The sequence below is a fragment of the Leuciscus leuciscus genome (genome assembly GCF_965113295.1).
Source record: "Leuciscus leuciscus genome assembly, chromosome: 25".
NCBI classification, from domain to species: Eukaryota; Metazoa; Chordata; class Actinopteri; order Cypriniformes; family Leuciscidae; genus Leuciscus; species Leuciscus leuciscus.
Window position 1 is genome coordinate 11551963 of NC_138724.1, and position 144179 is coordinate 11696141.

General features: G+C 37.9%; 4 protein-coding genes across 6 annotated transcripts in view; 2 read left to right on the plus strand and 2 right to left on the minus strand.

Moving 5' to 3' along the window:
• Positions 1–13829: 13829 nt before the first annotated feature.
• Positions 13830–35286, minus strand: mrpl23 (mitochondrial ribosomal protein L23). The gene is made up of 5 exons (XM_082160047.1): positions 35149–35286; positions 34093–34215; positions 29873–29955; positions 25381–25454; positions 13830–14573 (listed from the first exon to the last, which is right to left on the minus strand). Exons 1-5 carry the CDS (start codon positions 35163–35165, stop codon positions 14409–14411), a joined length of 462 nt encoding a protein of 153 aa, XP_082016173.1. The 5' UTR covers positions 35166–35286; the 3' UTR covers positions 13830–14408.
• An 11286-nt stretch (positions 35287–46572) lies between these two features.
• Positions 46573–81152, plus strand: LOC309491039 (SITS-binding protein). Its single transcript, XM_082160447.1, has 10 exons — positions 46573–47464; positions 49087–49258; positions 62990–63197; positions 64072–64219; positions 70394–70588; positions 72162–72412; positions 73113–73249; positions 74217–74338; positions 76297–76476; positions 77377–81152. The coding sequence occupies exons 1-10, from the start codon at positions 46994–46996 to the stop codon at positions 77551–77553; spliced, it is 2061 nt and encodes a 686-aa protein (XP_082016573.1). The 5' UTR covers positions 46573–46993; the 3' UTR covers positions 77554–81152.
• A 27033-nt stretch (positions 81153–108185) lies between these two features.
• LOC309491120 (dynein light chain roadblock-type 2-like) overlaps positions 108186–144179 on the plus strand; it is a 196084-nt gene continuing 160090 nt past the window's right edge. Inside the window, exons 1-4 of one of the 2 annotated variants that reach the window (XM_082160571.1) lie at positions 108186–108301; positions 108420–108495; positions 109754–109921; positions 110018–110072. In XM_082160571.1, the coding sequence (XP_082016697.1) occupies positions 108299–108301; positions 108420–108495; positions 109754–109921; positions 110018–110061 (291 nt within the window). In that variant the 5' untranslated portion in view covers positions 108186–108298 and the 3' untranslated portion in view covers positions 110062–110072. Of the gene's footprint in view, positions 108302–108419; positions 108496–109753; positions 109922–110017; positions 110562–144179 lie in introns of those variants that run through there. The other variant, XM_082160570.1, reaches the window with a different exon arrangement.
• Positions 132341–144179, minus strand: part of cpt1ab (carnitine palmitoyltransferase 1Ab (liver)) — a 23522-nt gene continuing 11683 nt past the window's right edge. Inside the window, exons 9-19 of one of the 2 annotated variants that reach the window (XM_082160436.1) lie at positions 142536–142620; positions 140875–141070; positions 139440–139628; positions 138668–138773; positions 138259–138375; positions 138009–138173; positions 136189–136323; positions 135958–136110; positions 134760–134873; positions 133753–133845; positions 132341–133491 (exon numbers count right to left, since the gene is read on the minus strand). In XM_082160436.1, coding sequence (XP_082016562.1) covers positions 133402–133491; positions 133753–133845; positions 134760–134873; positions 135958–136110; positions 136189–136323; positions 138009–138173; positions 138259–138375; positions 138668–138773; positions 139440–139628; positions 140875–141070; positions 142536–142620 — 1443 coding nt within the window. In that variant the 3' untranslated portion in view covers positions 132341–133401. Of the gene's footprint in view, positions 133492–133752; positions 133846–134759; positions 134874–135957; positions 136111–136188; positions 136324–138008; positions 138174–138258; positions 138376–138667; positions 138774–139439; positions 139629–140874; positions 141071–142535; positions 142621–143569; positions 143658–144179 lie in introns of both variants that reach the window. The other variant, XM_082160435.1, reaches the window with a different exon arrangement.

A 144179-nucleotide genomic window follows, 5' to 3' on the forward strand; every position in this document is an offset into this window, starting at 1 on the left:
CGAATAGCCTCTTTCTATAATGTCTAGCACCCACTTCGAAACCCCGGGTAGCCTTGCCCATGCGTTTGCACGAATGGCTAGGGGTTGAATGCGAAGCGCGCTCTGGTCGCTCAGCGACAGAGGGGCTTCAGTGTGCTGCAACATAAGCGTTGCGCTTATGACATTTGAGGCAGGGGGCGCGCTGATAACAGCGGGCAGATTGCCCGCGCTCGACTCCTCTGCGGTGGTCAACCGAGAGGGGGAGGGCTGGGCGAGTCCCGTAAGACCTGTCATGTCTATGTGTGAATGTGGGCGTGGGATAGCGGGCACATTTACAACACTGAGAGCATTGTCTACCTGAGCAGAGCGAATGCATGTTGGTTTCGTTTTTCAGAAACCTTGAGACATGCAGAACGTAGTGTTTGTGGGCAGTGGGCACATTTACCACATTTAATGCGCAATCGATCTGGGTCGATTTCATGTGCGCGAGCCCTGTGTGACGGGCTGTGTTTCTGTGTAGGAATGAGCACTGGGCACCAGAAAATACACTCTTATGGGATTTATCTGGGTAGCCGTAAAAGCGGCGTTTGTGTGCAGGCAAGCGGGCTGTGTCGCCGACTTGTTTACTGCAGAATCCAGCATTTACTGGAACTGAACGAGCGAGAAGTTGCCATAGAAACAGAGAGCGTCAACATGCTGGTGTTTGTTTGCAGGCGTGCGTGTATTACAATAGGCTCGTCCACTGCAATATTGACATTTCCAGAGAAATGTGTGAGAATGGAGGTAGATCCAGCCGCAGCTGGACTAGGAACACACTCTTTTCTCCTTTCGCCAGTGACGCACGGAAACCATAGAAACGGTGCTTGGGTGCAGGCGAGCGGGTTGTACAACGCGCTCGTTGGCTGCAAAAATACACATCTGCAGTCGCCTTTTCAGGGAACTGACAGAGCGAGCATTGATGGCATAATTTTATCTGCCGGTAGACCCGGGATCGAACACGGGTCTCTCGCGTGAAAAACCTGAGAATCTGCCACTGGGCCACAGGGGAAGACACAGCGAGTTGTCAACCGGCAGCTTCAGATGCAGAACAAATCCCGCTGAGTGCTTGAATCAGACGGCGCGGCTTCCTCTCAGGATCCAGCGATGCGTAGGCTCGCTGAAGAGATAAAAAACTGACCAAACCAGCCTCTCTGGGCAGTATTTATAGCCCTAGCCCGACCCGCTTTCGGCGGGACATGACGTAATGGGCGCGAAGCACCCTCATTGGTTCTGACGTCATGAGGGGCCTCTATCGATAGGCTGGTGCAGTTGCCGCAGAGCAGCCAATGGGCGCGCGAGCTGTCTCGCCCATGTCTGCATGCTGCTGCAATGCATTTTACATTATTGCAAAATTAAGGATAATTTTTGGCTTCAATATCTCGAGGAAAATAGGTTTTCCCCAGCGTAAGATACTTACGCAAGTACGAGAGAACCTCTCGTAAGAGAACTGATAAACGGTCCACACAAACACAATAAGAGTAGCTTAGTTTCGTTCCTTACATTGCATTTGCCAGTTGATGTTGTGGTCGCGCCAGCCTCTATGAGCGCGCTTGCCACCTGCGACGCGCCTTCATTTGAAATAACGAAATTTTGGTCGGCAGAAAAAATGGTCCAACGAACCGTTCGGTACGTAATGCGTACCGAAAACCGAACCGAAAGCATCGTACCGAACGGTTCGATACGAATACGCGTATCGTTACACCCCTAATATATATATATATATATATATATATATATATATATATATATATATATATATATGTATGTATATATATATATATATATATTTATGTATATATGTACAGTATATATATATATATATATATATATATATATATATATGTGTATATATATATATATATATATATATATGTATATATATGTATATATATATATATATATATATATATATATATATGTATATATATATATATATATATATATATATATATATATATATATATATATGTATATATATATATATATATATATATATATATATATATATATATATATATATATATGTATATATATACTACTGGTCAAAACTTTTAGATCGGTAAGATTTTTCATGTTTTTAAAAAAAGTCTCTTCTGCTCACCAAGGCTGCATTTATTTGATAAAAAAAATAAAAAATAAAATAAAAAAAGTAATATTGTGAAATATTATGACAATTTCAAATGACTGTTTTCTATTTTAATATATTTTAAAATGTAATTTATTCCTCTGATGAAAGCTGAATTTTCAGCATCGTTACTCCAGTCTTCAGTGTCACATGATCCACATAATATGCTGATTTTATGCTAAAAAAAATTCATTATTATTATCAATGTTGAAAACAGTTGTGTACAATTTTTTCCCCCAAAATTCTTTGATGAATAGAAAGTTTAAAAAACAGCAGAATATTTTCTAACATTATAAATGTCTTTACTGTAACTTTTGATCAGTTTAACTCATCCTTGATGAATAAAAGTATTGATTTATTTGATTTCTTTCCACCCAAAAATAAAATAAAAAATCTTACTGACCCCAAACTTTTGAAGGGTAGTTTTTAATGTTACAAAAGCTTTCCATTTCAGATAAATGCTATTCTTTTGAACTTTCTATTCATCATAGCATCATGAAATAAAAATGTAAAAACCGTTTTCAACATTGATAATAATCATAAATGTTTCTTGAGCATAAAATCATCATATTAGAATGATTTCTGAAGGATCATGTGACACTGAAGACTGGAGTAATAATTCAGCTTTGATCACAGGAATAAATTACACTTTACTGTATATTCACATAGAAAACAGCAGTTTTAAATTGTAATAATATTTCACAATATTACTGTTTTTGTTTATATTTTTTAATCAAATAAATGCAGCCTTGGTGAGCAGAAGATACTTCTTTTAAAAACATATCTTTTGACAAAACTTTTGACCGGTAGTGTATATACATATATATTTCTGTGTTTTTTTGCCAAAATATATACTATGCCAACCCCCCAAAAATAATGGAAATTTTACAGATTTATAATAATATGAGGTTGAATGTGAATTTTGGGGTTTAAACTAAGTTAAATTCCCCACGTATATATTTTGAACATTGTAATTCTGTGCGTTCTGAGGTAGAAATGCTGTTTTATGAATGTCAACCCTTTCAAAAGTTCAAGTGCTCTCTGCTGAGCTCCTTTACATCAGTTTTTCCTCATCGTGATACAAAAAAGGCTTGATGCCAGTAAACAGCACACATGAATCATTTACTTCTATTTGTAATGCATGATCTGGAAGCTACGGTTAGAGATGTTGGTAGAAGTTTGTACGAGTGATTTTTTATATTCACAGTAAAGTTATGCTCCACTTGGAGAAAGCAAACCCATTTGCCAAATCACAATTATATGACTTCACATTTAATGGTGTGCAAAACATTGCAGTACAGGAAGAGCGATTTTACATTGTTTTTGCCCCCATTAAATGTTTAATGTTCTTGTAAAAGTAGGGGGGCGAGAGGTTTAAAAGCACTCTCCAATCCTGCTTACAAGGGAAAGCTGAATCATCTGACTCCAACCTGAGTCCACATATGACACGTAGATTCAGCACGAGTGTAAAATGTGACACGTGAACAGAAAAGATGATCGCAAGTCTACAAACTGACAGTCAGAGGTAGATTTTGTTGCCCTAGTTGGAATGCCTTGCTGATCTATTTAGGCAGCTACCTTCTATAAGTTCGATCACATTTACCATTTGCCAGTTTTTGCTGGCAAAGTCCAGTCATTTCAATAGGAATCCATTCAATTGGGAATTTTGTGCGAGGACGACAGATTTTCCCACACAGGTTTTGAATCAAGGTCAAATTGTTCAAGCGAATTTGCCGTGTTGACCAACCGAATATATGACAGGACTGGTGCAGTCCATTTACTGCTGTTCACCAATTTTCATGAGTGAAATAGATTCGTTTCAACAGAAATCCTTGAAATCAAAAATTTTGTGTTAGGGCGGAAGAATTCCACACACTCAAGTTCCTCATGTGAATTTGCTGCACTGACCAACAGAAAGTTGCTTGGTTTGAAAGTGACATCTGTGTGAGCCGTGTTTTATATTGTACATTGCTAACCCTCCTGTTATGTGCAAATTTCAGCAGTGTTTTTGGTCAAAATGACCCCAAATATCACCGATTGGGCCAAAATGTGGACAGGCAACCTCTGGAACACAAGATGTGCAAGTTTATGAATTCTAATAAATTCAGCAAAAGTCAGAAAGTATAAAAATAAAATTAACCAATTTTTCAGTGATGTCAAAGTTGCTTTGGGGTAATTTTTACAGAGCCACTAAAGGGGCATGGTGGTGAAAAAAATTAGATGGGAGGGGAAATTATTTGGCAATGCTTCTGTGTTCTCCACAAATGTTTTGCGTTCCCCCTAGAAGCTTTGAGTTCCACGCAAAAGATTGTGTGAGGGAACGCGAACATTTTGCGAGTGAATGCAGAAACATTGACTTATTATTTTTCTCATATTTGTTTCCATCACCATGTCCCTTAATGGGCTCCGTACAATTTGACCCCAGACATTACAGGGGGGCTATACTATTGACAAAGGATCTTTTTTGTTGTTGTTGTCTGCAAAAATGTAGCTAACGTGACTTCATTGGGAACATTCTAGATAGTCAGCAAACCCTTGTGCAACACAAATAGCATGTGCACTATTAATTTTAATATAATTTGGTGTAAGCGTGTTGAAAGCTAATGGCAATAATAAGCATAACATATTGCAGATATAAATAAAAGTCATTTTAAATCCAATTAAATAATCATTTTTGAACAATTTTAATCGATATTTTACTGTAGTAATGCATTATGGGACTGCCTTCTCAATATGTTTTGAAACAATGTTTTAGTGCACGATAGACTGAGGGGTTGCCAGAAGTTGGGAAATGATCAAGAAATACATACTCCGAATCTAAGATAGATGGATGAAATGAAAAAAAGTCATTTGTAAGAAAAGGTCATCATAAATCATGATTACTGCGGTAATGTATTAAGTTCCCAGCCTCCACGTATCCTTAACTGAGGTGAAGTCGTTTCTGAGGCTTTCAGCTTTCAGTCAAAACAGATGGATTTGATGTCTGAATTAAGACATCATGAGGCCGAAACAGAAAAACATTTTAATCACAAATAGATTGGCTGATATGCTGTTGTTGTGTGGTCTTTTTGTAAACACCAAAGATTTGCTTTGAGACTAGATGGAGCTGTTCCCTTTGTCTGCCCTCCAAAAAACAGAATTAGACAGAGCCAGGCCAATGTTTGTACAGAACACCAAACTCAGGACACCCCCATGGGCAGAAAATGTTTGGTCACATGCCTTGTTCTGGCCTCAGATTAGCGTAGCTAACATTGTTTTTCCTTTTCTTGTTACTAAGCCCAAAAGTCAAGGATTCACTTACAATAACATTAAATAATAGGCCGCTGTTTTTGATCTCATTGGCTTCACCAAAACATTTTCTCATTGTCTGACAATAACAGCGTGAAACACATTTACAGTACGGGAAGAGGGCCAGTTGAAATTTTATAACTTAACCTGCACAAGAACTTTAAAAGATTACAATCTTCCTTCTAAATGCATATAATGCAATAACAGTACATTTTGATTATCTCCTGTGTAGTTTTTAAATAATATCATTAGATTGTGGTGTAGCTCACCATTTTGACTTTTCAACCCCTGTAAAGCCTCAAAATAAACATCCTCTCCGTTTACAATCCAGTGTAGACCTGCTGTTGGTGTTTTTACACATTGTGACATCAGTTCATCAAAATAAAACTGAAAAATAGGATATGATTGGTTGTTTGCAAACTATTTTCCCTTTAAAAAAAAAAAATGTCAATACAGACATTGCATTGCAACAAAACAAACAATGTAGAGGTCATAAATATACAGATAATGGCATGTGTTTTAAAATTTACCCGGAGATAATTTTAATTGTTTAAAAGTTGTTAATTTACAGCTTATATGAGACTTAATGGATTCTATATTTTTGTCTAATTTAATCTCATATAATGTTCCTATTAATTCAGAGGAGAAATGAAAAGAAGAAAGGAGATTGCATTCGTATGCATTGAAGGGATAGTACACCCCAAAAATACTCACTCTAAAAATATTTAGAATTTTTTCTCTTTTCTTTGTGACCCTGGAAAGCCAATGGGGTCCAAAACAACAATGATATTTTAGGCAAACACAGTTGAAACCTTCAGAATATCTTCTTTATGTGTTCTTCAACAGAGAAAGTCATACAGGTTTGAAACGACATGAGAGAAAGTTATTTGCCATTTTTGGGCGAATTAATACAGATTGTATCATTAGATTGAGACATTATTGGGGTCTCTTCTAAAACCACTAAAGAGGAGATTACTTAGGTTTTCTCAGAGGTGTAAAGAGTACCTGAAAACCAAACACAGATACAGCAAAAATTACTCACCAATTCCAATACAATTTAAAGTCTGGTTTCACAGACAGGGCTTAGATTAAGCCAGGATTAGGCTTTAGTTCAATTAGGGCGTTTAAAGGAGAATTGAGCAAATTTTTTTTGTACATTTGGAGTGCTGTCAGTACAGAGAACAACGACAAAAATCGGTGTTGCCTACACCATGTTATCCTCTTTTTAAAATTTGCACCCTGTTGACTTCAATGGGGCATATTTTAAACCTGCTTTTAGCCTCTTAACATCCTTGATGTGTCATTACAAGTGCACAGCCAATGTGAGTGATTCCTTTAAAGTGAACACGGGTCAATCTGACTGCAGTAGATGTGAAAAATATGAATAAAAATTAAGTTAATTCGGCCAGCGCTCATACCTGTATTTACATCCTGTTTTCGGTTGAAGTCCAAAGTAGTCGATTGTCGAGTTCACGCGCGTGATCATAGGTAACTAAACATATGCGCGTGAACTCGACAATCGATTACTATGGACTTCAACCGAAAACAGGATGTAAATACAGGTATGAGCGCTGGCCGAATTAACTTCATTTTTATTCATATTTTTCACATCTACTGCAGTCAGATTCAGCGCGTTCACTCTGAAGGAATCACTCACATTGCCTGGGCACTTGTAATGACACACCAAGGATGTTAAGAGGCTAAAAGCAGGTTTAAAATATGCCCCATTGAAGTCAACAGAGTGCAAATTTTAAAAAGAGGATAACACGGTGTAGGCAACACCGATTTTTGTCGTTGTTCTCTGTATTGACAGCACTCCAAATTTACAAAAAAATGAGCTCAATGTTAAAATTGACCGGAGTTCTCCTTTAAGTAGCTTTTTATAATCGTGCCTTAGAAAAAACAAAAAACATTACTGGTGTGCATCTTGAGACAATACAATGGCACTAACATATTTTAATATGTCAGTGCAAGTTGCTTTCAGTTAACAGCTCAAACATGAATTTTAGTCTGGGACTAAGCATTGTCTGTGAAACTGGGCGTTAGAGTATCTGATTTTAACAATACTTAAGTATTTTACTCGTACTGAATGTAGGTTAAATGATGCACTAGACCTCAACACATAAGAGACTGCCAGTAAAAAAACAAGAAATGGTTTATTTGTGAAGAGAGCAATCACTTGCTTATTTTCTAAAATCAAAACTGAACACCTCAACTAAATTGCAATACACAACAGCCTCTTAAGACGTCTACAAACACTCAATTCTCGCTTAAGCTCAAGTGCTTTAAAAGAACGTAAGTAAACCAATGAAACTCCTGCGATACACAACTACTTGCTAATGCACTTGCATTCACGTATAGTAGCCTTGTTGGTGAGTGAGGGCAAAATGCACAATATATAGTACTTTTAATGCCCTGTAGATGGCGATATCACTTATTTTATAGCAGAAATCAACTGCTGCAGAAAAAGTTACGTTCCCTGCAAAATGTAATAAGTAACCGCATTACTCATCACAAAATGTATTGGAGTAAAGGGTACATATACTTATTCAAAAATATAGTCAAGTAGAGTGTAAAAGTTGCTGTTGATACTCAGTAAAACTACAAAGTATCCAAAATAAATACTTAAGTACATTAACTAATTACATTTACTAAAAAATACTTTACATTCTTATCTTTTTTTTCTTCTTTTTTTTCAAGCTTATAAGAAGCATGGGCTTAAGACAAATTATCCATTTAATCTCTAAAAGAAACTCATTTATCTTTCTTTCCTGCATATTTCTTATACATTTGTGAATAATGAAATGGCCTTTACTCAATGAAAATCTCCTTTAAAATGTGTTTTACATGCATTTCTTCATTACTGATACTTTATTTCACCTTTCCGAGTTTATTATGGCTCACATAGTCCCAGCAAAGCATCTATCTGAAGGTGTCGAGCTAGAAAGATGAGATCTCAGTGTGTCGTCCAAGCCTGACATCTCACTTTGCATGTGGAGAAGACAACAAATGAGATGTTTTTTCACAGAAAACGAGACGGTTCAGCAAAAGAGAAGCCCATTCACTCCAACGACAACAGAATTGACGCTAACTCCCGGGCACCGTACGTCTACACCAGGGACTGCATGGCTTCTCACACAACAAAGTGGCAGCTGAACTAACATAACCTGGATTCAATTCTCCTGTAACCATTTCCCATCCAGTATCCACTGTGCGCAATTAGTACTGAGGCATTTCGCCCTGGCCAAGAATTGTGAACTTTTTTCCCTCTTTATTTTTTTAACCATACCAAACCCCCTCCCCACCCCCACATCCATCCCCCCCCCACCACCCCCAGCCGCCAAAAAACAGTCCAATTATAAGGAACAATTCATCAAGTTGCAAGCATGAGTCTTGGAATGGCGACAGCTAAAAAATAAAAAAATAAAAAAAGTGCTTCTAACAGTTAGGGAAAATCTGTCTTTACAATCCCTAGGCTTCTCACTGCCAACTTTGTGCTGGCTGTTGGGTGAGCGGAAATGAAAGCGTGCTAGATTCTACCCCCCGGAGAATAACTCTAACCCTGCAAAGCGCAAATCAAACATACAATCGACGTCACAGGAAACCATTTTGAAGCCTAAAACCTCCCAATGGAAGATCCATTTGAGTGCCGCGGGTATGTGCGAGCCGCTACGCCTCCCTCTTTCAAGGCTTCAGCCGCAAAATAACCCAAACCATACCACACCGCCAGTGGTCTGAGGACAGAACCCCTTTCTCTTTCCCCCGCTCCCTCCCTATCGTAGTCGTTTTTTCTCGCCATCCCATCTCTCATTCTTGTACTTGCTTCATCCAACACACGCAAAACTCCTTTTCTTCTCCCACTCTCTTTTGTCTGCAGCTTATCAACAAACACACAATTGTTTTAAACAAAAAGGCAATTGTGGATCAAGTTTATGCAGACTAGAGATTGAGGAATGGCTGCTCTTGATTAGAAGCACCAATTTGAATCAGGAGGTCTTTTTTTCAAGACTCCCCTGCTCACAAACCAGGAGTTCTGGAGTCAGTAATGATCTGTATCTTATTGTGTTTAATTATCCAGGATCTGTGTGAGGCCTGGTGCCAAGCCCTTAAGCTTTTGCCTTAGAGGACCACATGAACACCCCCCGCCTGCCCTTCCAGCCTGCTTGACATTTAAAAAAAAAAAAAAAAAAAAATGGGTTGAAAGGTCAGAACCTAAGCAATCAAAGAAGTTTGTTTTGCCACTCCCCCACATCCCACTGGTAGGGGAAAGGCCCTTACCATCACCTTGCATGCCTCCCTGAGAAACAAATCTGTCCTTAAAGATCACTGGGGTTGAGGCCACACATTTGGATCAGTCCAGGGTAGGCACCAATCTTCGCTCCTGAGCTAAAGGAAGTGGACGCAAATGAAATCCAGGACACATCACAAGGTTTCCCTCTGAGCAAAAGGTTGGCTAAGGTTTCCAAAAATTTACAATTCATACACCGTTCCTACAAAAACATATGAAATTATCTTGGGGGGTTGCATTCCAATCACCTATTGGTCCCGCTTGAATGAGATCAGAGGGTGTGTGTGTGTGTGTGTGTGTTCGGCTGTTCTTTCAGTGATTAACAATGCAGTGCTGCTTAAACTATTCCCAGCAATCTGTTTGAGTAAGGCCAAGGGGGGCGTCACATATCCATTAAATCAAAAACCACAGCATTCTCAGACGTTTAAGAATCTCTAAAAGAAATCCTTAAACATTTATTGTATTTCCCACCTGATATCACTTAATCAGACTCTAATTTATTAAGTGACATAATTCAATTAACCTTTCAGGTTCCCCAACTGGCTAAACTCTTACTTCAGATCATCATCCTGCTGTTTAGGTGGAATGTTGAGGCTCCTAGTTGAAGTCACTGTAAGAAGAATGAACATTGTCTGAATGATTCTCATCTCTATCAATCTATTAATTATGTATTTCACAAGAGCAGATTGGGTGGCCATGCTCTGTCAAGACTAAAATTCTAGTCTAAAACCCATTTCTGTCACATTCAGCACATCAAAACAGCCCCCACCCCCTATCCTTTGTGTTTCATTATGATTATTAGCTTGTTTAAAATGCAAATGCATTTCTTGAACAGCTGCTTAGGACAAAGACCACCCAGTAGGTATAAGGCATTGTTGATTGCAGATAAGCAGTAATGGGGTGCCGAGGGAAATTATTTGCCCCTCTAAGGCACACCACTATGCAGGAGACATGCAAACACATCACTGGTAAAAAACAAAATAAAATAAAATAAAATAGTGTCCCCATTTAGCATGACATCCATTTGTACAAACATCTTTTTCTGTGTTGAAATGTGCAACAAATACACAACAGTTCGTGATTTGACAGATAATTGATGTTTGGGATCTGCTGACTCTGGTTGGAAGGCTTTTTTTCCAAGAAATAAATAAATGCAGGATGTGTTGAATCAACTGCTGTTTAATTCAGTTATCACAATTGCTTATTAAAGGGTATTAAATAGTGCTGGACAGCCACATTTTGCAACCAAATTTTAAGATTTTTAAAAAAAATAGTACTTACAGAACCAAAGTACAAGATTTAGTCAATTTACATACTAGTCATTACAAACTTATAATGGAACACACAAAAAAGAGACATTTAATAAAATGCTGGTCAGTCTTTTTCATGCAATTATAATAAATGGAGACCGACATTTTCAAGCTTCAAAAAGGACACAAAAGCAGCATAAAAGTATTATTACAATACGACTCATGCACAACATTTAGTCATACAATAGCTTTGTGTAAGTTACAGATCAAAAGTTATTCACTAATAATTAACTTGAGAACTACTACAAGATAATTGACAATTGATTTGAATGAGAGTTGATGTGAATGAATTAATCATTCAGACTGGTTTTGTGAACCTGATCAACCAGTTCACTGAAAGGATCTGACATCACTACGCAAAGTTAGACATAATTGTCATAAATGTTGCCTAATGGGAAGTTCACATGGTCTGACGTCGCATCTGGCTTCAGTATGTGCTGTTGATCTGAATTTGATTCCAGTTTCGGCCATTTCCCGAAAACCTGATCTTTTCCTGTCCTTTGTAACAAAAACTTTAAAAAACGCATCAACTTTAGGTCTGACTAAATGGAGAATAAGTGCTGAAAGCGTGTATACAGCTGTTTATGTCACAAATCTTAAGGACATTTGGTTTACAGTTGTGTTAGGTTTGTTTCTTTTGATTATCAAAAAAACATTGCACCCATCTGGGCAAACTGTTATGGTATGGCACCCAAAAAACCTGCTATTGCTATCCATCTGAAAAGCCAGTTGTTTACGTTAGATAGTCTTCCAAATGGAGGGGAAGTTCCTTTACTATTGTTATTTGTATACAGTGGTATATTACTAATATGGGACGGTGGACATATGCACATCTCTGAATACAGCTGTGCATATGGGCACTTCAGCATCCAGCTGGGCTAAAAACACTGCTGCTTGTGCACTATAGGCCACGACAGAAAATGTGGGGTGACAGAGTGCATTGGCTGAGCTCAAATGAACCAACAGCAACCTGGGGGTGTCAGGAATGTCTATGGCTCCTGTCCAATACTCCCGCTCACTATGGGCCTGCTCTGGTTGTCTTAGAGAACATCTTTCAGAGACACTAAAATGTGTAGTGCGTGCAGGGTTTTTTTCACAGGATTTGTTTCGCAGCTATTTTTAGGAAGAGTATTTATCAGCCCATCGTTTGCTGGAGATCACTCAAGGTGGCACCATGCCCTGGAAATAAAGGAGCATCAATATTTTTGCTTGAGTTCTTGAAGCTTGCCAAAATTAAAAACTCTCCCATTAGCTTCGTGATCAACACTAAAAATAAGTGTTGTCAGCGAGAAATTCTGCTGGGTTTGAAGCTGTGGGGAGATGATGTTTATTTTAAAGACCCAGATGTGTCTCTCCAAGGTTTAAGTATCACTGAAAAACAGCCACATCCATGAGTCAAGAATGACAACATATTTTATTATCAGGGGACGGAGCCCCTATTACAGTATGAAATAGCAGACCACACAGGATGATTGCAAAAGCTTACATTTATTAAATGGACAATAAACGTGATATATTCATATTGTTGAAAAGGTTAGTTTATCTTTTTTGATAGATCTTATAAATTCTACTTCTCTGAGAGAAACAAGCTACAGAGTTTGTAATAGGTCATCCGAGCAGTGCGTATTTGGTGAAAGCGTAAAGATACTCCCTACCAGAAGACACTTTGCAGGTATGCACTCACAAGAAGCCAAGAATTTGGCCCAAAATCGGCCCATTTGCGCAATTTTAAGGAGGAAGAAAAACAGCATTACAAACAGTCAATCTCATGTTACAGCTAGTAATGGGAGTGCAGTGTTTTGTATATGTCATCTTCTATCTTAAGGCAATGATGTCATGTTAGTTCCAAACTTGGCATAAAAATAGGGTCATACCCACTTTTCTTGCAAGATCTTGCAAGAAAAGAGAGTGTGTTAAATATTCAGCCCTCTTCCATTAGCTTTTCATGGACGGACAGCGAACACGGCTCACTGTCAATTTCATAAGACATTAAAGAACAGAGAAGGTTACAAAGGAGATTAGAAGGGAAAAGAGAGTGTGTGCATAGGATGGATGGCCCATCTAGTTTTCAATAATGATGCATCCCTCATGATTCCTCATTTTGGCATTCTTTTCCCATACCCACTAAATTCTAATGTCACATTTTGTTTTTATCACCAGTAGGGGAGCACCATTTTAAAAACAAAGCATACATCCTGGAAAGCAGCCATATTACTCCTAGTACTGCTGGTCTGAGATCAAGGATCCAAGGCTTCCCAAATCCAGAATATTATGGCCAAAATAAGTGTGTTGGGAACATTATGTTAACAAATCAGTAAATCTGTGCCAGCTGTGTGTGTAAAGTTCAGTTAAATGCATTGTGTTTCAAGGTTTTTATAAGGTTTGGGCAAGAGAAGGAGAGTTGATTGGATTGTCAAGGGGAGGGATGCTGGGACGAAGGAGGCCAACCTTGGCAACCATTGCAAGACTTCCCGAATATAACGTGGACTCTCCTCGTTCTTTCAAGCAATGAGGATACTGGACAAAAATCCAGGGTTCTTTCTTTGCTGTCCAGCTGCTCCCTTACAAGGAATTGTTTTGCCTTAAATCAAAATTCTTCATTGCAGTGCAGGGGGTACTTGACTACAAGTACAAAACAGTGGGCAAATGTTATCAATATTGACATTCTCCCTGGCGAACACCAGGTTGGCTGAGTGAGGTAAGCCTCTCTGGTATGAAAACTGGCAAGCGGTTATCCAACACATCTGTGGGGAATACCTAACTCTAGAGACAACAGGGTTGAAGAAAACACAAAAACAAGTCATGTTGTACTGTTTTATTGGAATTGAAGTATGCAGGTTTTTTTTTTTTTTTTTTTTTTTAGCATCAGGAACAACATTAACAGTATGATTTTGCATGAAGAACTGGAGTCACTTCATTAGATTGACAATTTTACCGCAACTAGTTCATGAACTGTCTTGAAGATCCACAAGGGGAAAAGGAAAAAAATGTTTGGATAAACTTTAAACAAAAGGAAGTGTATGCTCAAGAACTTTGCAAAGAATATCTTAGTTCAAGCAAGTTTCTGAGACCTGTGGGAGGAGAACATAACCTGACTTTCATGACAAGGCAGATGCTCAGAAGTGATCGTATGCTTTGTAGACATTAGTATTTTCTGACAGAGCACATGATTCTATCGGAGTAATGGGTTTCCAAGCCTTCTCTCAGGCAGTCTGACTTTCCATCAAGTCAGATCAGATCACTGCAAACGGCCCTCTATAGACATTAGTCAGATCACTGTAAATGGCTCTTCCTGCACAAATACATAATCTACAATACACCACATTCTTCATTCAGCTGTTGCCTCTCTGAAGTCATTCTTCATTCAACACTTGTCTGTCTAGAGGCCAAACCATTCAGTAACTCCTCCTCTTCTGGGATCTGGTTTCTGCCTCTGACGCTCGTCCTCCATGAACTTCTCCTGCATCTCCTCAACAGAGCCCTCCTCATTCTTCTTATCCTTCTCTGGAAAGATATCTGGGAACTGGAAGGTTTGCTGCTGAGCCTGCAGGAAACACAGGAATTGTTGAAGGTTTAAAGGAAGATTACATGTCTGTCAGGAACATTCTGTTTGTCATAAACATAGGTTCGCAACAGGTTTAATGTCACTGATGTCCCTGATTTTTTTTTAATTGGCTACTTCAGCTCCAATGTCCATGTGTCGGGGGAAGGGAAGTACATTTACAATAAGTGAGTATATAGGGGGTGTGTTGAGGGGGGATTGCTTGACTATGATGTACGAAGACAGGAAAGTAAATTGTTCATCAATTTCTCTTTACTGTACAGAAGAGTGTGGCTTTTCTGGAGCTCTGCTTTCCAACACTGGCCCTGAAATACTCCAAAAATAATCACCATCACCGTATCTCAGGTGCCTGGTCCTTATAGAATAAATGTCAATTTTATTGTAAAGACAGGAAGGGGGCATAGTATCGTATATGACAGCAGAAAGACAATGTGCTGGTGCCACCAATCATACCAGACCTGGAAGACATGCCACTCCATACCAGAAATCATTAATGCTGTTCCAAAGATAAAACAAGGTGCGGCAATAGCAGGAGTAAACAGGGATTGCAGTGAGTTGTGAATGAAAAGCAGTGCCTTTCTGAAACAAATGCTTCTATTGGGATGATCTATTATTTTGGCTTGTTTTTTTTTTTAAGTGTGCAAAATGACCAAAGAATAGTGGGGGGAAAAAAGGAGAAAAACAACAAGTGAACCAACTAAAATCAACAGCTTGGCCTCCAAGACTCTGCAGTGGCGCTCAATCCCTACCAACTAGAAATGCAAAACCCCACACTATAAACAGAGAGTCCAGCCAAATGAAAGTACAAGAAGCAAACCTATTAAAAACAGGGCCTTAGTAACAAGAGTACTAAAATGGATGCCAAAAATGTCTGTTCCTTCACCTGTAGTAAACTCTCCTTGAAAAAAACAAAAAAAGACACTGTGACTGAAGACTGGCAAAAGGACCCGTTCGCATGACAATCCAAGAGTGGAGTTCAAAAGTTTGGATGTTCTAGCCCTGACAGAGGGCTGATTAACAAAAACAAGTCACCACATGATTGTTCAACATATTCAGATCAACAAAACATTAATGTACCTAAAAAAAAAAGTGCCTTATGGACCAGCACGGATGTTTGTACATGTTGTGTACAAACTCTTTTCTCAAGCACTTTCACAGTTTGATTTAACAAAGAGAACAGCATTAATATTACCATTTCAAATGTAAGTGCTGCATATTCATGTTTATTGTGTAATATTATGGAAATGTGGACAAATAGTCTTTAGGAATAGAATGTCATATATTATCCTGAAAAGTGCTGGAAGAATCGATTGGGCACTGACATGCCCCCAACCTCAATGTATATATAAAAAAAGGTTTTAGGAAAAAGGAAGACTAAAGCATGGAACAAAAATGTTGTTGTTGGGTTCAACCCAAAATCTGTCTCTGTTATACTAACCCTCCCTCCCCCTATCCCTCTATAATTCAGGCCCTAAACGTACACCATAACCTGTACATTCAGTGGCTTAACAGAAAGCATGTCTATGCCTGATGAGCCCCTGTGAGCAAGAGAAGTTTCTTACCGTAAAACTTCAAATAATAGCCGAGTCCCAAATAGACGCCTGTCTCTTTTACACGCCTGGTGTGGCTACAGGTTTGGATAAATAAAGGCTGGTCTCAAATAGAGGCCTGGTCTGTTTTTTAGTTTCGGGTTGTATTTAATCTTCTAAAACCCGTCAGATCGTCTGTTTAAGCCAGTTCTATGGAGCAGATTGCCCACGCAAAGAGAGCCCTGCGCATCTGGGCGGGAGCTGTTAGCGCACGCAAGGCAGGCAGAGTTAGCGGAGGCCGGAGAGGGAGAAGTGGAGGAGAGTGACGAGGAGGATGAACTGTATTTGAAGATCGCGGTGATGATGATAGTGATGAATAGGGTCCTTTTGTATCACATGATTGCAGTTGGTTTACAGGGTAGCCTTCACTCTTTCTTGTTGATGTGTTTCTGGCAAATAATTAATAGGCTCGATGGATATTACCGGTAATTTGTATTGTTCAGCCCATGGCTGTCACATCGTTTGTTTTTTTTATGCTGCCAATAATCTAAAGGGGGTCACACACCGTACGAGAAGCGCAGCGCCGCGTCACATCTATGACAACTCGAGGTATTGCACACCGGACGCACTTTGTCAGTTTATGGCCAGCAATATAGTTATGTTTAAGGATATTATGGAATTAAGATCATGTCTGTACTATGTTATGATTGTAATATACAATTAAATACAATCATTTCTTAGTCTGCAGTCTGAATTCACTTTACCTCAGAGCATCGGTTAACTGAATGAATTGAGAATATCACCTGAAAATCCGATAACATCAGCCATTTTCATTCAAGCAGCTGATTCTGTAAATGAATGTAAAACTGAATGTACACTGCTCAAAAAAATAAAGGGAACACTTTTTAATCAGAGAATATCATCAAGTCAGTTAAACTCCTGGGATATTGATCTGGTCAGTTAAGTAACAGAGGGGGTTGGTAATCAGTTTCAGCTGCTTTAGTGTTAATGACATTAACAGCAGGTCCACTAGATGGGCAACAGTGAGACAACCCCCAAAACAGGAATGGTTTTACAGGTGGAGGCCACTGAATTTTTTTTCCCTACTCATCTTTTCGGACTGTTTTTCACCAGTTTTGCATTTGGCTAGGGTCAGTGTCACTACTGGTAGCATGAGGCGATACCTGGACCCTACAGAGGTTGCGCAGGCAGTCCAGCTCCTTCAGGATGGCTCATCAATACGTGCCATTGCCAGAAGGTTTGCTGTGTCTCCCAGCACAGTCTCAAGAGCATGGAGGAGATTCCAGGAAGACAGACAGCTACTCTAGGAGAGCTGGACAGGGCCGTAGAAGGTCCTTAACCCATCAGCAGGACCGGTATCTGCTCCTTTGTGCGAGGAGGAACATGATGAGCACTGCCAGAGCCCTACAAAATGACCTCCAGCAGGCCACTGGTGTGAATGTCTCTGACCAAACAATCAGAAACAGACTTCATGAGGGTGGCCTGAGGGCCCGACGTCCTCTAGTGGGCCCCGTGCTCACTGCCCAGCACCAGGGAGCTCGATTGGCATTTCCCATTGAACACCAGAATTGGCAGGTCCGCCACTGGTGCCCTGTGGTTTTCACAAATGAGAGCAGGTTCACCCTGAGCACGTGACAGACAGGAAAGGGTCTGGAGAAGCCGTGGAGAATGTTATGCTGCCTGTAACATCGTTCAGCATGACCGGTTTGGTGGTGGGTCAGTGATGGTCTGGGAGGCATATCCATGGAGGGATGCATAGACCTCTGCAGGCTAGACAATGGCACCCTGACTGCCATTAGGTATCGGGATGAAATCCTTGGATCCATTGTCAGACCCTATGCTGGTGCAGTGGGTCCTGGGTACCTCCTGGTGCACAACAATGCCCGGCCTCATGTGGCGAGAGCATGCAGGCAGTTCCTGGAGGATGAAGGAATGATGCCATTGAAGGGCCACCACGCTCACCTGACCTACATCCAATAGAACACCTCTGGGACATTGTGTTTCGGTCCATCTGACATCACCTGGTTGCACCTCAGACTGTCCAGGAGCTCAGTGATGCGCTGGTCCAGATCTGGGAGGAAATACCCCAGGACACCATCCGTCGTCTCATTAGGAGTATGCCCCGACGTTGTCAGGCATGCATACAAGCACGTGGGGGCCATACAAACTACTGAGTACCATTTTGAGTTGCTGCAATGAAATTTCAGCAAAATTGACAAGCCTGCTACATCATTTTTTCACTTAGATTTCCGGGGTGTCTTTGAATTCAATCCTCTGTAGGTTGATCATTTTCATTTCCATCAAACGATGTGGCATCCTTAGTTCATAACACATTACCCAGTCCATATTAGTATAGATATCCAGCATGACATTTTTCCCCATTGAGATCTGATGTGTTTTCAAAGTGTTCCTTTAATTTTTTTGAGCAGTGTATATTGCAGCACAGGGTGAAGTCGGTATATACATTAACGACGATTTGAGACAATGTACACTCATAGAGAATAATGTGTTTGATTTTTAAAGACGTGGCGCTGTGCTTCTCGTCTGGTGTGCGACCCCCTTTAGACATACGGAAATATAGTAGGCTAATTATTACATTAACTGATCTGTTAAACACAAACACAGATTTGGTCACCTCCTACTGTCTTGCTCATCTCAACACTAAATTAAAGGCCTGTCTCATATAGACGCCGGTCTCAAATACAAGCGGGTGCAGGGCGATTTGGGAAAATAAAAGCCCGGGCTATTATTTGAAGTTTTACGGTATTATATTAGGAGTTAACAGCAGGAAAACAGCAGTGTCAAAAACAAAAAAGAACAGGAAACAATGAATTAATGTGTCATTTTAATCTTTTGCACCATGGTTTGTGAAGACAGGTGTGTTATTGCTTAAAGAAATTGGACTCACAATATTTGTTCAAAAGGGCTCTGACTTATAAAGGAGGAACTTCAGTCTAATCTAGCAAATAAAATATCATATAAACTTGGGCTTGGGCCTGTGAGCAACCACCTAATAATGCCCTAGCAATTACCGAGAACACCATAGCAATGATCTAGCAACATCCAAGCAATCATCCTGTCAAAGAACACCTTACGAACCACTGAGTACAGAAAATGTTGGGAAGGTTGTCAGCCAACACTGTGGTGGCACATTTTATACGGGCAAGCACAACTCACAATTGTAAAAATTTATTTATAAAAATAAATAAATAAATATGACAACCATAGGTGGAAGGGGAGTGTTCAGAGAACTTCTTTGAAAGCAGTCCCTATTTTGGCAATTACATTTGGTGTTCATAGAGTCACAAAAATCACACTTCAACTTTAATGGCCCAACTTTAAAGATTCTTAAAGTAACCACCCTAACACTAGTACTCTTGGTGAACTCTAGTGACTCACATCCCACAATCACTTCCACGATCAGTCAAACAGGAACAGCTGGCATGACTTGGGCCAGTCTGAAAGGATTAGCAGTAGATGGGGTTTCCGTACATAAAGCACCACCCTCTCCTCTTTAGTCACTGCCTTATCTCCACTGTTTGCTCTTTGACAATGATTGCTGAACTATTAGACAGAAGCAGAAGCTCTAATTTACAAGCAGGCTTTCCAAAATGTGTCCTCTTCCTATTCCCATAGATGAGGGGAGAAGAAAATTAACAAGTTATCTCTAGAAAAAAAAACTGCAAGCACAATAAAACAGGATGAACTGGTCAGGGAATATCAACTAAGAGTTTGTAATACTCAAATGTTCTATCAAGTTCATTAGCAAAATCCTTCTGCCAGACTGGTATCAAGACCTGGGCGTATGCTGATATCTCCTCAGAGACATTCATTTTTCTTCTCATGTTTATATCTATTTCTCTTTGGCCAATCGCAGCTGCAAGAATGAAACTATGACAATTGTGATTTATTTTGCACCAAGGAGTTAATGCCAGAAAAAATTTGTAAATCTGTTCTATGTATGTGACTGCATTTTCGTGATGTTTAATGACGAGGGGATATTTGCGTAATGTTGGAAGTCTATTAACAAGTTCATTACCATACAGGAGTGCAGGAAATGTATGGAGATGCTTGTAAACAGCTCTCTTTGCCAGTCTCACTGGGTGGGCCACACTGCTACTTCCTCTAAGTCTACAGTCTTAGCTGACAACCAATACTCACTAACCACAGATATTTGGCTGTTCTAAGATACTTCATATCTCTTGGTCTTGACACACACTATACATAAAAAATGAGCGTGAATCGAGCCAAAAGAGACAACAATGGTGGGACAGTGGGGACAGGCTCCTGATAAAAAAGATTTGCAGCTTTAATGGTTTTTGCAAATCACAGTGGTAAGTTCAGGGCAGTTATATGGCTAGACAGAAATTCCAAGGATAGTCTCAGTAGCGAAGACCCAGGTTGAGACAAACAAATGGAAAACTCCCAGACCACAAGGGAAGAGTCAGATGTTCTCAATGAGTGCTTGACCTCTACTCCATCCCAATAAACTGGTAAATTTGGTGCGACCTTAAACCACAGTGACCAACAAAATGCTATGTGGATGGGTTTGTTTATGTAAAAGTATGATTGTGTTTAAGTGGAATGCAGCCTATGTGCAATCCAAAAAACGTAAAAACAATATAGACTATTTGGGACAATTCTAGCATTTTATATTTGATCTGAATTTGCGTTGTATATTATGTTGGAGAAACACCAAAATCATATATTTGATTCACAGGGAACACATGAATAAAATAAAAATAAATAAAAAAAGTACACCTTTAATGTAAGTTGCTTTGGATAAAACCATCCGCCAAATTTGTAAATGTAACGTAAAAACAAAAAAGTCATACCGAAACAAATAAGCAATTATTTGTCTTGGAAACTGAAGACTATGACTTCTACAGGTATGGAATGGGATGAATAAGGCAAGTTTATTACACAAAGAGTACTGGTCAGTTTTTGTCCCCAAAGTTGTTGCTCCCTCTATGAAAAACAGCATGGGCCAATAGCACTAATGTAAAGCATTTCAGAGAGAATGAAGGATATGGCCCATCTGAGGCCCAGCTGGTCCATTGCCAGTCTGTCTGTCTGCCCTGCTTCACTCTTGACGCCTTGACTGCCTCCCAGCAGAGGACCATCGTTTGTGCATAAACACTTCCTTTGGGCATGGATACAGTGGCCCAGCTGTCAAAACCTGACCGGCCACAGCAGTAGAGAACATGATTCATGCAATGCGTTCCCCATGCCAAGACACAGCTACCCTGCCAAACATATGTGGGGGTCCAGAGCCTTTGTTCCCAAAACCACTCTAATGAATCTCCAACGCCAAGGAAAAGTGTGTGGAGGGAAAAATTAAACAAAACATATTTCCTCAATGAGGACAGCTATAAGCCAGACGTTTTTGTACCCTTACTGTAAAACAGAAGCATGTTTCCACTGCAACTCGGGAACTGTTTCTCATACACATTGGCGTAGACAATCGGCTGGCACATACTCTGGCTTGTTAAATCATTACAGTCAAGCCAAGTGGTCAGTCTAAAGTAAGGGGCGGCAAAGTCTCTATTCAGAGTGGTATCAGCCCTTATGTCATTTTAAGCCACTGAGTCACTCATTCCATGATCGCAGTGGTGACAGTTGTGACCAATCGACTTGTTCAGACTTGCCCAAGTCCTGGCTATTTTTTGGTTCTCTAGGATATTGGACCCTGTCAACAGCAATCAAAGATAAACCCTACATTCGCACATAGAGTCTTGAACCTCTCCCTAAATCTCTGGTGTACACAATAAACAAAAGAAAATAGAGTGGGAAAGGGAAAGTCAGAAACAGCGATAGAAGTAGCAGGGAAATTGAGGGGGTGGTACCATAACAGGAAAAGCATTGCTAGTATCTGAGGAATTTATTTTGAAAATTTTACTGAAATAAAGCTGGGTGGTGCCTGGACATTTTGAGAGAGATAAAAACAGTAATGGGGTGGTAAAAGGTCAGGTACAATCAGAGCAGTCAGTTTGAAGGAAATGCAAGAAACACACAGCACACAACTTATAAAGGAGGTGGAGGGAGGGACTTCAATATCATCTCTTTTGCTTTGCGTCTGCTGGCACTCACAGAGGCTGTCTCGTAGTTGACATACACTGGGGAGCTGAGTGTGTGTGTGTGTGTTTTCTTCAAACAGGATGCCAGAGACCCCGCTGGCCTTTCCATTATTCATGCTGTGTTTCTTTCATCCGAACACAGCCTTATGAAAGTCCTTGTGGTCGATGAAATACTGTACATTTGTAAATAAAAATGGTAGTAAAATAGACAATTCTTCCTAAAAATGCCCTACCTACAAACACACCCAATTCAAATGATAAATGGCGTCAATGGTTTTTTTTTTCACCATTGAAATAAATGCCATAAAACATTGAATCTTTTCTATTTTACGATGATCTTTTCTATTCTGCAATAACAAACGTATAAATCACACCTTTTTTGTTGTACAATATTAAACGTATCTCATACTTTTCTGTTCAATAATCACACTTACCTTGTACCTTTTTTATCCTAGAGTGACAAACTTACCTTATACATTTGCTACAATGATAAGCTTTCCTTGCATCTGTTCTATTCTACAGTACAATGATAAACTTACCTTGTACCTTTTCTAAATGACGAACTTACCTTGTACCTCTTCTATTCTACAATTATAAACCTGACTCACATTGTTTGTGAAATCAATACTTCAAAACATGTTTGAAGGCATGCAACATGTTAATTACTTATAGACATGTCAGTTTTCTTCTTTAATTACTTTGACTTGCAGCACTCTGAACTGCAAGGAACACATGACAGCAACTTTGTAGGGTCCTACAATCAACACCACTGAAGCCAAACGTTGCCATCTAGTGTTGATACGACGATCACAATGTGAACTTTTACAAGCCTTCAAAACAGCAAAAATTGCAAGGGTGTTAATTTGTGCAGGGTATTTGGTGGGGGAGATGTGTGTAACAGGAAGGAACCCATTTGAATAGAAAAATAATAGTATGCCTTAGCAAGGTTGAGTTTCAGTCAGTTTTGTTCAGTGGTAATTGAGCAGAGTGTGCTCACAAGTTCAGGTGGAACATTGCGATCCGATCTGAAAGGTAGCCTGGCTACCAGCTGATCTAGACCGAAACACGGCGCGAAAAAATAACGACTCAGCAACAAGCTCTCAAACAACAACAAACATCCATTAGTACCAACAACAGTTGCCTTGTCTTGCCAAACACTGATGCTTGCAACAAGACCCTTGTGGAAAAAGCAGGGGGGATGAATATAAACTGTTGTTGTCAACAAACGGGCAAACTTGAGTGTTCCCACAAAAACTTCACTTTGTGGGGTAGTAAGTGTTTCAATGATGAACGTAGTCAAGGAAAATGTCTGAAAATGTATACCACAGTATAGATCAGTGAAATCTTCAGTTCAGGGGGCATGTGATTCTGATTGGGTGCGTCTATACAATAAATTGTTATGTCCATTATACCAGCCAGCCAGGAAAACTACAGACGTGACATCAACAAGCAGAACCTTTAAACTGGGACCAAACAGGTCACGGCCTTGCAAAGAGAAGCACAGGATATCACTGCATCTAACTAGAGCGTTGCTTGCAAAGCGGTCGTATGCAAAGCTTTGATATTGTCTCAAGATTTTATGTTGCTTAAGATTTCCCTGACCCCTGTCTGGACCTCCCTGTTCTGGCACGACTCCACGGTGCCCTCACTCACCTCGCTTTATGTGTTGACTCCATCCGCAACTCTCTCAACCTCCTTGATGAACTCTCTCTCCTTCACACTCCTCCCCACTGTGGGGAGGTCTGATGAGAGAGTGGCCGTCAAGGAACCGTACTAACACACAACTTTTTCTGCGAGCCTGGAGTTTGTAAAATCTGGGGGTTCAGAGAAAGGGGAGTTGTAGAGAGAGTTCTTCGCCGTATTGCCTCTGGAATATTAGCTGATGTAGTGTATTGGGGGATGGGACGGCGGGGGGAACCATTGAGGGTATCCAACCACAGAACACTCCCCCACATGTGGTGTCAATTAGGAACAATCTTGTTTTTACCCAGCACTGAATAGAGAGGAGGGCTTTTCTTGGGCAGTGTTTTTTTCTCTTTGCAGACCTGCTGGAGGAAAAGAAAAAGGCCGGAAATTTGGTTTCATATCAGTGTTTTTTTTGCCACAGTCTGAGATTTTTTAGCTTGCATGTTATTCACACATAAATAAGCATGACTTTCTGAAAGACTGAACAACAAGGAAGTGATTCTCTCCTCAAATGTTTAAGCAAATATGGCACTGTATCTGAAAGAAGACAAATGTTAGGAACAGGATGCAGTAATTCTCCGGATCCAAGTCCCTTACTGGGTTTATGAGAAGGTTGAATTGACAGCGCAAAGCCACATAGGAAGTCATTCAACTCTTGTCAGGAGGAAGTTCACCTTTAAATATTAATTTGCGTTTCAGTTATGTATCCCATTACAAGCTGCTCTGTTTTGACAACTTTAATTATTAATCCCTGCCTTGATTGATGGCTAAAAAATAATAAAATAGCACAAACACAAACAATCTAATTCTTCTCTTACAAACTAAAAACCATAAAGAAACAAAAGCAGTTTTCACGACTGAATCAAAGAAGATCAGATTAAAGTATTTTCACGCCGGCATACTTCAAACACACTCGGTATCAACAGCCCAGGGCTCAGCCCAAATGCAGGTGTGAACCCAGCGGTGTGGTTCGCCACTGGATTGCGACCAACGTTAACGTTCTGATGCCCCAAGAAACAACTCTCCCATCCGCCCATAACAATAACCATAGCCCTCTGAGAACTTAACTCTCTGTACTATAATTCCTGCATAAAATCTGGCATGTAACCAAAGACGACCTTTTGCCTTCTTGGCCAAAGCCAGAACCCAAACTAACATCTTTCTCAGGAGGGCAGGGAATAATGTGTGGGAGAGACAGAAGCTAAACAAGCAGTGCTGGGACTTTGAGGTGAGGGTTTCGCATCAAAGAGTACCTGTGCCTCAGGCTTTTTTTGAGGGAACATAAGCTGTGACAGGCCCTCAAAACAAGAAGAACGAGAAGAAACAAAAAACTGGGATTCAAATGCCCAAGCATCCCATTTCTCAAGGGAGTCTTGTTTTGTTTAATAACTTCAACAAAAAAATTATAAAATGCATCTGACACAGGCACCTCTTCAAGACCCCTTCAAGTGTGGGCCCAAACAAGACAACACTCACCAGTTGAACGTATGCCACTTTGTAATCTGGCCTCTTCACCCGCTGGTTTAAGTGGTTTCTTTTCTTGTTTGAACCTTGGTAGGAGAAAAAACGGAAGTGATTAACATTTAGTTAAAAGATTATTACATCAATAATTAACAATTGCACCAATTAATACCATAATACAAATTAAATTGAGCATTTTATTTGCACTTTGATTTGGTGGCACTAGATGAGGCACAAATCACATACATAAATACTGTTAATGAAAACTGCTCTTCTTTTTACTTGTCTAAAATGTATTTTTGTTTAACATATTATGTTATGCACAGCAGCTCAGATATCCATTTTATGACTTATAGGGTTACAAGGGTTGGTTTTATAAGAAGCCCATGTCTTCAGTCCTGTTAACTGTGAAATGCATGTGAACCTTTTCCCAGGTTAATACACACAAAACCCAGAGAAAGATGTCAAGAAGTGCATTTGAATGAGATCACTTTCAAGAAAACAAAAGCATACACAGAGGACATAAAGATTAAATAATTAAAACTCATAACAGGATAAATTCGGTGGACACTGGAAAAAATGTGTTTCACTGGAGATACTAAAGCACGATATTTGATTCACTACGCAAATTCGAAAGGTGCTTCAGAGTTTAAAGGAATAATTCTTAGCTCTTTTCATACTACAACTTCATTGAGACCACATCTGTTAACACCAAAATGTAATTTAACAGTAGTTCATAGAACTTGAGTGCTACATCTCAGGGCCCGTATTCATAAAGAATCTTAATGCAAAGAGTAGCTCCTAGTGACACAATTCTAAGAAAATTCTTAGAAATGTGGGCGTTTACTCTTAAAATTGAAGAAAAAATCCTAGTAAAGAAAAAAGTAATTCAGAAAGCATCTTAACCCTTAAAAGAGCTCTTAAGGTCAAAATTGTTAGGAGCACGGACGAGGACTTTTAAGAGGCTTAAGAGTTAAAGTTAAAAGTTTCAATGGCGGCTTGTGTGACGAGTTTTCTTAAACATCACAGAAAGAATTGGCAGTCTTCCTTTACTAGTACAAGGAAACCCTAAACACACAAACACTCCCTCCATTTAGGGTCAACTCAACGGTCAACCCACAAAACAGGTGAGAAGCGCTTTTGTTCATGTATGCGAACCCTGTTTCCATTCCAGTACTCCCACCCAACATTATATAGTATAAATAAATATTCAATCAAGCTCTCTTTTGAGGTTGTGTGTTGGCTGGCTACTATTATGTTACAAATCCCAGGCCTGAGGGGTAGTTATAGAAACCCCTTTCCAAAATACTCAGTAGGAAAAAGAATAGATGCCTTGAGCCCGGGGGTTCCACCCGCGCCCCCCTTTTCTCCACATCCTTTAAACCATCAGCGAAGTGGAACACATGACGCAGAGCGGGACACCTTCTCTGACGTGGTCTATTTCACCTAATGGGTGTTCTGCATTTTTTTCAGCTTTTACATTGTGGCTGTAAAAATGGCCACTTTGCTTACTGGCCCTATCCAGCGTTGGCGTGGAAACCGCACGGAAAAATCACAGTGGCGTAAACCCAACTGGCAGCTCGTAAAAGTGGTTCCCTCTGCGTTAACCAGACGGTAAAGCCTTTAATAACCCCTGCATTATTTACTTACCCATTGGCATTATTGTTTGATATATTAACATAACATTTATGCTTTGAAGGAATAGTTCAACTTTTAAAAGTATGCTATTATCTCATGTCGTTCCAAACCCAAGACTTACTTTCTTATGTGGAACAAAAAATTTTCATTTTGAAAAAACTCTAAGCAAACTGTATCTTTTCCATACAATAACAGCTCATAGTGACCACAGATGTTAAACTCCAAACACAAAACTCAAAAAATAAAATAAATAAAAAATCCATGAAAAGTGATCGATACAACTTATGCGTTATATTCTAAGTTCTCAAGTCATACATTATTTTTGTGCGAGAAACAGACATTAATTTTAACGTTTCCTCTCAGTAGGCTGTTAACTTGCGAGCGGATCATTGAGTCACTGAGTTCAGAACTCAGATTCATGAATTTGTCCAGTTTGAAAACCAGATCAACCATTTCACTGAAAAGAAAAGGCAAAAAAAAAAAAAAAGTATGATCTTACATCTATTATGCCTAATAAATGTGTAAATGTCATGTAAAATTACTTCTTTTATCAATCAATTTATTATCATCGATAAAACCCAATCTATTTAAGGAAAAACAAAAACAGTTAATAGTGACTTCACGTTGAAACGTAGTGACAGATCTTCTGTATGTAATGTACATTCAAGTAAAACAAAATATCAAAAGATGGGTGGAGGGAGCATTATTGTGTCTGTAGACTTGTTCGGATGGAGGCAGATCTGAATGTGAGCATGTAATGTATGTAAGCAGTGAGGTTTATGCAAACTAAATGATTGCAGTCCAGAATTGGAAGTCTGACATTTCACTGAAATATCGAATTATGACCAAATAAAATTGATTTCCTAAATGCATTTTAATGCGGTCTTGAAATTTAAAGGTGCGTTCAAATAATTACGAGATTTCAACTTGTAAAAAAAACGTGCACATCCTCGTAGAGCTGGTAATTCCATTACTAGGTATGCACTGATATGAGCATTTTGACCGATACCGATAACCGATAATTCTTTATATTTGAAAGCCGATAACCAATAATTCTTTATATTTGAAAGCCGATAACCGATATGTGTGACATTTTGAGGTTTTTGAGTTCTGTTTTTGAATCTGTTTCAGTGTTTTCAGTTTCTGTGATCCGTTTTCCCCAGTCTTCTGTGATTTTTGGTCTAGTCCTGTTTTCCCCGGTCTGTTTAATTAGTTCATCTGTGTCAGCTGTGTCTTGTTAATCATCCTGTTTGCCCGTGTATATAACCCCAATGTTTTTCCTCAGTCTTGGTCTGTCGTCGTCTATGTATGGTTGGTTTGATTCCTGGAGTTTTGCCTTTTGATTTTGAAATCTGAAATTATTTCAGTTCTGGTAAATAAATACTTCTTTTTGAATTACTTGAATCCTCGTCTCAGCATCCTGCCTGCTACAACCGTGACAATATGTTGGCCGATAAATCTAAATCTACATTTTTATGTAATTTTTGAGAGCCTGATTTAAAAAAATAAAATTTCACCATTAAAATCCATGTTTTAAACACACAACTATGATGTTCTTATTATAATGTTATGTAGCCTATATGACAGACTTGCGCTGCACATGTTGCACTGAACTGTATTTTCCTGAATCTGAAGTGTCTCAGCTGAAGGAAATAATCCATTATTTATCGACTTTAATATATCGGCCAAATTTTCTTATCGGGCCGATGACGATAACATAAAAAATGAACCGATACCGATATGGTGGCCGATATATCGTGCATCTCTAACTGTCTTTGGAATGGCATGAAGGTGAATAACTAAAGTTAAATTTTTGGGTGAACTACTGCTGTAATCAGGATTGTAAAAAAAAACCACACACACACACACACACACACACAGATTGTGTAACACTTCTGGCTCACTTTGTGAAGAAATAAACAGGGCAGGGCATCCTAGGACAACTGTTGATCAGACCGCTACAGAAATGGACAGAGAGATAAGCAGCTGTGTGTGGAATCATGCAAACCACTCCTTCTTTCCTTTCCCTCTCCCTCCCTCAGTGTCTCACATTTTATCCCAAACACAGTTCACTGAATTAGCCCTATGTTTATACATATAATTCAAATGCTGTAAATTATCTCCAAAACATCTTGTCAGTATTGATCGTTCTCATTGACTAACATGTGTATCACCCCTATTTAGGTGACCGACCTAAACAAGTGACAAACACACAACATTGGTGAATTATTGAATAAGGGCTTCTAAGGTTAAGACTAGTTAACGGTTCCATCACTGTTGTATTTACGCAATCAGCTGAGTTTAGCATGCGTTGTTAAGCGAGTAGACAACAAAAAGTGAGCAGAAGTGTAAAAAAAGAGTGAGAGGGTGCTAAAAGGACATGCTCTTGCATTCACAAACAGCTGGCTGGAACACACTGGAGAATGGAACAGAATCCAGGGGTCTTGATGCTTTTTGTTTTTTATTCATCAAGCTGTCTAAAAAAATTTAACTATTGTGGAGCAAGACACTAAAAAGACTTGAGACGTGACACAATTGTAAGTGCGTCTTTTCAATTTAAAGTTGTGCAATTTAAAATGTTGCTGATGGCGTTTCCAAATCAAAGAGGAAATATATTTTCATAAAACAAAAATATAGATAGTCCCCCCCCCCAAAAATCCATCTATTAAACCGTTTTTGTTTTATAGTGCCACAGTTACACCGTTCAAAGCTTATCAAAATATCCGCAAGAAATGGTTTGCTTGTAAATGTCTGCTCATATAAAGATGGGATAAACAGCAGATATCTGTCATCTGCTTTAAAAGATCCTTAGCTCTGTAAATTAGTGAAATTCTTAATGAAATATAATGATAAACAAAGATTTACTCACAGTATTGGATCCTTGTGCGTACAGCTGCAACAGGAACGCTGTAGATCTTCTCTAGATAATTTCTGACATCAAACTTGGTCATTCTTGAAGAAAATTGAAATGGATAGAGATTAAGAGTTGCCATGGAGCAAGAGAACAAAATATGAAACTATATGGCTTTCTAAAGTTCAACCCTAGAATGTACGTCACATGGAAGCATTTAAGACAGAAATTCACAACCTTTTTTGGTTCACAATACATCTTTAAAAGTTACAAATGTCCTGTGACCCCACCCCACCGCCGCATCTCTGGTGACCACAAGCTTGAGAACCCCTAGTTTAACTTTGAATGTTGTATTTTAATGAGTGTTAAGGACTGAAATGACACGAAATGCATTCAACATTTTTGGATCTCACATGTGGCAAGTTATGTTCTCTTCTATATCTCTTGTGACCTCAAGGATGAGAAGCCCTAGTTTAAGTTTGAAACATTCTGTTTTCTGAGGACCAAGATGACGTGAAAAGCATTTTGTGACATGCTTTCATTTCGTGAATAAACAAAACAAAATTGTATCATTATGCTTTCAGTTACAGAAGACCCGACAAGAACCATTCAGAAAATATGACGCTGGAGCTAACAGGCAGAACATACTGAACTGCTTTGAAAAACAAGGATGTTTGTCCACACGTCAGTCCAAATAATAAGCAGATTTATTCAATTTTTTTAAGGAGAGGGTTTCCAAGAAACCCAGCAAACAGATGCTCCTTCGGAAAGAGTATCAAACACACATCTCAGCACCAGGGTGTGATGCCCAGATTTCAATGAAGTGGAGTGGAGTTTTGGCCACGTAATTTATGTGAGAGAGGAGAAGCGCACAAGCGCACATTTGTCTGTGTGAAAGTTACAGAGAAGCGATTCCTAGAAAGCAGAGCACTCGAGCCATAGTGAGATGAATAGTTAGTAGACCTAAGTGCTCTCTAAGATTTTGGAGAGGAGAATTCGAGATCTTTTTCGATTTTGCCCCCCTGGTGACCTTGACCACTCTGCCAACAGGAAGGACCTTTGCTTCCCTATTTACTTCTATTGCTGTATAGGGCTGGAGCGAATTAAAGCCTACGGTTAATGTGAAGGAGTTAGATGAGTTCATGACTGAGTTCTGCATCAATCTTTTTTTTTAAGCAGTTTGAGGAGGATTGGGACATGATGCCGCCTGGAATCGATCCCACATCTCCCACATGAGCAGCACAGCTCAATGTCTCTGGAAAATGTATTCAAACCACTAGGCCGCATCTCAAAAAGTTAATCTTGGAAGGCAGGAAAAAAATCCCACATTGAGCCTTGGTGCTTAAATGGGAAACCTAGGTTCAAGTTTGGCGTGCAACATATTTTCTTCTTTCCTTGATAATTACGTGTAATCGTTCACTTCATCTATCATACAGAGAAGGGTTTGCGAACCCCTGAGGGTTCATGGGGGAACTGCATTGGGACAGTGAGTTGAAGAATTGATTAAATCATAACAGTGTTTTATTATAATATATACAGTATATAAAATTACTATTCTTACATATATTGGCCAGAGGGAACCGACTGACCAATTTTTTTTTAAAGAATAACTCTTATAAATACAAAATTGTGAAGAGTGACATGCCATTCAATTATAGATTTAATAACCATTTAATAACTACTTAATTTATTCTGTAAACTTTTAGTCTATTTGGATGAAGTTTATTGGTTCCACTCCACAGAATCAATTAAATGAAGCACTGGGCAACGAGGTCATGCCCTTCAGCAGATGTAAAGTGTCTTGTGCCTGTGTGGCTTATCTTTTGTAAGCACTGACGTCTTATAAAGATAGAGACCTCCTTGTTGTTCAATCCTCTCCTCCTACTGTGAGTTTGAGCTGCGCCCCACCCTTCACACATAAACAGTCCACGCTCATCCCTAAACATGTGCGCTCACACCGCCCAATTCCAAGGCTTTCCAAGTAGGTGACTCAGAGGTAGCGGGACAAAACACTCCAAATTTTGAGGAAATCCAAAAAAAGGGGGATCTTTTGTTAGCTGATGACCTCTAGGTTACATTCACACCACTGGGACTATAAAGGCGGCGAGAGAGTGAACAAATAGCTTTAATGAACTAAGAAAAGATCATTAAAATTAAATGACTTAAAAGCAAATGTAAATAAAAAGATGAAAGATCAAATGTTGATGATGGATCAAATACTTAAAAAGGCACATAGGATGGTAAATAAACGAGGTTAAACAAATCCTGCAAGTACAAACACTTTGTAAAGAGGCCCTCTTTCACGAAAAACAAGCGCTTTGAAATTCTTTGGCTCTGATAATCACTATGCAAACCAGGTTGGTTTCAAGCAAAACAACTCCTTGCCAAAGTGGAGGGTATCTTTGAAAAGTAGAAAGTGAAGAGGTTTAATGTTTTAATGATATCTCTGTTGCTTTGTCTACTTTCATACTGTTTGCGATGGGACTGTGTCAAAAGCAGCTCTAGAGGAGACAGAACAGTTCTTGATGTCCGGCGAGGCAGCAGTGGCTACAAAACAAGAGGACAAAAACAAACTCTTCCTTTGATTGCACTGGCAAAAAAAAAAAAAGAGTTTCGATTCAGGTGACAAGGATGCCTGGTGCAGATTAAGACACTTAAGATCACAAAACAGTCTGTAAAAACAAAGGAGTAAGTGCAGGTAAATAAAAAAATAAAAAACTTCCCCTTAGCACTTGCGCAAGTGATAACATATAGCCCCAATTACAAACGTGTGTGGTTTGGAACACATACTGGCGGAATAATAACTGAGGAACAAGCCTCCACCGTCACTGCCTTAGATGTACGCCCTGAGGTTCTACAGAAAACAAAGCAGACTTTGTCCTCTTTTCTTCTGTGGACTCCGATTAGACCCATTATTAACAGTCTGACTGCCTGTTTCGTATTACACCGCAGCAATGCAATAATTACGGCTGGATTTTTAGTGACGTTTAACAAACGTCATCAATAAAGGTACGAGATGTTGGATTTTAAGTTGGTGAAAGAGCTGTAAACAAATCTGAGAGTGTCAGGAAGCACCGAGGCATCATCGGCCATGCAACCGCACACCGAAACGTCATCACGGGTTTTGTTACGAAATGCTGTGTTGCATCTAACCGGTCTGCAATTATAGTTAAGCATCACTTAAGATGCTTCAATTCTTTGTGAACATCATGCAAAATAAGATACCCACTCTGCAATTTACAGTGTCAGAACGAAATACATTTGTGAGATTTGTCTGCCACCTAGTGGAACGTAATACAACTACATCATTGTAAAATATGGATTTCTGTTACATAATATTAAAGGGGACATGAACTGAGAAATCTAATTTTCCCTGACCATTTGACATGCAAGATGTCATTGTATTATAAAAACATCCTGTAAGTTTCAAACTCAAAACATAGTCCAAAAACAGCTTTTATTGAAACCAAGCTCTGAAGACGACTCGTTTCGGATTTTGTAACATTATGACATATTTGACAAGTGCTTTCGACTTCGGCTGGATGTAACCGATCGGGCAGTCGGGGAGGAGCTGAAAATGGAGACGTGAAGTCGGGCACTTTCCGCTTCCCGTAGAAGCAGTGTTTGCATACTTTATCACAGCTGAAGTAAAATAAATGCAATATTTGACATTTTCATTCAAAACTTTATGTACTGCTTAATACAGCGTCTGTTTGTACAATAAAGTTCAACATGTATGCTTATAAACGTAAACCTATACTATTTCAATACCAATGAAGTGGGGTCTAGAGTTGTGTCGTCACCAGAGCTCGAAATGCTCTCGCGTCATCAGAGATACTGAGAAGAGAGATACTGGATCACTGAACTAAAAACAACACGGTTCTAATGCCAGGAAAATAGTTGAGCATTATTTGTTTGTTCAGTGCATGATTTCACTGTGGATTCTTGTCGCAATTTCAGCGCAGGCTTTGCAAACTTTTACTGTAAGATATGGACCCAGTCTCACAGCAGACACACCCCTTCAAACAGAGAGTTTAAATCTAGGGCTAAAATCAGGGTAGAAAAATAGCCTTTTATTTCTAAATTATGAATTTTTTTAATGTCAAAATCATTCTAAACAAAAAAATTCTAATAATAATACAATTTAAAGTTCATGACCCCTTTAATGCATCAACTAATTAATAACACAACAGTGACACAATTGGTTTTATTGATGAAAATGGCATTAAAACACTTACTCCATAGGAATGCGAAACTGTGCGGTATCAGGTGGCTGTTCTCTGCCTGGTCTGACCAGGGTCAGGTTGAAGGTAGGTCGAAATATTCTCAGCTGTGGGTTACCCAGCTGGAATAAAGGGTATCTGAACAAATGACAGCAGAGAAATGACATGAAATTTAATTACCGCTCCATTTATTCATATTTCAATGTATTACCATGGTACTTGCAAAAAGCTAAGATAAAACTATGGTATATTTTTGAAACATGACTTTTAGGAGTCCTGCGCTTCAAAGTTAATACCTATAGGAGAATATTCGAGTTCTTGGAAGGAAAAAGTAATTTTCCAGGTAAAGTTTCAAAGTTTATGCGGCTTCAAGTTTATTTTTTTTACCATAAACACACACACACATACATATATATGTGTGTGTGTGTGTGTGTGTGTGTGTGTGTGTGTGTGTGTGTGTGTGTGTGTATGTATGTGTATATATATATATATATATATATATATATATATATATATATATATATTATAATATATATCACTTTTGGTAATGGTACATTTACCATGGTACTATGATTGCCATATTACCAAATACATGGTACTCAGGCATAGCCTAACACTTAAAAAATGTATGGTACCATGGCTAAAAAAACAACAACAACAACAAGAAAACATGTTTTTACTAGTATTATATATATATATATATATATATATATATATATATATATATATAGCATTATCTTGTTATCAATTAACTAGAATTATTCTTTCACCATGTCCAAAATATAATTGCATTATTCTGGGATATTGACCAAAAACATGGTATTGTCGTGGCACCATGTTCAAAGCATTACCATGGTACAACGTCCAAAACATGGTATTATCATGGTGTACGCCACAAAACATGGCAATAACATATAAGTTAGCACTTTTTATAAGTGCTCGCATTAGTAGTTTAAGTATACTGTAGATCTACACAGGTACACATTTTGTAATGTTACTGTTTATATAGATAAACAAAACATCAGCTTAGATTTACATCGTGAGATAAAATAAAACACTGAAAACACTTACAGTATCCGTTTCGACATGTCCTGCAAATGTTATAGACGTCTACAATCACATGTGCTTGTTATGTTATTTTCATATGCTCAAGGTCCTCGAGCACTGCTGTGCTGTGAAACCTGCGCCGACAAGAGTCTGAACATGTTCAAAATAAAAGCCCTGTTATCCACACTGTTGTCCAAGGCTCTCGTTAAATACATACATGTGGAGTATAAAATAAATACACGTTTAATATCTACTTCAAACATTGGATTGTGGTTATGAAAATGAGGACAAAAGTCAGTTCATGTGAATAGTTTCTTTTAAGAAAGGTTGCTGTTAGAACTTTTATTTTGATTTAATTGTCGTGACGTAATCTGGACGTCATTTAACCGTCCTCTCTGCCTTGTTTCTTCATGTCACATTTCCATTTCCGCCATATAATGAAAGTTTCCTTAGACATTGAATATATTTCCAGTTAGAATCATGTAATATCTTTCACCAGATCTCTATATATATGCATTCAAAATGATCTAATTGTTTAATGGAGTTGCTCTTTTAAAAGTATTTTGGGTGTGTATAAAAAATATTTGGTGTCTGTCTGTCCCCGGAAATGTCCCCGTTTTACAGCAAGTTCAAAACACCCAGCAAATACACAGCAAACAAGCCCGACCAACATGCTGGTTTACGAGAGCAATCGTGTAGCGATTCTTTTCACCAACAGAGGGGGCTACAAGATACATGATTTTAAAGTTTCCTAGCATTTGAACATTAACAGAAATGCAGTTATAACTGAAAGATTTACAAACAAAGACTGTGATTACATTCAGTTTTCATTCAGTCCATTCAGTCACATTCTACACCACATACCAAACAATAAGTAAGTAAAGACAAAAGGGAAAAAAATAAGTAAATAAATAAAAAGAAAAGTAGGGGAGTTTTTTTATACTATAAAACCAAAATCCTCCAATAAAGAATACAAAGACTTCGCTTTGGGACATTTCATCCTTCTCAATGTCTCCAAATATAATAGAAATTCCTCTTTAAAAAAAAAAAAAAAAAAAATATATATATATATATATATATATATATATATATATTAAGGAATTAAAAAAAAGATATACATTTGTGTAGGCCGAACACAATCAGAGTTGTAATTAAAAACATCCTGGCTCTTCCAAGCTTTATAATGGGAGTGAATGGAATTTTTGAAGCCCGAAAAAGCGCATCCATCCATCCATCATAAAAGTAATCCATACGGCTCCAGGGGGTTAATAAAGACTTTCTGAACCGAAGCGATGCGTTTTTGTAAGAAAAATATCCATATTAATAACTTAATAAATCCAGTAAGATGCGAGTCTAGTTCCGGCGGAAGAGTGACCTCTGACCTGACGCATGACATAGGATGTAGAGTAGATATAGAGTAGATGTAGAGCATCGATGCCTCTCGCGGTTCAAACTAACAGGGTTGGGCAACAAACTCAAGCTCCTCCCACATCTCTCTTTAAAAGTTCTCATTTTGGACTTCTAATATGTGACCCGTGTTTTGTTTTTGTTTTTTCATCAGTACGTCATGTGTCGGGTCAGAGGTCACTCTTTAGCCGGAACTATACTCAAACAATTCACCCCACATTGGTGCTAATTGCCTTTTACACGACTTGCTAGATGTGACATCACTTCCTCTGAGGGGAAAACAACTATAGGATCAGAGTAAGTGTCCGCCACAATTTATCTCTTTTAAAATTGTATGAATATTTACATTGTCCCAACAGACATGACATCTAAAGACTTCTCCAACAAGTCAGTGAACGAGTGTCAGTGGTGCAAAGCCCTTTTCCGTCAAAAGAGGGAAACCTTTCCTCACGACAATGATCTGCAAACCTGAACCAACACTGACTCAAATTTCTATGGGTGTTATAATAACTGTACACTTTTCAAAGCCTAATATTCTTCACTGTTATTAGCCTATGGCAGGATTATTTTCACCCCAACTAGTAATTTCACATTTGCACCTTTTTTTATATATTATTACTGTGGGGAAAAACTCAGAATTGGCATAGAAATCTGTAATTTCTTACATGATTAGTTATTTAATTTGTCTTATGCCACTTTTATTTATCAAAAATCTCACAAAGATTCTTTTCACCAGAGACAAACGTTACCTGGTCCTCAATATAATTGTTTATGATTACCTGTGTGAGATTAGAAAGAGCTCTTGGGTTTAAGACAGTTGGCCGAGGCTCTTGTAATTGAAGCAAGAGCTCCTTGTCAATATGCCAATGTTTAGCAAAGGGTGGGCTCGGGTGGGTTAGAGGAGACATACTCGTGCAACTCGACTCCGCTCAACCTTCAAGCAAAGGTCTGTTCACACACTGTTTTCCAGCTGCCATTTATAGATTGGACCATGCAGTTTGTTTGTGACTGAAACTGATGCCTGTTCTGTGGCGGGGGTGAAATCTGAAATGATTATTTCTCATGAAATACGTCTTAATTAGCTTTATTATTTATAAGTACTTGTTCAGACTACTACTACTAATCACACTGCTTATAACATTAGACTCATTGTTGGTTTGCTCTTTAAAAAAAGATTGGTCAAGTGATTCAGTAATGTATTTGTTTCATTGATGTAAGTAATGTCCACAGTTTTTCTTTTTGAATAATAAAAAAAAGTAAAACGCTTGTAAATTAATGAGTAAATTACTTTAATGTTAAACTCTTCAGTTCTGTACCATTGCTACCATCACACAGTTCAACAAAATTCTATTACAAAAGAAGTCATTTATTTGCATGGAAAATTGGTCAAGGCAATCAGAATGGAAATTTGTTTAGCAAGATAAAATATGTGGACCAAAAAAAGAACTAAAAATTGGGGTTAACTGTGGTGGAGACGCCAGGAGTGCAGGCGCGAGAAAAGCTATGGAAACTTTCCCAGCTTGGGTTATATTAAATATCCAAGGGAAATTGTAAATTGAAGATCCAGACAGGAAGATGGAAAAGTATTTTCGCTTAAAGTGAATACTTGCGCTTGTAAAGGTCTTTGTGCTTTTTTTTTTTCTTCTTCTTTTTTTTTTTTAACTTTTGTCAAACAGCATTTTATATTTCCTTGAGGGACTGCCATGCCACTCATATTTTCCGTTATTGCATTGACTGGGATATTATGTTACATGAATGTACATGAAAAAGATCTGCAACTGTAAAACTCAAGGTGGTCCAAAACATTCCAGAAGTCTTGCTCCATGAGAATCCATGAGAATAGGAGAGATGGATATATGTGTGCAGATGCAAACAGTTGAGCAGTCCAATTCTTTCAATAATTTAATACTGCAATCTCTCTTCGTGACATTAATGTATCTCTGTTTTAATGACATACAGTGGGGTTAAAAAAATCTGTGAACACATTGAAAATCTTATTTTAGAAAAAAAAATTATTACCATTTTGTACTTGAGCAAATACAAAATATTAAAATAGAATTGAGTAAATATGAATAAATAAATTAAAAAATAAAAATATTTTTTCTGCAGATAATATTTAAAGTTAATTTATTATTAATTTATTGATAGGCTATATTTATTTAAGTGCAAAAGAGGGAAATAAATAAACACAAATAGGAAACATAAAATAAAAAATTATTGTTCTGTCGATATAATTTAACATGTTGTGTTATGTGATATCATTTGTATCTATAATTTATTTATTCAAGTAAAAGAGGTTTACAAATAAATAAAACAACGTAATTTTTCCACTGAAATTGTCTTTTAAAATGTAAAATGGAAGCATTTACACAGATATACCAATGAAAATTTTGTGTCATTCACTAAATCATTTATTATCCTGTATATACTACCGTTTATTTTTCACGCTTCACTCCCACAGTCTGTGGAAAGCAGAGCCAGCCACCAATCATTCAAACTGTTATTTATAGCACTTCTCAGCGGAGTCATATAGTTGATGTGTAAATTGAGACTCTTCCTTTGGACATGGCCCCAAAGCACGCTCAACTCTAACCCTGAGCCAAGGCCACTGTAAAGATGAACTTGGCAAAGTCACACACACATCCACAGACATGAGCAGAAGATGGAACTGGCAAGCCTTTGCTGCAAATCTGAACATTAATGAAAATAAATAAGGCTGATGGGTGAAAGGAAAATGGGGGCAACCAGTAGTCAGCTGATAGGTGAAGCTGTCTAGTGGTTATGTGATTATTGGAGAAGAGTGAACAGCAAAGGTGAGGTTCCCACAGCCTTATCCAATGACCAGAGCCCTGCCAGCAGAATCCTGAGGTGCAAAAGGGCTGACTTACAGAATCTGAGCCAGTCGCAACTAATCTTCAAGGCATTTAGGCTATTGGCCGCTTCGACACATCGATGCTTTACTATCAGAAGTTCTTTCTCTACGAGTTTTCTGGGAAAGCTAGGGATAGAAAGACAGACAGACAGATGATCGATACTGTAGATAGACAGATTTTTGTGATTTGTGAAGCATTTTTTGGACAATACACAATTCCCATACTTTTTTGTTCCCTTTTGAAGGAACGCCACTTTGCATCTGACATTGACGCTATGGTGATTGCCTCAGCGTGACTGTGTCTCAAGCATGTGTGCAACTATCCCAGTCCTGACTGGCGCAACATTACCCTGTGACCCTTCCACTGAGAACGCTCCCCTCCCGCCTGGCCCTCTTTGATGAGAGCGACCAGGTTTGCGACCCCTGTGGTTCCGGTCCAATCATGGGGGTCGCAAATGGAGCTAGCGGAGGAGTGTGAGATCAGCCCTTTCTCTGCTCTCACCCGCGGGTTCCAGTGATTTCACTCAAGATACAGAAGCCTGCGATCATGAATATTCCTGTAGTAGCTTTCCTGTAGCTCAGTGGTAAGAGCATTGCGTTAACAACGCAAGGTTGTGGGTTCGATCCCAGGGGATTGCACATGCCTATGTATAAATGTATAGGATAATGCAATGTAAGTCGCTTTGGATAAAAGCGTCTGCCAAATGTAAATGTAAATGAATATTGTGAGCATTGAGGCAGGGGATTTAGAGGACATGCCACCTCTTTCCCCTGCTTACGAGGAGCTGGTGGAGGTTTTCACTCAGGCCATAGCTAAATTAAACATTGATTGGCGGGCCGAGAAACAGGAAGCATGTCGCAAGAGTGAACTGGACAAGTATACTTGCCTAGCAAAGCTCAATCGTTGAGGCCTGCTCTTCTTTTCAGATCTCCACACCGAGGTGTGGAGATCTTGGAGCAAGCCATTCTCGTCTAGTATATCCCACTTCACACAAGCTCAGGTGCACCCGCTCCTCCGTGGAAGGGCGCAGCGGCCTCCAGCGAAAACATATCTCAGTTTCTGCCCGGTATATTTGCGTCACTGAGATGTGTGCCCTCTCTAAGGGGGGTTCTACCAGATTTGGTTCGGTTGCTCCCTGCCAGTCAGCCACTGCTGCGGAAAGATCCTCGAGGGCGGCTCAACTCAAGGTTTGAGGAGAGGGCATCATCTCTCTTGGCATATAAACTGCCTGGAGAAGATGGCTGTATTTCTAGCATTGAAGTACTTCCTCACAGATCTCAGGCTATCATGTTCTTGTCCGTCCAGACAACACATCGGTAGTCTCGTACATAAATCATCAGGGGGGTCTGTGGTCACATCCTCTTAGCAGACTGGCGCACCAGAACTTTTTGTGGTCTCAGGGCAAGCTGGTCTCTCAGAGAGCAGATTAGATCCCTGGGTACCTGAATCAGGGAGCACCATTTAATAACCTGTTTCATATGTGGCACTTGGAGGCCTGCAGTTCACGTGAGATTTCCGGCCTGGGATTTGGCCGTGGTGCTAGAAGGGTTGTCCTTGGCACCCTTCGAGGTCCTGGACTCAGTATCTGAGAAATTCCTTACACTAAAAATGGCATTTCTCTTGATGTTTATGTTCCTTAAGAGGGTAGGAGATTGACAGGCTCTGTCAGTTGCCTCCTCCTGCCTAGAGTTTGCCCAGGGTAGGGTCAAAGCCATCTTACACCCTAGCCATCTTACACTTTAGGTATGTGCCTAAAGTACCTACGATCTTGCATTCTATGTTCTTGCAGGCCTGTCATCTTCATCATTTTGTGTCGGCGGACCAAAAGAAGCTCAATCTGCTTTGCCCAGTAAGGGCTCATGAGACTTACGTCCACTGGATTACCCAGTGGCGTAAGACTGACCAGCTGCTGGTTTGCTTCGGGTTCACCCGATTTTCCTTCACATCTGCATGTGAGAGCCTATGCTAATAGTATGGCAGCTTTTAAAGCTTTAATGTCAGAAGTCTCACTTCAAGAAGAATGTGATGCTTCGGGCTGGTCTTCCCCGCACACTTTTATAAGGTTTTATAGTCTGGATCTGGACTACATGCCAGGGTCACAAATGTTTTAGTCCCTAGCTGTGCTCTTAATGACTTCACACTAGGACAGGCATTCATCAGTATGGCGCAGTGGGTATTTTGTTCCCAATAGCATCAATTTCAGACGCAGCGTGGAGTTCCATCAAAAGGGAACGTCTCAGGCCTGCATGCCTGTGAGTGGCTTGCTACAGCCATTCAGAAGCTAACACTACATTTTTCTGGGAATCCTTTACAGCTTCCACTATAAAGTCTTGTCTATTGTTATAAGGGTTATTAAGAATGAATAGGTGTGCCCATACTTTACTTTGGTGTACATGCATATGTATTAATCAAATTTGTGGTGTAGGTTATTCAAACATTTATTTGAACTAATTTTAAATGGTTGTGTTAAAAAACTGTGAGTTGTGGTGATTTTTGATGTTACATGTTAAATTATGTACTAGGCTTGTTTTTTAAAATCAGAATTAGAATTCACATTTATTGGTCAAGTTACATTTACAAAGAAAATGACTTGGTGGTGTGCTCCAAATAAATATGCTATATACTCACAACAAAGATTTCACACAATATCAAATATTTGCACATACAAGATATATATGATCAATGATATACAGTAGCGCTCTTTGTAACAGACTCAATTTTCCCATGATCCTCCATGGAACCTGATCAAGCACACATGCCCCTCGTCAGCACTCCAAGGAGACAATGGAGGAAGTGCCTCCTCAAAAAACTAATCTGGAGTCTGAATGAATCAGTCTGAATGAACAAAATTATGTTGTTAATGGGAAGACTATTTAAGTAAACAACTCACCCACTTAGATATCACCACTTACACGTGTGTAAACATGATGACTGTGGGTTAGTGAGCAACCAGCTTGGTGAAATTAAAGGTACTGTACATCTTCATGTCTGTGACTAGTGTTTAGCAAGCTTGATGACTGATGATCTGAAAATAAGCTGAATATTAAAAAGAACAGCTGAGAGTTCACAAATTATTACTGCCTTTAGTTATTATTTTTGAATAAATGTAAAAATGATTAAAAACACTAACTTGATGAGATTTATACTTGGCTTTGATAAATAGAGTAATAATAACATTGTTAATGTAAAAATACAAAATAGAATCCCTCTTTTCAGACACCACTGCACGCCAGTGCTATAAATCTTCAGCACATAAACAGAGTCTTTAGCTATGTTTCAATCAAAAGTTGTGGATTTCAATTGTGCGCAAATTTGGAATATTTGTTTCCATCCAGTGAGTCGAAGAGAAAATAATCGTCACTTCCTGATAAACTGGCACTAAATATCACTAAGAAAAATGGAAGGTGCTGCAGTGGAAGCCATGTTATCTTGCATTCAGATGCCTGGTATTTGTGAACGCAATCGTGTGATGCACTTCTGAGAGGGAATTATACCGAACCACTTTGATAACAGACTTAGCTCAGGCATTACAGAATGATCCTGGGGTGCGTTTCCCGTACAACTATATAGCTCGCTGCTTAACTACCATAGTACGATGCATCGTTGGAGAAATCAACTAGCTAGTCACGACTGTTTCCCGAAACCGTACTGTCGCAAAGTATCGTTCAACCACGTTGGTTTATGACATCTTGCACGTGGTGGACTAATAACTTATTTAAATTAATCTGTTTGAGATTGAATTAACGCTAGATTTTGTCATATAAGTTACAGACATGGCATCTGAAGACCATTTCTAATTTTTCTCAGTTATTTTGCTTTATTACCAGACTCAATATCTGGCTCGTTCTTACATAGTAGAGCACGTTCGCACATGCGCAGTCTTCAAAAACGGTGCTTAAAATCTCGTGACAAACTAAAAGACGTAAATTACATTTGTATGTATTCTAAATAAATAACACGGGTTGTACTGAATGTCAGCTTGCTTATTTTACTAAAGATAAGGATTTATTCAGTCTACAGTACATCTCATGTAAACTAGAAACTATGCTTCTAACCACAGCTCGAGAGCTGTCGTTCCAACCACACAAGTTTGCGATGCTGTTTGCGAACGTTCGTTGGAACGATGGTTTCGGGAAACACCAAATCGTTGAACTATGCTGATAACGACGGAACTTGCGACCATAGTTGGCTAACGATGCTTTCGGGAAACGCACCCCTGGTTGGTCTAGTTATGCCATCCCATCGCAAAGTCACGTCTTTTTTGATTGCGCATCAAGAAATGTATTCGGTAAAAGTGTTTCCATTGTAATTTATGCGCATGTTGTCATAGAACTTCCATCCAGCGTTTCTTTATGCGATATCCCAAAATGCGCATAAAAATAGGTGGATGAACACATAGCTTTTGTCTGGCCTTATCTAAAGCAACTTACCTGGATACATACTTTGTGAGAATGGTCCCATACGCTGAATCTTCAATATCCACACCAAGTCATCGCTGTATCAACCTCCAAGTCATCTCCTTGTCTCCGTGTCTTCTCCTGGTGATCCTCTCTGTGCTCCTTGTCTTGTTTTCTCCCCGTGTTTGTGCTACAATTTCCGTCTGCAACAGATAAGATTCAAGTTATTATTCTGCTTGGTCACTCCACAATCTGCCATCCCAGTCACTACTCCCCTGCCTTGTGTTTATCCTGCTGTTGGTTCAATAAACTCACCATTGTGTTCTCCAGTTCTGCCTCTATCGTCTCTGTATCTGTGTATACTCTGACAGAAGGCCAGACTCGAACCAAAGTGAACCCAGCTGTATATTCCAGTTACTCCCCTAAAGACATTCTCCTCTCCCTTGCACAACATGGCCACCCCCTTGGAAGACTGTGGATGAGTACATGGCGCAACAGCACCTTAAATACCTGTTTCTGGAGTGGACTGGATGAATTCCTATTCCGACTGTTGCTAGCGGTGTTCTACCACCTGCACGCTGGCACACTATATGGACTATGCTCTGTGGTCGAGTGGCTCACCATTCACTGTCAGAGAGACGGAAGAAGAGGACATTCAGCCGCAACCTCCTCACCCCACGACCACCATACAGTCATCATCAATCCTTGTTCCAGTGACCCCACCTGCCTGGGAACTCCTCCCTAGTCCTTTCCCACTCCTCCTCACGTCAGCCATGGACCCAGAGCCAGTGCCTATGCCCGCCAAGGACCCAAAGCCAAAGCCAGCCGAGTCTGACCAGGTGTGTAGGCCGGCTCCAATGTCCTAAACCTTTTAGGTTTAGGAGCCTAAACCTGCAATACGAATACCATTGGACACTGAGCATGAGCCCACCACACACATGGAGCCAGGGCCTGCTACTGTTGGTCTCGTTCAATCTCCTGACTCCTTCGCCTACTCCACGGGCCTTGCCTGGCTTCCAAGCTCCTACCACCCAGCCCCAAGACTCCTTTGTCGCCACTGGTTCCGCCCATCCACAAGTTTCATTATTCACCCAGCCTCCCACTGGGTGAAACACTGCACTGACTTTAAGCTCCTTGGCCCCGCCTTAGCTGGTCCCATCAAGTCTTCATCCTCTGGCCTGGCTTCCCGGCTCTGCCTTGGGCTTTCCGTATACCTGTAGTTCCGCCATGGCCCTCAAGTCCAGCGGTGTCACACTGGGTCTTCCTCTACTCAGCTCCACCTGGGTCTCCACCTCTCCCGACTTCACCTCAGTCAGTCGTGCTCCTGGCTCCTCTGTTCATTGGTTCCACCATGGGCATTCATCCTAATGGCTCTGCTTTTGGAGCCACTGTACATGAGGATTACAGGATTACTGTCACGGACACAGTACACTGTATCTTTGATATCCACACCACGTCATTTACATGTCAACCTCTTAGTCATCTCTGTGTATCTGTGTCTTCTCCTGGAGATCTCCTCTGTGCTCGTTGTCTTGTCTGCTCCCTGTTGTTATGGTAGCGAAACAAACACATTAATTTACATACGTTTTTTGGAAAGACAACGACTGACACAAGACAACTGAAACACAGGTGTATACAGTATATACACAGGACTACAAGAGGCTAACAAAACATAGGTGTGGGTAATAAAGACACAGGTACAGGAGTCCTAGAACACACAACCCACAAAACACAAGGGAAATCGTGACACCTGTGCGCTCCAATCTCCGCCTGCAACAGGTAAGATTAAAATTTTCATTCTGTTTGAATGCGTTGGATATGCCAAAGTCACTAGTCGTGTGCCTTGTGTTAATCCTAAAATTGACTCAACAAACTTACCAATGTTTCTGTATATACTCACATCCCTTTGTCTGTGTATACCCTTCCACTATTTTTGACTGAATTTATTAAACTATTAAAAATTGTTTTAAAATTAAAATTAAAAATTAAAATGAATAGAGATTGTAATAATTTTTGGCATACAGAAACTATGCCCGTAAGTTTAGCATTGTTTATTTATTTTTAATCAGAAAAGTAGTTTTGTTTGTCTGGATTTTGTCCACTAAATTCATTGTGGTGAAATTGATATGCATATGGCAAGACATAAACAAAAACTACTTCATTTTAATATATATTTTTTTTTTAATAATATATATATATATATTTTTTTTTTGCATTTATTTATTATTATTGTTGAGTATACATTCAAGAAGTAATTAAAAAATGTCAATAATTATTAATGGTCACACCTCTGGACATTTTGATATCATTAAATATTTTTTTATTTTTGTCAAGAATGGTATTAATGTTATTAAACCTATAAGAGTAAATTACTTGGAACTAATTACTTAGTCTTTTATCATTTGAGACATCTTTGCTTGTCAATGTACAATGTCAATGTACAAAATACAATAAACACAAACAATATAATATACATACAATTCGTAGCATTGCGTACATACAATGTATATTTTCAGCTTTCCTCTGGTGAAAATTAGACCAAAAGTGTGGGAGTAATCGCCTACTTGGTGCACCTGCTGAAACATTGTGCGCAAGGTTGATGCGTGTTTCTTGCGCGTATGCATATGCGAGTAAATCACTCTGCACGCGCGTCTCCAAAATGCCAAGCGCGTGCACTCAGAGTGAGAATGGGTGATTCATCATACACTGCGCTCTGTCCGGCCCCTGATCAGGGGCCCCGGTAATCGCAAAGCTCGCTTAATCACTTTCTCTTTTACCTTTCTGAAGAAGCAGTATGGAGTTACGTCACACCAGCGCGCAAAAGTGCCGGCCAAGCAAATAAGCCGCTGAGGAGCTATTTGTAGGCATTGCTGCCAAACCCGGGTAAGGCTACTCACTCTTCTGCGATCAATGCTTTAAACTCGCTATTGCACTAGAAGTAGCATACATTACATTTCTGATTTATTCTGGAATGATTCTGCTTGGAGAACTTGACCTGGATCCGTTGATGACCGGCGGCCGGTGCGCGCAACAACGCAAGTAGATCCACTTCAAAAATTCACATTCACAGACAATCGAACGCGTTACCTTGAAGGACCGGGACATGATGACGATTCTGCATGTTTTAGCTGCGAGATTGTTACTTTTTATCATCACTTTCGATTAGATTTTTTCTTTCTTTCTGAAATCACCATGCCACACACTCGCAACAGAAACCCAAGTCCAATCCCAGAGGTGACATGGGACACGGGGTTGAAAGAGATGAACGAGACCTGGAAAGGGGCTATTGCATGCTTGGGAGTTGCTATCTTTTTTGTCATGACAATTGGGATCATTTATTGGCAAGTTGTGGATCAGCCCAACAAGAACTGGATCCTTAAGGGGAGCTTTAGTGGGCTCATTTGGGAGAGACGGACGCAAACTCTGGTCATACAGACACTGACTGAGGACAAGACTTTTGCGGAGATAGACGTGGAGAACGTGGGGAACACTGATATTGAGGTTCCGTTCGTGAGGAACATGTGCTGGCTTAACAAAACCGAGTTCTGCTACACTTGGGATTCGGTCGCAGAGGTGAAGATATCTTTGGAATCAGAGGAGGACTCGGATACTGAGTGCTACAGTGTAACCTGGACTCCAATTCACTGCCATGTGGATCTGAAGGTAAAATATCATTAGAACTTTACTCTTGAAAATATAGGTTATGTTACAGAACCAAAAGAGTTTTTTTATAGCCTGCATGATGTCTTTGAAAACCATTTGAAAGTCCCACAAAAATAACTTTGCATTCTTTTTCAAAAACAAAACCATCGTATTTGTTTCCCCCACACCTATACAATGATTTGAAGGACCTTAACATCAATAACTTTTACTCAAAATATATAAGAACTACCAACAAACCAGGTAAAATTGTAAAACTGTGAGAGTTGTGCTTGTGCAGTGACTTTCAGGGGGGTTTGGGTTTTAAAAAGTTAGATTGGAAATTTCACGCACGGAAACCAAACAGAGTTATAGCTAAACGTCAATTTAAAGTCTGTTAAATATAACACTAAATTTTTGTGAAATATTTGTAATATGCTAATTAAAATCTGATAATGAAAATCCTCGCTAAATATATATTAGATTATTGCTATAATGTTCGCTGTAGTTGCTATGGTTACCTCCGGCGAAGGTTCGCTATCAATTATCGCCCGATGAAAATACGCGCTATGACTAACTTGTAATCTAATTTTTGTGGATACTAAAATGTTCCAAATTCAATACTAACTGAAACATAGGGCTAATCCATCCATTCTCCAAATTGCTTATCCTCCACATAATTAGGCCTATGTAAAATATTTACTTTTAAGACCTCCATCTTTTTGTTTTGACTTCCTTTCAAGTTTTAATTATAAAGTGGGTCAGACACCCTTAATATACAAATAATTATTAAGTGGTTTCTTGTTTCACGGTGTTGAATAAGAATATAGCTAACGTGTGAATATCTGTTTACTTGCAGCATTTATCTTTATTTAACTTTTTAAAAATGTATTATTTAATTAGGGGCTTTTATGTGATTTTTGTGTGATTTTAAAGAGTACAATTGGTTCTCTTATTTTTTTTATATAGTAATATTGTTATCAATGTTGTCAAATCATATATGTGTATGTACATACATATATGTACACACATAAACACATACATACACATCATATAAACACAAACTTTAATGTTAGATGTGATTAACCGCGATGAATCGATTTGACACTACTTAATAAATGAATAAAAACACATTTACATTAAATGATAAAAACATATTTACTTTGCCTTCCTACCTGCCGAATGCATAAAGCAGGGTTTAAAGTTCACCAGACTGAAACGGCCACAAAGATAATGTTCCATACATTTCACAGATATCCGATAAGACAGGGACTTTCTTTGTTCAGCAAGGACCTAAAGCAGTTCGGAAGTTTTCTAGTTTAATCCCTTCATTTTGCACATTTCATACCTCAGTAATGCTCTGGCATGTGTTATTTCAGATTTAAGCCTAAGAACACATTGTTCAGTCCAATCCTTTGACTTTTAGATGTTCTGCACCTGTTTGTATGTGTTATGAGAGCCTAAAGCTTCTTAGCTATATATGCATGTCCAGATTTTGCTCACTGATGAAGACCTTATTCAATCTATGTGAAGGAACTCAATCAGTAACTGTATTGATACTTTCACATGCAATAAACTATCAAGCTCTGGTATAAAGATGGACCATGATACATTTTAAGGATAGTTATCCTCTCTCTCTCTCTCAGGACTGTTTTTCCATGGTGAATATTTCATGGTACGGAGGAGCCAGTGTCCATGCACTCAACTGGCCGATAAACGATGCCAACATTTCTATGCAACCCTTCACAGTCAGCGACCTTAGGGACAACCCTTCTGGCTTCGGATCAGTTTTAGAGCGCTACTTCCTGGGATCCTCAGGTAAGCAAAAAGGAGCTCTGCGTCATTAACCTCCTCAGCCAAATCTGGCCATCCTGTACTTTCACACATTGTTGACCAGACCAAACATGTATTTACTTGGGACTACGTACACGATTCAAAACACCCTCGGGCCTGAGATTACGGGGACCTACTGTACATAGAGAGCGTAACACAATACGGATGGTTACTTCTGCTTGGTGAAAGAATGCAAAACAAAGGACATCGGATTTGAGTCTGAACCCATTGGTATTTGTCAGCAGATGTCTGGTGTTTATATAGAGAGTTAATTAAGCAAACAATCTCAGAGGCAGATTTAAATAACCATTGTGTTTATGTCTGGCTGTTATTTTGATTGGAGGCAGGGTGGAGGACGTTATTCAGAAACATTATTCCAAATTTTGTACATTATAGTGTTGTAGATTTATTTCACACACAAAAAAAATACTATGTCACGACAACGTGAATTTTCAGAAAAAGATTAAATATGAATAATTATTAATATTTATAATATTAATAAACACATTTTCATATTCATTCAGTAGGCCTATATTTAATCATTCTTGAGATCCTTATTTGGCTAAATTATTGAGCATGTTTTTAAATCTGCAGTTCCATAGAAAAATGTATTATTATTTTTATAGTGTAAGTTATGGTGTACTTCTCGTGATGAAATGACTCTTATGAACAATTGCTCATAAGTTACGGGTTTGAATCAGTTTAATGAATCCTTCACTGAACTCACTGAATCTGTCAGAGTGTCTCGAAATTAAGCATGTTTTGTGTTTTAAGGATTGTGAAACGTAAATCATAGGGGTGTAACGATACCCAAGTCACAATTCGATACATATCAAGATATTGAACTCACGATGCAACATTATTGCGATATTCATACAGTATGGTAAAAGGTTAAAAAAAAATGTTCTGTTGATTAAAATGGTACATTTGATATTACATTGGGTGTGTAAATGAACAGGCTTGGACTGCTGGAAACCCAAAGCACAGGACAATAAAGACACCAGAATAAAAATATTTATGATTCTGAAGCTGAAAATTCTGAATTATTTTAGACAAATATGCTTGCACTCTTTCACTGACTAGATATATTTAAAATAATGTAGGCCACTTTTTTACTGGTAACATTAGACATTTGGCATTATCAGAACCCACATATATTCCCAGATTGCATTATTATACATTATATTCATAGCAGTTTAATGTAGTACTGACACTAAAACTCTGAAAACGTAATTTTTTTCTCACACAGTAATTTTTATTTTGGGTGAACTATACACAATACAGATTGTCACTATCCACAATACATATTGTTGCATTTTTGTATTGCGATGTACAGTATTGTGACACGATATATTGTTGCACTCCTAGTAAATCACTATCATTACTCATCGGTTGCTGATACGTTCAATTATTACACGGCTCTGTGGAATACTTGATTCTGATTGGTCAATCGCGCCATCGGTGAGCTAATAAATTATTAAAACTCAGTCGAATCAATATTTTGTATACAGTTAGTTAATTATGCCATCCAGTATCGTAGCCTCCGCTTCGGGTCGGGGTCCTGATCACCCTGTCGGTGTTTATTCTGAGATAACAACCGGTTTGATGTCCGGACAGACGATTCAACCACACAGCAGAAACCAGAACCGCCATCGACCGCCAGTACAGCACTGCGTCAATGCCTTGAGCTGGAAAAAGCTATAAAATTCAAGCTTCCCAGATACATGTCTCATTATTGACATGTGAAGGAAGTTTGAAACCACCACGACTCTTCCTAGAATTGACCATGTGGCTAAATGTGGTATTCTAAGAATCTGTAAGGTCAAGAAGGTGACGAAGAGCCCCACGGCTCCTCGGGAAGACCTTCAGATTACCTGTGTAAAGATAGGAGGTCCTGTCACTAACCATCACTACAACACTTCGTCAATCACTTTACGATGAAGGAGCTCCCAAACTGTCTGCTGTATAATGGCTGTCCACGGTCCATAAGTTGAATAAATTTTTTTTTATAAAATATTTGCAAATGACACAGAACATCAATGTTGAATCCATCAACTTTGAACAATGAATTAAATGATTATTGTGCTATAAATTATGCATCTGTAGCTCAGGATTGAAATTAATGTCAAATGAGACCCCCAAAATGAGTAATCTGTATTTGTTCTTTTATTGTTTTTTTTATTATTCTTTTTAAAAAATAGGCCAAACATTTTTTAATCATTCATTTCCTGATCAAATTGTCTCTTTTTGTCCTGTCACCTCTTATACTATTACCAATAAAATAGCAGAGGTGCCAACAAATTTAATGTTTTTTTTAAAAATCATAAATATCATGCTATACTTAGTAGAGAATTTGGAGTATATTTAAAATTCACAAGCATTGTACTATTAGTGTACATACACTTTAAGTGTTGTAGTATGTGTGAGCATGATAGTCATTGTAGGTCTAGAAGTGTCATTATTATCAGTAGCCACGTTTCCATTACAGATTTGAGCAAAACTTTAGCGATATTTCTAAATGTCAATAAAAAACGATTGCGAAATTACCACTTTTCCATTAACCGATGTTATGCGACTGAAAAGTAATTTATTTTTTCCTCTCGTGATAAGTCATTCCAACAATCATGGCATCGGGTTGGTAAGTTTACATATATCCCAGCCACCGACTAGCCATTGGCATGTTATTCAAGATTTAATGGCAAGGAAAGGCCCTTATACTTGTGAGCAGCACGTATGAGGTGTTAGTGGGTGTTTCTCCCTCATATCTCCTTCAAGGTCTTGATTGTGGCATTTTTAAGTGGTTTAGAATCCAGTATTCCCGTAATTCTTTTGTCTTTTGTCTCTTTTCATCTTCTGTCCAAACATACCATGGCATCTACGTCAGGAGACCTTTCAATTTCAATTCGAGCATTTGAAGGGTAATGGAAACACGGCTGGTGACATACAGTTTGCAAAATGCCCAAGATTTGTTTCAAAATGACTGCTGGTAAAAACAACAAAACAAAACGCCAATTGTACTTTGTAGCGGTTCCACCTTGGAGCTTGCAGTTTACTGCTGATAAAACCAACAAAACAGACAAAACACAAACAGTGGCTTTCAGTGGATTAGTTCATTTTTAGAATAAGTAACACAGCATTTTAACACCGGCTACTTTTAGTAGTAATCAGTGTTGGGGAAAGTTACTTTTAAGAGTAATGTGACGCAATATTGCGTTACTCCCTAAAAAACTAATTGCATTACTTAGTTTTTCATGGAAACTAATTTCATTTGTGTTACTTTTTCTCACCTGGACTGAGCTTGCTCTATTTTGCTAAGGTAAAGGACCCTTGAGTCTTGAGCCCCTGCCTTTTTAATTGCTAATAGTAAAGTGCGATTGCTCCCCATTTCTCTCAACATGGGGACATTAGAGCTATCAGTCAATAATTGGGAAAACAATGCACTTATTTGAAAAAGTAACTCAGGTATTTCGTTCACTGGTTACTTGAAAAAAGTAATTTCATTACGTAACTCGCATTACTTGTAACGCAACACTGGTAATAACGTTGCCTAACACTAGTGGTAAACAGCTGCCACCTTTACTCACATTCATGGTGCAAACATACCACTTTTTGGATTTCTTACCTGGTTTAATAAATGTTCAGTTAATGGCTTATAATGTAATCGAAGGGGCGTTGCGATGACCCCTCGTGCTTCGGGCCACCAGGCGTCCCATGAGAGGCTTGTTTAGGTGGGCAGCTGGTCTCTAAACATGGTTACCACTCACAGCCGAGACACCCTCACACTCGCACAGCACCTCGTCACCCGCACTCAATCCAGCAATTAATAACCCGACTTACTCAACACAGTCACGCTGCTTTTTTCGTGCGGGCGCATTGTTTGCACCCTCATCGGTGTCTTCCAAGTTTTGCGTGTGAGCTTTCGGCTGCTGAAAGGTGAAAGTGTTAATCTGCGTCCCAGACGGCTGAACAGAATTAGATTAAAGCGAAAGGGCATGCCATCAGCTAAGGACATAATATTCATCATGTGATATAAACAAAGGCCTTTTATGATTTCCTAGATCATTGTTTGCACAGGCCCACAAAGAGTTATGTAACGGCGTGAGCAGTTCAACCGAAACAGTCGTATGATTTTAATCCCTTTTCCACCTCGCTAGAGGACGGCCTTGATTTCGGAGAGACCTCTCAAACCCCTCTGTAATCGGCTCACTTTTGAGACAGAAATGTTGAGCTTCCTGCCAATGCAGCTGTCTTGCGTTGCCAAGTAACCACAGACATATCATGGTATATAATGCCCAGTGGCATAACAATGACAATCATGTTGGCTCAGATTCGTAAGGCGACCCAGCAGCTGCCTGTGGTCACGGCTCTCGCCTTCTATTGGTCGGCGATGTGTTGATAATGGACATAATTGTTTTTCCTGAGTTGCCACTCTGCAGCCAAATGGCATGTTGTTGTGCAGGCCTGTAAAATGACCCGGGGCAAACCCAAAGGTAAACTTTTCAGCACTGTATATTTACATTTAGGCCTTGAAATCGGATAGTGGTTTTAAACCGAATGGTTATGTGGGGATTCGGTCATGCGACGTCTGTCAAATAGCTTTGTCCACTTTGTTGATGAGAGACATTATTGATGTGTCCAGGCAAGTTATGTCCTGTCCAAACTGATGACTGAATCATCTCTTAACGAGATGGTGACATATTTAGATTTTGCTAGTCTCCAAGTAATGATTGTCCCTCTGTGTCCATGTGTGTTAGCTGTGTGTTTCTACGCCAATTCATTGTTGACACGTTTATTCAAGTGTGTTGTTATTATACTTCTTATAAAAATAATAAAAATAAGAAGGTATACTTTCAGTCTATTTTTATGTACTTCTCAGAAATATACTTGCAATTTCACTTAAAGGGTTAGTTCACCCAAAAATGAAAATTCTGTCAGTAATTACTCACCTTCATGTTGTTCCAACCCCGTAAGACTTTCGTTCATCTTCGGAACACAAATTAAGATATTTTTGATGAAATCTGAGAGCTGGCTCACTCCTCCACAGGCTTATGGACACTATAACTTGCTGGCCCAGAAAATGCATTAAAGACATCGTTAATATAGTCCAAGTGACTACAGTGGCTCAATCTTAAGTTTATCAAGCGACGAGAATACTTTTTGTGCGCAAAAACAAACAAAAATAACGACTTCATTCCACTTTTCATTTCCTTCTCTCTGGGCCAGCAAGTTATAGTGTCCATAAGCCTGTGGAGGAGTGATCCAGCTCTCAGATTTCATCAAAAATATCTTAATTTGTGTTCCGAAGATGAACGAAGGTCTTACGGGGTTGGAACAACATGAAGGTGAGTAATTACTGACAGAATTTTCATTTTTGGGGGAACAAACCCTTTAAGTATACTTGACAGAAAAGTTTATTTGGCCTACACCTGTACTTAATCTTTGATCGAGATATACCTGAGTATTATCAAGTATTCTAAGTATACTTGTTTCTAGTTCTGAGTATCTGAAGTTTTTGCGTAGGCTAGTCCACTGGTAGAGTACATAGGAATTTTCTTCAAATCTTCTTTACTCTTTCCCCGCCATTGACCGAATATCCATGTTTTCACTTTTATACGGTAGGGGGCGCTATTACACATCTTCTCTCCGGATCAAAACAGGATTCAAGAAGCAGAAACAAGTGATAGAGGATTGCTTATGCAAATGTAAAATAACGTGATCATCAAACATTGAACAGCATATAAGTTCAAAACTGTCTAACATTACTGAATGAAATGTCGACCCAGGAAAGGTTAACATCTGTGAAACTTTAGTGGTGTTGATGGACTCGATCTTCTCCATCTGTGTTTAGATCATCGCTCTGAATCCCATCTGGACGTAGTCCTTGACAAAAATGCGTTTTTCTCAGCTTTTTGTTTAAAAATTTGCTTTTTTTTATGACACTTACATTCAAGTGTTGATAACAAAGGATGCATGAAGCTAGAATACAATATTTTTAAAATGAAAAGAGTTAAAGTACAGTTAAAGGTATATTTAGGTATTTAAAGGTATTTATTAAGGTATATTATACAGTATAGCCTACTGTATAAATAGCAACTTATTAGTATACTCAAAGTGCAAAAAAGTGCATCATATAAGTATGATGTTATGTTTACTTAAAGAAAACTTCCAAGTAAAACTACTAAAATATAGTTTACTGAGAGTTTACTTCAAAATGTACTTTCATAAACTAAAAAATGTGCTACAAGTATTTGACTTGTAAAAGTTCATTTGTAAAAGTTCATTTTTAAAATGAAAAGAGTTAAAGTACAGTTAAAGGTATATTTAGGTATTTAAAGGTATTTATTAAGGTATATTATACAGTATAGCCTACTGTATAAATAGCAACTTATTAGTATACTCAAAGTGCAAAAAAGTGCATCATATAAGTATGATGTTATTTTTACTTAAAGAAAACTTCCAAGTATGAAACTACAAAAATATAGTTTACTGAGAGTTTACTTCAAAATCTACTTTCATAAACTAAAAAATGTGCTACAAGTATTTGACTTGTAAAAGTTCATTTGTAGTGTAGATGCAGTACAAACACAAAAACTAGTTGTGTACTCAGTTTACTGTTATACTTAAAGTATACTCCTAGTAATTAGTATACTTACTACATCAATTATACTTCAAGTAGCCTATACAGTATATTTCATTTAATATTTAAGTAAAGTTCAAGTATATTTTAAGTATACTTATTTTTTGTAAGGGAAAATATATGTAAATACCGTAAATGTAAATGGTGGCTGCAAAATTTCATTGTTTTCAACAAAATTACACAGTGATTTTGGCCAGTCAAAATCATACATTTGTGAATGATACAATAAAACAGTTTCGATAACTTAAGACTCGGGTTGCCTAGACTTTTAAATGTACAATTTCGGTTCTCTTGTGCTTGAATGGACAAAATTATGTCAAAATGCCTGTCTCTGCGAGTATCCTCATAAACAGTCGCTTATTGCTTACGTGAATGGAAACAATTAAGATAGAAAACAGATGCGTATAATCATTATATTGGATTAGTGCATTCGATCTGAAAGTGACAGTAGCCTTCTGCTGACTCTCATTAATGTTAATCAAACAACACAATACAAAGAGTACATCACATTTTTTTTTAAGCTTTAACTAATATTATTTCAATTTAATATATACAGTGTCTACTGTGCAGTTATTTTACGTTTGATTATTCAATTTCTGTTTGAACTTTGTTCTATTTCATTTATCTATGCTTGTAATTTGTGTATTATTTTCTATGCAGATTGACTCCCCTACAAAATCACCCCAATCGTTCTAGAATGATTAATTCTTTCCAAATATAGCTATTCAAGTCATCTGCTGAAATAGTTTTCATATCGCAATATATATCACAGAAAAACTAAATATAGCAATGTCAGTTTTATTCCAGTTTTGTGCAGCCCTATCCTTTGGTGTAAATCCATGGGACTTTTAATTTCATTTTATTTTCTGCCAGGTGAATGCCATAAACACGAATGCAAAAATTTATTTGGTGTTTGTAAAAATCACTAACCTTAAGTATAAGTATAAGCAATAGTAATAGTGATACTTGACCTGGAAAACACCACTAATAAACAGTTGTGTGACATGTGAGATTGAAATAGAGCTGCTCGATTAATCGTTAAATGATTGCGATCTCGATTTAACACCAACATGATCTTAGTCCTAAATGACAACGATTCGGCTATGTCTATTAAACCGTTGACAAGTACGATCACAGCGCACATTAAAATCTGCATTTGTCATGAATAGGTATGAATAGGCTTCACAAACACAACGTCTTTCAAACAGACAGTATAGTAAAAGTTTACTCTGACATCTATGGTAGTGATAGTAAATCAGCCTTTGAAAGTAACTTGACACTTCAAATAAGATTGAATCAATTACATTGTTACACCAGTAGGTGGCGACAAGTGACTGATAAAAGATTTATTTGTCATTGAATCATTCATTCAAGAGATTTGTTCAAAAACACTGAGTCAAATTTGAAATTACGTAAGTATATATGAGTGAGTCGTTGAATCATTCTTTCAAAACCATTTTTTTTTTTTATATTCCCAAATTAATTAAATATTTGTGACTGCAGCAATTAACATTTTATCAGAATCTCTTGTAAATGACGTTATTTTGTTTAGTTGCCTGTTCAGAATCGTGGGAATTATCCAGAAATTATCCAGAAGTGTGCAGCTCTAGGCTGAAGTCATGTTGAAGATTGGCCATTTTTTGTATCAGTCCGGAGTCGGACGCTTTGAGTTTTACCCTTCAAAAGCTTGGAGGCCCCTTTCTTAAGGCGTGAATAACATGGAATCTGCACAGAGGGGAATAAATAACTGTCATTTGCTGACGTTTAAGAGACTTTTGGCTTGAGTTATGAGCAAGGTGGGTTCTACAGAAGTTGAAAAAGAGGGGGAGCAGTTTCTTATTTTTAGAATAATTCCCCACGGTAACTACTACCAGCTTTCCTGAAATATTTTCCACTCTGTCTTTAAAGCAAAGATGAATAACAGCATCCCATCTCACTTTTTTCACCTAATATGGCCTGGATGGGAGCAGAGAGTGGAACCATTTTTTAACAATAAATGAATGATTCTTGGATATGCTTAGTGCTATTTTAAATTATGTCAATAAATAATAACAGTGTATCATATAACCTGATAGAAGGATAATTACAGAAAGGATAAAGAAAGAACTGAAAACATGTAGTTCTATTCAGTTTCAGCCGTTGCTTTGTCTTCGTCAGAGCTGTGAATTTTGAGATTGCGCATTCAAACGGTGTATGTTTGGATTGGAAAAGTTGAACATAAGCTCTCATTTTTTACTTAAAGGGATGAGTAACTCAAAAATGAATATTTTGTTGTCTTTACTCACCATCATGTTCCAACCATTTATGATATTATTTCTTCTGTACAAGTCAAGATTGTTTCAACTGTTTTTGTTAATACAATGAAAATCAATGGGGTCCAAAACAACATTGCACTCCATTGACTTTCATTTTATGAAAAAATCAAATCACTGGAAGATATTTCAAAATATTTTGCATTCTACAGAAGCAAGAAAGCCTAAAAGGTTTGGAACAACATGCTGGTGAGTGAATGATGACATAATTTTTAGCATGAACTGGCCCTTTAAGAAAACGTATGCAAAATCTTATGCCGAAAAGTTTGGCTTTTTCCCTTAACTTGGCAAAGTCTATAGCAGGTGCGATACTAAGCAGACCTTACACCCGTACACGCTATTATTTATAAACGCTAGCCACGACAGCAACCTTCATATCTCTCCAAGTCTAATCTGCAGTGATAAATAGAGGGAACTGGTGAAGTTTGCCAAAGAATCTTATTTAAGAGATGTTTCTCTCTGAGTCTCGCAATATAAAAGGGAAAAGGAAACTAATGAGACAATAACTTTTGATGGAGAACAAAATTCCATTCGGAGTCTGTAACTGACTTTTACACATTACACATATTTTAAACCTCAATGAACGCATAGCAAAAAATGAATCTTAACTTTACAAAATCAGCACATCACCTAATGTTTCTATTTTATTAATGTACAAATAATCATCACAGAATAGTGCACATTGCAACCCATTTAGATACCATTTGTCTAATTAATTGTATAGGAACAAGAATAACACACACTTAGTTTAAGCTGTATCTATTAGCTTTTGAGGCACAAATCACAAGATGAATAGAAATGTTATATAAACTATTTACTACACTATATATATATATATATATATATATATATATATATAAAGCAAATATTATTGGAATATGTATTACAAGAAAATATGGTAATTTATTTTGATGGTCCACTTCAGACATTCAACTAACTAAAAGTACACCTTAAACCTGAATAAGTTGGCAAAACTCAAATAATTTAGTAATTCAAAGTTTAAGTAAGCAGAACTGGCAGATTTTTTATTGCTCTTAACTTGAAATATTTAAGTAATCTAACTCATACTTTTCACTTAAAATGATCATGTAATATCAACTTATTTTTGTGGTTGAAACTTAACTAATTCTGTAAATGTTAACTTGCTAATTTCTAACACAATGCTTTGATAGCAATGTGCATATAGTAATTGCTGAATGAGTACGGCGATATAGTTGAGCTGTTCTCAAATAAGCTCATGCTCCACTTTGATGGTAACCCCCCAAAAAACCCACACAATAGGTTGCACAAAAAAACATTATCCCCCGGTTTCACAGATAAGGATAAGCCTAGTCCCAGACTAAAATGCATGTTTAAACTGTCTTAAATGTGCTAATTGAACTAACGCCTAATCCTGGTTTAATCTAAGCTCTGTCTGTAAAACCGGGCCTATATAACACTTAGTTTTAGTATTTACTCTCCCTTTCGAGTGTCATGGCAAAGCATGCTGGGAAATATAAATCCCAGCCCAGTTTCAGTTAAATTTAAGTTTGTCTAAATGAAAAGAAACAAATTCATAAAGCTCAAATCAATTAAACAATTCAGATTACTTAAAATGTGTCAGTTTTGTGAACTTAAGAGAAAAAGAAAGTTCTATATACTGATAAAAGTTAGTTTGATTGAACTAATTTGTTTAATTTAAGTTTACCCTACTCAAACCATTTAATTGGATCATTATGGGTTTACGCAAGAATAACGAAATAATCAATAGACTACAACAATAAGCGTAGTATGCATTATGAAATGCCTTACAGTTGTTAAGTGTGTCCCCGGCTTAACTGTTAACCCTATAAAGCCTGTCGTACACATTTTTCTACATGTTTTTTTGTCGTCTGATTGATTGTTTTTTATCAAGTAAAAGGCCTTTAATATAATTCTACAAACGTCCCCCTTCAGCTCGTGGTTCACGTGTCTTTGTTCTGTGAAATCTTTACTGATTTTTATTAAGCAAACTTAAGAATAACTTAGTAATACTTCAAGATGAACACTTGCTAGACAAGCAACATAAGGTTTACTTGACTATTCATACATAATTTTTTAGATAAATCATGTTTAAAATATAAAATATTAGGTTTTTAAGGAATGCTTATTCGTTTGTCTTTGTCATTGCACAATTAAAACTAGAGTTTTTATCAACTAAGCATTTAAATATCATCTTACTAAGACATTATTGGGAGATATATTGTGTGACAACTGATATTTATATGCATTTTATGTAAGTAGTCTGCTGTACAGTTATAAAGATCTGATTGATTGATTTACATGATAATCTATCAGAATTTCATCTCACTTTTTGGCCATATAAATATGAGCAACTGCACTCAGTTTGGGCCTCTGAATAAAACATGTTTTATTCTTTCTCGTGTATGAACTCCATATTCTACTATATCATACAGTATATGAGCCATAAAATCCAGATGCGTCAAATATGATAGTCAACAGAGCTTTCTTTTTATTATATTTTGTCTAAAGGTAAAAAAAAAGCGTGCAAATGTTCTTATATGTCAGGCTTTACTGGCTTAAAGTGATAGTTCACCCAATAATAAAAATTATGTCCTCATTACTCTCAAGTTGTTCCAAACCTGTATGAGTTTCTTTCTTTTGTTGAACACAAAAGAAGATATTTTGAAGAATGTCGGTAACCAGACAGTTGACGAACCCAATTGACTTCCATAGTGTAGAAAAGAAAATACTATGGAAGTCAATGGGGATCAGAAACTGTTTGGTTACCGACATTCTTCAAAATATCTTCTTTTGTGTTCAGCAAAACAAAGAAACTCATACAGGTTTGGAACAACTTGAGAGTAATGAGGACAGCATTTTTATTTATGGGTGAATTAACCCTTTAATGTAATATTTTTGGTGCTATTCTATAGAGACCCAAGATTTACCGATGCACCTGAGTTTGAAGAATCAATCATTCTTGAATAATAATGAATAATTCTTTCATTCATTTCATAATTCTGAAACGATGTACTGCTTATCGCAGGACAATATTTCTTGAGATGTATTGTTTCGTGGCTTGTTTTGTGGGTTGAATCAGCAGAGTTTGGTTAGATGTGCGGGCAGTTGGACGGAAGGTCCCGTGTGTGTGTGTGTGTGTGTGTGTGTGTCCACACTGGGGTTCATTGACATGGTGGTGAAACCCGAGATGCAGGAAGAATTCCAGGGAGGGCAGCTACATCTGCGGACATAATTATCTGCTTCACATAATCTCAACTTTTCAGGTGCGGAAAGACATCAGAAGCAGCCCTCATAAACCACCCACCTTCACAAAAAGCTTTGAAAATAGAAATATTCAATTATAAATTCCAATGTTTCCTGTTCCACATGTCACAGGCCCCAAATTTCCATGATACATCAGGCTGTAAAAACTGCTTCACCGGGGTAGGTCGAAATACGGTATTTGGTTTCGTTCATGCTGTGTCTGCCATTCACACAGAGTCACGAATGGAGTTACAGGAGTTAACGTGTCATCTGAAATCACCTGACGTCTCCGCAGCGTCTCATGCATGAATTGAGTATTGAAAACCAAGACTATATGCATGTCAACATCACTGAATGGACTCCAAACTTCTCTTCAGCATTTTAGTTCCGATGAAAGGACTTTTCTTTTTGCGTTGACGTATTTCCAATTGAAACAGGAAGTTGTGGCGGGACATACACCATTCAAAAGTTGTTGTTTTTTTAAAGAAATTAATCATTTTATTCAGCAAAGACACATTAAATTGATCAAAAGTGACAGTAAAGACATTTTATAATGTTACAATTTTTTTTTATTTCAAATGAATGCTGTATTTTTTTACTTCAGTTAACCAAAGAATCCTGTTTTCAAAAAAAGAATATACAGTATCGGTCAAAAGTTTGGAAACATTACTATTTGTAATGTCTTCTGCTCACCAAGGCTTATTTTTTTTGTAAATCAATCAAATACATGTTTGACCTGTGATATTTTTTTCTGGATTTTTTCTTGAATAAAAAGTTAAAAAGAACAGCATTTATTCAAACTAGAAATCTTTCCTAACAATATAAATATTTACTATCACTTTTAATCAATTTAACTATCCTTGCTGAATAAAAGTATTAATTTCTTTAAAAAATAAATAAAATAAAATACTGACCCCAAACTTTTGAACGGTATTGTGTATTATTAGAAAAGATTTCTATTTTAAATAAATGCTGATCTTTTTAAACTTGTTATTCATCAAAGAATCCTGAAAAAAAGTATCACAGGTTATTAAAAAAATATTAAGCAGCGCAACTGTTTCCAACATTGATAATAAATCAGCATATTAGAATGATTTCTGAAGGGTCATGTGACACTGAAGCCTGGAGTAATGATGCTGAAAATTCAGCTTTGACATCACAGGAATTTTTATCACATTTTTCATCACTTTTTCATCACATTTTATAATATATATATAAAAAATATTTTAATTTGTAATAATATTTCACAATATTACTGTTTTTACTGTGTTTTGATCAAATCAATGCCGCTGAGCAGAGGAGACTTCAGTATTTGATTGGACAAAAATATGTTGACGCCCCTGAGTGCGCGATGATGTCATCAATATTTTTATGTGTGTGTGTCGTCAACTTTTAGGAGTACACTAGCATAACAGACGTGGACTAAAAGCAACAAAACTCCTAATTCTGGTTGATTGGGGATTTCTAATTATGCAAAGCTGACCATCAGTAAACCAGTGGTGTTGTGCTTTTCTTTTAAAGGTGTGTCAGTTCTCGTGGCCCCAAACATCCCACTACATGTAGGAATGGAAAGCAGACAGCATTACTGTTTGCAGACGCCCCCCAGTATGGAGCGCATGCCTCTGGAATACACCGTGTGTGTTGGACACAACATTAAGGCCGTCCATCAGGAGTCAATAAACCGGCTCTCCACTGCCAGACGAGAGCTGCCAAACATGGATGTATTACGGTACTACAGATTTAAAAACTCTCTACTTCTTTCATTGTTATATATATTTTTTTTACTTTTCATTTCTAGGGATGCACAATAGCGTTTTCTTTATTATTAGCAGTATCTGTCCAATATTAGAAGCAGATTCACTTTCTAGATTAATGTAAATCAATACTGCTGATTATACTGTGTTCAAGATTTATTTTTTAATTCCTTACTATGGTGTGGTGCCGATTTTAGTATAACTGATGTACTATAATTTTGGTTAATATTTTCAATTTCATATTCAAATTTTGTTTCAAGTTTAATTTTAGTGAAAGTTTTAGTAATTTTGATGTTTTTGGGCATTTTTATTAGTTTTTATTTTAAATGTCTTTATAGTTTTAGTCTTTAGTTTATTTACTTTTAGTTATTTTAGTACTTCAAACTTGTATGTTTTGGCCGTTCATGCGTTTGGGGCCTGAAAACAAACTTTTGAAAACACAATTTGAAGTGCAAGTTTTTGAAAACGAAGCTATTGTCTCGGTGTAAACTACAAAAACATGAATTTGTGAAAACGGTGACATCATGCGCATGCATATTATGTATTTAGACTTAGTCTATTGGCACGTAGTGTTTCTCTACAAAGTGACATCGCCATCTACTGGCCTGGCATGTATAACACAGCGTTTTTAGTCGTTTTCGCAGATCCGTGTGAACGGGGATTGTTTTGAACACGTTGTCGTCTGTACACGAAAAAAGCAAATGAAAAACTTGTCCGTTTTTAGTACATCGTTGTTGTGTAAACGTACCCTTAGTTTTAGTTAGCGATAATTACCCTAGTGTGGTGCACTATGATGTATAACCTTTAATCTAACACCTCTAGCCTAACAAATACAATACTTCTCTTAAGGCTGCCCTTCTGGAAGCTTCTAGCAAATGTGGACTCTGGGGCCAAGCTAGAGAGAGAGCTGAGAACCTTCTCAAACCGGCTGAAGCGGCTTCACCTGGAGGGAGTCATCGGCCTCGACGAACATTCCACAGCTCTCCTCGCCAACATGGTGAGTGACGCTCGCTGTCCCAACACAAAATCACCCTCTGCCTCTATCCCTCAAGTTTGACCCCAAAATGACCCCATTACAAGTTACAAGTCACCAATTCCAATAAGACTTGAGGAATGTCAGTATCAGATTTTAACAGTATTTTACTCGTACTGAATGTTGGCTCAAAGATGCACTAGTCCTCTACGCCAATGAAAAACAGGAAATGGTTGATCTGCGAGGAGAGCAATCACATGTTTATTTCCTAAAATAAAAATAACACTGAACACCTCAAAATTGCAAAATTGATGCTCAAGAAACATTTCGTATTATTATCGATGTTGAAAACAGTTGCGCTGCTTAATGTGTTTGAGGAATACGTGATACTTTTTTTTTTTCAGGATTCTTTGACGAATATAAAGTTCAAAAGAACAGCGTTTATTTGAAATATAAATCTTTTGTGGCATGATGAATGTCTTTATATTTAATTAAAATACATATTACTTTTGAACTATATTGTATATATTTGAAAAGATTCGTATCAATCTAATTCGCCTGAAAATAATAATAATTATGTATGGCTTGTTTCGTTGTCTTATACAAAATAATTAAAAAAGAAAACCACAACAAACAATGAAAGCCAGTAATAACCCAGATTGTCCCTGGCGAGTGTTGTGTGTGTATCTGCAGCAGATTCCCCGTGTCTGACCTTCAGTGTGTGCAGTTTAATCTCCAGCCGTCAGCGGCTCAGGCTCTGCACCTGTTATAGCTACGGGTCTTCAGGCCTTCATTTTCCTGCCGAACACCCTCACACCCTCACACACTCCAGAGAACCAACAGCACTGTAGTTTCTATCCTTTCAAAAAAAGTGTGCATGTTGAAAATGACCATTTATGCGTTCATTTTGTGTTTTTTATGTCTATATTTGTATATGGTTGAGTAGAAATAAATAATCAGTAACAGCTATCATTAACTAAAACTAATGCATAAAAAAGCATTCGTTACTCTAAATACTAAAGTTCTATAAGTTCTGCTAAAACTAAATAAAATAAAATAAAAATAAAATAAAAGTTAATAAATACTATATAGACATATAATACTATAAAAAAACAAAATTACTAAAACCAAAAATAAAGTGAAAACTAAAATCTAATCCAATATATGATCAAAACCTATATAGTAATTCAATGATACTAAAATAACACTGACACTGATGATTACTAATCTGGGGTGTGTTTCCCAAAAGCATAATTAGCCAACTATGACTGCAAGTTCTGTCATTGCCAACATATATATATATATATATATATATATATATATATATATATATATATATATATATATATATATATATATTCCTCATTATCTGCAATTTCAATGGGCCGCTATACGTATGCCGTCTGCCATATTGGAACAGTCAAAGCTGGTCCGTCAACACTCAAGAGCAAATTGAGTGGAAATGATTGCAATAGACTTCAGCTGATGTTTTTGCTAAACTAACACAATACAACAAGACGAAGGCATCAGCTAACACCACATTAAAAAGTTACCATAGTAAAAACATGTAATATTGAGTTAATAATACATATAAAAACACAAACCAACACATTCTCACCTGTGAAAGGTTATCCCATTTATTTGGGATTTGAAATCTCAGTGGTTTCATAACCAGAAGCTGTGCAATGTTGTGGCATCATTGGTTACGTCCGAGAACTGAAAAATGCTGCCTTCGGAGGACGCATTACAAGGCAGGAAGGCATCAAGACCGAATCCAAAGTTAGCTTCACTTCCTGTCTCCTGAGATAAATTCATCTGATCGATTTTTGAAGTTAGCAAAGATGTATTCTTCACTGCCTTTGATATCCCACAATCCTGTGCGTTCTATTCTGTAACAGTTAAGCTAAAAAATAAAGATGGCATCTAAAAGCAGCGGTTGCTGGTCAGTTTGTGTGAAAAAACGTTTTCCACTTCTGATGTCATTTCTAGCGAGAAATGCGAAGTCATTGCCTGATAAGGCCGCAAAGCAACAAGTAAACTGTCTAAGTTTCCGAACGCAGCCATTGATTCTCACTGTGAGTGACGACACACTGACTGTTGCAAGATGGCGGGCGGCCCAAGGTCTCTGGAGCGCTCGAATGTGGCATCTACGTATATCTATGGTTACCAACATAGTTCAATGATTTGGTGTTTCTCGAAACCATAGTTCCAACGAACATTCGCAAACAACGTCGGAAAGCTCTCAAACTGTGGTTAGAAACATAGTTTCTTGTTAAAACGACGTGTGGACTTAAAAAGATCATGCATCTATTCATTGCATTCTATATCTTTCATGCTAGTTTATGCAATGGTGGTTCAGCAGTGAGTTACTTCGTTATAAGGGAAATACACCCCAGTAAGAGTATAACAAACTATGTTTTAAAGGAATTTTATACCATGGTCTGTCTGAATACTCGATTCTGATTGGCTGGAGGAATGTGTGCAATAAAACCGTTTAGTGCACAAGTAGTTCCAAGTCAGTTTAATCACTGTTCTGTATTAATGGGCTGTTTTTATTAAAGCGCGCACACATATACTGTATGTCACTCGGAGATCGCGCTGAGAAACATTCAGGATCACAGAAACGCTTAAGAAAATATTGAATCGCTACATTATATTTCCCAGCAACGAGGGAGTTGCATTGCTATTTTGAAGTTATTAAACTCACAGCTTGGTTGTTCATAGAGAGATACGCTTAACAGACGCAGACACGCATCTCTCAAATAAATGTAATCTTACGCACTACATGTCTGATTTAAAGTGGGCAGAATGCTGGATCTTACTGACAAAAAAAAATAAACATAAATTTTTTCGTCAATATACTGCATTATTTTCAAATCGTGGAAAGTTGTCAACATGAACTTAGTTTCTTCAAAAATGCAAAGCCTTCTTTACCGCTGTGTTACAGTTCGAGCAGAGTGGAATAGATGAGATTAAAGTGTTTACAATGCGTGTTTATTGCGATTAAAATCTGTACATGCCACATATTTTACTATGATTATGGTTGCAATGATTATGAGCTTAATCGCATCAATTTGATCAGATTATTGTGTTTACATGAGGGAAAGTTTAATCGCAACATTGCCTAAATCTCATTATAATCGCATTACGAGGGTGCATGTAAATGCAGTCATTGTTAAACTTTACAATTCGCCTTTGCGTCCAAATAGTGACAGCTAATGTGCACAACCATTATATAAAATATATGAAAATCTGTGCATATAGCACTGTGCATTTGAAACATCTTGTAATAAAAACAGATCTTGGGTCTTTAAGCAGATTTAGAATTTTTATTAGGCTTAAACCGAATTAAAAAAACAGTTAAAACAGATAGTTCGTGCAAAAAAAGAAAAGAAAAATGCCATCATTTGCTAACCCACATGTCATACCAAACCTGAATGACTCAGTGAACAAACTAGTGACCACTAGTGGTGCATAAATGACACACTTTCGTGCGGTTGATCGTGAGGTTTCTGAAGGTACTCATTATAATCACAAACACAGGCTATGGGGTTCTGGCAGAACACGTTTGGTTTTTATACCGATGTGCATACCAGGCCGAGTCACCAAGGGACGCGGGAACACTGTGTTCAAGTCGAAACGTCTCACGTTAAAAGCCACCAGCTGGGCTGTTAAGTTCAGTCTGACAGAACAAAACAGTCAGAGTTGGTCAGTGTTGCGGACATGAAAGGCTTGATTCTTCTAAGCGGATCTGCAGTCGCTGGAGAGGTCAGGGAAGTGCGATCTGATCCCCTGAGAGAAAGACACACATCTCTGGTTCACTCAAATGCCAGCGGGGAACTGGTTTCCAATTATGTGATACTTGTTATGCTATGGAGACTGATATAGTGTACCAGTGTGGGCCATCTGTGTCACGTTAGCTGTAGATTTTTGTATAATAATACGGCTTTTTGCTACTTTTACGTATTTGGCAGATGTTAAAATGCATTCAAGTCATATATTTGATCACAACACAGACTGTAAAAAGCGGGTGAGACTTGAACCTGAATTTCCCACATGAGCACCACAGCTTAACGTCTCTGGAGCATTTGCTGTAACCACTAAGCCACGACTCTAACAACATCATGAGAGATTTTTAACATCATGCTAATGGTAAATATCACTATGTAGTAATGAGAGTGTTTATATTGATGTTGGTCTCGGAAAACTTTTATACCTTTTTCATCATGACTCTAAAAATGTAATGTGGCGCAGCCATTAAATAAAAAGTAGTGACATATTTTTCTAACACCCTGAATACATGTCTACCTTATGTTTTTAAAATATATTTTTTCAATGTATACGCTTTTTTTTATTATTATTTATTCATAAATATCATAATGTTTTTGGAGTGTCGCACCATATGGCATTTTACAACCTGAACTTACACTTCCTTGCCATAAAAGGTCAGTTTTAAGAGACTTATTGACCATGTCACATGTGAGGGTCTGCTGGGGTCCTCTATGATATAATTTCCTGTTTTATTTTATTATAATTTTTTGTGCATGTTACCCAGACAGCAACATAGTGTCGGCCCAGATCCGGCCCACATCTGGTAAGTGTGGACTTCACGTGTACCAGATGTGGGCCGGATCTGGGCCGACTCTATGTTGATGTCTGGGTAGTTGCACCACATGACTTGATATAAATACATAAATAAATAAATAAATAAATATGGTTCATACGATAGTTATTACCCAGACATTTCTGACTTAATGCCCGCAAAATATTTCAAAATGAATTTAAATTCAGAAATTAAAAAAATGAAAACCATTCAGCTATTTATTTTAATGGTTTGAAGTTACTAAATAAACTAAATAAAAAACTAATATTTATACAATAATAAAAACAGGCAAAACAGTTTCGATTTATAATATATCCCTCTATATTGGTTCACGTCCATAATATACAAGAATACAATAATACTAACATCTGTTTTGGCCAGAAAAATGCTTAAGAATTTCCATTTTAGGTCTTTATTTATTGTTTATATACATTTTTGAGTAGTCAAGTCATTGTTCTGCATGCATGCTTGACTGATCTCAAAACTCAGTGGTTCGTTTCACAGCTGAATTCCTCTAGGAAGATTAGAGGCAGGTGAAAGAGAAAAAATGGGAACTTTTTGCCAAGAAAAGAATGTTCTCTATGTCTAAAACACTTAAAAGGCTTATCAGAACATTAACGTCAATGTAAAGCTGAGTGCAGCCCTCCTTTTACAATAACTCATGACTTAATTTCTTACTTTCATATACATTTTTTCATACCCCATTCTCATGATTATATCTTTCCTTCCATTTCACTTATACGTTTTGAATGTGGTATAGGCTCGATTTCTCTGTGAAATTTGTTTTATAATGCATACAATTAAAATGTTTTGATTATGACCTCAACTAACAAAACCCAAGGACTTTATAACAAATATGTCAGTGAAGCATAATTGCATGTGTATCTGATACGCGTACCACACGTTCCCATATATCCCAACCTGAATAAACGTCTTACCACTAAATTGCAGTGGAAAACCTTCCATTGTGTGACAGTTATACAAAACTCCAATTGGGAAACAATCTCAATGCTTGGTTTTTTTCTTTGCTATAGTTTCCATTTTAGCTTGAAATAACACAGTCATAAGCAAAACCAACAGCTTGACTTGGAATGAATTTGGTTATAAACACACTTGCCAGTATTCGCTATTTATTGCACAGATTCCTCATAAGCGCAGCGCTTGGTATGCCTGTACGATATGATTAATATAAATGACATTATTGTTATATTTTCTCAGACATCGTGGCTCTGTTAGCGACTGTCATGGTAAAAACATTAATAGGGGTATTATTTTCAGTGATGGTGAAACAATAATATTTTCCGTACTGTTAAAACAATCAACAACATTTGAATCCCGAGACGTTAAAGCTGGCTCCTGCCAACATCTGTAATACCTGACGGCCTACAAAAGAAAACTGCTACTTACCGGCAAAGTGTGTGTTAGTGAAACCCTGATTTTAACTCATTTTTAAATCAATAGTGGAAATTGTCATGTCAGCCAAATGCCATAGTATTACAGGCCCTGTTTGTAAGGTTAATTTCTGCACCACTGTTTTTAGCAGGTGCCGTTGGTCGGACAAAGAGATCTTTGCTAACTAGTTCTTGTCTTTGTAGGACCACAGCTACCTCAATGGAAAGAAAAGGACGTCTAAGAGACAGACCAGGGACCTCCCTTTTGTAAAGCTTCTAAACATTTCCATCACCCTGTCCCCGTACCTGAGTGTGGACTCGCAGCTGTTTCAGACCTCCATTCAGACGGGCCTTGAAGACTTCTGGCTGAGCCTGCCCTCAGGACCTCAGGGACGACTGGTAACGCTGTCTCATGGCTTAGCACTCTGTCTGTCTTGTCCTTTATGCACTGGAGTATGTGGGTAAATGACATGAAGCCAGTTATTTTAGTATCTTTGATATGCTATTTTCACAAAGTTTTGGGGACACTTTATTTTAAGGTTATATAGTTACATTGTACATACTCAAATGAGTACTGAGTAATGTTAATTAGCTACATGTACTTACTATAGAGTTACGGTTAGGGTTTGGTTTAGGGTTAGTTACTTTTAATTATGCATAATTTACTGTTATTACTACTATAGTAAGTACATGCAGTGTCACGTCACCTTAAAATAAAGTGTTGTCAAAGTTTTAGTAATTTTGTTGTGTTGGTTTAAGAAAATTATATATATATATATCTTGCTGTCAATCGATAAAAAAATAAATAAAAAATAAATAAAAAATCTGTAATTAATCACACTTAATCACGCTTAAAAACAGAGTTTTCATTCTTTTTATATTGTAATAATCTTACAGTTACTCTCCAAATTAATGTAGAAACAACTTAAAGACTTTTTATGAATGAAGGCCGGTATCACTGATACTAATACTGGTCTGATGTCTCTATGAATTTTTCTAAAAAAAAATGTTACATTAATGATAGACATCCAACATTACAGTATAATTTAAAGATATCCATTTCGACATTTATTAGGCTTTAAAAAAATGTAAGTGAACTTAAAACAATCTTATCAATCCATAATAAATGTCAAATTTACCACATGTTCTTATCAAAGTAAATATACAGAAATTGAATAAAGTTATCAAACACTTTACAGTCTTCATTATAAATTAAATATAAATGAATCCTTATTTCATCCTTAATCCTTTACTTTGATTCTTTTATTTTTAGTTATTTTAGTATTTTAAACCAAAATGAGAAATGGTGCCTTGGCAACTAGCTCAAATAAAATTCAAAATAAGTTTCAGGGTTTTATTTTAATTAGTTTATTTTAATTTCAAGTAGTTTTTTGTTTTAGTTTTAGTTAACGTTAATAACCATGTGTGATGCCTTTTTTTCAGGATCTATACATATATAGGGAGAAAGTATAAAATAAAAATGTGAGGGCGGTGCGACTGTCCTGATAATAATAATAATAATAATGAAAAATAGCCTCATTAAATTATTTTTTTATTCTCTTTTTAAGTAGTTTGGCAGTAGTTTTGAGAAGGCAAGGATAGTTCAGGTTATAAAATGTCATGTGGCGCAACTCAAAAAATTATGATTTAAATTCATGGTAGTAGTAAAAATATTTTTTACCTTAAATAATATATTTAAAAACTTTATAAAGATTAAGATGTGTACACTTAAATGTACTCAAGGTATAAGGGGGAAAAAACTATTTTACTTGATGGCTACATGACATTTAAGAGTCATTTAATCTAACCATTTCTTGAAAATGGTATAAACGTTTTTCAGAACGATATGACCTCAAAATAACTTCTTATTTTGAAAGAACTCAGCATGTTTTAAACTATTTTCTTATTTGTTATTTACCTACATTATGTTTACCTGTTCGTTATTATTTTGACTCTATTTCTCTTTCATAAGGTGCCTATGTTGACTCAGTGGAAAGGAAAGTACAGTGTGAAGCTCAACATCACCAACCCAAAAGCCACGAGTTGGTTTCTGGACAAAGTGGACAGCTTACATAGTCATTTGGGCATGGAGTATGTCATCCTGGAAGGCGGTGAGGGAAACTTTTTCGAGGAACAGGCATCGGTCGGGGATGAATACATCAGACTCCTTGCGGACCTGGCAGAGAAAATCGGGGACAATACCATTGTGACCTCAGGAACAAGGTATTTGGTGTAATTGTTTAAATAATCCCGATCAATCACTGAATTTGCCAAGTAGGTCATGGATCAACATCTTTGTTGGTCCTAAAAACTGATTTAAGGTTAGATTTAGGGCTGGGGTTGGGATTTACAGGTGGTACGATTAAGTTTGTATCACCGGAATGTTGTTCAAGGATCAACCGGAAATGTTAATCCAAAAAATGTGTCCCATTTGGCAAAATCATGACCATCAACTGCAACCCACTACAATTGAGACTTTGTTCAGGGAACCAAAATCTGTAGTTGTACCGTCTAAACCACCCAGATTTTTACAAACCTGATCCAAACCACATGCGTACGTGCGATTTGAAATCTGATTAAAATGGATTTTGGAAGATCTTATTTTATGATTTATCATGTTATCAGCACTGTGGATATACCATGTGCAACTACAGGCACGATTTCCAGTTTTTCATCCCCTCTTTCCGCATTAACAGCTACTCATATTTGTTGTAGAAGAAAGCCTCTTTGCATTTTTCTGACTCCAGTGTCACTCACCATTGCAAGATGCAACTTATATCGATTATGGTTTGAACAATCTGATCTATAATGTGCAATAGATCACATGTGGGAAGTCACTCATTTGAAAAATAACTTTCACATATGAAAAAATATTGGATAATGTGTCGTATTGTTTTGTAACTGGCCAATTTTGGTTGCACAGGTCCAGCCACAAACCGCTGTTCATCCGCATGAGCGCACTACAGTCAGACTGGAGTTACTCCGGCCTCAAGGGCATCATTCCATCCCTGCTGCATCACAGTCTCCTGGGATATCATTTCTTCATTCCTGATGCAGTAGGTAATACCTGCCCACACACACATGAATACACATTTACACACATTTATCTTTTGTGATGATGCATACCATAGATAAAGACAATATCATTTAATCAGCTGTCTTCTTGAGTCCTTTACAAAAACAAAGGAGTATCTTCACCGCTAACTGGCTGACAGTTGTATAGTACACAGGATGGTACGAGTAAATCTTTCGAGAACTTGACCAGGTCACACTATGGAAGCTTGTTTCCGCCACAGAATCAAAAACAAAAAGGTAATTGCGACTTTTTATCGTACAATTCTGACTTTTTACATCTTAGAATTGCGATAAACTCGCAATTGCATGTTATACAGTCAGAATTGTGAGATATAAACTCTTGGGTTTATAACACGCAATTGCGACTTTAATCACTTTAATCGTTATATATCGCAATTCTGACTTAATTTCTCAGATGAAAGTCGCAATTGTGAGATAAAAAGTCGCAATTATCTTTTAATATGTTTTATTCTGTGGCGGAAACCAGCTTCCATACATTTCACCCACAAATCAAAGGAAAAAAATATTATATTTTGCATTAAGAAAATTAAGCCTCTTTTTAGGACAGTTATGACTGTTTTACTTTGACAATTAGGCACATTTCACTCACAAATTCCTGTAATAATAAACTGTATAAATATGTCAGATGTTAAATATATTGATTTAGATTTTCAAAAAAATGCATTACAGTTCAGAATCATAACTAAGAATATTGGGAAAAGCAGCAATGACAATTAAGCACGAAATTCTCATGGAAATAATAATCCCCCATTGCAAAAAAATTCCTGATTATCCTAAAAAAATATTGTTTTTCTTCTTCTTTTCAATATAGATATAGACAGCACTTTATATTATATCATATACAATTTTGTATAAAACCGTTTTGAATAATCCTATATGATTATATATTTCTTTTTTTACATGTGAATGCATTTGCATTCCTCAATGGCAGGAGGCTCTTTCTCTGCCGAACTGGTTGCAGACGACGAGCTCTTCGTTCGCTGGCTGGGAATCGCAGCCTTTCTTCCAGTCATCAGCTTCCAGACACCTCCGTGGGTCTTTGAGAAGGAATGGGTGAGTGCAGCAAGGACGGGTCCTCGGCCCTATCCGGGTTTAGCTTTCAGTTAAGTCCCCCCCCCCCCCCCCCGTTGTGGTCAGGAAAGAAAAAGGGATAACATGGAGCTAAGTGTAATAAAGACTGAGTTCCCTGGTAGGAAAACTGGGCGCAATATGTTGACCATTGAGAGTTAAACGCCTCAGAATGAGAGATTTCTTTTTCACTCTTAACATAACATTAGGAATCTAATACTCATTCACTCCATGGTGTATCATGAGAATGCCCTTCTCCAAACACTAGCTAAATACATACCAGAATATCTAGTCTCAAGCACTGATATATTTGAGCCCATAGAGCACCGTTTGAGTTTAGGACCGGCACAGAGGATCCTCCAGGTGGCCGTTTTTCTTGCATTTCATGGTGTAATTGCCTGGCCTTTCCCCAACATCACCTGTGGTTAAGGGTCCATCTGGTCTGCATTAGTGTCTCTTTCAAATTTATGACTCTCAATCTTAACTGTAATGAGAACCGCTGCACCAGGAATAATGAATCGCTGGATAAGTGGAAAAGAAAATTTCCAGAGACAATTACAGGTTTCGTTTGTGATTTGACTTTGCAGTCCAGAATAGGGGGTGGATTTTTTCTAATCACTGGTAGAAGTAGATCTTTCAATGCATTTCACTGCTACGAATGGACACATGTGGTTATATTTAGCAGAAAGTAGAGGGACAGCTGACTTTGAAAATGAAAATTCTGAAAGCTAATCACTGCCATTACAATGAACAGGCACTGAAGTTTCAAGCTTAAAGGGATAGTTCACCCAGAAATGAAAATGAAGTCATCATTTACTCACCCTGGTGTTGTTCCAATGCCATATGCCCTTTTTTCTTATTTGTCAGACAACAAAAGAAGAATTTAATTAAATTTTTTAAATGTCCTGCTCGCGGTTGTCCATATAATGGCAGTGAATAGCGATCGGCATCAAGCTTAAAAAGTATCACGGAATATACGACACGTGTCGCATGGGATCATTCTAAGTGTTGGAATCCAAGGTATGTGTCACATGGGGACATTCTGAGATGCTTTAGCATCTTTTTTTAAAGCTTGATGCTGGTCGCTCGCTATTCATTGCCATTATATGAATGCAGGACATTTTTTATAAATGCTCATTTTGTGGTCCAAAAAACACAAAAACAATTTTTGGGTGAACTAACCCTATAAAAAAACAACACATTCTAAAGTATATTAAAAGTCCTCTTACGACTACTTGACATTTTCTCATTTTGTGTCTGAGGATAAAAGGATTTGGAATGGCATTGGGAGAATAAAATATGACAATTTTAGGGTGAACAATCCCTTTAAGAACTTTATGACTTCTATTTCAGTGAGAAAATAGTATTGGAACATGCAATGGTTTTGATCTTGGCTCATGGATATTATCTGGACAGTCTTAACCCATTTAAATCATAATTAATTAGTATTGATGTTAAATGTGCTGATCATACTGAAATGTTTTACTTGCCTTTATTTTCCATTCTGTTTGATTGGCCTCTGCAGGCAGTGTGTGTGTGTGTGTGTGTGTGTATGTGTGTGTGTACTAGCTTTTGTGCGATTACCCAACACCAACACCCATTAGAGACTCAATGACTATGTTGGGTCTAAATAGGAGGAAAACGGGAATGGAAGCCACAGGCCTGTTTTTCCCCATTTAAAATTAGACCGAACTCCGGCAGTTATTCAAAATTCATCTCATGAAACTTTTTTCAACTAGAGAATACATTTTTTATGAACGTGGTTTTGCTTTGTTTCCGTCACCAGAGGCTGGCTTAGGATGTTAACTGAAGGATGTGACCTCTCAAGGAATGTTAGAAACGAACCACAGCAGAACTAGACGAGAACAGTGTCGAACAAAACTCACATCCTCTTTCATATAAGTTTTATAAAGCATTCACTGACAGTCTCACCTTCCGTCTAGGTCCTAAACCTCACCAGATTCTACATAGCCAAGCACCACGACTTTGTCGTTCCTTTGATCCTGAAATACGCAGAAGAATGGCAAGAAGCTGGACACCCCATCTACAGACCGCTGTGGTGGCTTAGTCCAAATGACCCAATCACATTCACCATTGATGATGAGTTCCTCATTGGAGATGAGGTAAGCTGCTTCCAATCGGCCCATTTAGGAGTAAACTGAGTTTAAACTCCTTGCTCGAAGACAGTGACTGTGATTTTACCAAGAAGGACATGTTCCTGGATCATTTTTGGGTTTTGGAACAACACAGTCCAAACCTAACCTGAAATCAGATGGAGATTATATGTTTTCAGTGTTAATTTCGTCAACAAAAGTTACGTTTTTTAAAGAATTTTTTACGTCATCGGAATGATAAGAAACTTGGTAAAGGTGAAAACCATGGACATGATTCGAAAAGGTTAAATGGTCACACTTCTATTGGTCGTGGTCAAAAATAAGCACATGGGAGACGAATTTCATCTAGTGGAAACATTTGGTACTACACCCAAACAAAATCTTACTGAAAACAAATTTTTTGAGATAACAACCTCAAATTTGGAACATAGCTTGTTTAGATGTATGGCGTTGATTTTCCCACATTTTTTTAAGTAAAATGTGTTTTGGAAAATATATATTTCATATAAAGATTGAAAATCTTTTCTTGCAATTTTCACAGCAATAAATGTAAAACTAACTTTTTCCATGTTCACTTTTTAAACTTTTTTCGCTTCAGCAATAATCTGCCAAGTGTCGTCTATAAAAAGAAACCAAACAAGTCTTCGTTCCAAAGCATTAAAGATTTATGACAGTTTAAGTTGGAAATTTCATTTTCAGGTCCAAGCTCAAAAAGTGAATAAATGGATTATAACTACAGCATAAATATAATATAGTACCATAAAATCCCCTAAAAATACAAAATATTAAAGAAAAAACATTATCAAACTAAAATATAGTACATTAATTTCATGTCATTTTTGACGGCCATGCAAAGAGCACCAGAGGGTTATTATTGTATTCCTGAAGTTGTTCTCTTTTGTTTTCTAGGTTCTTGTTGCTCCGGTTACAGAGAAAGGAGCTTTACAAAGAGACATTTACCTGCCAGAGAGTGCCTTTCAGTGGCAGGACACTAACAATGCTCAAGTGTTTGATGGAGGGACGTTTCTGGAAAGTTACCCGGTCGGCCTTGGGGACGTGCCAGTTTTTGTTCGACGGAGATCCTGAGGCTTACTTACAACTTTTTTTCTATTTTCACTTGTGCTGATCTCAAATTGCACTTTCCATAAAGACCATTATCTGCGTCTCAAGGAATCCTGAGATTAGGTAGAAGATAATTTTACATTTGCACTTTAAAAATCAAAGTGATCTGTATTTTCTCATGATTTTTAGATCCCTCTCGTTTTTCTTCTCCACTTGTTTTGTTGTTTCATGAGATTTTTGGGGGGATTTTTACTCCTTCAGAACGCCGTTTACATTTGATAAATTTATAAAAAATCTTGAAAGATCTTATAGCCTCTTAAAGTTAAATTGCTATCATGAAATCAAACCCTTTGCTTAAAAACAATCAATGGAATTTTACGAAGACCAAACAATCGAATGAAAATTGAGAAAGACTCTACAAGGACAAACCAATGCGCTAAATGGATGAAGATGAAAACCTTAAACATCACTCATCTCAGCTGGGTTTTTACTTGAACTTTGCTGAATACTTGCTGTAGTTTGTAATGTTTTAACTGTACCTCAATTTCTCATGGTGTTTTTTGATGCAAATTTTTCAGCATGAACTGTGAGAGAAGCACTTATTGATTGAGGAGACTGAAATTAAGGGCTTTTAACGTGAATAGCACAATCATTTTTGTACTACATATACAAGAATATTGAAGATCAATCAATAGTAGTAGAATATGAGCCAATGGTAAATAATTTGTTTCATAGCTGTACAGTCTTAGTTTTAATGCAGAACACACAAGGACAAATTGTTTCTTCATAATGGTTGTTTTTGAGAGATTTTGATATTATGCTGATTTTAATAATTATTTGTTTAGACTCTTATAATTGACCAGATTAACCAATATGGTATTTCTAAATAGCCTATTAGTTAATTCATACTGTAGGACATTATTGAAGGTAGAATTAGAGTTTTGTATTTATATCACTTCAGACTAAACTTAATCATTCGTTGACGACGTCTGCCTTAACTTTAGAAAAACTTTGATGATTGTAGCGGCATTTGTACATTTTGTGGTCATGTTTAAAATACCTGGTTTTATGAAATATAGTTGCTAATTGTTAGAAAGCTGAATTCCACCATTACAAATGATTTTACAGCCTGAGGGCAACATTTGTCCTGTAGAATTGTGGTTTAAAGTGCTCCTATTATGCAATATTAAAGGTTCCTAAATTATTTTGGAGGTCTCCTACAATCGGTTTACATGCATCCAAGGTCAAAAACACTTTAATTTTTTCATAATATACATTGCAGCATCAGCTCTTTTCTCTCATTGTCTGCTTAAATGAAGCTCGATCAAGGATTCAGTCTACCCCCCTCCTTTCCGAGAGCCTACTCTGTTCTGATTGGTCAGATGACCCAGTCTGCTGTGATTGGTCTACTCTGCTCTGATTGGTCAGATGACCCAGTCTGCTGTGATTGGTCTACTCTGCTCTGATTGGTCAGATGACCCAGTCTGCTGTGATTGGTCTACTCTGCTCTGATTGGTCAGATGACCCAGTCTGCTGTGATTGGTCTACTCTGTTCTGATTGGTCAGATGACCCAGTCTGCTGTGATTGGTCTACTCTGTTCTGATTGGTCAGATGACCCAGTCTGCTGTGATTGGTCTGCTCAGTCTGCTGTGACTGGTCTACTCTGCTCTGATTGGTCAGAAGACCCAGTCTGTTGTGATTGGTCTACTCTGCTCTGATTGGTCAGACGGCCCAGTCTGTTGTGATTGGTCTACTCTGCCCTGATTTCGGTTTTCAATCTAATCAAGTGTTTACAGGTCCTATAGAATGGATTAGAAAAAGTTTTTTCCCACCCTTCTCAAACCGATTAAAACTTTAATCAGTTTGTGCATGTTAATTTCAATTGAGGCGCTTACAAGCAGCATTTTCATTCGGATTGGACTTTTAAATCGATTGTAATCGCAATACAATGCTCCATGTAAATGGACAGTAACGATGGCATCGATTTTACTGTATTAATTCGTGCATGAGTCCTCATCTTTTGGATGTGGATGTATCCTGGCCCCGCCCTCCTACGTACTTCCACTCAATTTTCATTTTCCTTCAGTACTCCGTCTGTATTTGCGGTATATTCTTAGGTTTTCTCAGGCCAAATTTTTACTGGTCCAATCAGCGAACAGAGGGAGTGGCTGAGAACGATGAGGTCGTGCGCTAGTTTGAGTTGTAGGGTTTATGTCACGACCAAATGTTAGCGATTGGTTATGACAGATCCAGAGTGGTTCTGGGCAGATCCAACCCGCCTTCAAGGAAGTTAACGCTTGTCAATGGAGAGTAGCCAGACTCTCTGTACAAATGAAATGTACGAGAGTCTGGTAGGACCAGGCTAAAGTGGATGTGCTTTCGCAAAGTAGAAAACAGCGACAACTACAGCGTTTGAGGGTCAAAGTAGACGTTCGCAGGCAGCCAATGAAGACCATAGGCTGGCATTATGCTAGTGTGTTACAAACATAGATTTGTAACAGAAAGTGAGACTTTTTCGGCACTTCCAAATTGATTCTTTCTTTTAGGAGACAATAAATGTGTTGTGCACTTTGATCTTTAAAACTTTGGAGACCTTTTACATTCACAAATAGCTATGTTACACACTGCATGAATGGCAACACTCGAAAAAAGCGTAATAGGGGCACTTTAAGTGAGTTTGGCAAAATCCAGATGGACTTTTAAAATAATTTGATAGATGTGCTGCTAATCAGCTTGTGAATCTCTTGTCTTGACAAGGTCCAACTTTGGATCATTGGTCCCTGTGCTAAAACACTAAATCACAATCACCACCATGTGAATCTACAGTGCAGAGAGAGGAGAACTTGATCAGTATCACCTGATACGTGTGGCCTACTGGGAATGTCCTCTTAATCATCACTGTGATTTTGAATGTTTACTGTATCTGCAGGTTTCTCAGGTCAAAGATATCAAATCCAAAAGAAAGAAAATGTCTTACGCCCCAGCGCACTGTTAATGTCTTAATCTCTTGATGCTCTTTTCATTTGAGCATTTACAGAAGAGACTAATTGTGATGATCTTATATAGAATGGTGTTTTGGGAGCCTTGTTTTGCTTGTATTTTATATTAAAATGCTACGCTATGAAAATGATATTCTGAAAAGTTCCCTGCTGAGCAATCTTTGACGTTTTCTTTTTAGAAATCAGGTGCCACAAGCCAATCAGCAATATGCATATATCATATGACTCTGCCATTCAACTTTTCTGTCTTCTGTTAATCTTAAAAATAGAGATGTCAATCTGCAATAAAGTTTACATTTTGTTACTGTATAGGAGCCTGTTGTTTGCAAACTAAATCCTATGAAACCTGTCAAGATCATCTCCCATTCATTCTACCCCAAAGTCAAAAGTAGCAAAGGAGAAGGCATAAAGAAATATAAACCAATTTTGGGAAAATAGCTCTTCTGTTGTTGATAAAAATTCTCATTATTATAAATTTGTTGAGGAAAATGTACTATTTTAAATGTTATGTTAACATGAATATTATATGTGTAATTTTACGTAGATATATTACATAATATTGCATATTATTATTAAATATTATGTACACTATTTAAACATTCAACGATTTAATCATTCAGGTGAAATATGTAATTAATAATGAAAATAACTGTTAAAATGGCACAATGCAAAATATAGCCATAGGCTTCATTGCAGAATAAAATATAATTTCTTCATTCACTTAAGTCTTGATCACATAATGACCACATGCATAATATATGTATACAGTATGTGTAGAATTGCATGCAAATAGAAATACACCAATTTAGAGGTGTTGGAATTCCCACCTTTGTCATTGTAGAAGTAGCCACCATCTGACCCTTCAATAAACACAGGGATATTCAAGTAAGCGTCCACTGTCACAGTATCAGTGGCTCTGCTGACGATGAAAACCTGCACTAATTCCTCTTAAACCCAATATAAATTATTTATAGTAGGAGCATGCAGACGGAATCATTTGGAAAACACATTCAGGGGGCCTTACCTATTCCATTACAGGCATAGGTAAAAAAAGAGACAAATTTCATGTGTAAGAATAGTTTACCTACACTCTAAAATTTGCTCTGCTGTTGTTTCACGAGTTCATCAGATAAAAGTCACATCATACAGCTAACTATACAAATGTCTTTCCTCGTAGACTCCACAGCTGCACACAAACTACACTAGTTGTGAAATTGTGGGCCGAGGCTATTAAAGTGAAAAAGGTTTTTTTTAAACTAGTGCGAAAAGTGTGTGGCATCTGATAATAGTTGAGATGCGGTTTGGAGAACTTTCTGTGTTTTGAATAACAGCATGCATTAGACCAAAATTTTTGCACATTAAACGTGCTTTCAGTCGTCTTCTGGCATTTTAACTACCTGTACCTGTACCACAATGGATGCTTACATTTTACATTTATGCATTTGGCAGACGCTTTTATCCAAAGTGACTTACATTGCATTTCAAGGAACACATTTACATATCAGTTCTTGCTTTCCCTGGGAATCGAACCCATGACCTTGGCGTTGCAAGTGCCAATGCTCTACTGTTTTAGCTACAGGGACGGAGTGATCAATACTGACCCTTTTCACAGACTCCGATTATGCGTTTCCACATCACATTTATAGCTAATCTAGTAAAGTTTTTCATATTTTCATTAAAAAGTGAATACATTACTTTGTGTTAGGCTATAATTACCTTAGTCAATGGCAAACAAAAAATTTACGCTGCTATGAGGATGTTTCTTCAAATACAGCGGCTCAAATACCCCCCCACGATAATAAGGGGATACCCGAGCCGTGCAATACATAATTAAAACACTTTTTATAGAAATGTATTACGCCTGTATGCGATTCAGATGACTTTTATAAAAACTGAACAAATAAGGGGGAAAAACACTGAATGCACCTTTAAGAATAGTAGCCTACCTATAAACATCCACCATATTTAGGTTGAAAGTGTTGATGGTCTTGGCAGACAAGAACGCAATCCCCGAAATATAAGCTGCTGTGGAAATGGGTTATTGAATGTCTTCACTGGGAGTAACACTGTAGAGAAAATGTGTGTGCTTCCTGTTTTGCACTTATGAGATATTTGTCACCTTGCAATGGTTTTAAGAGTCTTCCTGATATACGGTATCTGAGGACCAACAGAATATCCTCTCAGACCCGCAGCTAGCAGGGTGGGACAACTGTCTATGCGTTAGAAATAGGATGCAGGATACTATTGGGACTACCGGTACACGTATAGGAACTGACCTTTTATACAGTTCTCTTTACCTGAATGCTTCCATATACTGACAAATGAGAAGCGGCAATCTTGCAGGAAATTTGACTGGGAATATTATTTAGGCCTACTTGAGTCTTGCCTAGTGTTAAAAGAATGTTCTGGGTTTAATATAAGTTTTACTATCAAAAAAATATGAAATTGTGTATACAGTTGTGATGTAATTTCCAGTACAACCAATGATTTGGCTCCTAATAAAGGTTTTCCAAAGATTAGTGCAAACAATGTGAAAAAAAAATAAGACATATAAAGTGTGACAAAAATATATAAATATTAAGATGTCACTGATAGCCTTTATGTTGTGTAATATGATATAAATATACTAACCTACTAACTTATTTATTACAGTTGTGTTATATGATATATTAGGAAAATATACTAACCTACTACAACATATTATATACTTTGGTACATAAAACAGTTAAAGGAATAAAGCACATATATAATAACCATCTTTCTGTTTGTCACATCAAAGGACATTGTTTATATGTAGGCAACAGTTGACAAACATAGATAAATGTATGGCCCTGCAGCTATTTTACAGAGCAAAAACATAATTTAGTAGAGATTTCACGCCAAAAAGCCCTCCACACACTGTGATTAAATATGAACATATTACATGTTCAAGAGACGCCATCTACTGGAGAAACAAATAACATGCTTCATAAACAGCTTAATTAAAACAGCTTTAACAAATACATAGATAGGCCTACATTTTAGACTGGGTCACCACCACTCTTTTCAAATTATCATTAGTTTTATGTACAAACAATATTTTTATTGAATTTCAATTTTAAACCAAACAAAGGACGGACGGTTGTCTGGCTATCACCAGACCAAGCTCTGCCTCTTAAGATTGAACATTGGTCTTCCGGCTCTGGAATTGGATTGGATTAAACCCGCCAATTGTGCGCTAGGTCGATAAGCCAGTTTGTGATTGGTTCCCACAAATTTGTAAAGGAAGCAGCAGAGATAAATGTAGGGAACCAGTGGAGGAAAAGAGGACGTCGGATAAAATACTATTCACTCTCACGCGTTGAGACCTGTTAGTTAAAAAGTTCATCAACCAACAGATAAGACAAGGATCGATATTAAAAGTACTCTTTAAAATCCCTGCTTAAATATGTGGTTGGATGCAATTAAAAGCTGAAGAAAAGTCAATAAAAAGCAGCCGCACAAAGCTCTTTGCACCCTCAAGATGTGAATAGATAAAGTTAAAAAGGGTACATACTTCCACTCCCCGGTTCGGTCTGTAGGCAAAATGAAACGGATCTAGTAGATCCTGGACATAGTTCAAAAGTTCGTCCTTCACAATCTTCTCTAACGTCTTCATAGTGAGAGACGTGAGCGCCACTGGCCTAAAGTTATTAAGAGACGCTGGAGCTTTATTTTTAGGCACCGGGACAATAATTGAGTCTTTCCAAATGCGAGGAACGGTGTGGAGATGTAAGGACATTTAGAAAATAAAACAAAAAATGTCTGTTCAGCACAGTTCTTTAATATACGGCCTCCAAGGCCATCGGGGACAGGACTTTTCCTTTCCTTTATACCTCTGAAGAGTATTAGGACCTTGTTTCTGTCAACCTGGACTTTACCTTGCCCAGGGGCAACGTTATTCAAAACTGACAGCTCCTCACTAAAATCATGAATATTAAAACGATTATAAAAAGTGTTCAGGTCATTTGAGAGGGCAAGGTCTGACATGCCATTTAGGGAAATCGGACACTTCTTAGGCTGCATCCCCATCATGGCTTTCACACCCTCCCATAGCAGGACGTGAGTTACCTGTGCTCAGCATGTTCTCAACTTTGTCTTTATAATTAAGTTTTGCAAGCTTAAGTTCCTTTTTAGCTTGTTTTTGAAGTACTCTGTATTGAGTCATGTTACCTTGATTAAAACTAATGTTTCGATGATTAATTATGCTTTTGACAGATTTGGAGACCCACGGTTTATTATTTGGATATATGGAAATGAGTTTACGAGGGATGACTAAGTCCTCACAGAAAGCGATGTATGCAGAAACAGTCTCTGTGAGCTCATCAATGTCCTTACATTCCTTTTTTGATTAGATCCCAGTCAGTGCAGCCGTAACATTCCTGTAGACACTGGATTGAGTCCTTTGACCAAACCGGAACCCACTTCCGTTCCTGCTTGTTTCTCTTCAGTACCGGTTTGTAAGACGGAACCAAATAAACAGAGTTATGGTCAGACATGCTGAGTGGATTTATAAGCACCTTTGACAGAGGTCCAAACTTTTGGTCCATCGTGTTGCACAGGTGACATATTGATAAAAGTTACACAGGGACTTCCCTGGTTTACAGTTATTAAAATCGCCCATGATGAAATTTGGTGCTTCAGGTGAAATCCCCTGAAGCCGCTGCACGCACTTCACCATAGCCCGAGTTGCTAAATCTGCATTAGCCTTCGGGTGAATCTAAACAAGTGTGACGAATATCTGTGGGAATTCCCAGGGACCAGGGGAAGCGGCACCAAACAGTCTGAGCACTGATCCAGTTCCAGTTCCATGTTTCAACTTTATAGACCCCTTTTCAGTTGGTATTGTGGGCGGAGCTTAGGTGGATGCAGAACGATCCCTCTGGCCGCTTCACTAACGTTAGTTTGCAAGTTTTGTTAGCTTGTTTTTAAATAATGACTGGAGAAAATCAGATTTTATCTTAATGTGCAAGGTCACTCACTGTCCATGATTAACGTTAACGCACTTCTACACCTACCCGATAGAGAAACCGAGGGTAAAGAGAAACTGAGGGCATATACATATTTAGATGCCTATCCACAACTTTCCTGCGAGTCTTATTGGGCGTCGCCATGACACCCGATACTTCCTGTTGACGGTATCTCAGTTCCGGTTTAGCCTAACGCTTAATGAAGCTAGCACACAAGGGATACTCGCGTCAACTTTCTCTGGTGAAACTGATAATTGACAAGTAGTAATGCTGACAGATAAGCAATGGCTCCTTGTGGCTCAACTTGTACCGTTGTCGGGTGCACAAACAACACGCGAAAACTGAAGGATTTTATGAATGGGACCTGTTTCCAACATAAACGGACCCTCTACGCAGAAAGAGTTTTTCTTGTACTTAGAAAAAACTGCAGTACAACTGTATATATTTTTTTAAGTGGTATGTTTATTGTTTTCAATAATTTGAAAATGAATTCGAGAATTAACTTGAATGTGCAGCAATTTGTACAAATAGAGTATTTTTAGGGAGTATGTAGGCCTACTATATTTGTTGTAGCCATTAAATAAGAGCATTTAGTTTCATATTTGTTCAAATATTATAATGTCATTTTTTCCATCTATGTTGATTTTGAAAAGTGAACACCATGATAGGATGCATCGGGACTTCGACTTCATGCAGCTCTGCGCAGACCAATCGGCGGCTGACTTGAAGCAGTGCATGCCGGTTAGAAATTTTGTCTGACTTGATACAGCGCCGACGCCACGTGACTGTGATGTATGCCATCAAAGTACCGCGAGAGCGATTCGAGAGTAGCCGGAGAACTCAGCCAGCGCAGCTTCTCAAGAGCGGCTGCACTGGGCTGCAGGAGGGCTGGGGCATGTTCAAGTTCAAAACGGTGCGCAACGTTTTGATACGGTTTCCGGGTTGAACGTCATGTTTCCTGGAAACGGCGTGCACCTGTGTGCAACGGGGTTTGAGATACGTTTTCTCTTGTTTGGTGGGTGTGTCAGAACTGCAGTCCAATCAGCAGCAACATATATAAAGTACGCGGTATTAAAGTGAACTCGCACAATGGGTTCAAGGAAAGTAATTTACAAATGTTTTCGATGCAGCTCGGTATACGCAACAACTGAGGATATTAGAAGACATGTTTGTCGTAAGTTTTATTGTAAAAATATAGGATATCAACATAATGATGTAGTTGTTTATATTTTTAGCTTCATTGCAAGTGTATGACATTTGGTATAGAAATAAACAATGGTAATTAAGTGCTTTTCCTAAAAATGAGAAAGAAAATCCAGGGTATTAAAACAGTATGAACTACAAATAAAGTCAGTATGTGAGGCTAAATAGATGTGTTTTAGTCTGAATTAGGTAAGATGTGTGCTTCCATTTCAGTATCAGCAATCCCTTCACTCGATTGGGATGTTCTCTTTTGTTCTGGGCGGCAAGTGCAGTAACTGTAACATCGGGCATATTTTGTAGTATTAAACACATATTTATACCGACTTCATCAGGCTCCGAAAATTCTTCACAAAGAACACAAAGAATGGCCTTCTCAGCTGCCATAGTTGCAACTCTTGCGTCATCAGAACAGTGTGTTCAATGCATCACCGTTTCTGTTTAAAAAACGTTGTGCAACGTTTTGTCGGGGCTGAACGCAGCCCTGATGACGACACAGCTGTTCCACGATTGGCCGGATTCACCGCATGACAACGATCACGTGTGTTTCGTGTTTATTCGAACACCTTTAGTTCATCTAAAGCTCACAAATCAGTTTTTTATAACAGTAAACACTCTTCATGTCGTTGCGATGTTATATTGTGTCATGTTTATCAAATTAAAACTGATTAAAAAACGTATAGACTCCACTTCATTGATAGTAGCTTATGTTTAACTTTATTCTTGTTCAAACAGACGCTGTATGAAGCAGTAAATAAAGTAGGCCTATTGAATTAAAAAATATATCTGAAACATCTGTGTATTATTTGGCAAATATTACATTTATTTCACTTCAGCTGTGGGAAAGTACGCGAACACCACGTGAGCGGTCACTACGGGAACCAGAAAGTGTCCGACTTCACGTCTCCGTTTGCAGCTCCTCCCCGCCTGCACGCGGCTACTCTCACCAATCGGTTACATCCAGCCGCAGCCGATGTCCAACACACCTATAGAGTGGGTCAGACATGATTTTGTTAATGGGTCAGACATGATTAAACTTAATTTTCTTCATTAAGTTTTGTTTTGTAGAAAGCCTTTCTTTAAAGTGAATTTCGTTTTGTATAAATTGTATCTTAATTGTAATACATTTTTCATCAACCAATTGCCTGGATTTAATAAATAAGAAGCATATATAGCAGACAATATAAATCATGACATGGAGGCGCCGGCGCACCGTGGTCACTTGCATTGCTCGTGAACAGGAGCGCATCTCATCATAAATTAACCGAAACTCAGACATGAGAAATATAGCCTATCTAAAGAAAGCTTTAAATGTGTTTAAATGAAACAATTCAAAATGAAAAGAAATAGGCTACTCTCTGATTATGTAATCCAAGATGTGCATTTCTCTCTAGGCTATAGGCGTGTTCAGAGATGGCGATCGTCAACTTCATCTTTGCAGCAGACACTGACAGAAAACACTAGTTTATTAATAAAAATCAATGCACGCGTGTCACCGGATTTACAAATGCACATCTTACTTGTTGCACGCACACTCGGCACACATATTATGTCGAAATAACGAGACATTGTGTTGAAATAACATTATTAATAATAATAAATCTTTAATAATATTTGATTGAATGCCGAATGTTGTGCTTGTTCAATTTAATAAAATTAATACTTTAATTGTGATCATTAAAATAATTGAATAATAAATATTAAGTGGCCGATTTTTGCTCATTTATTAAAAGTATTTATATATATTATATCTAGCACCCCCTCAGCACATGTTAAAAAATTATCTGGCTTATAACGGCCCACGTATTAAAGGGACATTATACCAGAAACGTACATTTCCACTTGTAAAAAATCTTGGGGGGAAAAATATATTTTTCTTAAATCTGAACGTTGAGTGATATGGAGGACATGTTAAACTATGAGAAACACATATCATGCCATCTCAGCATGTTTTTATGATTGAATAAAATAAATTTTTATACCATTTCACAACTAAAATGTCAGGCCCTGTCACAGACAAATTTGTATATGTTAGAATGGTTTCCTAATGAATTTCTTTGATACAAATAGCATTTTCTTATTGATCACATGTCCCTGATTGTATCTAACATGGTTTTATAATTCCTTTAAGAAATATAAGTAACTTTTCGGTCAACTGTAGTACACAAAATCACAGAATACCCGCCAGGCACTCGTATAGTTTAGAGATAGAGATTTTTACAAAAACATAGTGGATATATACCCCCACCTTCATCTACACAGTTAAAGAGATTAATGAATTAATATTTCCTCAAATAGTACACTTTTGTCATAATTTCCTGTGTGACAGGACTGACGGTACTGTGACAGGACTGACTTTATGGATTTTGATGATGCAGAAAAAGTTATGTTTTGTGTTCTTTATTTAAGTTTTGATTGCCATTTCTTTTTAAAATTATTATTATAATTTTAATGTTAATGTAAAATTAGACTATGGTAAAATTCAGTCAAGGACATATATAATATAATAGTGTCACACAGGAATGTGACAGGGCCTGATGGTTGGCCATTTTAAACTTCTATTACTCAGCCTGCTAGCATGCTAGCATAAAAACTGTTAACATGCAAGCAAGGAATTTCAGTGACATTTTTAGACATGTTTTGGATTTAAAACATTTTCATTATTTTCTGGAATGTTTTACCGTGACAGGGCCTGACCCTTTAGCTCGTCTTCCTAAAAAAAAAAAACATACAAAAACAAGCTTAAAATCATACAATTCAATGACAGAATTCAGCCTTGATCAATGTCAGCTTCACCTGGGTCAAATGATGTCACTTCCTCTGAGTGATACCCTTAAAGGCGTATTTCACACATTTTATGTAGTTTTATGTAAACGTGACAGGACTGACCAAAACATGGGGACAGTTGTAAAATAGAATTTATTTGTAGAATTTATATATAATTTCATGTTTTTGATCAGTTGATGTGAATGATAACAGCTTAAACTTGTTATTGATGGAGTTTTTCCCCCTAAATAACAGTTTTTAGCATAACAAAACTATGAAAGCTGTTGCTCCAATTTGGCTGAGGACAAGGACATGGACAGGATTAGTAATTTTCAAAAGTGTTTTTAATAAAGAAAAAAATATCTGAGAACCTAATGAATGACATATTCCTTTACAGAACAACTCACAGAAATCAACTATGAGCCAGTTTTAGAAATTTTTGGATGAAATACTTTTTTATTCACTGTAACAATTCAATAATGTACGTTTCTGGTAGAATGACCCTAAAAATGGTTGGGTCTAAATCGGGCTCGGGCTCATTATTACAGTTAAAGGGTTAGTTCACCCAAAAATGAAAATTCTGTCAGTAATTACTCACCCTCATGTTGTTCCAACCGCGTAAGACCTTCGTTCATCTTCGGAACACAAATTAAGATATTTTTGATGAAATCTGAGTGCTGGGTCACTCTCCATAGGCTGCTAGGTGGCCCAAACTTGCTGGCCCAGAAAAGTTATTAAAGAGATCGTTAATATAGTCCAAGTGACTGCAGTGGCTCAATCTTAAGTATATCAAGCGACGAGAATACTTTTTGTGCGCAAAAACAAACAAAAATAACGACTTTATTCCACTATTCATTTCCTTCTCTCTGGGCCTCTAGTTGGTTCGCGTAGTGTTTTTGCACTGCGCGTCACACACATGACCAGCGTCGGCCAATAGTGAGCGTACGTGGTGACGTGTAACACAGACGCGCTGCGCAAAAACACTACGAGGCCCAGAGAGAAGCAAGTTGTTTGGGCTTGTTGAGGCTCTCCGATAGCAGTATCTTCAGGCTAACGTAAACCGGAAGTTCGTTACCGGCCTGTTCTACGTTGCCATAGCGATCACGGGAAAGGTCAGAGTTCGGGAAAGTTGTGGATAACTGTACTAAATCATAGACATCATAGATAGACGCCCTATCGACCGCTACTGCCTACTGGCGCGGGCGAGCCGTGGGGCCGCCATCTTAGACCGGTCACCCGCTCCACTCAGTGTAATCTGTATGGCAGGTGCAGTGAGCTGTCAGCGCATTTAATTAATCATACCTCACTGGATACCGAACTGATTTTCACGCGATTTTTTTGCTGCAAAGGTCATTCATGTAGGTATTATACAGGACACATGGTTCGGCGTATTTTAATATTCATAGTAGGCTTAACAGTAATATAATATTCTGATATAAGATATAAAGTGACCAGACGTCCAAAATCAAAATATGTGATGTACTGTAGGATATAAGGTATTTTATAAATCACACACTATAAATATGATAAAGAAGCAGAAACAGATAGTTGCAATAAAGTAAGATATTTTAATAAGTTGAAGAAACGTGTGTATTTTACATTGCTTCCTGATATCACGTGCACAAACACAAATAACCTATATTTATTTTTATAACGCTATATATATATAAAACAGTTATGTCCGGTCGAAAAATGTATGAATTAACTTCAGATTGGATTGCGCTAAAAGTAAGTTTCGTGCCTCTTTATCATTGGTAGGAAGAGCTTTGGCAGAAAACCTGTCAGCTGATGCCATCGTTATACCCGCGTTATCCACCTCTTTAGGGATAAATCTAGCAATGTCAAGGTCCTGTACTTCGTCTGGGTCCTCCACCTGGACAAACATTCATGTTACTAATGCTGAAAGACCCAAGAAGCAGAGAGTGAATCTAAATAAATCAGAGTATTACATACATGTGCAACAGACAATAACATTTAACATCATAATATGACTGATTCCCTCTCTCGGGTCTGGCCTTGACGAGGCGAGGGGGCTTGCGTGTTCCAGTGACCCTGGAGAGCGATACCGCCGGGAGCTCGCTCCTGGTAGGGTCACCCTAGGCGGGCCGGTCTCCAGGGTAGGTTCCAGACAAACAAAGACCCCAGCATGTCGGTACGCTGTGAGGTGGCAGACCCACCAACCGACTATCCTGCGGAGGGCTAACAACCCACCCAGGAGAAACCCTTTTGTTACGAAACCGATCAGAGAAAGTAGCCGGACTGCCAAACACGGTAACGAACCCCAGCCTGCCCCCGACCAACGAGTACAGATCAACCTTTGTCGCAGGACCCGAGTCGCCACATGGAATGTCCAGACACTCCTTCGCCCCGGAGCTGCCACCCTGCTGTCCCGAGAGCTCTGCCGCTATAACATCTCCTTGGCAGGGCTCTGTGAAGTTCGATGGCACGGCAATGGCGAAACAACAGCAGGCGACCATTGCTATTTCTGGAGTGGCCCCGAGAGACGGACAGGCCTTTATGGCGTGGCACTTGCCATCCCAAAGGCCCTCCGCAAGTCCCTCATCAGCTGGACACCCCTTAGCGACAGATTACTGTCGGCCCGCTTTCTCCACCAACACGGCAAGATGACAGTAATCGTTGCTTATGCCCCCACCGATGTCGCTGATGAGGATGCGAAGGATGCCTTCTTTGACCAACTCCATCAGGCTGTTGGCCAAGCCTCACCACACGACATCACCATCATCCTCACCGATGCCAACGGCACTCTGTCTAGCAGTGATCGGTCCACAGGCTCACCTGTCGGCACAACCTTTGCTGACAGGTCCACAAACGACAACGGTAACCGCCTTCTCCTTCTCTGCCACCACAACAACCTCTGCATTGCTGATACCTGGTTTCCCCGGAAGCTTATCCATCACTGGACATGGTACAGCCCAGATGGCAGAACCAGGAAAGCGCTGGACCATATCCTCATCTCTCGACGCTGGAAGCCGTTTGTCACCAACTGCCGTGTGTACCGAGGAGCAGAGCTTGGCAACACAGACCATCGCCTGCTGGTGGCCCAGCTCAAGTTAAAGCTGCGAGCCAACCAGCACACCAAGACTCAGCCTCGCCTGGACTCCTCCCTACTCAGTGATCCAAACATCGCCACAGACTTCAGTTGCGCCATCCGCCGCACCTTTGATAACCTGGCTACCGAAAAGGTGAACAACTGGCAGACCTTCAAGAAAAGTGTCATCCAGTCAGCTCACAATGTCTTCGGATGCTTTCGACCTTCCCCGAAAAAGCCTTGGATATCGGAGAGGACACTTAACATCATCGACCGGCGGCGTGAGGCCCGGCTCCGAGGTGACCTGACGGAGTATCAGCGACTGAACCGCCAGCGCAATGTGGCTATAGCCGAGGATAGGGAGAAGTTCTGGCAAGCAGAAGCTAAACACCTAGAGTCCGCGGCCAATAACAACAATATGAGCCGTGTCTTCAGTCTGCTGCGCCAAGCCCGTAATGGCCCACGCATCAAGACAGCCCTGGTGAAAGATTCTGATGGCAACCTTATAGCAACTGAAGCAAACTGCCTCGAACGCTGGAAAGAGCACTTCAGCCTCCTCCTGCAGCACGGTACCTCCCCGGCTGATCCCGCCATCTCATCGGCCACTAACGCTGCAGCCCCAAGTGCTGTCTGCAGTACAGACCCTGTCACACCTGAGGAAGTCAGAGCCGCTCTGGAAAAACTTAACAATAGGAAAGCCCCCAGCATCTGTGCAATAACCGCTGAGATGTTAAAAACAGGTGGTGAAAGCATTGTCGAGTGGCTTACCCACATATTCAATGAGGTGTGGGAGACAGAGAGGCTTCCCAGCGACTGGACCAGAGGAGTCATCTTGCCCTTCTGGAAACATAAGGGTGACAGGCTAGTCTGCGGCAACCACAGAGGCATTACCCTTCTCTCCATCCCCGGCAAGCTCTTTACCAGGATCTTGCTCACTCGTGCTCTCCCAGCCATCAGAAGCAGCCGCCGTCCCCAGCAGGCTGGCTTCATGCCTAACCGCTCCACAATAGACCAAATCTCCGCCGTTCGCTTGCTGATAGAGAAGACCTATGAATTCCGTAAAGATTGCCATCTTTACATCGGGTTCATCGATCTGAAGGCTGCCTTTGACACCGTTTGCCATACTTCACTGTGGAGTATTCTACATGCCCTTGGAGCACCACTTAAGATTGTTGCCCTGTTCAAGCTGCTTTATAGCAACGCTCAGAGCTGTGTCCGCATCAACGGCAGAGACTCAGACTGGTTTCCCATCTCCAGTGGCGTTCGCCAGGGCTGCGTGGCTGCTCCTGACCTCTTCAACTGCATAATTGACCATCTGATGTCCAGGGTTTGTGAGCGGGTCCCCGGAGTGTCCTTCGGCAGTTACCACCTGACTGACCTGGAGTACGCTGACGACACCATCCTGCTCAGCACGTCCTACAGCCAGCTGAGAGACGCTCTGGGTATATACAGTGAAGAGGCTGAGAAGCTTGGCCTTCAGGTGAGCTGGACGAAAACCAAGTTCATGTATGTCGGTGACAGACCGCATCCACCTTCCCTGCGGCTTGGCAATAACATTGTAGAGCCTGTCAAGAACTTTGTGTATCTGGGATCCATAGTGACAGACAACGGGGACCTAAAACCAGAGATTACTCGCAGAAGAGCCCTGGCTGCGTCAGCCCTGCAGTCCCTCTGGAAACCACTCTGGCGGCACCAGACCATCTCACGCAAGACGAAGCTCCGGATTTACAACTCAGCAGTACTCTCCATCCTGCTTTATGGCTCGGAGACTTGACCCTTAAATAAGACACTGGCTGCAAGATTAGATGGCTTCGATAGCAGGGCTCTCAGAACCATCGAGAACATCAGGTGGCCCCAGCGGGTTTCCAATCAAGTGCTTAGAGCCCGCACGTGCCAGCCCAGAGCATCCTGCCTGGCTGCGCAACGTCGCACCCGCTGGTTCGGCCATGTCCTCCGGCTCCCTCCTGACCATCCGACGAGAGCCATTCTCCAGTTTGATCCGAGGGCCGCAGGCTGGAGACGACCACGAGGTAGACCCCGGACCCGATGGCTTGACGTCCTTGCGGGCGACCTCCAACAACATGGAGTTGCTGTGGAGGATGCAGAGCAGCTGGCACAAGACCGTCAGCACTGGAAACAACTGGTTCATCTGGTCGGCTCTACGCACAGGGATGGGACGCCTCCCTACCCATTGCAGGAGCCAAAATAGAAAAATAGATATGACTGATTTGATAAAGGCCATTATTTGTATGTAAAATGTCTATATAGCTAAAGTCTATGAGCTAAAGTGGTCGTGTTGCATCACCTCGTAAGAAACTTCAGAGTAACAATCATCATCATCTTTATTGTATTTTGTATCATCTGCCTCCTCATCGTCATCGTCAACAAGCTCAGGCCTGAACTCAAACACTTCCCTTCTTCCACTGACCTGCAGGACATGAAACCATGAGTGTCATTCCACACAACAGACGACAGCTTCAGAACAGCATGAAAGAGTCTTGAAGAACCAGGACACAGTAAAACAGCAGCAAACGCAAGATCTGAGAGCTTTACTGCCACCCTCTGGTCAAACCACAGCATCACCGTCAAAATACAAATTTAATTCAGAGCTAAACTGCCTTTTTAATGCACATAAGCTACATTTTAAGAACAAGTCCCTTTATTTCAGGAGACAATGTCGATGTCACAATTTTTTAAATCAGGCAAACTAAGGAGGAATAGCAATGACATGATTTGTACTCTCTTAATAGTGACTATTCTCTCGCAAATCCTCCAGCGAGATCTCCTGTCACGGAAACAATTGCACACCTTAAAATTAATAAACATTATTTTGCGGATGTCAAAGGCATTAATGATTGAATATTTAAATCTTGACAGAACCTACACTTTGTCTTTGCTTGCTTCTGTTGAGCCTCTCCATGTTTCTTACACAACCTCCATCTTTTTTTTTTTTTCGTCTTGCATCAATATAGGCTTGTTGTTGTTGTTGTTTAACCCAAGTTTGCATGACTGTAACTCAAGAAGTATTAAAGATATGTTAATATCCTTTTAGATTTAGGTTTTTAACAATCTTTTCTTTTTGTATCTTCATTTTAAAGGCCCTATGGTTCGATCCCAGAGATGTGGAGATCTTAATGAGTGTAAATTGTACACATTTTCAGTGGGCAAAAATCAAATGTGGGTCACTTTGCATATCTGATACTGTTTTCTTTTAAAGTGGAATATCTGAACAACAAATAATGTTGAAACTATGCATCTATTTTTTTTTTCTCCATGTTCAATTTGTTGAATTTTACCCATTTTCAATGGTTGCAATTATTTTCAATATGCAATTATTGTCATAGATGGAAACAAGTTGCCTTTCTAGTTTCAGTATTATTTGTTCTCCAGACATTCTTCTTCAAACACAATGAGTATCAGCTGTTTGCACCCACATTTGGTTTTTGACCATTAAAATACAACAATTTGAACATGGAGTCGCATTGGGATCCTCATATATATGCGACTGAAACATATACAGCCTTAAAAATGAAGATTACAAAAGAATAATGTATTAAGAATGAGAATCTAGAAGGACATTAAGATATTTACAGGCACGCAAACGGAAAAGGAATATAATGCCACTCAGACAGGTGTTATATGCAATTATATATAAATAATTGTGCTGATATATAAAAAAAAAACGAGATACATTTCTAGTTTCAACATTATTTTTTGCTCAGATATTCCTCTTTAAAAGAAAAAATGTATCAGCTGTATGCAAAGTGACCCACATTTGGGTTTTGACCACTGAGAATGTGTACAATTTAACAATTTTCTCATGGAGCCACATTAAGATCTCCATATCTCTGGGATCGAACCAAATAGGGCCTTTAAAATGAAGATACTTTTTTTTATTTATTGTTAAGAACCTGAATCTATAAGGATATCAAGACATATAGATATTTTGGGGATATTTAATTTAATTTTATCAATCAATAAATTCCTCTTGAAACAAACTTTGTTGTATTATTTTAATTTAATACTGTGAAGCTGCTTTGATACAATCTGTATTGTGAAAAGCGCTATACAAATAAACTTGACTTGACTTGACATCAAGATAATACTTCTTAAATTACAGTCAAACTTTTTGAACTTTCACTGTTGGCATATAATGCAAAAAAGATTGCTAAAGTCAACAGATTTAACTAACAGACCTACTAATCTCTGTCAAAAAATTTAAATAATTATGCTCCCATCTTTCTAGAGTCATTTTAACCCCTTGTAATTTGGCTCTAAATCTAAGGTGAAAATTGTCATTCACCAGAATTTTTTTATTTTTATTATAAAAATCTAAATTTTTAGCCGGAAACCTCTGGTTGAGTTAACACGAAATTACCCTATAGTCAGTCTCTGGAAACAAGAAAAGCCACCAAAGCAGTTTAAAGAAAGAGACTTCAGTGAACAAAGAGTCAGTGCATATGATTTGTTCAATTAAAAAATTTGCTTAAAACACAGATTTGTTCACTAACTACTGACATAGAAGAGTTACAATTAATATATATACTGTATATATATATATATATAAATATATAAAAGATGATAACTTTAATAGTACAGTACATGTTGCTCATGCTGCTCTTATTATTGGCTTACTGCTGATATCAAGTGTTGTTTACATTTAAATGATCCTAAACACTCTATGCCAGTCCAGTAGATTGTGTTGATTTTTGAAATGAACACAAGTGTTTCTGAAGCCTTGAAGCCTGATCACACTTGCTGCAAGCTCTTCACAACTCTACAATTTGGTAAGTCTTAGTGATTTTTCCAGTCTTTGTAGTTCTTCTTGATTCATTATCATGGAGCAGCGTCGGTCAAGAAGAATCAGGGCTCTTCCCACACGCCTGAGGGGATTCTTGGTGGAGGACGTCTCTTCCAGTCCGGACCCCAGTGAGCTTCCACAGCTGGCAGCTGTAACGTTGGTCAGGTTAGATGATCATACAGCTGCATCTCTGGTAAAGCTCGAAGACCCACAGGTTTGGAGGAACGTTACTTGAAGAACGCTGCTGTCCTTCCTGACATCCGTCCAGCAGTCTCAGTCTCTTCAGTGGACGCGTGTCAGCAGGATGAGCCTGTCTCCATCCACGGCTACAGCGTAGAGGCCTACCAGGACATCTACCGCTCTGTGGTGGACCCCATGATGAAGACGCCCAGTGGTCGGCAGCGTCCCTACAGTCTTAAACTAGGACTGAAGATCAAGCAGCGACTGTGGGAAACACTCAACCGCCCTTCACTGAGGAGACGGAGCATCCTGATGGACGTGTCCGGATCACTGAGAGCTTCTCCACAACCAGCAGAGGCTTCGCTCCTCGAATCCATGTGGACATCAGCGAAGAGCCCCTGCCTGAGGAACCCCGAAGAATGAAGCCCAGACACTGAGTCATCACTGTGTCACATGGAGCCCGGAGGAGTATCACACAGCCGGACCTGTATGTAAATACTGTATATAGTTACAGAGTAAGTTTATAGTTTTATGAGTACGTTTTATTTTGTATCTGGAGTAAGTTTAGAGTTTTATGAGTAACGTTAAGTCTGATTTTCTAGAGGTGTTTTGCACATTGTTGTGAGGTTGTCAGGATGTTTTTGGTGATTGTCAGAGCATTGATATGCTGTTCATAGGTTGTTCTAAGTGGTTTTTAGCGTTTGCCTACACGGTTGTTGGGATGTTTTGGATGGTTTCCTGTGTGTTGACATGCGTTTGCCAAGGTTTTTTTGCGCGGTTGTTAGCGTGTTGCTGGACTCTTCTGAGTGGTTTTTCATGCATTGCTATGTGGTTGTCAGGATGTTTAGAGTAGCCTAACGTTAGTTGGTTGATATGCGGTTGCTTTTAAGCAGTTACTGCAGGTAGGTTAGGGTCCCTCACAAGGTTTGCAGCTTGACGTGCTGTGAGGGCTTGTGTGCATCAGTGATGCTGAGAGCTATGCCACTGGTACTTCACAACTACTGGTAGGGTCACCCATAGTGGACAGGTCTCAGCTGAGATGCCAGACGAAGACAAACCACCTGATTCTAGATAAGAGCAGATCGACCTGATGTTTCTGGCAGGAGATCGCAGAACAACAACATTACCGGAACGTAAGAAAGGCCTGGCCATTATGATCACATACATATTGCAGATTACAGCAGTGAAAATTATTTAAATGTAACAATTATAAATGATAACAGGTAAATCTTAATATCATAAACCGGAACTTAATAAAACAGCACACTGTAATGCGCTTATTTGTGCATCAATAATCAAAATGTACATGTTAAAGTTAAACCTAAAAAATAGTGCTGTCAGTTAATCAAGATTTGCAGATTTCAAATGTGATGAACTTTATTATTAGCATTTTTAAAGCAAAGTCTCGCTAAAACTAAAATAAAAACTAAATGTTGAAAAACTAAAACTAAGTACAGTATCAAATCTAAACACAACGGAAGCTCAGAACTATAATAACCCTGTGTTGTGGGTTTGCACTTTGCAGACCGCTGTTGTGTAGTTCATTGAAGTAAAAAAAAAAAAAATAATTATTAAAAATATTTATACATTTCTTCCAAGTTGTCATTTCATTTCTAATGTCTTTCTGTTTGCCCTTAAAAGAAAAGTTCACCGAACACAAAGAAAGTTATTTTGGAAAAGCTTTTTTTTTTATCCATAATAAGTCAATGGCGTCCAATGTTGTGTTTAACCAATTACTTTCATGAACTTCTTCACTGAGAAAATAGAAAGCATCAGAACCACAATTGTAAACGTTCAATCTTCAATCGCGCCTTATAATTCAGCTTCAATTATCACCCCGCAAGAACAATTACAGTGCTTTTGCTTAGAACAAAAAGAGTTAAATAAACGTATCACTTCATCTAAAACAACAACATGTTTATTAGATCCTATACCAACTAAACTACTGAAAGAAGTGTTACCTGTAGTGGAAGAGCCTCTCCTCAATATTATTAACTCGTCCTTATCTCTAGGTCATGTTCCAAGAACATTTAAACTGGCAATTATAAAACCTCTCATTAAGAAACCACAATTAGATCATAATAATCTAGCAAATTATAGACCCATTTCAAATCTTCCATTTATGTCTAAAATATTAGAAAAAGTGGTGTCCGCTCAACTGGGCTCTTTCTTGCAACAAAATGATATCTATGAAAAGTTTCAGTCTGGATTCAGACCGCATCATAGCACTGAAACTGCGCTCGTTAAAATCACAAATGATTTACTTTTAGCTTCTGACCAAGGCTGTATCTCAATACTAGTTTTACTTGATCTTAGTGCTGCGTTCGATACTATAGATCACACAATACTCTTAGATCGACTACAAAATTATACTGGTGTTCAAGGACAAGCACTAAGCTGGTTCAAATCATACCTATCTGACCGCTACCATTTTGTCTATTTAAATGGAGAAAAATCGATCATAACTCCAGTAAACTATGGAGTGCCGCAGGGATCTGTGTTAGGCCCTCTGTTATTTTCAATATATATGATGCCACTTGGAAATATTATAAGGAAACATGGAATTAGTTTCCATTGTTATGCTGATGACACTCAATTTCATCAAGGCCGGATGAAAACGCTAAATTTTCCAAATTGACAGAGTGTGTTAAAGATATAAAAGATTGGATGACGCGTAATTTTCTTTTATTAAATCCAGACAAGACAGAGGTAATACTTATCGGTTCAAAAAACCGCCCACAAAACCTCGCACAATACAACTTTAACATCATAGGATGTCCTGTTACTTTATCCGCTACAGTAAAAGACCTGGGTGTTATACTCGATTGCAACCTGTCTTTTGAAAATCATATTTCATATGTTATAAAAACAGCCTTTTTCCACCTTAGAAACATTGCTAAGCTACGTAATATGCTATCAGTTTCTGATGCAGAAAAGTTAGTTCATGCATTCATGACCTCGAGACTGGATTACTGTAATGCCTTATTAGCTGGTTGTCCTGCATCCTCAATAAACAAGCTACAGTTAGTCCAAAATGCCGCCGCTAGAGTTCTTACGAGATCAAGAAAATATGATCATATAACACCGATTTTATCATCACTGCATTGGTTACCTATAAAGCTCCGTATTAATTACAAGGTATTGCTACTGACTTATAAAGCCCTAAACGGCTTAGCTCCAGTCTATTTAACGGATCTTCTATCGCCCTATAATCCATCGCGCTCTTTAAGATCACTAAATTCAAGGCTTTTGGTCATACCTAGGATATTCAGAACCACCAAAGGAGGGAGAGCGTTTTCACATTTGGCTCCAAAACTCTGGAATAGTCTTCCTGATACTGTTCGTTGCTCAGACTCGCTCTCCCAGTTTAAAACTAGATTAAAGTCGCATCTCTTCAGCCAGGCATTCATATAATCCCACAGTTCAAACTACAATCCGGCCTCTAGCTCATAAATGCCAGAGGAGAACTGGCCCCCGACTGAGCCTGGGTTCTCCCAAGGTTTTTTTTCTCCATTAGGTCACCTGATGGAGTTTTAGGACACCATTAGGTCACTTGATGGAGTTTTTCGGTTCCTTGCCACTGTTGCCTTTGGCTTGCTCAGTTGGGGATATTTTGGGGATATTTAATTTAATTTTATCAATCAATAAATTCCTCTTGAAACAAACTTTGTTGTATTATTTAAATGTAATACTGTGAAGCTGCTTTGATACAATCTGTATTGTGAAAAGCGCTATACAAATAAACTTGACTTGACTTGACTTTCATTGTAGCCAAAAACAGCTGAAACATTCTTCAAAATATCTTATTTTGTTTCCTGCAGAGGAAAGAAATCCATACAGGTTTGAACGACATGATGGTAAATAAATGATGACAGAATTAGCATTTTGGGTGAACCTTTAATGTCTGTGAGCTTCATTTCTTGAAGGCCAGTTTAAAGAGTGCTCTGTTTTTGACTCACAAACTGGATTCAGAACATGACATTGACCTACAACACATTTGCAGGGTCATGTAAAGAGTAGACCATCAAATGAATATGTTTTCAAAGAGTTTAGAAGAGGTAACTTGTATATGTGTGTAGAAATCATCAGTGTAGAGCAACACTAACCTGTAGCTACTGATGTCAACGGCTGCTACAGAATAACCACAATCTGATACAGACAAAGAAAGACACTTTAGACATGACTAGACTGTATATAAAGGCTGTAAAAATGACTTTGCAGTTTAGTTGTTATAAAGTAAGGTTTTAGGTTGACCACTTGCAGTTTCTGATATTTTTCAGAAACTTAAAGGTATAGCGGAGGATCTTTCCAAATTTTAGATAAGACCCGCCCTCTCCACTTTTTGAAAAGTTTGATTGATTCACCAGAATGATTGACAATTAGGAGGACCAATAGTATAGATTACCCACCAGGAAGTAAAACATCCTCCGCTATACCTTTAACAGTAGTGAAAAACATGATTGTATTGCAGCAGGGTGAATCATAACCATGTTCCCAGGGTCATACATTATGTTCCCCAGATTATTAAACTAAAGGATCTTTCTTGAATGTGGTTGCATTACACTCACCTGATGACACAGCCTTCATGACATCAGCAATCCGCAAAATACAAAAAAAGACTGGATTTGAAGCAATCATATTATTTAAAATATTATAAATAATATTCATTATTCATAAAAACATAGTCATTGCATTTATAATAGGCCTTTCTTGCTGTGTAATTTATATCAAGTTATATTTGCACCGTTTAAAACCGTCATGTTATCGCTGACAAAACCAAAATTCTTCAAAGAAATATTTTCATTAATAATGTCATTAACTAAAACTGATGTAGCCTAGAGTAATGACTGACAGTAGTCGCGGCTCGGGTCTGGACAGGAAGTGAAAATAAACCACCAACCTGCTGAAACGTCACGGTGACGTCAAGAAAAATTTCCGCTGCTTTTCTTGACTTCATTGGGCATCATTTATCTCTTGCCAACTTTATTATATTGTAGGCTAAATTGTTCATTCATAAACAAAAGAGTTACATTTCTATTGTGTCTTCCACTGTCTAATTGAATTCAATTCTCTAATTTTATTCCTCAGACTTACAAACAATAGGAAAATGACCAAATCTTTAATGCTCTATTAAAACCTATAATGTGATTTAACTTTGCGCATATAAATAGAAGAAAAGTATCAATGTCACGTGTTTATTCTATTTGCTGTTATTTTATTATTTAAATGTAATTGTATTTTATGTTTTCCATATTCATGTATGTTAAGTTCTGCAAAATAATTAATCAAATAAATGGCCATGAAAAGGTTACATTTTAAAATGTCGTATTTTACGTAATGTACTAATCATTATCCGGTATAGCAGAATACCGTCCATATCTAGACCAGAGAATCTGCAACTGAATCCGTCACTTTTGCCTTAAACCCACAAAAATTTTATAACTCGCCCTCATGTCATTCCAAACCAGTAAGTCTTTCGTTCATCTTCGAAACACAAATGAAGATCTTTTGATGAAATCTGAACTTTCAGTCCCTCCAATTGAAACTGACACTTTGACTCATCAAAACGTTGATTTCAAAAAGATTGTAAAACTAATCCATATGAATTGAGCGGTTTAATCAAAACATTTTCAGAAGAGACTCGATCGCTTTATATGATGAACAGATTTAATGTAAGCTTTTATTCATAGATCATTGATCAGCGAACAAAGCTCAACTAATTGTGCTTGACGCACAAGAATAAACCTCATTGGTTCTTGCTGAAGCTCAGAATAAACCTCATTGGTTCTTGCTGAAGCTCAGAATAAACCTCATTGGTTCTTGCTGAAGCTCAGAATAAACCTCATTGGTTCTTGCTGAAGCTCAAACCTGCAGCGTAACGAGAATAAACCTCATTGGTTCTTGCATGTAAAGCAAACATTCTTGAGCTTCTGTTTACCATATCTGATTATGATTTTTGATGAATGTTTATGTGAATAAAAACCTAAATTCAATCTGTTCATATATCATATAAAGCAATTGTGTCTCTTCAGAAAATCAGACTAAACCGCTCAATTCATATGGATTAGTTTTACAATCTCTTTATTTACTTTTTGATGAGTCAAAGTGTTAGTTGCGTAGCTGTCAATGGAGGGACAGAAAGCTCTCAGATTTCATAAAAAATATCTTCATTTGTGTTCCGAAGATGAACGAGTCTTACGGGTTTGGAAAGACACGAGGGTGAGTAATTAATGACAATTTTATTTTGGGAGACAATCGCTCGGCAAGATTGCCCAGCAACATTGTTCAAAAAGTTGCCCTGTGTATCATCACCTTAAGGCTACGTTCACACTGCAAGCTCTAGATCTTACTTTAAATGTGGCAAATATCAGATTCTACTGTAAAAGGATCACAGTCCTGAATTGACCTGAGTGTGCAAAAGAACAATAAGAAGGCGTGCAGCACGGGGTCATACGGATGTAAACATGGAGGACACTGAAATCAGCATTTAAAGCCACAATATGTAACTTTTTTGCTTTAAAAAGAGCAAAAATCACTATATCTATGTTATATATTTTTTTTAGTTGTGTACTTACATTATCCCGACTGTTTCCAACAACTTTCAAACCAGGAGAAATTTGTAATTTAATTCGAGAAACGTCCCGTTTCTTTATTTCCGTTTTGTCGCTGCCAATGCCGTCATATCCGCGTTGTCCCTGGTTTCCACTCGTGCTGCCATGGCAACCAGAGCTATGAACCAGAGCCGTCTGATAGTAACCAAAGCGACTGACGGTAGTTCGCAATGTCTATTTGCACGCTGTTGTTGTTTCGTTCAAACATTATGGACCATGGCAAGCAGACTTTGGATACAAAAGGAGAACTAAAACGAGAATCAATATCAGCGCGGTGTTTTCGAGATGCCTAGAGCTCCCATAGACAGTATATAAACGAGAGCTCCACGTCCGAGACTTCGACCGCTTCTACATGTACTTTATTAAACAGGTGAGCACATTTACATAAAACTAATCAATGTTATATAGCTCAACATGATGAAATGTTAGAATATGATCTGTATGTTATTCTAATGTTGATCTAGCTTACTGCTAGTCTCATACAGACAAACTAACACATACATTTCAACACATTCAAATGCAGTTTAGTGTGATAGTGTAATGTTAGACCAAGTGAAACAACGCTGCGTTACCTCACAAGTTTAATTTGTCTAATAAACTGACCTGTGACTGTGAGTAGTAATTCTGCACTCGCGTGTAACGTTAGTTCAGTGGAATGAAATGTCCATATCGCGTCGCATGTGGAGCTGATAGCTGTCTCTTAGCAATCCCGAACTGCTTCATATCACAGTCATGATAAAAGCATCGATGTATTCAGTCATCCATAAACATTATTAGATCCATAGATTAGATCGGTCGGCTTGACGTTGACGACAAGATCCATAATTCTTAGCAAATGTTGCGTCATCAAACTACGCCTTTGTTATTGTAAATAGGTTAGCGACCCCTAGTGGCGAAAAATTCCATACTGTACGTTTAACGCTTTCATTTATAAGCTGATGTGCCACGGAGGCCTGTGAATTTGTGCGCAGGCAATAAGGAGGACGAAGACTAGGGTGATGAGAAAGAGAGCAAAGTTTTCCTAGTTCATTCTAGTTTTCTTAATACAACTAGTAATAAAACTAATGTACAATGTAATTGACACTTTACGTCTGATGGGTAGAGGAATGGGTTATATTGGGGTTTTGACTGTATATACTGTATTGTTCAGGTTTTCTTGTCTTTTCTTGCATAAAAAAATCTTGAATAAACGAATCAAAACCATTGGTATCAGCAGCAGCTATCATTCTGAATCATCGGCTATCAGTATTGGCGGAGAAATTTAGTATTGTTGCATCTCTATTCAATGTTTTTTCCATGTCTCTCTTTTTCTTATATTGTTATTCTATACTTCAGTGCTTATTGAAACAAAATTGTACAGACACCAACCTCACAAGTAAGCATCAGAAATGAAACCGGTCATTTAAAGGTGTTTAAAAGACATGCAAGAAAAATCCTGAACTGAATTGAGCTGGATGATGACACTAGTATTGTCTTCTTTAGAGCTGCTTTACAGCTGAATTGACTTCGGTCATAAATTGATGAATTTTGAAACATCAACACTGCTATTGTACTGAATTGAATCAACATTGAACTGACTTGAGTTGAATAACACTATTGTCTTCTGTAGAGATATTTTAGCTGAATGACACCATTGTCTTTAGTGCTTTACAATAGAATTTGTCTCATGTTTAATAAAGTTTGCATCATTGGTCGTTATTTTCCTGTTTTTTTTGTTGTTTTTTTTGTTTTTTTACAGCTATAGAAATAAAGGTGAATTGAATAGAAATTAAGATATTCAGAAGCATCTCACCATCTGTATCTTACAAGTGCTTTCGAACTTCTTTCTGATTTGAATGGTATGTGGAAAACACTTGAGTTGAGGGAGGTCTCAATACTTGAAAAACCACAGGAAACTACTTTTAAACACGAAATTACTTGATTTACAGAGGGTCTATTCGCACGTCTATTAATATAAACGTTACCTGAGGTCATTTTCCTGGATCTTTTTACAGAAGGTAAAAGTCGCCGTAATCTTTACTGACATTGTCCGTAATGATTACTGAGATGCACATTCGGACAGGACTAAAATAACCGAGAAGCTCTTGTAATTTTTACTTTACCCCACCTCTCCATGTCAGGTGAACACCGGCTGGTGCAGTAAACATTGCCTAGCTAACGTTAACTGGCTACGATTTCAGTACAGTAATATCAAAGATCCTTGCTCCTTCTCAATTATCTGGTAATATTCTATTCACAAAATACAACCAATAGTACGGTAATGTTAAAAGTAATCCCCTGGGCCCTATTTGCGATGGTCCGCCGATTAGAACAGGAAAATACTCCACAGTGCTCTAGCATTTTAACTGCTGCCACGCAACGAAACTAGGAATACGACCGGTTTAAGATGGCGGCCGCATTTCTCAGTGCCCAGCGGCCAATAGGGCATCTAGTCTCTATGTACTAAATCAGGGGTCTCCAACCTTTTTTCATTTGAGAGCTACTTTTTAAAAATGAAAGTGGACGAGAGCTACTCATGTAATACAATACTTAAATCTCTTAAATAATGTCTCATAACTCTCATATTAACAACTATCCAAACTGTTTTAGACCTAAAATAGTTTTTGTAGGCCTATATATGTCACCCTTAAATGTCAGAGAAAAGAACAGAATAAGAGATTTTTTTAAATAGAAAATATACTGTAAAAACACAATTATAGTTTCATGGTTATAGTGACAAAAATGATCACAGTTATCACAGAATCCTGTTCAAAAAGTACTAATACTACACAATGACATCAATTCACCAAGTTTTATGTCGAAAACCAGCAAATAACAAATGAAATTAGCATCAATATGCACTTTTTGTTTACATAAACATTAAAATAATAACATTAAAAATGATAGCCAGATTTTAAAAGAGTGTCTTCTTGCAACATGTTATCTACTACAAGTTCAAATAAAGTTTTGACAAAAAAAAAAAGGTTTTATAAAAAGATAAACCTCACATATTTCAGCCTTTAAATCAAAAGTCAAAAAAGATAAATTACTGACATTTACAATGCACATGATTAGCTTATCTTTTATTATTAATAGTAAGATTCGGTCCGATTTGCCCGTGGCGTCTTTCGTTACTATGCAACCAAGCACTGCGCTCTCCACAATGACAAAGAAGTTTTAGTAGCTAATGGATTTCCACCACCGAGAAACGCTTGCTGTAGCTCTGCTACAAGATTCATTTACGGAGAAGAGAAAAACACCTGTAGTGTTTGGGTGCACCCCCATCCTCCCTGTTGACGGAGCTTTCAATGTTGTTACGGAGAGGGTGAAGCTGATTGGTTGGTTCTTGTCATATGACCGCGGTGCGTTTGTGGCATTCTGGAAAAGTTGCGATTTTTTTCATCTCGCTGCGCCTGGAAAAAATGAGCGCGTAGCTTCAATTATGAGCGCGCTTCCCGCGCGCCTACATTTTAACGAACTTGAGCGCAAAAGACGCGATATGTGAACGGCCTCTTGGCGAGCTACCTCCAATCAGGCCACGAGCTACTGGTAGCTCGCGAGCGACGTGTTGGAGACCCCTGTACTAAATGGTCACAAGACTTGTGTGGTAGCCTGGGATCCGCAGTGCTGCCTAGCCAGCGCCAAGGCGGACAGAAGACGACAATGTAAAGAGTGACATTACGGTGCAATTTTAATGATGTTAATATTTTCTAGAAATAAAAATTCCAGATACAGCATATTCATTTTTTAACTATGTAAGTTATTTGATTACACTTTCTTACCAGGTTCTTCAAAAAGTCTAGTCACAATCAATCAAAACAATGTAACGTTATACAATCATAACTTAGATGATTGACAAATAATCACAATCATTTAGAAAACATTATGCAATAAAATTTCAAATTGGAGCCTGTACTATGTGTAATTAATAACAATAATAATTTAAGCTCCTTATTATGTAGCCGAATCTGTGCTGTGGTTTGTATTGGCCGCCTCCAATTTTCCCTTTGTTTTGCCACCAGCTAGCGCGTAGCGCCGTGACGTAGGCTCGAAATTGGTCTATTTACTTCTGTTTCCGTAGCAACGAGGAACAAACATTGACATTACATTGACTTGTTCAGACCATAGACGGTTCAGACAGACAACTTAATTTCAACACATTTCTTACAAACGGAAAACTCACCTGTGCTGCAATATGGTAAACGACTTTATTTGATCTATATTTTTGTTCAATTATTCGTACAAATTATATTTACGTTATGTCTTATACTCGTGTAAGTTATTAATCTGCCTAACTGTTCTGTTCATCTCTGAAGTCTGAAGTAGACAACATTTTAGATAGGATTCATAGCTATCCTGGTGTTATTGGCTATATCATCTTTAACAAAGAAGGTAATGTAGACCTAATCACAATTTACCATGGTTTTACTGTACTTATATTAACCCTTTAAAACTGGATGTGTCGTCGACGACACAGCCAACAAAGCTGTATTCATGTCACTGTAACGTTACTGCTAACTATTTAACCGTTTGCACTATCAAAATAATTCAAATAGTTCCTGAAAGTAGACATTATGCGCTTTTCGCCAATATACGGCTTATTACGGTAACTTAATGTCATGATTTCCGTCTGCAAATGACAGCAGCGCTGTTTTGGATTGCATAAAATCATAAAAGAAACGAACAAATACATGGCGAAAGAAGTGTTAGACAGCAGAAGAGGGGATTGGGATGATTTTTAATGAAATTTGGGAAGCGGATGGCCGTTATCTAACGTTAAGCATGTCATAATGTCCGGCATGGTCGGCTGTAGTAGACCTCACGTGCATGTGTATGTGTGCGTGTCTATGAATGCATGCATGTGTGCGTGTATGAAAAAAAAGTGTCCTAAATGAAAACTGTGCAATCCAATGTCACAAAAAAGACTTGTATATATGTATTATAGTTCATTTTTCAACTTTAAAGTGTTAGTTTCTTTTGTTCATGATTTTTTTTTTTCTAAACAAAAATTAGTAAATTTATTCTAGTTTTTTTTTATTTTTGTCTATTTAAATTCTATTTACAAACTCACCACACACAATAATGGTCAATAACTGTAATTTGTTGAAAGCTAATCTTTTTCTGTAAAAGATGACACCTTGCACATGAAGATAGCACATTGTTTTAGAATTTTACAGTCAAAAAATCTAATTATGTGAAAAACACCTATTTTAGCTTCAGGTTCTAAAGGGTTTTTAACTGTTATATTTATAATATAATATCATATTTTACAAAACTACATAGGATAAGTATAGAGGATGGATAATAAAATATTATAGAATATAATATAATAATTTACAAAACACATAGGATAAGCTGGTATAGAGAATGGCTAATGTAATATCATATAATTAAACAATATAGGCTAATTAACATAATGTAACATTTTACAAAACTACATAGGATAAGCTGGTATAGAGAATGGATATAATATAATAAAATATAAAATGGTAGAGTTATACTAAATAATCAACAATAGTGATGAAGAAACTGATTTTGCATGAGGATTTATTAGAATTAAGCTGCTTTTTTATGATAAATACTATAAGTGTGAAACTAGTTTGTTTTCTAGAAGCCGTAGTTTCATTGATCTTAACTTGGTCATTTTCAGGCATTCCCATCAGAACGACACTAGACAACGCGACTGCGGTGAAGTATGTGGGACTGCTGCATCAGCTGTCTATGACAACCAGGAGCACGATCAGAGACATCGACCCCCAGAACGACCTGACGTTTCTGCGCATCAGGTCCAAGAAACACGAGATCATGGTGGCGCCAGGTGGGTCAGCGCATTATCAGCCCGTCTTACTTATCTTATCGGCTGTTAACGCTCATATCCTGTAGCTCTCACCATTTTTTACCTATTTTCCTCCAGATAAAGAATACCAGATGATCGTCATCCAGAGAGCAACTGAATAGAGCCCAACTGAACAAACAAACACGATGAGTCATGTCATCTTCTCCTCTTACTGTCACCTGCACCTCATGTAACATGTTTAGCATAGCCTTCTCTGTCAGCACAGGTTTTACATGTGATAAATGCAGGGAGATAGTCAGGCTGGCGGAGAAGATTTCAGAACTAGAGACACGCATCCAAACTTTAATCGAGGTTAAGGCAAAGGGGGGAGGTGTTGCTGTAATTTATTGTAATATCTTCAGAATTACTGAGAAGTCTTGTTTTAAATAGAATTCTTTTGAAGTGTTGTTGCTAAATGTAACACTATCTAGTGTAAATGATAAATCACGTTTAACATTTGTGCTGGCTACTGTATACAGGCCACCAGGGCACCATACAGACTTTATCAAAGAATTTGCTGATTTTCTATCAGAGTTACAGTGCGTGCAGAATTATTAGGCACGTGGATTTTCTGATTATTTTATTTTTTTCAGGCACATTTGACCAATTCCAAACCACATCAATCTTAATAACTACTATTAATTTTGTATTTAATCGTTTATAAGTGATATATAATTGTTCATGAAGGATGGAAATGAAAATCGCCTTATATTCAAGTGTGCATAATTATTTGGCAAGTTTTTTTTTACAGATAAAAAAAAAGAACAAAAAAAGATTTAACTCAGACTGAAAAGTAAAAAATTATTAAATCCCCATTAGAAGGATGCAATACTAATGCAATACTAGAGATTGCAGTTAAGGCATGACCATTGGAAAGTGAAATGCTTATTGGGTCAGCAGGGTCAGACAAATACAGGTGGAGAAGAAAAGACACATGTTAACTGCAAAAGAATGAAGAATTAAGGTGAAGAATTAAGTGTGAAACCATCAGGAACCCTTTAGTCTCCAGCGCCACCATTTTCCAGAACTCCAACCTACCTGGAGTCTCCAGATGTGCAAGGTGTCAGGGTCTCAGAGACTTAGGTTAGTTAAAGAATCCTAAAAAATGACCCCCACTTTAGTAAGAATCACAAGCTGAAGTGTAATAAAATACACAAAGACTGATTTTTTATAGGCTTTATAGACAGACAGATTGAGAGTGACTCTTGAAGGACCAGCACCACATCCTCTTCTACCACTGTTTGAAGAATTCATCTTCCAGAATCTGACAGTAAGTTTTGGGAGTTCATTTTTAGTCCATCTCCTACCCTAAAGTGCGTTTTGCAGAGATGGACTAAAAATAAACTCCCAAAACTTACTGTCAGATTCTGGAAGATGAATTCTTCAAACAGTGGTAGAAGAGGATGTGGTGCTGGTCCTTCAAGAGTCACTCTCAATCTGTCTGTCTATAAAGCCTATAAAAAAATCAGTCTTCATGTATTTTATTATACTTCAGCTTGTGATTCTTATTAAGTGGGGGTCATTTTTAGGATTCATTGCCTAACCTAAGTCTCTGAGACCCTGGCACCTTGCTCTTCTGGAGACTCCAGGTAGGTTGGAGTTCTGGAAAATGGTGGCACTGGAGACTAAGGGTTCCTGATGGTTTCACACTTAATTCTTCACCTTAATTCTTCATTCTTTTGCAGTTAACATGTGTCTTTTCTTCTCCACCTGTATTTGTCTGACCCTGCTGACCCAATGAGCATTTCACTTTCCAATGGTCATGCCTTAACTGCAATCTCTAGTATTGCATTAGTATTGCATCCTTCTCATGGGCATTTAATAATTATTGAATTTTCAGTCTTAGTTAAATCTCTTTTTTGGCTTATTTTATCTGTAAAAGAAAACATGCCTAATAATTATGCACACCTGAATTAAAGGCGTTTTTCATTTCCAGCCATCATGAACAATTATATATCACTTATAAATAATTAAATGCAAAATGAATAGTAGTTATTAAGATTAATAGGGTTTGGAATTGGCTAAATGTTCCTGGGAATAAAATATGATCAGAAAATCAACGTGCCTAATAATTCTGCACGCATTGTATTATTGGCTGCAGATAAAGTACTAATTGTTAATGATATGATTACAGATTATAATCTAGATGTGCTGTGTTTGACAGAAACCTGGCTAAAACCAGACAATTATATTACTTTAAATGAGTCCACCCCGCAAGATTACTGTTATAAACATGAACCTCGTCTGAAAGGCAAAGGGGGAGGTGTTGCTGTAATTTATTGTAATATCTTCAGAATTACTGAGAAGTCTTGTTTTAAATAGAATTCTTTTGAAGTGTTGTTGCTAAATGTAACACTATCTAGTGTAAATGATAAATCACGTTTAACATTTGTGCTGGCTACTGTATACAGGCCACCAGGGCACCATACAGACTTTATCAAAGAATTTGCTGATTTTCTATCAGAGTTACAGTGCGTGCAGAATTATTAGGCACGTGGATTTTTTGATTATTTTATTTTTTTCAGGCACATTTGACCAATTCCAAACCACATCAATCTTAATAACTACTATTAATTTTGTATTTAATCGTTTATAAGTGATATATAATTGTTCATGAAGGATGGAAATGAAAAACGCCTTATATTCAAGTGTGCATAATTATTTGGCAAGTTTTTTTTTACAGATAAAAAAAAGCCCAAAAAAAGATTTAACTCAGACTGAAAAGTAAAAAATTATTAAATCCCCATTAGAAGGATGCAATACTAATGCAATACTAGAGATTGCAGTTAAGGCATGACCATTGGAAAGTGAAATGCTTATTGGGTCAGCAGGGTCAGACAAATACAGGTGGAGAAGAAAAGACACATGTTAACTGCAAAAGAATGAAGAATTAAGGTGAAGAATTAAGTGTGAAACCATCAGGAACCCTTTAGTCTCCAGCGCCACCATTTTCCAGAACTCCAACCTACCTGGAGTCTCCAGATGTGCAAGGTGTCAGGGTCTCAGAGACTTAGGTTAGTTAAAGAATCCTAAAAAATGACCCCCACTTTAGTAAGAATCACAAGCTGAAGTGTAATAAAATACACAAAGACTGATTTTTTATAGGCTTTATAGACAGACAGATTGAGAGTGACTCTTGAAGGACCAGCACCACATCCTCTTCTACCACTGTTTGAAGAATTCATCTTCCAGAATCTGACAGTAAGTTTTGGGAGTTCATTTTTAGTCCATCTCCTACCCTAAAGTGCGTTTTGCAGAGATGGACTAAAAATAAACTCCCAAAACTTACTGTCAGATTCTGGAAGATGAATTCTTCAAACAGTGGTAGAAGAGGATGTGGTGCTGGTCCTTCAAGAGTCACTCTCAATCTGTCTGTCTATAAAGCCTATAAAAAAATCAGTCTTCATGTATTTTATTATACTTCAGCTTGTGATTCTTATTAAGTGGGGGTCATTTTTAGGATTCATTGCCTAACCTAAGTCTCTGAGACCCTGGCACCTTGCTCTTCTGGAGACTCCAGGTAGGTTGGAGTTCTGGAAAATGGTGGCACTGGAGACTAAGGGTTCCTGATGGTTTCACACTTAATTCTTCACCTTAATTCTTCATTCTTTTGCAGTTAACATGTGTCTTTTCTTCTCCACCTGTATTTGTCTGACCCTGCTGACCCAATGAGCATTTCACTTTCCAATGGTCATGCCTTAACTGCAATCTCTAGTATTGCATTAGTATTGCATCCTTCTCATGGGCATTTAATAATTATTGAATTTTCAGTCTTAGTTAAATCTCTTTTTTGGCTTATTTTATCTGTAAAAGAAAACATGCCTAATAATTATGAACACCTGAATTAAAGGCGTTTTTCATTTCCAGCCTTCATGAACAATTATATATCCCTTATAAATAATTAAATGCAAAATGAATAGTAGTTATTAAGATTAATATGGTTTGGAATTGGCAAAATGTTCCTGGGAATAAAATATGATCAGAAAATCCACGTGCCTAATAATTCTGCACGCACTGTATTATTGGCTGCAGATAAAGTACTAATTGTTGGTGATTTTAATGTACATGTAGATAACGAAAAAGATGCATTGGGATTGGCATTTAAAGACATTCTGAACTCAATTGGAGTTAGACCACACGTGTCAGGACCTACTCATTCTCGTAATCATACTCTAGATCTAATATTATCACATGGAATCAGTGCTGATGCCGTTGAAATTCTGCAGCAGAGCGATGACATCTCAGATCATTATTTAGAGCAGTGGTTCTCAACTCCAGTCCTCGGGACCCGCTGCTCTGCACATTTTGTAAGTCTCTCTTATCTGACACACTCAAATCAGTTCATGGAGTCTCTCCTGACGAGCTGATGATCTGGTTCAGGTGTGTTAAATAAGGGAGAGATACAAAATGTGCAGGGCAGTGGGTCCCGAGGACTGGAGTTGAGAACCACTGATTTAGAGGTCTTAAAAGCTGCTAGATCTGCTTATTTTTCAAACCTATTAGAAGAAAATAATCAAAACCCTAGGTGTTTATTTGAAATAGTGGCTAAACTAACGAAAAATAAATCTTCAACCCCAGACGTTTCCAAGCAACACAGCAGTAATGACTTTATGAACTTCTTTACTAACAAGATTGATAATATCAGGGAGAAAATTATAACTATGCAACCGTCTACTACAGTATCGCATCAGGCAGTGCATTGTAGTCTTCTTGAAGACATTTTTTATTCATTCGTTGCTATAGGAGAGGAGGAATTTACTAAACTCGTCAAATCATCTAAATCGACAACATGTATGTTAGACCCTATACCGACTAAGCTACTGAAAGAGATGCTCCCAGAGGTCACAGATCCTCTTCTTAATATCATTAATTCATCTTTGTCATTAGGATATGTACCGAAAACTTTTAAGCTGGCTATGATTAAACCGCTTGTTAAAAAAACGCAACTTGATCCTACAGAATTAGTCAATTACAGGCCGATCTCGAATCTACCTTTTCTGTCAAAGATACTAGAAAAGGCAGTATCCTCACAACTATGTTCCTTTTTAGAAAGAAATGATATCTGCAAGGATTTCCAGTCAGGGTTTAGACCGTACCATAGTACTGAGACCGCTCTCATTAGAGTCACAAATTATTTGCTCCTATCATCTGATCGTGGTTGTATCTCTCTATTAGTGTTACTCGATCTTAGTTCTGCATTTGACACTATTGACCACAACATTCTTTTAAATAGACTCTAAAATTATGTTGGCATTAGTGGAATTGCATTAGCAAGGTTTAAATCATACTTATCTGACCGTTATCAGTGTGTAGCAGTAAATGAAGAGATGTCTTATCGATCACAAGTTCAGTATGGCGTACCACAAGGCTCAGTACTAGGACCGTTGCTATTCACTCTGTACATGCTACCCTTGGGAGATATCATTAGGAAGCATGGCATTAGTTTTCACTGTTATGCTGATGATACGCAGCTCTATATTTCTTCACGCCTTGACGAAACTTACCAATTCACAAAATTAACGGAATTCATGGCTGATATAAAAAATTGGATGACTAGTAATTTCCTACTTCTTAATTCTGAAAAAACAGAGATTCTAATGATTGGACAAAAAACTTCCTCACGTAATAACCTAGAATACTGTCTAACACTTGATGGCTGCTCTGTTAAGTCTTCATCGTTGGTTAGGAACCTGGGTGTGCTCTTTGATACCAATCTTTCATTTGAAAGTCACGTGTCTAGTATCTGTAAAACCGCATTTTTCCATCTTAAAAATATATCTAAATTACGTCATATGCTCTCATTGACAAATGCGGAACAATTAGTTCATGCGTTCATGACATCAAGGCTAGATTATTGTAATGCTCTATAATGGGTGGTTGCCCTGCACGCTTAATAAACAAATTACAGTTGGTCCAAAACGCAGCAGCTCGAGTTCTTACCAGAACCAGGAAGTATGACCATATTAGCCCTGTTCTGTCAACACTGCATTGGCTCCCTATTAAACATCATATACATTTTCAAATATTGCTGATTACTTACAAAGCACTAAATGGTTTAGCTCCGCAGTACTTGAGCGAGCTCTTAACGCATTATAGTCCTTCACATCTATTGTGATCTCAAAATTCCGGCCAGTTTATAATACCTAGAATATCAAAATCGACTGCTGGCAGTAGATCCTTTTCCTATTTAGCACCAAAACTTTGGAACAGTCTTCCCAACATTGCCCAGGAAGCAGACACACTCTGTCAGTTCAAAGCTAGACTAAAAATACATCTCTTTGACCTAGCATACACATAACACATTATAGACTTTTATAATTCCATATTAGGCTGCATAGATTAGGCCAGCCGGAACCGGGAACACTTCCCAGAAATCCTGATGTACTCTTTATATCATAAAAAGAATGGCGTCTACGCTAATATTAGTCTCTCTGTTTATACCGAGGTTTACAACAGTCCGCCGGATCCAGGCCGTATACAGATCCGATGAAGGACCTGCGCCTGGACGTGACGACAACGCAGTCCTGAAGTCTCAACTAGTCAGAAACCTCCTATCAACTGAGGCAGCTAAGGTATTTCCACTCATTGGTTCCCTCCCACATCACTTACTGATAAGTTGGTCCAACGCACACTCTACAGCCTTAAAACCACTGAAATCATTATACAAACAAACACTCAAAATTCTAGACAAAAAGCCAATTCATTACCATCATTGCCATATTCTAAAGAAGTATAAATTGCTTAGTTGGGAAAACCTCATAAAATACAGAAATGTCTGTTTAGGTTATAAGATAACAGTTTAGCTCCTCCGCCTTTATTTGACCTTATCAATTTTAAATCGAATGCAAACAGAGTTACAAGAGGTGCAGCTAGGAGGGACTGCACAATTCCACAAAAAAAAACTGCATTTAGTCAGGCCATCTTTTCATTCACAGCATCACATCAATGGAACTCAGTACCACCATTAATTAGAGAGTCTCCATCCTATTACTCATTTGAGATTGTTAAAAAATGGCTTATTGAAAATCAACACTGTCAACACTGACGCTGGTCCCATCCACCAACAATAACTGTATCATCTATTATCATCTATTATCATCTATTTTTTTTTTTTTTATCTGTTCATCTTGTTTACTCGATTGGTTGTGATTTTACCACAGTCTATGTCACAGTTTTTACCTTTTGTTTATTGTATAAAGAATTTTATTGTATTATAACAGTTTACTATTTTAGGATGCCTAATAACATCTGGCAAGGGGACTGCCGATGAAAACTAGCCTGTGGCTAACTTGGGTACGCTTACATTTGTTCTGAATGTTGATTAATGTACATTGTCCCTTTTCAAATAAATAAATAAAGTCTCTCCTCTTCCGCCGGATCCAGGCTGTATCCAGATCAGATGGTGGATCTGCACCTGGACCTAACCATGACGCATCCCTGAAGTGCCTGCCTCATCAGCCCTGTGAAGGCCTCATCAACACGACCAATCTGACTTCTGACCTGTAACGCTACCTGGATCATAATCATACACTGTTCGCTCGTTGGCCAGAGGAGAACTGGCCCCCGACTGAGCCTGGGTTCTCCCAAGGTTTTTTTCTCCATTCTGTCACCTGATGGAGTTTTGGTTCCTTGCCACTGTTGCCTTCACTGCAAAAAATGCTTTTCTTACTAAGTATTTTTTGTCTTGTTTCCAGTCCAAATATCAAAAAATTCTTAAATCAAGATGTATTTACTAGATGAGTAAAATGACATAAGATACTATGTCCTGTTTTAAGGGGGATTTAATCAAAATTAAGTGATTTTTTGCTTAAAACAAGCAGAATTATCTGCCAGTGGGGTAAGGAAAATAATCTTGTTTCAAGATTTTTATTATTTTAGTAATCTTAAAACAAGATTATTTTCCTTACCCCACTGGCAGATAATTCTGCTTGTTTTAAGCAAAAAATCACTTAATTTTGATTAAATCCCCCTTAAAACAGGACATAGTAGCTTATGTCATTTTACTCATCTAGTAAATACATCTTGATTTAAGAATTTTTAGATATTTGGACTGGAAACAAGACAAAAATACTTAGTAAGAAAAGCATTTTTGGCTTTTGGCTTGCTTAGTTGGGGACATTTAATATTCAACAATATTATTGATCTGCCTTATTTAGGGTTGACAATGATGCAATGCCGGGAGCCAGAGCGCCTGACATCAAAGCAAATTTAAAAGTGCTGGCTAATGCTAATTGTAAAATCTCTAATATTATTATTCACGTCGGCACTAATGATGTTAGACTCCGCCAGTCGGAGATCACAAAAATTAACATTAAAGAGGTGTGTGAACTTGGAAGTACGATGTCAGGCACTGTAATTTGCTCTGGCCCCCTTCCTGTTTGACGGAGTGATGAGATAGTTAGTAGATTGTCCTCACTCAATGGCTGGCTGTCGAGGTGGTGTCTGCAAAATAATATAGAATTCATAGACAATTGGAAAAGTTTTTGGGGCAGACCTGACCTGTTAAAAAAAGGTGGTATCCATCCCTCCTGTCTAACACTTGATGGCTGCTCTGTTAAGTCTTCATCGTTGGTTATAGTCCATGAGCCAGGGGGGTTGATCGGTATCATCGGGGGGGCAAATGCTATCGTTGTTTTTTGGCAAGGTATACACCCCTAGTACTAGAAAAATCACGATAGCAGTGCAGGGGTGGTAGCGAAATCACTTTTTTCAGCTCATGAAGTTACTAACCCCCTAAAATAAATTCCGTTTTTGAAATCTGGTGTATATCTGGTTTAGGCTCATGGCAGGGATATTGTCAATATGCCATCTTCAATCAACTTCCATTGAAGCTGCACAGACTTCAGAAACACAGACATTAACGCTCTATACATATTGACTCAAGAGTCAAAATTTGAGTGTTAGAATGTCAGAAAGTAGCTCATGCACGGAATGTTGATGGATTTTGACAGTTTGACAAGGTTTTGTCAGTTTTGTGAAAAGATTGTTGGTTCAGTTGACTGGTTATAACAACACTACCAACTATGCCATCTTCAATCATCTTCCATTGAGTTCCAGGGGTATTAAATGTAAGTACAAAATACTTTTTCTCTTGTGAATTGGTGGGGAATAGTAGCAGTAGCTAATGTAAGCTTGGTGTTTTTAGCAGGCTAGCTATCTTGCAGGTTAAACAGTGTAACAGTAACTGCTACAGTGCAGTCAGGGCTCTCAAGTGTCACGTGACAGTCATTCATATCGGTCTTTTGTCACGCCCTCTCGCCACACATTGTATTTCTCACGCGGAAAAACTATTTATAATATATTTAATATGCCGCAGCGCCCAAAATGTCTCTGGCTGCGCCAGTCTCATTATGGAACCGGCAGGAATAAATAGAGAGATGAGCAGAGCAACTGAACCAACAATCTTTTCACAAAACTGACAAAACCTTGTCAAACTGTCAAAATCCATGAGCATATTTGGGTCCAATATGGACTTCTGTATGGCTGACGTAACATCAGCAAGAGTCAACGAGTATTTATGGAAAGGTCAAGTTTCAAGTACTCCTTGGCCAGAAAAAAAATCAGTATGTCAAATATGGACTTCTGTCAGGATGATATAACATCCGAATATATCAATCTGAATGTATAGTGTAATTCTTTTAGGTTCTCTTTGGCCAGAAATATGTTCAGTAGGTCAGAAGGGGACCTCTGAATAGCTGATTTATCATCAGAAAAAGTCTATAACTTTATATCATTTAAAAACTTTTGAGGACCCTTTGACCAGAAATAAGTTCAAAACGTCAGATATGGATATCTACATGGCTTATGTAGCATTAGAAGGAGTCTATGAGTATGTATAGAAAGTCCAAGATCGAGGACTCTTTTGCCATAAATATATTCCTTGGGTCAAATAAGGCTGATTTGACATCAGAAGGAGTCGATAACTTCATATAGTTTGAAAAATGTTCAGGACACTTTGACAAGAAATACATTCAAAAGGTCAGATATGGACATCTATATGGCTTATGAAGCATCAGAAGGAGTCTATGAGTATGTATAGAAAGCCCAAGATCGAGGACTCTGGCTAGAAATATGTATCTTGGGTCAAGAAAAAAATTCAGTGTGCACCACCACATTGCACCACCAGCGCTAACTCCTTCCCATGTTCATTAAAGAGATAACATGTTGCATTGCATTGCACAAACGATCTAACATTGAGCACTGAAGAATAACATATAGGTTATGCACTTCTTGCATTGCATTGCACACTATAACTAAGTCAATCCCATGTTCATTAAAGAGATAACATGTGTTGTTGTAATGCATTGCATAAACGATCTAACATTGTGCATTGAAAAATCACATAGGTTATGCGCTTTTTGCATTGCATTGCATTGCACACCAGAACTAACTCCTTCCCATGTTCATTAAAGAGATAACATGTTGCATTGCATTGCACAAACAATCTAACCTTGTGCACTGAGGTTATGCACTTCTTGCAATTGCATTGCATTGCACACCAGAGCTAACTCCTTCCCATGTTCATTAAAGGACAAGTTCGGTATTTTACACTTAAAGCCCTGTTTTCAGATCGTTTCTGATGAAATACAATGGTTAAGATTGAACTTTGGACAAATGCTGCTGTCCCGAGAATTTTAGGTTTTTGTGTTAGCACCCCCCCACCTTAACAATGGCTGCATAGGTGCACTGGAATAATCCTTCCTAAAACGCATTAAACTTTCGTTTACAAAGACGTGAAACTCACAGAGTGGTCAGGGGTGTTCACTGATATGCTCACACAAAAATCGCTGCAAAAGATGCTTTCCAACAGGTTTTATCGTAGTTTTTGTCCAACTCCATTGACTTGTATTGGATGAAAAACTACGATAAAACCTGTTGGAAAGCATCTTTTGCAGCGATTTTTGTGTGAGCATATCAGTGAACACCCCTGACCACTCGGTGAGTTTTTGTAAACGAAAGTTTAATGCGTTTTAGGAAGGATTATTCCAGTGCACCTATGCAGCCATTGTGGAGGTGGGGGGGTGCTAACACAAAAACCTAAAATTCTCGGGACAGCAGCATTTGTCCAAAGTTCAATCTTAACCATTGTATTTCATCAGAAACGATCTGAAAACAGGGCTTTAAGTGTAAAATACCGAACTTGTCCTTTAATGAACATGGGAAGGAGTTAGCTCTGGTGTGCAATGCAATGCAATTGCAAGAAGTGCATAACCTCAGTGCACAAGGTTAGATTGTTTGTGCAATGCAATGCAACATGTTATCTCTTTAATGAACATGGGAAGGAGTTAGTTCTGGTGTGCAATGCAATGCAATGCAAAAAGCGCATAACCTATGTTATTTTTCAATGCACAATGTTAGATCGTTTATGCAATGCATTACAACAACACATGTTATCTCTTTAATGAACATGGGATTGACTTAGTTATAGTGTGCAATGCCATGCAAGAAGTGCATAACCTATATGTTATTCTTCAGTGCTCAATGTTAGATCGTTTGTGCAATGCAATGCAACATGTTATCTCTTTAATGAACATGGGAAGGAGTTAGCGCTGGTGGTGCAATGTGGTGGTGCACACTGAATTTTTTTCTTGACCCAAGATACATATTTCTAGCCAAAGAGTCCTCGATCTTGGGCTTTCTATACATACTCATAGACTCCTTCTGATGCTTCATAAGCCATATAGATGTCCATATCTGACCTTTTGAATGTATTTCTTGTCAAAGTGTCCTGAACATTTTTCAAACTATATGAAGTTATCGACTCCTTCTGATGTCAAATCAGCCTTATTTGACCCAAGGAATATATTTATGGCAAAAGAGTCCTCGATCTTGGACTTTCTATACATACTCATAGACTCCTTCTAATGCTACATAAGCCATGTAGATATCCATATCTGACGTTTTGAACTTATTTCTGGTCAAAGGGTCCTCAAAAGTTTTTAAATGATATAAAGTTATAGACTTTTTCTGATGATAAATCAGCTATTCAGAGGTCCCCTTCTGACCTACTGAACATATTTCTGGCCAAAGAGCCCTAAAAGAATTACACTATACATTCAGATTGATATATTCGGATGTTATATCATCCTGACAGAAGTCCATATTTGACATACTGATTTTTTTTCTGGCCAAGGAGTACTTGAAACTTGACCTTTCCATAAATACTCGTTGACTCTTGCTGATGTTACGTCAGCCATACAGAAGTCCATATTGGACCCAAATATGCTCATGGATTTTGACAGTTTGACAAGGTTTTGTCAGTTTTGTGAAAAGATTGTTGGTTCAGTTGCTCTGCTCATCTCTCTATTTATTCCTGCCGGTTCCATAATGAGACTGGCGCAGCCAGAGACATTTGGGGCGCTGCGGCATATTAAATATATTATAAATAGTTTTTCCGCGTGAGAAATACAATGTGTGGCGAGAGGGCGTGACAAAAGACCGATATGAATGACTGTCACGTGACACTTGAGAGCCCTGACTGCACTGTAGCAGTTACTGTTACACTGTTTAACCTGCAAGATAGCTAGCCTGCTAAAAACACCAAGCTTACATTAGCTACTGCTACTATTCCCCACCAATTCACAAGAGAAAAAGTATTTTGTACTTACATTTAATACCCCTGGAACTCAATGGAAGATGATTGAAGATGGCATAGTTGGTAGTGTTGTTATAACCAGTCAACTGAACCAACAATCTTTTCACAAAACTGACAAAACCTTGTCAAACTGTCAAAATCCATCAACATTCCGTGCATGAGCTACTTTCTGACATTCTAACACTCAAATTTTGACTCTTGAGTCAATATGTATAGAGCGTTAATGTCTGTGTTTCTGAAGTCTGTGCAGCTTCAATGGAAGTTGATTGAAGATGGCATAGTTGGTAGTGTTGTTATAACCAGTCAACTGAACCAACAGTTCCACGCAACGCGCCGTCCGTGGTCTGTGCGTTAATGTTCAGACTATATGGCTTATGAAGCATCAGAAGGAGTATATGAGTATGTATAGAAAGCCCAAGATCGAGGACTCTTTGGCCAGAAATATGTTTCTTGGGTCCAATATGGACTATTGGAGCCCAAAAATCCATATGAACTGTGCATGAGCTACTTTCTTACATTCTAACTGAAAGTGGGTGACTATCAAAATACATGATAGAAACATTTTGTTAAACCACTTACAAGTGTTATGTTGACAGCACTATTGAAACAATTACTTTTTATTACAACTGTACATGAATAAATAGGCCATTTGGCCCTGGACTAATAGGGTATTCTATTTGTCCATTCTATTGGCTCTATTCTATTTTGAAGACTTGTGCTGGCTGCACGAGTCTAATTTAAGGCTCTCACAAATAAATAGTATGGGTATATTATACATTTTCTGAGTCATCAGAGTGCCTTGAGTATTGAAGTTGTTGAGTTTTGTGTCCCTGGTGTTCTTTCATGCCACAGGGATAAAAGAAAGCATACAGTTTAGGCAGAAATTGTGAAAAAACGTGTGTTATTTCTGGTTTAAAGAAGTCATGTGACCTCTGTGTTTGTCAGACAGATTCAGTACTGGGCTTAAATGAAAGCCTAAAAGGGCCCCTTTCCAACGATACCAAGCACCATATTATAGAATATTGACAATATCCCTGCCATGAGCCTAAACCAGATATACACCAGATTTCAAAAACGGAATTTATTTTAGGGGGTTAGTAACTTCATGAGCTGAAAAAAGTGATTTCGCTACCACCCCTGCACTGCTATCGTGATTTTTCTAGTACTAGGGGTGTATACCTTGCCAAAAATCACTATGAGACTTTGTCCCCCCAGATGATACCGATGGACCAAATTTGGGGCCTGGCTCATGGACTATTAGGAACCTGGGTGTGCTCTTTGATACCAATCTTTCATTTGAAAGTCACATGTCTAGTATCTGTAAAACCGCTTTTTTCTATCTTAAAAATATATCTAAATTACGTCATATGCTCTCATTGACAAATGTGGAACAATTAGTTCATGCGTTCATGACATCAAGGCTAGATTATTGTAATGCTCTATAATGGGTGGTTGCCCTGCACGCTTAATAAACAAATTACAGTTGGTCCAAAACGCAGCAGCTCGAGTTCTTACCAGAACCAGGAAGTATGACCATATTAGCCCTGTTCTGTCAACACTGCATTGGCTCCCTATTAAACATCATATACATTTTCAAATATTGCTGATTACTTACAAAGCACTAAATGGTTTAGCTCCGCAGTACTTGAGCGAGCTCTTAACGCATTATAGTCCTTCACATCTATTGTGATCTCAAAATTCCGGCCAGTTTATAATACCTAGAATATCAAAATCGACTGCTGGCGGTAGATCCTTTTCCTATTTAGCACCAAAACTTTGGAACAGTCTTCCCAACATTGCCCAGGAAGCAGACACACTCTGTCAGTTCAAAGCTAGACTAAAAATACATCTCTTTGACCAAGCATACACATAACACATTATAGACTTTTATAATTCCATATTAGGCTGCATAGATTAGGCCAGCCGGAACCGGGAACACTTCCCATAAATCCTGATGTACTCTTTATATCATAAGAAGAATGGCGTCTACGCTAATATTAGTCTCTCTGTTTATACCAAGGTTTACAACAGTCCGCCGGATCCAGGCCGTATCCAGATCCGATGAAGGACCTGCGCCTGGACGTGACGACAACGCAGCATTGTGTGACGAAAGCACATTCATATATATATATATATTGAGAGAGAGAGAGAGGCTATCTATCTATCTCTCTCTCTATATATATGTGTGTGTGTGTGTGTGTGTGTGTGTGTGTGTGTGTGTGTGTGTGTGTGTGTGTGTGTGTGTGTGTGTGTGTGTGTGTGTATATATATAAAACTATTATATTTTATAGTTATTATATAACATGTATTTTATTTTATATTGTAATATTTCTACTAATAATAATAGCAATGAAAAATGGTATTTATTAATATTATTTATAATATATATTATTATTATATTTCATACAATTATTATTATATATCTATTATTTCATATACTAATAAAAATAATGAAACATTTTATTTAATTAATATTATTTATAATATATTATATTTCATACAATACTTATATTACATATCTAATATTTTATATAGTACTACTACTACTAATAATAATGAAAAAATATATTTAATTAATATTATTATATTTTATAAAATTATTGTAATATAATATATTATTTGATATACTAACTTCTACTAATATGGCACTCATCTGTCTCTATGGACACTCCTCATCATCACAGCTGATCATCGTTTAGTTCGTCACCATGTATTTATGTTCCTCCCTGTTCCCTCTGTGTGGGTCATTCGTTGTTTGTGTTTGTATTGTTGTAAGCACACACTGTTACACCTTCTGTCTGTACCTAAGTTTACTTTATTATTAAAAGACATTTCATATTGGAACCGGTTTTCATCTTCATCATTGTGACATAATAATAATAATGACAAATAGTATTTTAATTACTATATATAGGCCTATGTAATATTATTTAATTGAATTCAAAATAATTTTTAAATTAACTATTTAAAATATATATTACTTACTTTATAAAATGATATTATTATTATTATATCAAAATGTAGTTCATATATCTTCCAGAAGATGGCAGGAGATGAAGCAGACGCTTTGCTCATTTAGTTTCTCTGATAAATGGCTGCTTTAATCGTTTGTGACAGCTGTGGTCTGGTTTATTGTGCTCTTCTGCAGTGCTAAGCTAATTAGGTGTATGTGCGCATCTTCTGCATCACACCATCCGATATGTAAACAAATATTGTATCACAATAAGTGTAATTGTGATTGTCAAAACATTTGGTAACTAAATAGAATTTTATGAAGTTTAGTGACAACATGTTTACATTGTGCAATGACTGGTAGGATACAGTTTTTATTATTGCTTGACAAAAATTTCAAGATTTCAATTCCATTCTTGTGATTTGATTCCGATTTTGATTCAATATTGACTACTTTGGATACATGTTTATTTAAAATTTTATTTAAAAAAATAATCTCACCTAATGCTGTAAACATAGAGGGCCCAATCTGCTGGTATTATTAAAGGTTAAAAATAGCAAATGAAATTAAATATAATGCAGTTTTTGTTATAACAATTATTTAATGACATAAGTAAAAATATAATAAATATGTAATCTAGTGCTCAGCAAAATCTCCTCTCTAGCTATTTTTTCTATTCAATTAACATGCTATGGTCATTAAATGGCTTTCCTGAGGTAAATGTAACGTTATGTGACATAATTGTTATCCTGCTATTATATATTGACCTCTTTCCGTGGTTGAAAAACACTAATTGGTCGATATTATGTATACTTTCGGTAAGTTGTACTGCATCTTTAAATAAAAAAAGTAACAGATGATCGGTTCACGTGCACTTGAACTGAGGCGCTAAGCGATCTGTCACGTCACATTTACAAGCGCCAAACGTATTCTAATTATTTTAATTTAATGTATTTATCAAATTTAAGAATTTGAAATGAAAGATGGAGCATACATTTAATAAAATTAGGGGAAAATGCCCTTTATAAAGGTACAAAAAAATTATTCTGAGTGTTTTCAAACAGTGATGTAATGAAACATTGGCAATTTAAGCTTGAAGGGAGTAAAGCCTCTGTTTAGGCTATTAAGGAAATGTAATTTTGCCAAAAGAAGAACTTTTATTTTAAATAAATGTTCATTTTAAATCAGCCTACTTCAGTGTGATATGTTACCATATTATCATGCTTAACACTAAGAATTTGAATAATTATAATGTGATGATCAGATGCAGATATCTAAATATAGGCGGTTTGCGGGTGGATTATTTGTTTTTAATAGTGGATTCGGGTGGATTCGGATTTATCTTTAAAATGTAAAAAAATTTCATCCGGGGGGGCATGCCCCCGGACCCCCCTAGAGATACCAAGCACCAACAAAAAAATGTGGGAAACACATCAGGCTATATGATGATCTACAAAAAAATACACATTTAAATTATCTTATTATTAAAATACATTATTATGATTTTACCACCTCCACCTCATTTTGAGCCAGGAAAAACCCTGGCAATAGGCTTCTTGTAAAGGTATTACTTTTACTAGTAATTAAAATGGTATTTCAGTGCACTTAACTTCTAACTTTTGGGAGTTGATCAAAACAGTTCTCTTTTGGATATATATAATAACAATGAGATATTCTGTAGCCTACTGATTATCAGTTTGGATCAGAGGAACAGTGTATCCACCCCCTGTATCCTGAAGGGGTGGTAGTGGCGCAATGGATAAGACACATGCCTTTGGTGTGAGAGACCCGGGTTCGAATCCACTGTGAGACACCAATGTGTCCCTGAGCAAGACACTTAACCCCTAGTTGCTCCAGAGGCGTGCGACCTCTGACATATATAGCAATTGTAAGTCGCTCTGGATAAAAGCGTCAGCTAAATGAATAAATGTAAATGTAAATGTAAATGTGTATCCAGAACGTTTGTGCTCTAATTACTCTAACACAATCATTTCCTTATGGTTGCAGTTCTACGGGTCTTTACCCTATATGAAATCTATAAAAGGCACTTTCCATGAATGGGGTGGCATCCAATGACATAAATAAATAAATAAATAAAGCACAAATTTCATGTTCTCATGAGTAATTGTCTAACACAGAAATGAGGTATGCAAAACAGCAAGTTAAGTTCAAGTTCAAGGAGTCTTTATTATCCCCGAGGGGTAATTCGTTGTGCAGCAGCATGTGACTTAAATAACAGATTATACAAAACAACAACCATACAATCAGTAAAAAACTAAATAAATACATACTACACAGAAGTCCACAACTCACATTTACTTATTTAAACAACCTAAAAATTTAGGCAGACTGAATCTGCGGCCCGACGGCAACAGAATGAAGCAGCTGTTCAGGGGGTGACTTGGGTCAGCTAGGACTGATTGAGCCTCCTTGAGGGTCTTCGTCTCATATACAGAATTTAAATCAGTCAGAGAATTGTGGGAAATTTTGCCACACACATTAACTATATATTGCAGCCTATTCTTGTTTTTAAGCGTAAGGGACCCAAACCAACTCACAAGGTCAAAAGAAAGAATGGATTCAATAAAACATCCTCATAAAAGTCTTATCGACATTAAAATTGCGAAGTTTACGATAAAAAAACATGCGTTGATGTGATTTCTTAAAGACAGCGTCAACTTGGCTCGAAGGTGAGTTTGTCATCGATTATAATACCAAGGTATTTATATTGTTTCACCACTTCTATAGCTTGAAGGGTAGAAGAGAGGGTGGGCGGGGGGTTCTTTCTAAAATCGATTAATATTTATTTAGTTTTTGCCACGTTAATATTAATAAAAGATGACTTACACCACTCTGTAAAATCATTTAAAATAGCGCCATGCTCAGGGTCCTTGTGTGTCAGCAGCGACACTATTACAGAGTCGTCAGCAAACTTAATGATATGACGCCTAGTGTGCTGGCTTTGGCATGCGTTTGTATATAAAAAAAATAAGATCGCGGAGAGGACGCAGCCCTGGGCAGGTTTCCAGCCTGAGCTGCAGGGTGAAATCAAAACACCGGCAGATCAGGCTGGGTTTACCCAGTCTAGACGGACGGACTATAACCCGAAGAAAACCCATGCATTCAGACGCTGGGAGAACATGCAAACTCCACACAGAAAGGCCTGGCTATGTATATTTTTTATTTGCTTTTTGTGTAATAGGATATATTAGGAAAATATTTATTGTTTGCATAATTTAAACTGAAAATTCTGTTACAGCATACACAGATCATAGTCCCTTGGGAAATGTCTGCAATGTCAATGTCTGAAATGTCTGCAAATGTCAACTCTTCTGGGAAGGCTGTCCACAAGGTTTAGGAGTGTGTTTATGGGAATTTTTGACATATGCATGTGCATAAAGTGCATATGTGAGGTCAGGCACTGATGTTGAACGAGAAGGCCTGGCTGTCAGTCTTCGCTCTAATTCATCCCAAAGGTCAGGACTCTGTGCAGATGTGATTAGTTGTGATTAGGTCAGTTGAGGTCAGGACTCTGTGCAGGCCAGTCAAGTTCCTCCAAACTCGCTCATCCATGTCTTTATGGACCTTGCCTTTGGCTTGCTCAGTTGGGGATATTTTGGGGATATTTAATTTAATTTTATCAATCAATAAATTCCTCTTGAAAAAACTTTGTTGTATTATTTTAATTTAATACTGTGAAGCTGCTTTGATGCAATCTGTATTGTGAAAAGCGCTATACAAATAAACTTGACTTGACTTGCTTTGTGCACTGGTGCGCAGTCATGTTGCAACAGGAACATCCCCAAACTGTTTCTAAAAAGTTGGAGGCATGGAATTGTCCAAAATGTCTTGGTATGCCGAAGCATTAAGAGTTCCTTTCACTGGAACTAAGTGGCCAAGCCCAACCCCTGAAAAACAACCCCACACCATAATCCCCCCTCCACCAAACTTTACACTTGGCACAATGCAGTCAGGCAAGTCCCGTTCTCCTGGCAACTGCCAAACCCAGACTCGTCCATCGGATTGCCAGACAGAGAAGCGTGATTCGTCACTCCAGGGAACACGTCTCCACTGCTCTAGACGAGTCCAGTGGCGGTGGCTTTACACCACAGCATCCGACGCTTTGCATTGCACTTGTCGATGTAAGGCTTGGATGCAACTGTTCGGCCATGGAAACCCATTCCATGAAGCTCTACGCACTGTTCTTGAGCTAATCTGAAGGCCACACGAAGTTGACTTCTGCGCACCTCAGCATGTGCTGTGTGATTTTACTTTGTCAACCACTTCGTGGCTGAGTTGCTGTTATTCCCAATTACTTCCACTTTGTTATAATACCACTAACAGTTGACCGTGCAATATTTAGTAGTGAGGAAAGCTCCTGAGAGCGACCCATTCTCTCACAAATGTTTGTAGAAGTGTCTGCATGCCTAGGTGCTTGATTTTATACAACTGTAACCATGGAAGTGATTGGAACACCTGAATTCAATGATTTGGAGGGGTGTCCCAAATACTTTAGGCAATATAAAATGTACGTGGTAGAGTTGCTCTCTAGAAGGTGTTTTTTGGCAACTCTAAAGAGGGAAGCCTCCACTGTTACATCTCCCTCTTTTTTCTCCTCTCTCCCTGCCTCCTTCCTCCTCTCCTGACCGTCGCTCTCACCAGGATGTTGATCTGTCATATTGGTGCTGGCTTTTGGGGGTGTACTTGGATTTTGATCATACACCTTGCCAACCGTCATTGGACGCACTCACTGTACCATTGCTATTGAAACAGCTGCCACGCCTCTTCAATCTTCAAGTGTGTGGCCAGCCATAGGTGTGTTTGACTTTGGCTGTGACTGGACGTAATTGGTGAGATTTGCCGCTTCATGTAGCAACAGAAACACTTTTCATTTAAAGGGATAGTTCACTTTGAAATAAAATTTTGGTATGTTTTAGCTTACCTCAAGGGCATCCAAGATGTAGGTGTCTTTTTTTCCGCAGTAGTTTCAATTTTGATATTTTTAGGTCAAACCGTTCTTGTCTGTCAGTCATATAATGCAGGTCTATGGTCACTGTCTCAAAGAGCATGCACAGAGTCCAAATTAAAACAATTCCCCATCGTCCAAATTAAACAATTCCCCATCGTAAGTACACATTGATGGCCTAAGACACGAAACGAGCGGTTTGTGTGAGAAAACGAACAGTATTTATATCATTGTTACCTCTTGTACACAGCCACGTCAAACCGAAAATTTGAAAATTTTATTTCAAAGTGAACTATCCCTTTAATACTTTATGCACTGTGTAGTGCCTGTAAACAAGAAAAAAACCTTCAACAATAGCCTGGGCCGCACGCATGATTTTACGGAGCCCCTAAAGGGACATGGTGTGCACTGGTGGGAGAAAAATGAGAGGAGGAAAAATAATAAGCTGATACTTTTTCGTTCTCTCGTAAATTTTTTCGTTCCCCTGAGAAACTTTGCATTCTTTTGCAAAACGTTTTGAGCTCTTTGCAAGCGAACGCAAAGTTTCCCAGCAGAACGCAAAAGTTTTTGCGAGGGACCCCCACAAATGTTACCCAAGTACTTTAAAATTCCTAGGGGTGACTGAGGACCACCAAAACATTAATATCTGGTGGCTTTGGATATTTAGAATATCTATGACTTTTTATCATATTTATTCATTTTTTTATTCACATTATGTAACAAACAATTAATGTAAGCACGTGCTTCAGATTATTTAATTAGTTCAATTTTACATTTTAATGAACTGTAATGGGCTTTGCTAAATTGCCACGGTTAACTTTTTTTAGGTATCAAAATTGGCTACTGTTTGAGTGATGACAATGAGGGAAAAAAACCTTAATTGATGATGTCTAAATTAAGCCACAAACCATGCCAGATTATAAGAGGTAAGTAAGCATTCTTTTAGATCTGAAACAATGGGATGTCCTCATTCAACTAAATTCACATACCTACTGCTCATTATCACAATAATCAGCGTTAGCCTGGTAGTTTACCTCTCCTCAGCTTATGAATAATCGTCTGACTGAATGCAAGTCGAGGATTCCACTGGTAAAAGTGAAGGAGGACGAGCATGGCGAGGGAACGAGGCTAAGGCGTATTTTAACTCTTACCATAGTATTAAAAAATGGTCTAGCGACAGCACTGCTTTGCTTTCAAGTGTTGGCTGCGCAAGGATACCAGAAAGCGTCTGTTTACAATTTACCAACGATTCACTCACAAGCTCTGCCGCCTAGAAAAGTAGTCATACTAATAAAAATGACAATTTAGACAATTTTACAGCTCACATAACACACATATTGTAAGGAAGAGTTAATATTAGAACTTTAGCAAAAACAAAGCTTGACATTTCTTCTTTTCAATCCTTCAGAATGTCTTTCCCTATATTCCCTGTATGCAGTACAGCTACAGCATGTAAGCTGCTGTCCATAGAGCTTAACCTACACCGAAACGCTATTTTTAGACAATTCATAAGTTGAATTAGTTTATAGGTGTGACATCTGAGTGTCTTTTTAATAAAAAAAAATTAATAAAAAAACAAGACCTAACTACTGTCCTATCATTTCACTAGTTTATATCGCCATCTAGTGGTGGCATCAAAGACGGCTAAATCAAGCTGATTTAAAAAATATTTTTTTAGCATTTGTAAAATTACTTGAATAAATATATATTCATATGAATTTATTTTAAGACCACGCTCCTTAAAACCACATTACAATGTGAAAAAAAAGAATTTCCTATATGTTTAAACATATTATTATTTATATGACAAAACCTATATGTTAAAACATTTAAATTAAATATGCTTTCAGTACCCACTTTACATAATCCAATAACATATAAAGCAAACAGTCTTAAAAGTCAACTTTTATTGTGTTTCACTGTGTTGAAAATTACAGTAACAATGCCAAACAGTTCCTACAGTATATCACACCTTTGCTGCAAACATGAGGTCTATAGTGTGATAAAAATATATTTAATAAATTGCACAACACATCTAGTGACATTTTCACTTTAAATTGTATTAATTTTTTTTGCAATCATGTATTTATACAGTCAAGAATAATTCTTTTTCAATACATCCATAAGCACACTTTCAAAAATTTCTGATGAGGAGCCGATAAATAAATAGCACACGTTTCTGTCATTGAGAAACAACATATATACCGTACTTGAGAACGATATCTCAGTTTCTTCTCACTTGGCTTTGTTAGTGCACACAAGTGCAGAATGGAAAACAAAACTTCATTATGTGGAGTGTGGTTCGAGTGTTGTGAGTCCTATAAATAAGTTATTGTTGAGCATGTGCAAATACAAAAACACAAGTGACAGAAAAATATGTATTGTTGCCCTATATTATTGAAATATTTGGCATGTCTTCCCTGTATATCTTCCCTGTAACCTGTCACAGTGTTCCTTCAGAAACAATTCAACTCACAACAAAGTGAATAAATTAGTTGCAAACCTGAGAAATTCATCTAAAAAAAAAAAAAACTAAAAACTAGTTTAATGTTTGAACACAAGAGCAAAAGTGAAAATCTGAATGTACAGCAGCACAGAAAGGCAACCGCTCTCTGCTGGATCTTCAAGCACATTCACATCCATTCCAGAGATTAAGGCAACTGTGTATGAATACATCCCAGAACAAACTAAATATCTCTTACAATCTGTGATATAACTCCCCAACCACAAGGTATTTCTTGTCATTTACACTCGAAAACAATGCAATGCAGTTTAACCAAATGCCCAGATAACATGCTCCATCCTATTTAAATTACCATTCTTTGAATTATAATTTAAATTAAAACCAACAATTTCTCTGTACATGCCTAATGAGGATCAGATCTCTGTTTCAAATATTGTAAAATGATTTCCCTTTTTTCAGAGATGAGACAACAAGACGAGATAGATCACTTGTCTTTAGCTTTGTTGTCAAGCTGGAAAAGCTCCAGGATTTCAAGCATCGCCTGTTTAATGTGATTTCCAAAGCGGTGAGAATCCTAAAAATAACAAGGAAAAGTGAAAGAGATGAATATATTATCGCGATTAATCGCATCTAACATAAAAGTTTGTGTTTATATAATATATAGGTGTATGTACACTACGTATATATATATACATATATATTAAATGATCAAACTTTTATGTTAGATGTGATTAATAGATTTGACAGCACTAATTATATTACAAATTATTAATGATTATATACATGATATTATATACTGTATTATTATACTTGAGATAGAATAAAGTAAACTCACGGTCTCTGGGCTAGAGTGTTTGCTGGATATGTGGAAGTTGATGAAGTCTTCTCCAAGAATAATATATGATACACCATAACCATCATCAGCAACCTAAACAAAACACATATTGGTCACATACTGGTAAAAGAAAATACATTAAAATATGTAATAAACACTTTTGTCTTTATAAACCCTGAAAACATGTTATTAAGTTCCGTAAAATATATGTACCGTTCAAAAGGATGGACTCAATAAGTTTTCTTAAAAATAAATTCAGTTTTATTAGCCAAGGATACATTAAATTGATCAAAAGTAACAGAAAAGACATTTTCACACAAAAAATTAAGCAGCACAACTTTTTTTTAGGATTGATAATAATGAGAAATGTTTCTTGAGCAGCAAATCAGCATATTAGAATGATTTCTGAAGGATCATGTGACACTGGAGTAATAATGCTGAAAATTCAGCTTTGATCACATAAATAAATACAATTTTAATAGATATTCAAATAGAAAACAGTTCTTTTGAATTATAATAATATTTCTCAATATTACTGTTTTTACTGTATTTTAGATCAAATGAATGCAGCCTTGGTGAGCAATCTTACCAAAATCATACCAACCCCAAAGTTTCAAATAGTGATGTATACCAACAGTTGCATCATTTCCAGGTAGGACACAGTGTTAGAAACTTAGGCACGTCCCGATTTTGCCAAGTTAGACGCGTTCCTGGGTCAACATATTTAGCTGATTCTGGAACAACATTCCCATCCGAAATTGGTCCTAACCATATCCTTACCCCTAAATCTAACTCTACCTATAACGTATCCCTAAAATCAGAGGGAAACGACAGCTGAATAACACTGATGTAGAAGCACCTAACCCTGGTTTTAAGCCTAAACTTGACAAACCGTAACCTTGTCCCTCAAATCTGATTGGTTGATTGGAATGTTGTTCCTGGATGAACAAATATGTTGATCCAGGAACATGTTCCACTTGGTGAAATCAGGTTCTGCTTGAACTTACCGGTCCAAATCCACCTCCGCTGGTGACATATTCGGGATGTCTCTTTAAATCAAACAGCTCGGCCTGTTGGAGAGGAGTCTGGCTGGTGGACAACCTCCAGGGCTCGGACAACACCTGGAACAAACCCAACCCGTCACAAACTATACAGCTTCCAAAGGGCTATCAAAACTGAAACGTTTTTAGGTTAAAAAATCTATGAATTAGTAGGGGTGGAACGGTACACAAAAATAGAACGAAAAGTGTAGTATGACCGCTCCGTTAGTTTGAAGTGCTTAATATAAAGTACATCCCATGTTTAAGAGTGTTTTCACACCTGAAAGTCAGAAGGTCCGAACCAAAGTTCATGTTTTGATTCATTTCATACATTCGGTAAGTTTTGGTTTGGTTTCACATTGCAATTATGCGAGCGCACTAAAGAACTTTACATGACACACTTGCGTCCTGTCATCATCATCTATGTGGGCTGCTTCTTGACATTGATTGGTTTGTAAACGGACGTGCGTCTGACGTTAGCGTGACGTAGCGTGTTGTCAATTCGGCGGGTAACTTTGACAAAAAGAATGAATGAACAAATGCATATCGTTGCCACTATACTGTTATTATCACGGCATTACTCCCTGCAGCACCAACTATACTCGAGGCTAGTTCAAATTCGCCAAATGAACGTCCTCGTTGTGCGAACATTTTATCGTCGCTGGCAGGAAAGGAGGAGAAGACTGCAAGCAATCCTGCGAGAACCACCGGAACAAATGGTCTGAAAGTCCGAACCATACAGAAAATACTTTCACACTAGAAACGAACCAAACCTTTGTTCAGTTTGATCCGGACCGAGACTACCTCTTTTTGTCGGACGAAATTTCGTCTGTTTGGTCCGGGCCGTGGTCCAGGGGAGGTTTGTAAAGGGACGTGCGTCTGACGTCAGCGTGTTGTCAATTCGACGGATTTTGATTCGGATCAAACTGAAAAGTCCGAAAATCCGAACCAAACAAGAAAGGGCCCTAAGACAACTTGGACGGTGCACTTATCCGACAGAAGCTCACGCTGTATACTTAGTTATTTTATTTTTTATTTTAGATGGGTTTATTTTAGATATAAACGATATTGTCGATATTAAAACGAAAATGAAAATGCTTGGTAAGAATACGTGTGCCGTTGCACCCCTTTGAAATGGCACTTTATTTTGTGACAGGTCTCAAACCTCTTTGAGGAAAGCTGAATCTTCCCCGAGGTACTTGGACACTAAGTAGAGGCAGAAAAGATGGCGGTCGATGCCGTTTCCTGTCATGGCCAGTCTGTACATATCCTGGTGCTTTTCTGCTGCCGCTCTCAGCAGCTTCAACTTCTCTTCTCTCTGAGAAAATAAAAAGACATGTTGAAATTAGTAAACACACTTGCACTGAAACTAGCTAGCCATTTAAGTCAACCCCACCGTTGCTTTTCCATTCATCATGGCTCGGACGAAATCGCAGGTATGGGTGGTGCAGGAGCGCACGGTCTCAGTGCGGCCCTCTCTGAACAGACGCGTCATGGACGCTTCGTACGTCAGGCAGAACTTGCCTTTATCCTGCAGGAGGAAACATTTAACATATTCTACAGAAATCTGATGAGGAATCCACAAAGATCTAAAGAATCTCATGGCGTGTTCACACTTGTAGTTCTCTTGGATCTTTTGGTCCGGACCAAAAACGTAAATGATAAAATTCGTCCTGAGAACTCGTGAAGAGCTTATAAAATGTGTAAAGGAGACAAAACAGCGGTAGGAATTCCTCGGTCACACACACAAATGAAGATCTGCTGTGAGGAGACGCATTGGAGATACCTTGAGAAAAACAGGTATGCTTGAACATTCGGTCCTTTTTAGGGTCGCATCACGTCCTAATTTTGGTTTGTTTACATGTTTTTGGTCCATGTTGCTTTCATATTTCATTCGAACCGCACCGCACCGCAACAGAGTTAGTTTGAAAGTGGACCGAGATCCCATGAAAAGATGGGTCACGGTACGCTTGTTTGGTGCGCACCAGGGTTCGGATGGCAGCGTTCACACTTATTCAAATGAGCTGCACTAACAGAGCAATCGCACCAGAGTTCATTTTAATTAGGGATGCACCGATATGAAAATTTTGCCCGATATCGATAACCGATAATTCTTTATATTTGAAAGCCGATAACCAATATGTTGGCCGATATATAAATCCAAATTTTTATATATTTTTTGAGAGCCTGATTACAAGAGCAATAATTTTATGAAGCCAACATGACAGACTTAAATGGTAAATGGACTGCATTTATATAGCGCTTTCAACAGACCCATGGCCACCAAAGCGCTTTACATATTGCCTCACATTCACCCATTCATTCACTCATTCATACACCGACGGCAGTGTCAGCCATGCAAGGCGCCATCCAGCTCGTCGGGAGCAGCTGGGGTTAGGTGGACACCTCATGGACATGGACACCTCATGGCTCATGGACACCTCGACACTTGGTCAGGTGGAACCGGGGATTGAACCCCCATCCTTCCGGTTTGTAGACAATCTATATGAACCACTGAGCCACTGCCGCCCCCAAACTGTATTTTCCTTTTTTGAAGTGATTCCAATCATATTTTAAGCAATTCAAAACCATCTTGGCGAACAGTGCCAACAGTTCGAAAGGAAATAATCCATAATTTATAAGCTTTAATATATCGGCCAAATTTTCTCCACGCACATGGTGGAGAAATAAATTCTTTTAATGAATCTGTTTGAGATCAAATCAGTGCTAGATGTTTTGCTGTATATTACGAACACGGCATCTGAGGACTATTTCTCATTTTTCTCAGTTATTTTGCTTTATTTCCAGATTCAATCATAGGCTCGTTCTTACGTACTAGAGCACGTTCGCACATGCGCACTCTTCAAAGACGACGCTTTAAATCTCTTGACAAACTAAAAGACGTAAATTACATTTGTATGTATTCTAAATAAGATACATAGATTGTACTGAATGTCAGCTTGCTTATTTTGCTCAAGATAAGGACAAGATAAGATGTCGTGCAAACATGAAACTCTGCTTCTAACCACAGGTCGAGAGCTGTCGTTCCAAACACACAACTTTGCAAAGCTGTTTGCGAATGTTCATTGGAACGATGGTTTTGGGAAACACCGACTCTGGGGACGTTGAGGAACTTACGACCATAGTTGGCTAACGATGCTTTTGGGAAACGCACCCCTGCCAAGTGTGAACACACCCTCAGATAATCTCACGTACTCTGAAGTGTGCCAGCTGGAGGGCGAGCTGAATAAAGCCGTCAGGGCTTGTCTTGCATTTCTTGATCAGGCCTTTGCCAAAGTCGTTGAAGGGGAATATGTGCATGTCCACGTCGTCCGCCAGAGCTTGGGCCACTTTCAGAGAGCTGTCGATCACTGCCTGGCACTGTGAAGGAAAGGGGTATTTCTATATTAAACTATGAAGAGCAAGTGGGGCATGTCTAAAGTGCACAATAAACATCTTAACTGACCTCTTCTGGGATGTCCCACTGCAGTCTCTGGGGTCCCGGGAGGTTGGGGTGGGGGTTTCCTTTGCAGTGTCCATCCTCACTATAGCCCAGTCGCACTGGATCCGATGACAAGACGTGCTACCACACACATACACACAACATATTTATAAATATTACATTACATGCACTAATGTTCAAAAGTTTGAGTTCAGTACGATTTTTTGGGGAAAGAAATTAATACTTTTATTCAGCAGGGATGCATCAAGTTTATCAAAAGCAACAGTAAAGACATTTATAATGTTACAAAAGATTTCTATTTCAAATAAATACTGTTCTTGAGAAATTTCTATTCATCAAAGAACCCTGAAAAGGGATCTATCAAATCTTACACTTCATATATCTCAGTATTTCAATGAATTGGTTTCTTCACCTCCCACAAATGGCCAATGACGGGAGCATCGGCCCAGGAGTGTTCTCCATTCAATCCCATAGTGCCGTTCTTGAACACAATAAGGTTGAAAGACTTATCGAACCATCTGGAGAAAAAAAACACACACAATGAAGTGAAATAATAATTAAGACACTATTGTGTTTGGGGTTGGTAAGCTTGTTTTTAATGTATTTGAAAGAAGTCTCTTCTGCTGACTAAGCCTGCATTTATTTGATCAACAATACAGTTAAACAGTAATATTGTGAAATATTATTATAATATACAATAAACTTAATATTTCCTTAATATATTTTAAAATGTAATTTATTCCTGTGATCAAAGCTGAATTTTCAGCATCATTACTCCAGTCTTCAGTGTCACATGATCCTTCAGAAATCATTCTAATATGATGATTTACTGCTATTATTATCAGTGCAGAAAACAGTCGTGCTGATTAATATATTTGTGGAAATCGTGATTTTCTTTAGGAATCTTTGATAAAAAGAAAGTTCAAAAGAACAGCATTTATTTAAAATACAAATCTTTTGTAAGATTATAAAAGTGTACTGTCACTTCTGATTAATCAAATGCACCCTTTGCTGAATAAAATTGTTAATTTCTTTCAAAATAAAATATCTTACTGACCCAAAACTTTTGAACAGTAGTGTACATTAACTAAAAATGAAATTATTTCTTGAAAGAAATATATTATGTTTCGAAATAAGGGATTTTATTATCTAATTTAATTATAATCAAGAGAGCTCTTAGTCACCTGTCATAACACTTTCCGTGGAGCAGAGATTTGCCGTAGCTGTCCAGCGATTGGACCGGATTGTCCGGATCAAAACGCTGTTCGCTGTCATCCAGAGTAACAAAGAAAGCGGCCTTCTCCACAGCATCCAGAGACTGCTTGTTCTTCCCACGACTGAAGAACTGTGTGCGGGCTTTGGCCCAGGGAACTCTGGGTAATGGGGAACAAAAGCATAGATATAATCACTTGGCTCATTGCATGTTCTTTAATTAGCCTTGATCACATTTCACTGAACAGAAAGAGAGGAAACACAGTTTCCTGAATGAAAGCTGAGATTTGTAGATTTAGCAGCCGCAGAATGTTCTCTTCCCTAAATATTAAAGAAGCCATATTATGCCCTTTTACAAAGTCTTGATTTTGTGTTTGGGGTCTTCTAGAAAAGTTTTGAATGTTTGAATGATCAAAAAACACATGATTTTTCACATTGTTGCAGTGTAACCGGTCCTACTCGACCCAGTCCGAGCGGGACTCCAACCAGGGTCTTCGACGCACTAACAAGGCGCTAACCGCAACCGTTACACACACAACTCTTACTGGCCTACGTCCATTACAGCATCACCTCTCTTCCTCGTCTGTCACTAATGCTCTGTTTACAGCAGTTCCTGTCTCTATGAAGCCTATTCTTCCGTAAAGCCAAGTCAAGTCACCTTCATATAGCACCTTTAACAATATAGTGTAACGACTGAGACAAATCAGACACAAGTATTTGTTATAGTTTAACAAATAATATTTAAAACTCACTCTGGGATCTGTGGTCCCATCCCCCCCAACAAGGGCAAGAAGGTCTTAGATACCATGACCACGATCAGATAAGTTGGTTTTATTGCTGTTATAATTATGGTCACGTGGTCGAGACAGAGACAATGGGGGAGACAGAAACAGACTTTAAAACAGACTTTGCTGCATTAATGTATTGATGAACTGATTTATAGATGACCTTGCTAAATCTGAAGGGATTTCAATTGGATATGCACAAAAATCGGATTTGGCCTGACGGAGTGAACGTAGCTTTACACACTACTAACGCAACTCAACCAAGCCCCGCCCCTTTTTCTTGCATATGTTTTGGACAGGGATTATTTAAATGAGGAATGTTGTGATGTGTTCGTTCCCGGAAGAAAACTCAAGACTACAATCAAGGAGTTTCAGGGAATTCAGAAACTGTGACACTAATATAAAGAATGACTCCCTTTTGAACTTTGCACACCATTTTAATGCTCCAACAGCAACATTACACACTAAAGAAAGCTGAAAGTGTAAAAAAGCATAATAGGTCCTCTTTAATGCAATCTCATTCACCATTTAAAATCTCTCGTTTTATCATTTTACCAGGCTGCCAAAAGTTAAAATATTCTAAAAATGTAATAAAATAATAATAAATAAATAAAAAGGGCACCTGTCGCCCGCTGTCAGTGCGGCCAGCATCTCCTCTCCTGGCTGAGGCTCGGACTTGTCCATCAAGATCCTTTCAATCTGCTGCTCAATTTCTCGAGGCAACAGCAACCGTCCGTCGTAAAACATCCACACCTTGTAAAAGCGGCCCTTGTGGAAAACGGCGATGTGTTTGCTCTCATTCACATGCTGAAGGACGTCTGATGATGAAGAATATGGACGTGAAGGATGGAGGTGTATAAATGTGCATGAAATCAAAGTAACATTATTCTGTGGCTCATTCAACAATTATTTGTGCAATTGAAGTTGTGTCATAATTAGACTGTATTTGTTAAGGGTTAAATGATTAATGGTGGTGGTCAGAAAACTATGATGAGAAAAGCAGGCGGGAAAAAAGGCAAAGTACAGAAGAAAGACCAAACGCTTGGTTTCTACACTGAACACATATACATTAAGACACGTATTACATGACTACTAACCAAATATATAATTATGAAATATTGATTTGAGAGAAAAAAGATTTATGTAAGAAATCGGCTGCATGTGACAACCGTCAATTATACAGTTTAGCGGCCATTATGCAAAAATATTTGGATTAGAATCAATGGAATAAAACTTTCCATAGAGCTGTGTAATAAAAAATATATTTTATTATATTATACAAAATATATAAAATTATAATTTTAAATTATATATTTTTATGAAGTACAAGTTTGATTATACTTGATTATACTACATAAAAAGTATATATTTTTATGTAGTACTATGAAATAATTCATAGTAATAAATTAGTAATACATTATTTATTATTATTATTATGTGATCTGATGGAGGATATATATATATATATATATACGACATTTATTATTATTTGGATTTCTGCATTAACACTATAAATGGAATTATAGTTATTCTAATATATATATATATATATATATATATATATATTAGTTTAGTAATAATTTATTATTAGATTTTAATAGTAATAATTAGCGACAAATTTCATAGATTTCACTCACATTGTACTTTATTATATTACATTATCATTATATTAATTTTCTAAATGTCATAAGTCAAAGTCATTAGTTGGTACAAATTAGAACTAATTCAACATTTAAAACTACTCGCACTCTTGTTTCCCATTTTATTATTATATTACATTCATTTTCTAAATAATACTGTAGATCATAAGTGATCTGATGATAAATGATACTGTAAGTCATAAGATAAAGTATATTAGTTACTAATCTAGAATCAATTCAGCATTTAAAACCACTCACACACTTGTGTCCCTCTTGAGTTTATGTTATAAAAGAGTGGCAATAGAAATAACAGATATCTTTCACTGGAACCACTGCATGACGGGTGTAAAAACAAGCTATTTCCTGTTCCTCATTCATCCTGGTTAAGATTACAGGTTAATCATTAAATCACACAATAGGTTATCGAGTTATGAAACAGTTAAGTGCATGTTAAATTCCTCGCCATCTGCTTCTTAACATCCGCTATATAGAGTTCAGTGTTTAAAGCAAACCCAAATCACAGTGTTGTGAACCAAACCGACTAGCGCATGCATTTTAGGCCCACAGCAGTCACTCACTAGCATCTAGAAGCAGATTAATGGTCAAATAAAGGTTCATGAAGCAGGCTCGAGGGAAGCTCTACCTGCTTCTACACCTGGAGTTCGACTGGTGTTGAACATACGCTCGTACTGGGACGAGCACATGGGGATAGTGTTTAAAACCATGAGCTGTGAAGCAGAAGGGAAGGTCAAACAGTAACAGAGGAACAAGGAAGAAACCCAAAATACCACTATGGAAACCTGGAGGGGAAAACAGAGTAATGGAAAACTGGAAACAAAAAGAAAAAAGTGGGAGGAGTGAAGTGAAGGATCATCAGGAGGAATGAGTTCAACATGGTGACTTGGCCTCCAGATAACAGCACAGGACTGGCTACAGTCAAATTAATACGCAAATGATATCGTCTAATAACAATTTCAAAACAGTGTTGACCAATATATTGTTCAGGCTGTGATATATGCTATTTTAAGATTATTTGTTAGTGGTCACATGATATGTGTTTTCCAATGGTCTAGGCCAATTTTTACGGTGACTGATTGACTATATATATATATATATATATATAAAGAAGTTTAAAGATTGCAAAATGAAAAAATAATACAAATGTTTTATACAATATTATGGCTGTTACCTAACAAGATATTAATTTAATTATTTTCTATATTTATATACTGTGCCCTCCACTAATATTTGCACCCTTGGTAAATATGAGCAAAGACGGCTGTAAAAATAAATCTCCATTGTTTATCCTTTTAATCTTTCATTCAAAAACTTGGTCAGATTCTATGGTCAGATAAAAAAAGAAAAAAAAAGCTTTTTGGCAGCAAACCCACCAGATGGGATTGGTGCACACAGGGATAAAAAGAAGTATTCTGCTTTGGTCTCAACTGATTAATCATTAAATGATATGATATAATATAAATTGTCCATCTTTGTCCACCCTGCTCTCTGGAAATCAGCCAATAAAAAGCCTGCATCAGTGGACCACTGTAAGTGAAGACGCAGCTCTATTGTAGTGTCTACTGTGCTGTTGTCCTGAGGCTGAGTCTGCATGTTTCTGGAGCTGAGGAAGGAGCGCGGGTGAGCTGTGGGTCGTGTCGGACGAGCCCCTCCTCTTACCTGTCTCAAGCCCGGGGATGCGGGACGAGTTAAACATCCGCTCCCACTGTGCCGAGCACAGCGGCACGCGATTCTCCAGCAAGAATAACTGTGCATGTGGTGTGTGAGTACACATAGCAAACACAGCAACGTCCGGGTGCGAGGAACAAAACAGAAGATCGTTTATGAGGGGGGCTCTTTCACAGTCGTGCAGAAAGAGTAGAGAGGGTTAGAGAGAGAGAGAGTGAGAGAGAGAGAGAGAGAGAGAGAGAGAGAGAGAGAGAGAGAGAGAGAGAGAGAGAGAGAGAGAGAGAGAGAGGCATGGTATGACATGACAAACAGCCTTTTTCAACATGGGTCTACTGATCTGGTCATTATACAGTACAAATGAAAACTAAACAAAATCAACAGACACCAACATGCACTAAAACAAATTTGACATGAAGTAGGAGAGACAAAAACATTATTATAAAACAATATATAGCACGACTGCAAATGTGATATTGATTTTACTCAACAGTTCAATAAATAAGAAGTTAATATTGTATTATATTTTAGACACAATATTGTCTGCTTTGGTTGAATTTGGCAAATTAAAATATTACTTATAAAGCCAGAGCAGAACTGTTGT

Bases quoted from the DNA above. Each gene is read 5' to 3' on its own strand.
- mrpl23 (XM_082160047.1), bottom strand. The intron at 29,956-34,092 runs GTAAGTGTTTTA...ATTTTCTTCAAG, and splicing joins CAGTTTCGCATTCCTATGGA to AATGACCAAGTTTGATGTCA. The intron at 14,574-25,380 runs GTGAGTGTTGTC...TGTTTCCTGCAG, and splicing joins AAGTGGCATACGTTCAACTG to GCTCAGCAGCAAACCTTCCA.
- LOC309491039 (XM_082160447.1), top strand. From the start codon at position 46,994: ATGCCACACACTCGCAACAGAAACCCAAGTCCAATCCCAGAGGTGACA. The intron at 74,339-76,296 runs GTGAGTGCAGCA...CCTTCCGTCTAG, and splicing joins GGGTCTTTGAGAAGGAATGG to GTCCTAAACCTCACCAGATT. The intron at 76,477-77,376 runs GTAAGCTGCTTC...TTTGTTTTCTAG, and splicing joins AGTTCCTCATTGGAGATGAG to GTTCTTGTTGCTCCGGTTAC.